Here is a 133,258-nt window from a genome sequence, read left to right as displayed (position 1 = left end):
CTTACACCAAGTGGAGATGGACTGATGGTCTGGAAGCCACAGTGTGGCATGGTTAGTGTGCAGTAGGGTATGGGTCTTGGGAGACGGGGTAAGGAGAGGGCAGCTGGCAGGGGCAGAAGAGATGAAGGAAAGACAGGCTTGCTTGGGTCAGACTGTAGGAGAGAGGAGAGGCACCAGCTGGGGACCAGGGAGCCTAGGGTCTCAAAGAACTGTCAGGTGCGGAGCAGTAAGTATGAGGCAGCCAGGGCTGATTGGGGAATAAAAGAACAGAGAGGAGAGGTGAGAAGGGCCTTCCAGCCCCTCAGGTCTCCAATGTCTTGAGCTGTATTTATTCCTTCACCTCCCTAACCCCCCAATACCTCTGCTCTCCCCCTACCTACCAATTCCCACTCCAAGCAACTTTCACTGTCCACAGTTATCAAGCAAATTACTGTCAAAACAGTTCATGGCTAGGATGAATCACTTACCACTGCCCTCTGAATTATTGACATCCTAGATAACTTAAAAAATGATCAAGAAGCACCTTTAAAAATGGGAAGGCAGCTAATATTTTATGTTCCAGACACAGTGCCAGACATTTTCCAAACAGCATTTCATCATCTGAAAAGAACTTTGTGAGGCAGGTGACATGCTCCACATTTTGCAGATTAGGACACTGAGGCTTATGGAGGTTAAGAAATACAGCTGATTGTTGGTGGATCCAGGATTCAAACTTGGTGCGTTTGGTGCCAGAGATTTTGGCCCTTTTGCATATACAGGACTGCATAGGGGACAATTATATTAGTGGGAAAATAACAAGCAAAATTCCATTCTAAGCTTTCTGGTGGTGGTTGTCGTTCAGTCACTCAGTCATATCCGAGTCTTCATGAACCCGTGGACTGCAGCACGCCAGGCTTCCCTGTCCTTCACCATCTCCTGGAGTTTGATCAAACACATGTTCATTGAGTCAGTGATGCCATCCAACCCTCTCATCTTCTGTCACCCCCTTCTCCTGCCCTCAATCTTTCCCAGCATCAATGTCTTTTCCAATGAGTTGGCTCTTGGCATCAGGTGGCCAAAGTATTGGAGTTTCAGCTTCAGCAGCAGTCCTTCCAATGAATATTCAGGACTGATTTCCTTTAGGATTGACTGGTTTGATCTCCTTGCTGTCCAAGGGACTCCCAAGAGTCTTCTCCAGCACCCCAGTTCGAAAGCATCAGTTCTTTGATGCTCAGCCTTCTTTATGGTTCAACTCTCACATCCATACACGACTACAGGAAAAACCATAACTTTGACTATATGGACCTTTGTTGGCAGTGTTGTCTCTGCTCTTTAATATGCTGTCTATGTTTGTTATAGCTTTTCTTCCAAGGAGTAAGCGTCTTTTATTTCATGGCTGCAAGTCAGCATCCATAGTGATTTTGGAGCCCAAGAAAATAAAGTCTGTCACTGTTTTCATTTTTCCTCCATCTATTTGCCATGAAATGATGGGACTGGATGCTTCCTGGTAACCAGTTAAAAAAAGAAAAGCAGCCTATATTCCATGATTGTGATTGTGATCGAAACCATCCCATTCTTGTGACCTGGAAACATCACTTCTCACTCAGGTCCCTGCTCAGCCTCCTCCTGGTCCACCAGTCCCCCTCCACTTGCCCCCTGTTCTTCCACCTCTGAGCCCTTCCAGGGTGATCTTACCATGGGCACATCTGGATCATGCCACATCCCCACCTAAACCCCAACAACTCCCTGTTGTTTTCAGGACATTAGCTGAAAGCATTAAGGTAATAATGAATAACTTAGGGACTCCATGCAGGTCCCATCTGATTTCATGGCGCATTCATCCGTCTGTGAATGGCGTCTGGAGTCAGATGGATGACTTCTAAGTGCTCTCCAGGCCCTGATAGTCTGTAGTTTCAGGTGTCACACGGAATGTGGCTGGTGGCTGGGATTACATGCATTTCTCTTCAAGAGTGGGAGGCCGGGGCTCGAGGGTGGGGATGAGGACAGGGACCGCAACTGACTCACTTGCTTTGGGACATGCTGGTCTCTGGGTTTGAAGCAGACCCACCACCCAAACAATTCACTCCCGGACTCCTACACATCCCTCAGGACCTTCAAGCATCCCCACTTCTGGAAGACCCTCTAAGTCATTCCAAGTTGGATTGAGTACTTCCTCCTACTGTGCCCTTCCTGAGATCCCTCTTTTAATCATCTCTGGTGCTATGGGCCAGAGAGATCCTGAACTAGATTCTGGAGTTACAGAGCTGATAATAACAGCTATAGGAGAAAACCAGCTAAAGCCCCACTAGCACAAGCCTTTGTTTGGAAATACCAGGCACGAGAAGACAATAAAGGAGTTTCTGACTCAGGGACAGAAGGCAGAATGTTGCGCGGGGCTTTAGTAGGGGCTCCGCTGGAGTTCAGCTTGTATTGGAAACAATTGTCTGAGGGTGGTTCTTGAAAGAGAGAGAAACTGTTCTTACATATCAGCAGCTACCATTTAGCAATTTGGATTTTATCAACAGGCAGTGTGGGAGGGGCAGGTGCAAGGACAAGGACCTGTCGAGACCACAGTGGAATGTTCTCCATCCTTCAGGGTCTCTTCAAAGGGGCATTTTTTGAGCATTTAGCAGGCATCAGACTCTGTTCTGAATGCATTGTGTTACTAGCTCACTTGATCTTTACAACATTGCCACAAGGGAAGGACTATTCTTATCCATTTGGCAGGTGAGAAGACGAAGTCACAGAGTAGTCAATGACTTGCTCAAGGACACAACTGGAACACAGTAGAGCAAGGACTTGAACTCAGGCAGTCTTCAGCTCTCACATGGGCTAGCTCTTCACTGCTTTAACGTATGTGCACTCAAAGATCTCATATAATCTCTCAGCAACCCAGCACGGACAAGAATGACCAAGATTCCAGGTTCCGCATCACAGATGCAGACATGCAGTCCTGAGAGGAGGGTGCCCTGTACCAGGCCACTCAGTGAATTTGACTCAGGGTATGACTAGAAACCCAGATCCTACCCTTGCAGCTTGCTGCCTCCTGGCCTTTGTCACTGGGGTTGGGGAGGGTGGTTGGGTTGTTGATTAAACTTGAGCTCAGCACCAACAGCCTGGGCCTGGCCCCTGTGACAGCCCCGGGACATCCCCTTGGGTGGCTCTGAGACATTTTCCACCACTGCAGGTATGACACACATCCCATCACAGCGCCCGGGAGGGAGGCTGTCGGACAGAGCTGTGAGAAAGCAAGGCCGGAAGTGCTGAATGGGGGGAAGAGTTGCCTGTGGGGAGAAAAGGTACCCAGTCTACAATTCCAGGAAGTCAGGATGCAGAGGGGAGGGAGGAGCTGGCGGGAGACGCATCAGCTTCCAGTCCTCTATGCATCTGGCCGCATGCCAAGCCCCAGCCGCCAAGAGAAGATTTGCCTGCTGCCCAGTCGGCAGAGACTCCAGCCCTTGGGGGAGGGCGTGACCGCAAAGGATGGACGAGTCAACACATAGTCACACCCTCCTGCTCTGGAGGGCTGTCAATCAGAACCTTTATCGGAAATACCCGACCTGGGAAAGCTCCGGAGTCTCCTAGCTTGGGAAGGGAGGGTAAAATTCTGTACAGGTCTTTAACAAGAGGAGTTCAGCCCCATTAGTTTCAGATACACAGAGAGCAGTCTCCCCTTATCCCTGGGGGACACAGTCCAGACCCCCCAATCGACGCCTCCAACCGAGGATAGTGCTGTGTGCTAAGTTGCTTCAGTTGTGTCCTACTCTTTGAGACCTCATGGACTGTAGCCCACCAGGCTCCTCTGTCTGTGGGATTCTCCAGGTAAGAATACTGGAGAACCAAATTCCATATATACTGTTTTTACCTATACTGTACCTACATACCTGTGATAGAGTTCAATTTATAAGTGAGGCCCAGGGATCTTCCCCAGGGGTCTAGTGATTAAGACTCTGTCTTCCAATACAAGGGACATGGGTTCAATCCTTGGTCAGGGAACTAAGATTCCATATGCAGCACGGTATGGCCAAAACATTAAAAAAAAATTTTTTTTAATAAATGAATGAGGCACAGTAAGAGAATATCTGAATTGCCAGCATCACTACTCTTGAACTTTAGGGCCATTACTAAGTAAACAAGGGTTACTTGACCACTGCTCTGAGATACTTCTTCGACAGTCCACCTGATAACCAAGGTGGCTACTAAATGACTAACGGCAGTATATGCTGGATAAAGGAGTAATTCATGGCCCGGCTGAGGTAGAAAATGATTTGAAACTTAGGCATTGTTGATTTCTGGAATTTCCCATTTCATATTTTTGAACTGAGGTTGACCACAGGCAACTGAAACTGCAGATACAGGGGAGTTACTGTAGTTGACCAAAGTTGGCTCCTGGAGGAAGTGTTCTGAGAGATTCATTAATTCACTCAGGGTGTATTTACTGAGGGCCTATTATGTGCAGGGTGTGTGCTAGTTGCCAGGAATGCAGCAGTGGACAAAACACAGTCCAGCCTGCCTTGAGGCTCCTACAGCCCCTTTGGGACAATGGGTGTGGTGGGCAAAGTCCTCACTCTAGACCTAGGTGACATGGATTAAATCCTGGTTTTGCCACTTACCAGATGTGACCTTGGGCAAGTACCTAAACTTCTGTGTGCCTCCGTGTTCTCATCTGTAAAAGGCAGAGGGAAGGACCAGGACTGTTATCAGGATTAAAGAAGCGAGTGTATACAAAGTACTTACAAGAGATGAGCTGGCTTCGGGGAGATAGGACAGACAGATACAGGGCTGTGACCAGGGAAAACCCAAGGGCTGCAAGTGTGGAGGCAGCTGACTTGCTAGGCAGCCTCTCAGATGCTCTCTGCTGTTTGGGGCAGGCTGACCTAGATGCCACTGCAGTGTATATCTTCCCCAAGCACCTGGTAAGTCTCAGGGGGATAATGGCTTAAGGCATGACCCTCCCTAGGGGGATGCAAATGCCCCAAGGGATCAGTCTCTAACGGGGGGATTCCAGAGGTGTGAGAAAGGCAGCCCGCCTCTCAAATCCACCCACATGAGCTGCTGCCAGCCTAGTCCAGGGTCAGCGGCATTCAGTCTGTCCCCTTTGTCCCAGCTCTGAGCCACTCATCCCCTTTGAGGCTCAGTCTCTTCAACTGTAAACTGGGGTGAAAGGTGCAGGGGGAGGGGAGTCTGTCTAACCTTGAAGCTCTCTTCTGACTCAACCAGTCTGTTCTGGATGGAGTCCCCACTCACTCGGCTAAAAATGACCCAGAAAATTTGCCTTGGCAATTTTCCTCCCCAACCCCCAACTCAATGTTAAGTACCCAGGGAAGATACTCATTAGATAAACCTCACGTGGCATGACTGGTAGCCCAGTCTGCTTCAGGCAACCCATTCCCCATTCATTCTGATGCATTTATTGAGCTTCTGCTGTGTGCATGGCACTGTTCAAAGTAGACATTGGATTGCAGGAAACTGGGATTGCTTGGGTCAGGGCTTGGTGTTGGTCAACCCCAGTGTTTGAGAGGGTGTCCCTGGCCAAGGGTCCAGTGACTCTAGTAAAAACGGTGCAGGAGAGCTCCAGCTGCAGTGGTCAAAGCAACCATCTGGGAGCTGAGTAAGTCAGAGAAGTCTGTTGCTTGTGATTTATGCAAATAGGAGACTAACAACGAAACCTTTACTGCTGGGATCCCAACTCAGATGCAGATGCTGCTGGGGAAAGCTGTGGGGGGCAGATCACAGCAACAGTGCTGAAAATGATGACAGCAACATGCCGTGAGTACTTAGTAGGTGCAGGACTGTTCTGAGTTCCACTCATCAGTTCTTTCTTTCGGTTTTCACATCACTTATAGTTATTGTCTCATTTTCTATATGACAGAGTGAAGGCATAACTAGACCAAATAACTTGTAACTCAGGTCTTATGCTAACAAGAGTCAGAGTCAGGACTTGAACCCAGGCTTCAGGCTTCAGTACTTGTGTTTTTAACCCAGACAGTGGAAGACAATTAGCAGTGGTGGGGGTCTGTGTCATATTGAAATTGCTCAGAGGAGCCACCAATGACAGTTGCTGTGTTGGGAGGCAGACCCAGATCTTTGAAACATTTAAGGGAAGCTGGAGAGTATAGTATCCTGAGTTTTAAATATTGGCAACTAACTTAAAAAAAAATTAAAACACAAACAAGCCAAGCAAAATGTGTCTTCTTGGGAGGAATAAAGAAAAGCCATCTTCTGGGATTTACTGTAAAAGGTCACTTCCTCCAGACCTTGGCTGGGCTGGGCGCTCCATCCTCCCCACCCTGTGCTCTGAGTCCCACTGTGAGCCTTTGCGGGCCCTGATCCTGAATGCCCCGTTCATCACTGGATTCCAGCACCTGCCACAGGATGTTCATTGAGTAAATGGGTAGACTGTGAAGGGGTAAGGGGAGGGAGAGAGGAAGAAGCAAAGGGAGGGAGAGGCAGTTTCACAGCAGTTCCAAGAACGTGGACTTGCATAGAAATCAGAAACCAATGAGGACGGCTGACGGGACAGAGCCCCAGGCATTAGGACCTCATGCAGCCCCACCAGCATGAGCAGCTGCCCTGATGACATGGAGCTTCAAGAAGAAGAGAGGCACCGTTCAAGGCCAGAGCCAGTGCTGGGGTTGCCTCTAAGAGTGGCAGGAAAGAGGCTCCTTGGAGAGCCTTCTGTTCCTTCAACCTTGAACAGGGCTCCCCTGGAGGAGCAAGAGTCAGACTCTCAAACTCAGCCGCCTGTAGCGAGGAGCTCTGGCTGCAACAATATTTGAGGCTATACACACACGTGTGTGTGTGCCTTGGAAAATTATTTTAACTTTCTACTTAAGAACTTGCATGCTCAGTAATGATATTGACCTTTGATTTTATTTTTAAACATTTAATTTGGGTCAGAGTGTTGGCAAGAGCACAGGCCCTGGGAACCTGGGTAATTTGCTTTTCAGCCCCAACCCTGTTTCAGCCATGCCACGTGACTTTGGGTAGTCTATTCACCCCAACCCCCTGCCTGGAACCCCTCCTACTGGGACCCCACAGTGGAGAAGGCCAGGTTGAATGACGCATCAAGAGTTTCCATTCTGTGTCCCCAGCGGCCTGGCCTGAGGCAGCGCCTTTCAAACCTCAAACCCCTGATCAGAAGCCACTCCCCTGACCACCCGGCTGGGAAAGAGCAGGCTGGAGACCTGTGAGTTCTCACCTGGCAGACAGAGGCCAAAGGCCAGGGTCCAGGAAGGCTGAGGGAGCCAGGAGATGGGTGGCAAGGGGGGAGGGACACACACCTAGAGGGGATGAAGTCAGAGGGCTCTGAAGTCAGAGGTTCCTGGGTCTGAACCCCAGCACTTCCTGCCATGTGACCAAGAGCAAATGACACCTGCTTTCTCAGCTCTACTTTCTCACCTGCAAAATGGGGTCAAGCGGCCATTGTTAAATTAGGGGATGAGGCCAGCCTTGTGTTTGGTTAGTAGTAGCATAAAATCAGAGTCTCAGGGCCTCTATGGGGATCCTGGAGGAACTTAGGAACTTGAACCCCTCTGCAGGTGAGGGAACTCAGGCCACCACAATGACGACTCCTGCGAGGGCTCCTGTTTGGCTCCACAGCAACCCCTTCCAATGGATTCCCCTTCCTGGAAGCACTAAGGAGCGCCTCTAAGTCTACCAAGGGCCCTGTCCTCCATTTGCTGTTGTGAGGACAGAGGTCTTCACCTGTTCCGCTGTCTCCCGAGGTAGGCTGCATCTCTCAGGGGCAGACACTGAGCCTTGCTTGTTTCTGTGGCCTGGGGGTCAGCATAAGCAAGCACCATGTAGGTGCTTGACACCCGTTTAAAGAAGTGAGCTATTGACTATAGGTGTGCGGTGCATTGGACAAAGGTAACAGAGGGACCCCTGCCTGGGCAGCTCCTGAAGGTTTGGTTGAGGCAATGGGAAAGACGGGTTCAGCGCAGGGAGTTTCCTCCCCACTGCTCGCCTCCATAGAGCTCCAGAGCCTGCAGGAAGGAGAAGGGGGCAGGTTGGACCTGTGTCTGTGTGGGAAGAGGGTGAGGAGGTTAGGAGTTCGGAGAGAAAACAGGCTTTGGAAGTGACATGAGGACCCAGGGAAACATGCATCTTTGGAACAGCAGTCCATGGTGTTGTCAGTAACCAGCCTGTTCCCAGCCTCTCACCTAGTCTGTAACAGGCTGAACTGTGTCCCCAGAAGATATGTGGAAATCCCAAATTCTAGTAGCTCTGGATGTGACCTTATTCGGATCTAGGGATTTTTGCAGCTGTGAATAGATGAGGTCACTACGCGTGCCTGGATCCAACATGATGGGTGTCCTTGAAGGAAGAAAAGAGACACTGAGAAAGACACACAGGGAGAAGGCCAGGTGGCAAGGGAGGCAGAGGTTGAAGTCACGCTGCTGCGACCCAAGCAAGGGTACCAGTAGCCACCGAAGCTGGGAGAGGCAGGAAGGAGCCTCCCTGAGAGCTTGCGAGGGAGTGTGCACCTGTGGGTACCTTGATCCTGGACTTGAGGCCTCCAGATCTATGAGAGAAAGAGTTTCTATTGTTTTAAGCCACCCCGCTGGTAGTTCCGTGTTAGGACAGTCCCGGGAAACAATTACACACTGCCTTGGCTAGAAGAGCCTCCTTTTTCCAGACACTGTCTAGACAGCATCTGTCGGGGGCACCTGGAGCCCGCCCTTCACCCCTCACCGCAGCCCTTAACTGTGAGCCCTGTGCTTCCTCAGAGGGTGTCAGAGCTGGCTCAGCCAGTCAGGAACCTTCCCCAGGGATATTCCAGCTCTACCCTGACTAGCCTTCTTGAGCTCTGAGACTTGCTGACCTGCAGGACAGGCGGACCAGGAGGGTTAGCGCTCTCATGTCTCCAGCCTCATCCCCCTGAGATAGTCATTGCCTGTGCTAGACTGAACAGTGTCCACAGAACCCATGTCCACCAGGAATCTGGGACACACGGTCTTTGCAGACATAAGCTGGCAACCATGAGGTCATCCTGGGTTAGAGGGGATGGGGGAGCCTGGTGGGCTGCCATCTCTGGGGTCGCACAGAGTCGGACACAACTGAAGCGACTTAGCAGCAGTAGCAGCAGCAGATCCTCTCTAACTGGTGTCCTTATACCAAGAGGGAATTTGGATCCATAGACACAGACATACAAGGAAGAGAACACGTGACTGTAAAGATAGAGATCAGACTGATGCTTCTCCAAGCCGAGAAATGACAAGGATTGCTGGTGAAAACAAGAAGTTAGGAAGAAGCAAGGGAGGGTTCTTTCTTCCTTCAGAGAGAGAATGGACTAACGTGGGATTGTGGACTCCCCTCCAGAATTATGAGACAATGTATCCCCATCATTTTAAGTCATCCAGTTTAAGCCAATTTGTTACGGCCACCTAGGAAACTGATATACCTCCCATCAAAGAGATCCGTGCCACCTGCCCTAGGCTGTGCATCCTGGGGCGGGCCACCCTCTTCTCTCAGGACCTTGGTCTCTTCTGCTGAGTGGAGACATGCAATCCCACTCCCAAGCCTGAACCTGAGGCATCACTGGGGCTCCAGCTGGGGCCCGAAACTCAAAATATGAGGTTACCATCCATGGAGTAGACTATTACTTGTTCACTATTACTATTCTTGTCCACTCAACAAATGTTGGCTTGTCCTGTTTGCCAGGCACTGTTCTAGGCTGGGATCCTAGATGCGACAAGACAGACAAACCCTTTGTTTTCATGGGGTTCACAGTCTAGGGGTGGAGAGAGTAGGGCAGGGATGATTTCAGAGGCGTGTTGTGACACAATTTGCCTCTGGGCTGTTGGAGTCCTCGCTGCGGGGCTTTCCTAAGTTCAGATAGGGTCAGCTTCCTCAGTCTCCTCCAACGTGACTGAGCTCAAGACATAATTAAAAATGCAGATATTTGGCTCTTCAGCCTCTTTGGTGGCCAGTCGTGAGCACTGCTGTGTTCACACAGCACAGACATGGTTGCTGTGGCATTTGTCCAGCGCCTTCTGTTAGTTTGCTTGGGCTGTGTAACAAAGGACCCCAAACTGAGCAGCGATTTTTTGGCCATGCCCCATGGCACGTGGGATCTTAGTTCCCCAACCTAGGATCAAATTCGTGACCCTGCAGTGGAAGCTCAGTGGAACCACTGGACCACCAGGAAGTCCTAAAACTGAGCAACCTAAACAATGGCAATGTAATGTCTCATGGTTCTGGAGGTGAGAGGTCCAAGCCGGCTGTTAGCAGGCTTGGTTCTTTCTGCAGCTGTGAGGGAGAATCCATTCCGTGCCTCTTCCCTGCTCTCTGGTAGTTTCCTAGTGATCTTTCGGCTTACCTCAGCCAGTAGAAACATCACCCGGATCTCCGCCTTCATGTTCTCATGGAATTCTCCCTGTGTATCCATCTCCAAATTTCCCCCTTTCATAAAGCTGTTAGTCATATTTGATTAGGGACCCGCCCTTCTCCAGTGCGATTGTCATCTTAACTAATTACATTTGTGACTACTCTATTTGTAAATAAGGTCACGCCTAGAGCTAGAGCTACTGGGGGTCCCATATATGAACTGGGGGTTCACAGTTCAACACATCACAGGCACCTTCTCTGTGCTTCCAGAAAGTCAAGCACCTGTCCTGCTGACAGCCCTCACCAAGGGCTGAGGTCAGGGTTGTGACTCACTGCCCCCGGCCTCCGCCTCAGAGCGTCAGCTCATCTTCAAAATGTCTTGTGAAAAGGAATGCTAACGTCCACCTCTTTTCCTTTCCACCCAAGGACTTTTGCATAATGTCCTGCTCTGTTGAAAAGACGTCACATGTGTCTCTTTCACCTCCCTTTCCCAGCACCCAGGACAGCCTGACCCTTCGTAGGCTCTTAATGTATGTCTGTGTGATTAAATAAACTATGAGTTGTGAGTTCAGATTTCACCAGGGCCTCAGTTTCTGCAAATTGGGGCTAAAAATGGTTATCAACTAACGGGTGGTTGTGAGAAGTAAGTCAAGTAATCCGAGAAGTGCTAGGGGCAGGGTCTGGCCCACAGTGAGTATTCCCCACAGCACTGATCAGGACCTGGAGGGCCCCTATCGCAAGGCTGTGACGCAGGGTGAGGGAGCTTGTGGCTGCCTGCCCCTGCCCCTGACTCCTCCCTAACCTTGGATTAAGAGAAAGGCTGCCAGGGATGTCCCTGGTGGTCCAGTGATTAAGACTGTGCTCCCAATGCAGAGACCACAGATTCGATCCCTGACTGGGGAACTAAGATTCCGTATGCTACATGGCATGGCCAAAAGAATAATAATAATAAAACAAAAGGCAGCTGTGCACCAGGCACAGAATCTGCCATTCACATCCAGTTTCTTCTTTCTGCCTTCAACAACCCAGCTTTGTTGTCCCCATTCCACAGGTGACAAGGTGGCAGCGCGGGGAGGTGGTATGTCTTGCCAGGTCACAGCAGGTAGAGGCTATGAGATTCGGGCCAGGTCCTCTGTTCTCCAGCTGGACCTTTGCCGCCTGAGTGTGGTGCACATGCTGAAGTCTGTCTCTCCTTGTCCTGCTGGGTCCAGCCTGCTGTGCCCCGTAGCCTCCAAGCCTCACGGGCCAGGCCTCCGGGTAGCTTCTCTGCCCCTGGAGACCAAGGGGACCCAGTGTTAGTGTGAAATGCAGATTCTCAGGGAACAGCAAGGCCTTTGTCCCTTGGTGGGTGTGTCTCGCTGGCTCAGGGACGAGGGGCATACTGTTACCCCATTGACAGAGGTTTAATCAAAGTTTCTCCCTTTCTTTGGACTGCACTATGAGCTTAAAGCTCAACATTCAGAAAACGAAGATCATGGCATCTGGTCCCATCATTTCATGGAAAGTAGATGGGGAAACAATGTCAGACTTTATTTTTGGGGGCTCCAAAATCACTGCAGATGGTGACTGCAGCCATGAAATTAAAAGACGCTTACTCCTTGGAAGAAAAGTTATGACCAACCTAGATAGCATATTCAAAAGCAGAGACATTACTTTGCCTACTAAGGTCCGTCTAGTCAAGGCTATGGTTTTTCCTGTGGTCATGTATGGATGTGAGAGGTGGACTGTGAAGAAGGCTGAGTGCCGAAGAATTGATGCTTTTGAACTGTGTTGTTGGAGAAGACTCTTGAGAGTCCCTTGGACTGGAAGGAGATCCAACCAGTCCATTCTGAAGGAGATCAACCCTGGGATTTCTTTGGAAGGAGTGATGCTAAAGCTGAAACTCCAGTACTTTGGCCACCTCATGCGAAGAGTTGACTCATTGGAAAAGACTGATGCTGGAAGGGATTGGGGGCAGGAGGAGAAGGGGCCGACAGAGGATGAGATGGCTGGATGGCATCACTGACTTGATGGACATGAGTTTGGGTGAATTCTGGGAGTTGGCGATGGACAGGGAGGTCTGGCGTGCTGCGATTCATGGGGTCGCAAAGAGCCAGACACGACTGAGCGACTGAACTGAACTGACGAGGCATGAGGGATCTTCCCTGACAAGGGATCGAACCTGCACCTCCTACACTAAGAGTATGGAGTTGTAACCACTGGACCACCAGGGAGTCCGTCAGTTGACAGAGGGAAGCCTGTCTCAGTGGTGGGCAGCCCCGGCCCACAGTTCTCTGAGCTCTTGGGGAGTTGGCACGCAGCCCCTGCTTTCAAATGCCTTCCTTGGCACTCTGCTGCCCTCCCAGTCAGCCCCTCCCCCCAGGCTGTGATCAATCGATGGCTCGGTGCTGACAGGTACAGAGGACTGATTGCACAAGATCTGCTTTTCAAAGACTGTCCAGCTCCCAAGGAGAAGGGGGTGGTGGTGGGATGAATGGAGAGATTGGGATTGACATATACACACTATTCATACTATGTATAGAAGAGATAGGGATTCCCTCGTAGCTCAGCTGGTAAAGAATCTGCTTGCAATGCAGGAGACCCCAGTTCAATTCCTGGGTTGGGAAGATCTGCTGGTGAAGGGATAGGCTTCCCTGGTGGCTCAGCTGGTAAAAAATCTTCCTGCAATGTGGGAAACCTGGGTTCAATCCCCAGGTTGGGAAGATACCTTGGAGAAGGGAACAGCTGCCCACTTCAGTATTCTGGCCTGGAGAATTCCATGCATGGACCGTACAGTCAATGGGGTCGCAAAGAGTTGGACACAACTGAGTGACTTTCACTTTCACTTTTCATAGACGCGATAATGAGAACAGACTATGTAGCACGGGGAACTCTACTCAGTGCTCTGCAGTGACTTAAATGGGAAGGAAATCCAAAAAAGAGAAGATATACGTCTATGTATAGCTGACTCACTTTGCTGAACAGTGGAAACACAACATTGTAAAGCAACTATACTCCAATTAGAAAAAAAGACTCCCATTACCAGCCTGCCTCGTCCAGGGACCCGGGCTACTTTGGAGAAGGACAGCGGCAGGGCTTGAGGTGTCTACACCCCAATGCTCCTTGCTCCCATCCTAAGTGCCTCTCTCTTGGAATGTTTTCGGGGAGGGGGGTACCAGGGTCTAGCAGGAGGGGAGACTGGAGGGAGGAAGGAAAATTGCCCTGGGGTTGGGGGCAATGGAGGGGAGTCAAGGCTGAGGTCAGGGTTAGGACTCGGGCAGGGTTAAAGAATAGGAGAAGTGAGGGAAGGTATTCCCAACCCAGAATCCCTAACCAGCCCCTCCATGTGCCCTCTGCTGGAGCCCAAGCCAGTCCTTCTCCTGCCTGGAGGTAGCCAGCAGCCTGTACACACCCAGAAAACCCTGGTTCCCAACAAGTGCTTTGGAGCATGGCCACAACCAACCACCATCTCTGCTGCATTCCATTCACTACCACACTTGTGAGTCCAATGTTCTTATAGTCGTATTAAAAAATGTAAAATTAATCAGGTGAGATGAATTTTAATAACATGCTTTATTAACCGCATATTGCCAAGTTATCAACATGCGATGAACCTAAAAAATTCTTCTTCAGCTATTTTACTTTCCTCACACTCAGTCTTCAGTACCTGGTGTGCATCTTACCCATGCGGCACATCTCACTTCAGACTGGCCATGTCCCGGGGGGATCAAGAGCCACATGTGCCCAGAGGCCACCAAAGTGGATAGCACAGCTCTCCAGAATCAGGCTGCAATTCAAATAATTTCCAGCTAAACAGAAACTAGCATCCTACCCCACCCCAACTCCACCTTCTCCCCTCCCGCCCCGGAGCACATGGGCCCTGCCTCCATTGCTCTCTTGGAGCCACTGACTCCCCTGGTCTCACCTGTCCAGGTAAGGAGCCCCTCATGAGCCCCTGCCCGCACTGCCCGAGCCCCTGCCCGCACTGCCCGGGCCCCTGCCCAGCTCCCAGTCCTCAGCCACCCCCACCTCATGCTCCAGGGGACCAGGGGCTGTAGCCAGGCAGGAACATCACCAGGCAACGGGCCTCGAGGGAGAGCTCGGATCTCCTGCACCTGCCTGCCAGCCTTCCCGGGTGCCCACGGGCGGGGTGAGGTGGGGCGGGGCGCTGCCTGCCTCCTGCCTCCTGGGCTGCCTCCGGTCTGTTTACCTGGGCTCAGTCACAGTGCTGTCCCCCACCCAGCAGGAAGCCCATGGAGCCTGGGGCCACAGGCCGCAGGGGACAAGGGCCAGACACCCTGGCCATGGCTGTGGGTCATTGATCCCAGGCTGGCTGGGTGGGGGTGGGGAGACGTTGGCCTGGACAAACAGAGGCTCTGAGGCCTGTGTGCAGGCCTAACACCCACCCGCCACTCCCAAAGGTAAGCGGGGACCTCCAAGACAGGAGATCAGGACCTAGGAATGACCCGGTGACAGAGTCCACCTGGAGAGTCGGGCCTGGTTCCCTGGGGCAGCAGCCAACTGCCCTGCTCTGAGACCTGGTCTGCTGGGCCTCATGGGCCAGTGAGTGACCGGGTGAGCTGAAGGTGAGGAGACCGTAGACCTGGGGAGAGGCACAGGGCAGTGGAGGGGCTACAGGTTCTGGAGTCTGGGAGGCCCAAGGCTCAGCTGTGGTTGGTGGACTCTGGGGCAGGCATGGGGCAGTGGAGAGGCCTGGTTTGTCAGGCTGAAGACCCCACTCTCATTTTGGGCTGGACAACCTGCCCCTTCCATATTCAGATACTCCACCTGGGGTTTCTGGTAGGGGAGAAACGCCCAGAGCTCCCCACTGCAAAAACAGGCGGCAGGCTGAGAGCTGAATGCAGCTCTGTGTGTGTGCGGGTGTGTGTTCACAAGCATGTACCTAGCCGTTTGTATAGCACAGATAGCTATGCATGTGCTTCAGCCTGTTTCTGTTGGTGTACATCTGTGTGTGAGTTTGGGAGTATGTGGAAGGGACTTTCACCCCTTCCCCTACACTTGGGGACTCAGCCCAGCTCGTGGTGGGGGTGAACCCTAGGCCCGAATGGCCTCCCCAGTAGGTCCTAAATCAGAATCCCTGCCCCGCTCTGCTCTGTCTACCCTGATGGAGTGACCCGAGTAAGTCCTTTTCTCTATATATGTACTTTGGTTTCCCCAACCATTAAGTAGAGAAAACAAGGCTGCTGGAGGCGGAAACAGAACTTAATTGTGTCAGCGTCCAGCTCGGGCTGACACACAGGAGTCGCAATCGTCTGGCCCCAGTGAGCTCAGCCTCCCGTGGGCAGACTGAGGAGCTGCAATGACCAGAAAGGACGGAGGGAGTGAGGAGCAGGTTCCGGACTGGTGTCTAGGCTCAGGGGAGAAGCCCCAGACCCCGTGGCAGTTGGAGTGCCTCTAGTCCCTCCCTCCAGGGGCTCACCGTCAACGGGGACACAGAGAATGCCCCAAGATGAACTGTGCATTGATGGGAGAAGCCCAGGACGCTTCAGAGGAGCAGCCACCCCTCCAGGGCACTCTGGGAGAGCTGCCAGGAGCATGTAAGAGCTGAGCAGAGGTGTGAAGGGGCCTGGTCAGGAGGTGGGCAGCCCAGACAGAAGGAAGAAAGCCAGGTGGTGAGCAAGAACTTTCAGGGTTTAAGACACAATCCTGTGACACTCTTCACCCAGAGCTAGCTAGAATCCTAAGTCTGGAAAAGCTTTTTACTATCTTCATTTTCAGAATCAATCACAGGGAAGCCCAATGTGACTAGGATGCAACAAGGTAAAGTGGGAGAGGGGAGGAAGGAGGCAGAAAGAGCTGGCCAGGCCACACGTGCACCCAGCACTCTGCTGCACGGGCAGGAACCATGTTCTGCTCTCTGAGCAGGGTATGCAGAGCAAATAGAATAAAGCCCCTGCTCCAGTACTGCCAGGGACAGAGAAGCGTATCAGGCCATTTCAGTCCTGAAAAGAGCTATAAAGGAAGATGCTGCCAAGAGCGGGGAGCAGTCAGGGAAGGTCTCAGTGAAGAGGTAACATTGGAGCAAAGACTTGAAGGAGGTAAAGGGGCAGGTCATGAGGCAAGACTGAAGGAAAAGCATTTCTGGCAGAGCGACAGCAAGTGCAAAGCCCTGAGGTAGCCTGTACTCCATCTGGTGAAGATCTGGCCAGGAGCTGTGTTTAGCTGCAGCAGAGAGGACACAAAGGTACACAAGGGCCATGTCACGGAGGCCCTGGTGGACTGTGACAAGGGCTTTGGGCTCTGTTCTAGGCGGGGCTTGTGAGCAGGATGTGTGGTGAAGACCACTCTGGTGGTTGTGTGGGAACTGGCTGGTGAAGGTGGCCAGATGACTGGCCGGTGTAGGAGTCAAGGTGATAGATGACATTGACCTGGATGGTGGTGGGAGCCACAGAGGTGCCAAGAAGGGGCTGGGTCCTGGGAGCAGTTGGGAGATAGAGTCACAGACTTTTCTGGTGACTGGATCCTAAAAGCAATGGAAGAGTCACCATATAATAGTAGTAAAAGACAGGAGGCTGGGAATGAGGTCTATTATATTCACCAGTGTGACCCCCGTGCCCAGCACAGAGCCTGATGCCGAGCAGGTGCTCAATAAGCAGAGAGGGCCTGATAACTGAATCCTGGACCCCAGAAACCGGCACCCACTCCGTGACCCAGCTCCAAGCCTCACACGTCCTGCTCCCCAGAGGCAGCAAGATGTGAACGAGAGCCCCGCAGTGGGAATCTAGATAACTGGGGCTCTACTCATACAGCCTTTTTTCTTTAAATTTAATTCAGTTTTTGCTCACCCATTCTTTTATGAACTATTCATTCGAGTGGCAGGCCCTGCGCTGGGCTCTATGGGGATCCAGAAGTGGACAAGGCACAGACTTGTCTTTCTTGTAGAGAAGAGGAAACGAAGCCGAAAGCCAGGCAGATTGCTGATCTTGACCAAGGGCTGCCTAGGGGAGAGAGTGGCTCACTCTCCAAGGCCTTGGGCCCCATCACTGGGCAGGTGACCTTGGCGCTGGCATTTAGGGGCCCATCGTCCATTAGGCAGAGGGTGTGACTGTACAAAGTCACACCTTGTGGTCCTGCAGGGTGGTGTGTGTGACGAAAGGAGGGCTGTGGGGGCGAAGGCAGCCTGGCCATGGAGGGCCTTGGGGGCCTCAGCTAGGGGTTTGGAGGTGGCTGAGGGCCTTGAGAGGACTCTGAGCAGGTGAGTGGTTGGAGGTGGGCAGGGAGAGCTCTCTGCTGACAGCACGGAAGATGTGCTAGAGGCAGAGATGGCAGACAGAGAGGGCATTAGGAGGCTGCCCTGGGAGTCCGGGTGGGAGGTGATGGGGAGCCCAGGTGTATTCCTCACCTGCCCCAATTTGGGCTGTATCAGATCATGGGTCTCACACAGGGTATTTTCTGTGATACTCAGAGTTCCCCCAGATGAATGTGAGCGTCATTTATAAGGGGGGCAAAACCCAGGGAGTGAAGGCAGTGCTTGGGGTATGGGGGTGGAAGGGCGTGCCTACTGAGCATCCTGCCTGGGACTACTCCCCTCTGTGCCTCCTCTATCAGACCTATGACCTTCTCTGAGCCTCAGTTTCCCCTTGTACCCTGATGATGTGCGAGGCAGTAAACCATGGTGGGGAGGGCATTATCCTGGAGACAAATCACATGTGTTTGCAGCCTGACTCTGCCATTGACCAACTGCAGGATCTCAGTCAAGTTCCTCAGTCTCTCTGTGCCTCAACTTTCTCATCTGTAAAATGGGGATGGATAATAACGGACCCTGTCTCCGAGAGTCTGCAGAAGGCTTACATGAGACAGTGCTTATAAAACATTGGAAAGTGAAAGTGTTAGTCACTCAGTCATGTCTGACTCTTTGCAACCCCATGGACTGTAGCCCACCAAGCTCTTCTATCCATGGAATTTTCCAGGCAAGAAGTAGGTTGCCATTTCCTTCTCCAGGGCATATTCCCAATCCAGGGATCGAACCTGCCTCTCCCGCACCGGCAGATGGATTCTTTATTGTCTGAGCCACCAGGGAAATCACTAAAACACCGGAAAAAACAATTCAAATAAATGTCAGTTGTGGTCACCTCTGTGCTCTCCGAGTCCCCAGTAGGTCCTTGCTGATCCAGACTCAGTAAAATAGGGATGTGGCTCTCTGGCAGAGAGAGTGGACTCGGGGCCGAGAGAGGGAAGGAACTGGGCCATCACAGGGCTCTCCTGGCTCTAGCCACCCCACTCAGCTCATGGGGGCAGCCACTTCCACCTGGGGTGGCCTTGGACACTCTGAGCAGTGGGCAGGGCTGTCCACTCATTGCAGGATCTTTACCATCCATGGTCCTGGTCCCATGAAAGCCAGCAGGGCCTGCCCCATGTGTAAGAAGTCCTCTGGTGGAGGGAGGTCCTATACCCAGTTGAGAATGACCAGCAGTGGCCTCCTTTCCTTGCATCCGTGGAGGCCAGTTAGATCCATGTGCCTGGAGCCAGACACTCTTGGCTGAGAAACTTCAAGCATCACAAATGAGCTCTGTTTTCAGAAACCCTTTGTGTGAAAACCCAAGACACAACCCAAAGGACCCCTCCGCCACACACACACACACACACACACACACACGTGGGGATGTATCTTAAAGGTACAATGGCCTTTGGGTTGTGGGAAGAAGAGGCTAATTTCTCAGAGGTGTGGAATCCTTGCTCTGCTGGTGGGCGGGCAAGTGAAGGGCCCTCTCTGGACTGTGGAAAACCTGCCCAAGAAGCCAAATAGCTCTCAGCAGTTTCCTGGAGGGTCTAGAAGGAGAGACAGCTGCAGGCCTGGGGCACAGAGGGGTGACATTCAGGTATTATTTCATCATGATTTGTTATTTAACACCTCATTTACAGGAAGTGGCCCAGAGTAGCGGAAAGATCAGGGAGTCAGACACCAGGGCTTGGAGTCAGACACCCCACTTATCTGTTACGTAACGTTTTGTGAGTGGCTTAGCCACTCTGGGCTTCAGTTTTTCCATCTGCAAAATGGGGCTGGTTGCCAGCACCAGACGTTCATATTGCATTTATAAAAATGAGGCCAGGAAATCCCTGGACTGAGTTGTTGCTAAAACATTCTAGGTCTCAGTCTCCTCCTCTGTTCAATGGGTGCAGAACCTTGAAAGGCATTTGGAGGTTAAGCAAGAAAATACAAGTAGAGTGTCTACACAGAGAGGACCTGAGGAAGAGGAATGCATGGGGACAATGGTCCTCACATTCCAGAGACCAGAGGATTAAAGGGAGTGATATCTATGAACTGTCTTATGCAAACACTACATGAATATTAGTTTTTATCTCCTTCCTCTGCCCCTAAGATACTTTGGATAGTGGGGACACAAGAAGGGTGGTGCTCCTTGGAGGGCAGAACCTGGCTCAACACAGAGCTAACTCAGGGCTTCTAGGCAGGGAGGGCCAAGCAAATGAATTGCATTAATGTTGTGGAAAGCTTTGCTGTTGAGAACGAGGAGCAAGGAAAAAGCATCCCCTGAATGGAAGAGAAGCCAAGTCTAGGAAATCCTGAGGGCAGGAGGAATTGTTTTATAGAAACATTTATGCCATGTACGTACCCCATTTTCATCTGAGGTTACAGCCTTGGGGGTGGGGTTTAGGGAGTGAAACTTCCTTCTCTCCTCTGACGCCAGATGCAAAGGTAGCGGTTCCAGTTGGCCACCCGGGGTGAGCCATTCTGAGGCATGCTTCCCACCTTTGGGAGCTGGCTCAGGGCCCACTTTCAATTACTAGTACCTGGCATTATGATCCTGCTCCTCCAAAAGGCAGAGGTGCTGTCTCACTTCTCTGCAAGGCTGGCATTCAGCAAAAGCTCCCTTGCAAAAGCCAGGCTGTGTCCAACCCTGATCTGTTCCCTTGCCAGGATGCCCATGGCCAAGGCCCCCCAAGCGGCTGGCGGGCAGGGTGATGGAGGTGATGGCGAAGAGGCAGAGCCGGAAGGGATGTTCACGGCCCCCAAGGACACGAAGAGAAAAGTCCGAGACTGCCTCCGCCTGGCTCCTCTGTGGCTGGCTCTGGTCATGTTGGCTTCAGTGGGGCTCCTGCTCTGGTATTTCCTAGGTAACCACATGGGCCCCTGGGAGAGGCACCTGGGGAGGACTTAGGGTGGTTGAAGGGGCACAGCAGGACAGACCAGGATTCCAGGCTCAGCAACACCTGGAAACTCACTGTGTGACCTTGGACATGCACTTCTCTTGGAGTCTCCCTTCCTGTCTTGCAAGATGGTAGTGCAAAATCCTTTCTGGGGCCAAGTGCCCCTAACTCCCAGCAGCCGAGGAAGAAGCGCTTTTCCAGTTCTTGTAAACTGACAAGCTGAAGGAGTGTAGCCACTGCCTCCCTTGCCCGCAGCCCTCCTGGGTTGCCCCTGGGCTTGGAGCCAGCTGGCTCAGTTGGAGGAGACCCAGTGGTGCTGGTGGTGCCTGACACCAATTAGTGTTTCTGCTCACTTGAGTCCAACCTGGGAGCTCTTCTGGGCAGGGGGGACCTTGGCTCTATCATCTCTGAGTCTCCAGGACCCAACATGAGTTGGGATGAAGGGGAGGGGCACCCAGGAGTCAGGTGTCCAGGGCGGTGTCCATGCACGCCGATGGCTTTATACCCCAGCCTGAGCGCACCTGGAATTCAACCCAGAGGGAAATGGGGGCAAGAATGTCCGGAGCAGGTGTGTCTCCCCATGTCCTGAATTTAGGCCCTCCATCTCTGGTATTACAGCTCTCAGTCAGTCTGTTGGGGCCCCAGGAGCAACTAGCCTATATTCTGGGTCCATTCGTCCATCCATCATTCATTTATTCATTCAGTACTGACCACCTCCTATACACCAGCCTTGTGCAGGTTCTGGAGACAACCCTGCCCTCACCATAAAGTCTGCCAAGTGTTAGGACAGAGCAAGCTGAGGGGACCCAACAGAACCCTAGCAGGGACAACCCACCTTGCACAAGAGATCAGAGATCTCCCATTATGCACTCTGCAAAAGTTAGACCACCTTCTTACTGACTGCATCTCCTGGTGGAATTGCAGGTCCATTGAAAGGAATGGGGACCCACTTTGGAGCAGCCACTGGGGAGAGCAGCCTACGCCCGACTCCAAAGGGAGTTGAGGTAGGGGGTGTTCTAGAACCAGCCCCTGGGTTGAAGCTGTTAGGAAGCCTGGGTCTGACACTCACCTACTTGCCATGATTCTAGGTGGATTGTGATTCTGCTCAAAACCGAGCAACGCGGGCTAAGAGTGGAAGCTGTGTGCATTTTACAACCGGCAGGAAGCCAGGGTCCCAAATAGCACAGGGCTGCTGAGGCCTCCTTAAGCTGCAGGATAATTAGTCTTCAGGGAAAACTGCAGAGCACCAAGCTGCGGCAGTGGGGCTGGTTGCGGGGGACGGGGAGGTGGGGGGCGGGCAGTGGGGCGGGAACTCACCTGCCGATTGTCTTCACAGCGTCTGATTTCTCCTGGTTAGAATTCTGGAGTGAATCACCCCACTGGGGGCACAGGATGCTCCATGGGGGCTGAGGACCCAGAGGGTGAGAGCTCCTTCCAGCTGGGGGAAGGCAACCCTCTCCCCAGAGGGATGCAGGTAGAAGAGCACTTTAGGAGATGTTTGAATAGTTTCTCCCATCGTGGGCCAGGCAGTGCTCTGGATATTGGGCACTGGGGAGAGGATGGACCACAGACGTGCCCTGTCTGGTCTGGAAGGGGAGATGGACAAGAGGCCTATTACACTGGAGCAGGATAAGCCTGAAGTGAGGAGCAAATGTCTGGATAAGTGGCAGCCTGACCCAGTGGTCCAGGAGAGTATAGGGTGAGGGCCGGCTTCCCAAGCCCAGTGGGCCCTGGGCTGGTCCACTCAGATCCGGGTAGCGGGGCCCTTCATGCTGCCCAGCTGTATTGCCCTGGTCCTTTCCCTCTCCTGCTCTCCTGGGCCACAGTTTTATGCTTTCTTCTCAAACTCTCCCATATCCCCCACCCACTCTGCCTCCCCCTTCAATGAGAAAATGGAACCACTCAGAAGAGAAGCCCCATAGATGTCCTCCCAGCTGTAGTCATGTGCTCTGCCCTCCACCATCCGCATGGGTGAACCAGCCCTGCCTTATCTAAAGCCAGTTGTGGGACGTCCCTGATAGTTCTGTGGTTAAACTCTGGGCTCCCAATGCAGAGGGCGCAGATTCGATTCCTGGTCAGAGAACCAGATCCCACATGCTGTGTGGTGTGTCAGGGGGTGGGGAGCAAACCAACCAACCAACCAAACAAAAAGCCTTGTAAAGCCTGCTGTCCTCCAGCCTGGATCCCACCCCTCTGCCATGCAGTGGCCCGGCTCCAGCCATGCCCTCTCCCCTCTGGGGCACCATCCATCAGGGAACAGTGCTTCTCTTTGGCCCTGTACTCAGTCCCTCTGGTCTCCCCACCCCCTGCCAGCCACTTCTCAGATTCCTTTTGTAGCAAACTCCTGGTGTTTCAAAATGCTGTGCCCTCCAGTTCCACACCTCTGTCTGGTAGCCTTTCCAATCTGACTCCCTGTCTCCCACCCCCATAACCCCGAGAGTACTTGTCACGGTCACTGCTGAATCCAGTGGCCAGTCCTCATGGCATTTGACCTGCAGGCAGCACTTGACTCATACCTCATTCCCTCCTCCTCGAAACACTTTCCTCACTTGGCTTCCGGAGCACCCACACTTTCTTTGTCCTCAGTGATGGCTTCTTCTCTGTGTCTTTGCTGTTGGAGGGACTCTCCTCCCCTCTGCCTCCCTTTACGCCCTTATCCCCTGATGATTCCCAAATTTGCATTTCCAGCATTCCAGCATTTCCAGCCCTTGAGCTCCACTGTGCACCGGGAGGGTGGGTGGAGGCGGGGTGGTGGTGGTGAGGGGATGGGGGCTGGAGGCGCTGCTCCTCCTCCAGGATGTCTAAGGGTATTTCAGACCTCACTGAGAGTTAACTCTTTTATAAATTGTCAGTCTACCTTTGGAGTATATTTTGAAGGGGGCTTTAACTTTTTAATTGATTTGTACCAGTTGTTAACATAAAATGATATTGAACTATTGATTTTCCATGTCTCTGAGGCCATGTGTCTTTATAGACAAGTTTTTCAGAAGTTTGAGATTTTGAGAAATGATTGTAACTTTATCGTATCATCATTAGCGACCTGGACTTTGCTGGTGGTCCTGTGGTTAAGACTATTTCCACTGCAGGAGGTTTTGGTTCAATGCCTGGTCAGGGAAGTTCTGGATATCTTGAAGTGTGCCAAAAAATAAAATAAGATAGAAAATCATGACCTAAGAAAATCCTTTAAAATTGAAAAACAATGGAGAGAACATCCCAGGTGGTGGTCATTTTATCCTTCCTACGTTCCCCCTTACTCCTTTCTTTTGCTGCCCAGCCCCCATTTGCCAGCCAGCAAACCCAAAATATACCCTGACCCCAATCACTTCTCTCTTCCCTTCGCAGCCTGCTCAGGCTCCGCTGGACCACTCACACTGGGACGGCTGCAGGAGCCTCCTGTAGGTCCCCATGCTTCTGCCTGGGCCTGCTCACAGCCTGTTCTCAGCACAAAGGCAGAGGGATTGTTTTATAAAGTGAATCAAATCATCAGACTTCTTTGCTTAAAGCCTGCCATGGCTCCCATCTCACTCAGAGCAAAAATCAAAGTGCTCCCCGGGTTGCAAGGCCCTATGTGACCCTTCCTCCACCATCCTATCTCCTCCTGCTTTCCCCTTGTTCAAATCTTTGCTGTTGCTCAAACACGGCAGACAAGCTCCTGCCTCAGGGCCTTTGCACTTGCCAGTCTGCTGCCTAGAATGCTCTCCCTGTAGGTTAACATGCGCTTGGCCGACACCACTTCCCTCCTCTCTGGCCTCCACGTTGCAGCCACAGCAACGCTTGATTTCCACACCACTTAACACCTCTAATATGTTATGTCCTGTGTTCACTGTCTATTGTCTGTCTTTCTTATTAGACTAGAAGCTGTTAAGGACAGCTCTGGTTTTTTTGTTTTTATTATCTGTTCACTGTCCTACTGGTATATTCCCATGTACTCTAGGCCAGTCCCTAAACATAGCAGGTTCTCAATAAATATGCATTGAATGAATGAATAAATGACTGAATAAGGCTAGAAAGTCCGGTCTGTGAATCTGTTGTCTTCACATCAGTCAAAACAATCTTTGCAAAACGGAAATCTGATGACATCACCCTGATTTTAAACCTTTCATGGTTTCCCTTGTTCATCAGGGAAAGACCAAAATCCCGCCCTGTTGATGTCTCAGCCTCTTATTACCCCTGTCTGATTGCCCCAGCCAAACAGGCTCTTGGCCCTGGTCCTTACCGTGACCCCCATTGTGGAGATTTTGCGTATGCTATTCCTTCTGCCCTGAAGATGCTCCGCTGCTTCTCCTCTTCTTAATTTATTCTCCATTCCTCCTGTCTCAGATGGAGCGCCACCCTGGCCTAGGGTTTGTCATGAACCCTCAAGAGCACCTTGTGCTCCTCCTTTAAGACATCCTGGCAGATGAACCCTACAGGCTGCACGGCTGCTGGGGGAAAGCCTGTCTTACCCGTCTCTGTCAGGTCCACGTGGGGAGGCCTGCCTGTCTCGGTTTACTAGTGCACCTCTCATAGGAGGCGCAGCCTGGGCAACTCAGTGGACAACACAGAGGTGCTAAATCAAGAACTTGACCTTCTGGGTCCAAGCTGGGTTTCTTGGTATCCATGTCCTAGACTGATCACTGGGTCAACTTCTGCCTGGGAGCCCCTGGAACACCACCCACCCGTAGGCCTCTGTCCCCCCGGCTCTGTGCGGCCAATTTGTCACTACACAAACTCTGAATGACAATGACAAAAATGATGGCAGTGATGATGGTGCCTTGGAGGCCCAAGATGCTGGAGGCTGTGTTGAGGGTTCAGGGTGGCAGGAGAAGGAGTAGGGGACGCAGGAACCATCCCCATCTACTCCCTTGGTTAACCTTTGCTGGTTTCTTCCTGGGCAGGGTACAAGGCAGAGGTGACAGTCAGCCAGGTGTACTCAGGCAGCCTCCGCGTGCTCAATCGCCACTTCTCCCAGGACCTTGCCCGCCGGGAGTCCAGTGCCTTCCGCAGTGAAACTGCCAAAGTTCAGAAGATGGTAGGAAGGATGGTGGGGATGAGAAGGGAGAGGGGAGGGGCCTGACCGTGTCCAGGCAGTGGGTGAATCCATCCAGAACACTCATTAGGATCAGAGCCCTGCTCTAGGCACCATGGAAGGGAGATGGCGTAGACTGGTGGGAAAGCTAGTGGACTCTGGAGTCAAATTGCACTTGGATTAAATCCTGATTTTGCCACTTAGTAGAAGCATGACCTTTGAAACTTAGGGCAGCGTTAAGGATGCTGCCAGGACCCACCCATGCCCCTTCTCCTCCTAACAGTGGCTTATGCACTGGGGATGGTCTCCCTCACAGCCAGCACCTGTCCAGCAGGGTGGGCTGGAAGTGCTGAGGAGTAATTCCCAGCAGCAACCCTCAGGCACAAGAGACAGAGAAGGTGGACCCCTCAGCTCTTGGGGAGAGCAGTTCTGAAGATGCTCCCACAGTCTCTCAGGCTTCCTTCATAGCTCAGTTGGTAAAGAATCTGCCTGCAATGCAGGAGACCCGGGTTCAATCCCTGGGTCGGGAAGACCCCCTGAAGAAGGAAATGGCAACCCACTCCAGTATTCCTGCCTGGAGAATCCCATGGACAGGGGAGCCTGGTAGGTTCCTAGTCCATGGGGTCGTAAGAGTCAGACATGACTTAATGACCAACCCACCACCTCTACCACAGTCTCTCAGAGATCCCTGCTGGATCTGCTCCTCAGCCACCTACAGCTCTGCCCGGAACCTTTGCAGCCATGTTGGCTGCCTTCCTGCCTATCTCCTTCCCCACTGACGTGCCTTGGAATCACCTGCAAATAAACCACTTGCCTCAGGACCTGCTTCGGGGAGACCCACCCAAGACTCTCTTTCCTTTTCTGCAGAGTGGAGTGATAACAACAGTGCCTGTCTGCAGGGTTGTCGTGGGGTTAAAATGAGAGCGTGCGGATGTTAGCTCTGTGCCACTCAGAGCTCTTTAAGAACCCACGATCCTGCATTCCACCCCACAGCAGCACTGCCATTGAACATGTGCGAAGACCAACTGTCTGAGCCCCCGTGGCTGGTGGTTAGGCCTAAGGAGGGGACTCAGAAGCCAGGGGGAGCTTCTCAGAGTCAAGGAGTGATCTGATGGAGGGGGAGAAGCCACTGGTAATCTGGTCAAGTTCAGAGCTAGTGGAAGGGGCAGGCAGATTCTTCACCACTGAGCCACCAGGGAAGCCCGCCTGTGTGCAAGGGGAGGGAAATACAGACTGAATGAGGTTTGTTCCCTGTTGTTGTCATCACCCACCGTGTGACCATGGGCAAGCCTCTCTATCCTACAGATTCCTCAGTCAAGGAGGGCTGTGGGAGGGTCAAAGGGTGTCCCAGGGTAGGAGAGGGTTTCTGCAGAGGGGACTCTGATTGTTTTCCCTCCTTTTAGCTCAAGGAGCTCATTGCCAGCACCCCCCTAGGTACTTACTACAACTCCAGTGCCGTCTACTCCTTTGGGTGAGTCTTCTTGAGCACCTCCCACCCTCATCAGCCTTTGCTAGAGCCTGTGACTTGGAGAATGGGAGGGGATGCTGTAGGCTTCTGATGCAACTCCTTCATGTATTAAAATGGGGAAACTGAGACACAGAGGAAACTTGGATTCCTGCATGTGACCTCCCTTCACTGAACTCGGGTTTCTCATCTGTAGAATGAAAAGAATGGTGTGGCAGGGATTATACTAGACAGTGACTGTGGTGTCTTTATCAAGGGCCTGACACGTATCAGATGAGACCACGGAGAAGTAGTAGGGGTGGGGAGTGCAGTGGTCCCATTCACTTATAACAGAGTCTGTGATATGTAACCTAACCTCTCACGCCTCAATTTCCTTATCTGTGAAATGGGTGGGCCTCTCCAGAGCTCCTCCCTCAGAGGGTGTTAGGTTTCCACGTGAAGATGAAAAGGGATGCCTGGCTCCATGCCCATCACATGAGCCACAGTTGCCGGCCCCCTCTAACTCTCACCAGGAGCCGGGGGCTGGGTGGGGCCCACACTCCAGGCTCCTCCCCCATCCCCTCTCACTTCCGCCTGCCCCAGGGAAGGACCATTCACCTGCTTCTTCTGGTTCATCCTCCAAATCCCGGAGCACCGCCGGCCAATGCTGAGCCCCGACGTGGTGCGGGCCCTGCTGGCTGAGGAGCTGCTGTCTGCTGCCAACAGCTCGGTCCCCGCTCCCTATCGGACCGAGTACGAGGTGGACCCCGAGGGCCTGGTGATCCTGGGTCAGTACTGGAGACAGGAACATGGGACGGTCTGGCGAGGTCCGGCAAGCCTGCCTCTAGGAATGGGATGCTCTCGGGATGGCCCCTCCCACCCCCAACCCCAGTGGCCAGGAGCCAGGACGGAGGGGTGGGTCATGGGGGACGGTGGGCAGTCAGGGTCAGTCTCAGGCAGGCTCTGATAGTCTCTTCTATTTTTATTTTCATTTCATTTATTTATTCTCTCTGTTCATTTGTTTGTTCGTTTCCTTTTAACAGAAGCCAGCGTGAAAGACATAGTTGCACTGAATTCCACGCTGGGTACGCCACTTGGTTTTCTCTCTCCACTTGCCTTTTGAGTTGGTATTTTTCTCGGTTTGGCTGAGTGTCAGGGGACCACACGGCTTCTTTGGGTGCAAGGGGCACTGGTCTGGGGTTACCCAAGGGGCATGATAATATAGACTCAGAGACAGGTCCTGAGCAGGACTGGGGGCCTCTGGGAAGGAGGAGGTGTTGTGCACGTGTGAACAAAGTGTGTGTTTGCACAAAAGTGTGTGTGTTTCATGTGTGGTATGTGAGTGAGGGTCATCAATGTGACCCTGCTTTTCTCTCATGGAATTCCATTTCTTCTGTTTTGAAATCTTATGTTTCCACTGATGGTAGAAAATAATCTTGTCGATTTGAGGTATATCAGTCACTTTGGCTTTGAAACTTGGTCTTGGGAGCTATTTCTGTCACAGGTAAGGATACTCCCTCCATCTTTTCCTTCCCTTTCTCAGCCAGTCGGGCTAATCTGTCTTCTCCTCCCACCCCATCCCCATGCCCTATTGCTAGAGTCCCCTTGTGCTTCTCCAAGAGGCTCCAGTCTTCCTACTGAGCCCTGGGAAGCAGGGCACCAGCAGGGCCACCAAGGAGTGCTGTCCACATCGTAGGCTGTGTGACTGCTGACGTCCGGAATTGGGCAGTGCACTGCCTGGGCTACTGCTGTACCCTGTGGCTCTGAGCAAGATCGCCTAAATTCCCAGATTCTTCCTCGTCTGCCTAGGGAGGCAGAGTTGAAATCCTGGTTGTACCTTCTCTGACCTTCCTGTCCTCCCATGTGGCTAGTCAAAGGCTTACTTCCTTGGTAGATGGAGGTGATGGGGTCAAAGGACAGTTTTCAAATACTTAAAATCATGATTCTCATACAAAGATATGAGCACATGTCAAAGATTTGTTTAACTCACCAATGAGGGAAGCAGTAGGATTTTCCCTCATGTCTAAAGGAGAGCACAAGAAATTAATCTGTCTATATTTATTAATGTGCATCATCTGACACCGCATTGGTGCACACATTGCCCTGATCCTTGGTCTCAAACAGGCCTTTCCATTGCGCTTGCCTGTGCTGTGTTCACATGTCCCCAGGTTTCTGGCAGTTGCTTTATAATTATCCTTATTTGGTTCAGTACATGTCTACAGCCCCTGCCCTCCCAGAGCACAGTGTCTCATGGGGCAAGTATGACAATTCAAGTCCTCTAAGTAGGCTTTGGGGGCACTTTCTCCCTGCCAGGCCCCACGCTGGCTCTGGAGACACCAGCTGACCGTGTCCTCACCCCTGCCCTCAGAGGAGCTCTGAGCCCCATGAGGGAGACAAACACATAAACAGAATCTCACAGCACCAAGTGCCAGGGCAAGAATAGAGGTCCCGGGGGCAGTGCAGAAAGGGAACCATTCTGCCCTGGGACAGAGGTGGACCCCCGGGGCTGTGATCCAAAGCAGAGGAAGGGATGTGTCTCTAGAGGGAAGAAGGGGTGCTCCTGACTAGAAAGGTCCTAGAAGGCTTCCTGGAGGAGGGAGGCTCAGGATTGGGGGATGGGGAGGAATCTGTCAGATCCAGTGGGGAAAGGACACTCTGGGTAGAGGGAGGAGCATGAGCAAAGGGCAGCGAGGAGAATACGCAGGAGCTTCATTTACTTTCTCCCAGCCTCCCTAAAGGTGTTTCTGATGATCAACAGAGACCAGCACTCCCCTGATCAGCTTCATACAAAAAAGTAATTATGAAAGCGGCAAAAGCAAGCATCAGCTTGGAGCAAGATTCAAAGAATACAAATGCCAGGCACCTTTCCCCAGGCTCCCTCTCCCTTCCCCTTGGCGATGTCAGGGGATCTCTCCCTGGAGAGATCAGCTCCACAGCTGGGGTCAGGATGGCCAGGGGTCATCAGGAGGAGGGAGCTGAGCAAGTGGTAGCAGTCAGAGCCAAGCCTGGCCCTTCACCTCCGCACCCTTCCTGGTTCTCAGAACCACGTAGAGAAAGAGGTGGGACAGGGATTAGCATTATGTCCATTTGACAGAACTCAGAGTGACTGAACAACTGATACGAAGTCACACAGCAGTAAGAGGTGGTGCCAGAACAATCATACAGAGTGTGAACTCCCGGCACAGCAGGCTGCCTCTCACATCCGGGGCCGGTTCCCACATCCCTTCTGCTTCCTGGCAGAGCACGCATCCTCCCTTCTTTATAGCTCAAGGTGAGGTTTAAATGACATACTTACGGCCCAGGTTCACTGCTGGTCCTTGGAGCCTAAGTCCAACACAGTACAGGTGCCCATCAGCTATGAAGAATGAGTGAATGGTAGAGGCGATACTGCTGTGCAGCATCTAGCGCTGCATTCAAAGCTCGTGGAGAACTGCAAGAGAGGCAGCACAGTGGGGGTGTGGACGCAGACAGGTGTGATGGAGCAGGGGAGGAGCGAGGGCAGCCAGCGGGACAGGTTACCTCTGAGCCTCAAGTGTGACCAGCCGAAGGGTGAGAAGTCATAGGAGTTTCTTCCCAGCTCCACCTTCTCCCTTTCCCCCACACCTACCTAAAGAAGAATGGTCACTACCTGTATTGAGCACCTGCTATGTGCAAGGCTTCCCAGGTGACTCAGTGGTAGAGAATCTGCCTGCAATGCAGAAGACCCGGGTTCGATCCCTGGGTCAGGAAGATTCTCTGGAGAAGGAAAAGGTAACCCACTCCAGTATTCTTGCCTAGAGAATTCCTTGGACAGAGGAGCCTGGTGGGCCACAGTCCATGGGGTCGCAAAGAGTTGGGCATGACTGAAGCGACTGAGCATGCATGCCTGTGCAAGGCACTATGCTGAGTGTTCAAGCATGCACCCTCCTTAAGCTTTGTGACAACCTAGCAAGGATCACCACTGCCTCCATTCTATAGAGGAAAAAACTGAGGCCCAAGGAAGATCAGGTGGAGATTCTGTGAACCTAGATCTGCCTGGCCCAGGTCTGTAAAAGGGGGACAATAATAGAAACTATTTCATGGAGCCGTTGAATGAGATTGTGAGTGTATGGCACTTGATTCACTTCTGGGAATGTATCAAAATGCCTGCCAAGTGCAATCTGTTTCATTCACGCTGTTTGAGGATCACTAGCTTGAGCTGACTTCCTCCACCTGGCTGCCTCCCAGCCCCACTGGAACACACTCCCTTCTCTCAGTGCGAAATGCAGCCCTGAGCCGGCTCCCCTTATTGCCTGGCCATCCTGCTGGTCTCCTGGTTTCCTCGGCATTGCTCTCAGCAGCCAGAGGAGTCTGTGGCCCGAGCCCAGTCGTGTCCCATCCTCACGTAACCTTCCATGGCTGTCATCTGCAGGACCAAAAGGCTTCTCTCCTGGGCGTGAGGGGGCCCTGCCTCCCTCCTCTAGCGTGCCCTCCTGCCTCCAAGGCCCCTGCCCACCCTAGCCTGCAGCCCTGTGCTCACTCTGTGATGCGCCCCCCCACCCTTCACCGGACTTCCCTGAGATCCCTCACTTCCGAGATATCCGCCCCCCCAGGTGGCTCAGGTGGTAAAGAATCTGATTGCACTGAAGGCAACTTAGGTTCAATCCCTGGGTCGGGAAGATCCCCTGGAGAAGGGAATAGCTACCCACTCCAGTATTCTTGCCTGGAGAATCCCATGGATGGAGCACCCTGACGGGCTGCAGTCCATGGGGTTGCAAAGAGACAGACATGACTGAGCGACTAACACACACACATGAAAACACATCAATAAATGGAGCAAAATACAGAAACCAGAAATAGACCCACGTAAACATTCCCAAGTAAGTTTTGGACTTCCCTGGTGGCTCAGGTGGTAAAGCTCCTGTCTACAATGCAGGAGACCCGGGTTCGAGCCCTGGGTTGGGAAGATCCCCTGGAGAAGGAAATGGCAATCCACTCCAGTACTATTGCCTAGAAAATCCCATGGACAGAGGAGCCTGGCAGGCTGCAGTTTATGGGGTTGCAAAGAGTCGGACACAACTGAGTGACTTCACTTCATTTCAGCGTCTGTATATTTCCCTGCTGTTCTTGTCATGCCCGGGCAGTTGACCGACCCTTTCTCTAGCATTCGCCTGGTCTGGTGAGCGTGAAGGGGAGGAATGAATGTATGTGTGGATGAGGAGGCTGGAGATGAAAGCAGTGGGGAAACAGGGAGCTGGGGCAGAGGGCCTCTGGGCTGACTCCTGTCCAGCCCCTCTCCCCACCCCACCCCTGCCCAGGTGAGGACCTGGTGGGCTGCCCCCCAACTGAGTCCCTCCTCCCAGCTAACAAGGGTCAGGGGGCCTGTCCCTTTCCCCACTCCAGGCTGCTACCGCTACAGCTACGTGGGCCAGGGCCAGGTCCTCCGGCTGAAGGGGCCCGACACCCTGGCCTCCAGCTGCCTGTGGCACCTTCAGGGCCCCCAGGATCTCATGCTCAAACTCCGGCTCGAGTGGAAGCTGGCTGACTGCCGGGACCGGCTGGCCATGTATGACGCGGCAGGGCCTCTCGAGAGGAGGCTCATCACCTCGTGAGTCCCTGGGGAGGTGGTGGGGGGAAGGTTGGGAAGGGGGTGATGGTGTGAAGTCAAAGCCACACCCAGTGCTCTGAGACAAGGGGCTGGGTGACCCTGGGCCCTGTAGTTGGCATCTGGGAGACAGTGAGGCCAGAGGGAGATGGCGAGAGAAGAGTGGAAGTGCTTGTGTACTTTGGGCAATCCCCTTCTCCTCCCCCAGCCCGTGTTCCCATCTGTAACAGAGCAGTTGTACTAGACAATCTCTAAGCTCAGCTCTGGGAGGTGACATGATCTTGTAAGAATGCTCTGAGGTCTGGCAGTCCCTGACTTCCAACCCTACGCTACTGCTTCCTAGCTATGTGCCCTAAGGCAAGTTACTTTGCCTTTCTGAACCTCAGTTTGCTCACCTGTAAAATGGGTGCACAGCCATTCCTACATTGCAGGGTTATTGAGAGGATTTCAATCAGATCTGGGCCAAGATCCTTACACACAGTCATGCTGTCCACTATTACCAAACGTTCGATGTTTCCATTAAACCTCCAGCAGCTGCTAGCCATTATTACTTATCATTATGTACAGTCTAGCTGGGGCGAGGTCACAAAGGGCATGGAATGTAAGGGATAATCTGATCTTTAATACTTGGTAAGTGGGGAACTAATGGAAAGTTCTTGAGCAGAAGAGAAGAACTTCAGGATAAGATGTGGAATGCTGAAGACAGGCAAGTAGTGGGCCTTGGGGAGCCCATGAAGGGGCTGGAAATGGCCTTGGCCTCCAGGAGCCTGGTCGCCTTCCCACAGGATGGGGATGGGGCAGGGGGCTACAGGAGCTTGGGGGAGACCCTGGGGCACCAGGCTGCTGCCTTCTCTGTCCTGCTTGGGCACCAGCTTCCAAGCCCGATGGGGGTGCGACCTGCATGTTTGGGTCCAGGGCAGTCCTGCAGGGTGAGCTGAGTGAGGGTCTCCCCGGCCACCTCCCCCAGGGCTTCTCTGATTCTCCAGGCTCTGAGGCTGCCTGTCATCTGCGGCTCCACCCACTGCCATGAGCTGACCGCAGTCTAGGCTGTGTGTAGGCTGGGTTCCTGGAGGGCTCTGGGAAGCAGAGAAGCCAGACACCAGCTGATTTCCAGGCCTGATGAGGGTGGGGATACTTCAGGGCTTTCCCTGGGGCTTCTCCAAGTGCCCCCTTCAGCCTGCTACTGGAGAGGGGATCTGACTGCTGTCTCAGGCCCTCAGAGAAGGTGTAGAACGGTGGATCAGACAGGACTTGAGGGGAGTCCTCAGACTTTCATCCCGTACCATGAGAGGGGTACCTTAGGGGTGATGGGAACACAGAGCGAGGGGCGTAGGGTGGTAGGGGGAACTGGTGGGGTCTCCATCAACCTTCAGCTCATTTTAGTTACAACAAGGGCTCAGCTGCTTAAGTAAATGAAAAGAAATCCCCATTACAAGTGAGGATTAAAGGTGACCTCTTATATCTTATCTCCCACCTCCTGAAGGAGAGGAGTAGTGGAGGCGTGGTGTAGGAGGGTTGGGGGGGGGGGCCCAGCAGTGACAACAAGCTGGTGATGGTCGAAGCAGGAGGACCAGGGAGGGGTGAGCGCCTCCTGGGTGAGCCGAGGCCAGGGGAAAGGACCCTTCCAGGACCCTGGGGCACCAAGACTCTGCTGAGGAAATTTCTGGGATTGCTCACTCTTCCCTCGCCAGCAGCAGGGTTCCCAGGGCTGGTGTGGATGGTGCTTCTGAGGCTGTGCTTGAGGTTTCTCGCATTTGCCTGGGTGCCTGCAGTCCCCCCATTGCCGTCCCCTCACACCGGTCGAGTTCAGAGCTGGCACAGGTCAGGCAGGCAGTACCTCCCTGCTGGATGCCGGCGCACTCCCTCCAGGGGAGGCAGGGTTACTAGCTTCCTAGGAATTGGTCTACTGCTCCAGAGAATTCTGAGTCAAGAGGAAGTTTGGCAGAGGTTGGCCAACAGTGAGGGAGGGGGAAGCCTGGAGCATCGTACCCTGAAATGGGTTGAATGGGGGCACAGACATTGTGGGAGTGCCAGTCGCTATCACAGGCAGTGCCCAGCATGGGTCTGTCTGTGCTGTGGACCCAGAGTGGGGCCTTGGCAGCTTCATGAGCCTCAGTTTCCCCATCTGGTAACCAAGCAGTTAACCTTGACAATCCCTGAAGAACTTTATCACGGTTGACATTCCTGAGTCTAGAATTCTAAGATATGGTTATTTCTCCTGTGCCTCCCCCAAGCCAAGCTCTGGGTAGAGTCCTGGGGTACCCAGGGGATCACCAGACTGTACACCTGTGTTCTCTCTGTTCCAGCCAGGAGAGCCGGGAGTTAGGTATGGTCAGCCAGAGGGCATGGCCCACATAGGTGCCAGTCTGGTCTCCTTACAGGGCATAGGCTGGGCACTCAGGGGTCACGGGGATTCTGAGGGGCTGGAGGGGTGCTATGGGACAGGAGTCAGCAGTCACAGTGGAACTGTAAGCTCCAGAAGTCTGGGAAACCCCTTGTCTTCTCTCCTCTGAGGAGCTGGACTGACCCTTATAGGAGCCCTGTGAGAGGGTTAGACACCTGCCTGAGGACACACAGCAGCCTGGCCATAGACTCAGATGTACAGGCTCCCAGTCCCTCCTCATCTGTTCTTCTGGGCAGCTCACAGCCCTCCCAGATGTCCTTCCCAGGCCCCGCCCCTCCTCGTCACCTTTCTCTGTCCCACCAGGGTCTATGGCTGCAGTCGCCAGGAGCCCGTGGTGGAGGTCCTGGCCTCAGGCGCCATCATGGCGGTGGTCTGGAAGAAGGGCCTTCACAGCTACTACGACCCCTTCGTGCTCTCCGTGCAGCCTGTGACCTTCCAGGGTGAGGGGTCAGGAGTCCTTCGGGGAGGAGAGGGGCTTAGCGGCAGAAGCCACGGGTGTTCCTTGGGCTTGCCTTCCCCTTCTTTGCTCTGGTTGGAGATGGGATGGGGGAGGGAAGGTTCTGGAAGCCTCTCTGCTCTCCAAACTCACACCCACCCCTCTGAGCCCCTTTATCTCTCTCTGTTCTGGCTCCACCACCCCTGCCCCTGCCCCACCGATGCTTCCTCCCTCCTCCTCACCTCATCCTCTCTCCTGCCCTCTTGCAGACAACTTGCCTCTTTGCCTCCTCTCTCTTCTCTCCCTCCTTGGCTGTCTCCTCTCCCGGTCCCCTCCCCTGCCCCTCCTCCCTCTGTGCGCACCCTGGCTGAGCGTGGAGAGTGGGGTCCCCCAGACGACCCTCTCACACTAAAGGTCAGCGCATTTGTCCCTAGAGATGGCAGGGGAAGGGTGTTCAGAGGCGGGCGATTCATGGGAAAGGGTGCCCGGGCTGCCCCTCTGAGCCTTCCCCAGTCTCTCCTGCTTCTGAATCCCCCTCCACCACCTGCTTTCTCAGGAAGAGCAGGCCCCACCCTTCACGCCTCCTGACTGTCATCATCACCATCAATTATCATCAATCAGCTGCCTCTGGGCAGACAAAGCAAAACTTGAAGTTTCCCGGGCTCCGTGGAGGGAGGGTTACGCCGAGGACACAGGGCCTGCCCCCTTTCCCTTCCTCTGCCACTTGCCCTCCCTCCCCTGGTTCCACCCTCTTGGTCTCCTGTTGGGCACAGATCCACAGGTGACCCTCTGGGAGTCTCTGGGGTTGAAGAAGTGCCACAGTCGGCCCGTTCTCATGGGCGTCTCTGATACAGCTCGATGGGGAGGGGAAGGAGGGCTTTAGGGACCCTGGCTCCATGGGAGGTGTCAGGGCAGCTGAGGACACAGCTGCTCCCCGTCCCTCGCCCTCTCACTGTGTGACCTCATCCAAGTTGCTCCTTTTCTCTGAACCTCATCATCTTTGAAAAGGGGAATGGTTCTTTCTCCCCAGTCCCTGTAACCGTGAGGCTGGCGCAGCAGTGAACACGTTCAGTAAATGATCAAGGGCTGCACAGCTGATGTCAGTAGCGAACATTTATTGAGCATTTACTACATGCCATGTCTGTGTAATCTGCTCAACTACCCTATGAAGTATGTACTTTTATTGTCCCCATTTCACAGAGGGAGAAACTGAGGCCCAAGTTCATGCATTCACACTCAGTCTTTAGGCTGTACTGTTTAGTGGCAGTCAGGGTGGTGGGGTTTCAGCTGCCCCCCACCTGCTGGCAGGTGCAGTGGGGCGGGGCTGAGGAACCCTCTGTAACTTCTGTTCTCTGGGCCCAGCCTGCGAGGTGAACCTGACCCTGGAGGGCCGGCTGGAGCCGCAGGGTGTCCTCAGCACACCGTACTTCCCCAGCTACTACTCACCCAGCACCCACTGCTCCTGGCACCTGACGGTGAGCCCACCTACCCTCTGCCCACAGCACCCTATAGACCTCCAGGGACCCCAGCTGGGAGGGGAGCACTGTTCTGCCTCTGACCCAGGCTGCCCCCTGGGTACTAGTCCCTCTGGGGTGGGTGGGATGGGTCCCTTGGCCATGGTGCCACTTGATGGTTGAGTGACTGACAGACCTCAGCCCCAGCCAGCGCTCTATGTTGGCAGGCCTCCTTCCTGCTTTGTGCTCCTGGGAGATGGGGCCATCAGTGCCGCCACACCCGTGGGCCCCCTAGTGACCGGCTCCTCTGTCCTAGGTGCCCTCTCTGGACTACGGCTTGGCTCTCTGGTTTGACGCCTATGCACTGCGGAGGCAGAAATACGACATGCCATGCACCCAAGGCCAGTGGACCATCCAAAACAGAAGGTACCCACCCCCTGGACCCCCTCCCTTTCTCTGCAGGTAACCTCCCTTGGGAGCTCAAGTGTGGAATCTCAGAGGGGCATCATGGGAATAGAGCATAGGTGGGGTTGGTCAGCCTGTTGCCTTACTCTTGACCCCTGTCCAGCTCCAGCCCCAGCCTCGCCTCCTACCACTCAGAGGTCTCAGACACACATTTGTCATCAGTCACCTTGGATGCTGATCCTCGTTAGAGTGAAATGGTTTCATTGTTGTAGGTACTGTCACCCCACTGCCTGGCACCCCGAATCCTTAAATGAGATGATGCAGAGTCATAGGACTCAGCAGTGCTGGGGCACCTTTCCTAAATCCACCCCAGTACCATCCCTTATCCTGCCCCCCATTGTTGGTCAAAATAAAGCAGCTTCTGGGCCTCAACACTGCTTAGCCTGAGCCCACGCGACTTCTGCTAACCTGACCACTCTCTGAAGCCACCTGAGTCGCCCGCATCCCTCGTGGGATGCTGGTCCTGCTCTCTGTCCTACCCTTGGCCCCCTGGTGACAGAGTTCCTGGGGAAGAATTGAGTCCTTTGGAGAGGTGGGCAGGGTGCGGCAGAGCCAGACCGTCCTCTGGTCAGCATGAATGCAGTTTGATCAGTAGGAGGAGGGGGGCTGGCCCCCTGAGGACCACAGGTGGTCCTGGCAGTCTCAGAGGAGTGGGGTGGGTGGAGAGGTGGGAAATGCAGACATTGCAGGTGAGTTTCCCCTGGTTTGGAGAGAGACAGTGGACTGGGGCGTTCAGGGAGGGGATGTGTACAATGGGAGGCGCTCTGTGTCTACATACTGTGCGGGAGCATCCCGTAGCGGGAGAGGATGGCTCAGGCACGGGTCGTCACTGGGAGGGGATGAGGCGGGAGGGGAGTAGGAGGCACAAAGGGCAGCAGCAGAACATCTTGGCATGGCACCATTGTTGCAAGGGTGGGGCAGAGGCTTGGGGAGAGAGAAGGGGTCTCAAAGTAGCCTCGCAGAACTAGGGAACCCCCTCCCCACCTGGGGACCAAGAATGCCCAAGAGAAGATTCTACATCTCATCTCAGGTTGGCCTTCTGCTCTTCCTTCCAACCCTGAGGTCCTAGGGGTCTATGAGAGGCTGGGATTCTAACGTGCAAGATTCCTGATTTCTTTGTTTCACGGATTTTCAGTATCAAAGATTCCAATACATTAAAATTGGAAAGTTCTGGGACTCTGGAATTCTTGGATTCTGGGGGTAATGTTCATGTTCACCCACGCTTGGGTTTTGCTTATTGGTTGATCCTATTGAAAAGCATCAGCCAGACAAAGGGGGACAGGGATTTGGCTACACTCGTTGACTCGTCAACTCGTCACCATCCTTTCCAGGGATTTGGGAAGCTGTCAGGGACTGTGATTAAAAGGGAAAAGAAGACATGCCAACAATGTGAGTTTGGGCCTGTGCTATATGGGGGTGATGTCAGGTGGTGTGACTCTGGCCCTGTGCTTTTTGGAGAGCAGAAGGCATCTTGTCCCACAGGCCCCAGCATGTGGGTGGCCTTTCTGGGCTTGACTGCCTTGATCTTTCATGGAGCTCATGAGGGCCCTCCGCATCGGCTTGGGGCCACGCAGATTGAGGGTGACTGGGCTGACCCCCAACTCAGCATCGGGAGCCCCCAGAGTGACCTTGAGAGTGGTCCTTGATTCATGGTCCTCCGAATGAGATTAATACCTATTCCTGTTGCCTTCTCAGCCCTAGAGGTGAATCTGCTATCTCAAAGAGGAGCTAGGAAGACAGAAGGGCCCTGGGTCTGATGCTTCTTCACGTACCTCCCACCCCCAAGGCTATTCCATGGGCTGGGAGGTGGGCCCTGGCATCAGGTGCCCCACTCTGCCTGCTTGGTGTTCAGCACAGGGCCTCAGTTCACTGGCCTGACAGCCTGTTATGTCAGCAGTGTCATCATTCCATTTCCCAGAGAAGGAAACCAAGGCTCAGTGGGATTAAGTGGTACCCAGATGGGTCCAGAGTCAGGGCCCCTCTCCCATGCACACCATGGGAACAGCAGGACACAGTGGTCCACGCCGTGCTCCCCTGGAGGGCCTCCTGTCTGCCTCCCTGACGCAGCCAGGAGGGTTGGGCAGAGGTGGGGGCCCTAGGTGGCAGGACTTCATGAGTTGCCCTTGGGTTTCCAGGGGGGACCACAGATGGGGAGAGTCTTCATCAGAAGGAATGATGCAGCAATGGTGAAATTTCAGGCACTGTGGCAGAATCTACCAAAATTGGAGGAGTCTCACCCACCCTAGTGTCTCAAAGCACCGTTGAGCTACAGAAAAGTGGGCTGGGCTGGCCATTGAACCCTATCTTTACCCATTGTACAGGTGGGAGAACTGAGGCCAAGGGAGGACTAAGGACTTGTCCTTTTATTATTAATTTTATTTATTTATTTTTGGCTGTGCTGGGTCTTCCTGTGACCTTCTCTAGTTGTGGCACACTGACTTCTCTTGTTGTGGCCCGTGGGATTTTAGTTCCTTGATCAGGGATCAAACCCACATCCTCTCCATTGGAAGGCAGGTTCTTAACCACTGGACCACCAGGGAAGTCCCTGGCCTCTTGTCCTTGTCTCTTTGTCTTGAAGTGGCAGGTGGGGTGGGGAGGTGAAGCCCAACAGGGCCTGGCGCTCCCACCCCCCCGCCCCCACTTCTGAAGCCTCGTCCACCTTGGCCGTTGACAAGGAGCGACAGAGGGGAGGCTGGGGTGATAAGGATGTGCTCAGGGAAGCCTGTCCACCTGGTTTTGCATGTAACTCTGGGTACATCCCGTTCCTTATCTATAAAACAAGAGTTAGGCCAGCCCAAGGCCGTAACTTTTTATTATTTACCCATCAGAAAGATGTCTCCCAGTAAGTTGTGTTTATTAGTTCCTAATGAAATGTCATTCCAAGTTGGGCTGGAGAGGTAGAAAGAGTTTAGCTATTGAAACAAGAAAGCAGGATTCAAGTCCTGGCTCCCCTCCTTCTATTTGGCAAGGACTCACCTTTCTCAGCCTCAAGTAGCCCATTTGAAAAATGGGCATGAAGCAGACCTCTCATCCAGGGAAGAGTAACTGAAATGATGGCTAGAGGATGCTGGCTCCTGGAGGCTGGGATAAAGCCCAGCTCAAGAAGGCACCAACCATACATTCAGGACTGGCTCCTGACTCTGCACCAGGCAGGCCCTGAGCTCGGGTGCCGTTTCCTTCATCCTCAGCAACCTGGAGAGGGAGCTGGCCCCACGCTTCCTTCATAGACCTATGAGGGGCCGAGGCACAGAGAAGCAAAGGCATTCCCACAAAATCACCCAGCTTATAACTAGAGGAAACAGAGTTGAGCAGCAAGATCCAGAGCATGCGTGAGGGCGTGTGGGCCCGTGAGCGTGTGTCTGTGAGAGTGTGCACGCACACTTGTGCAGTCTCCCCTCAGAGCCTCGGGGCAGCCGTGTCAGCTGTTCCCTCCCATGGGCGAGGCGCCCTTCTAAGGGTACTGACCACTGCTCTGTCTCTCGCCACATCTGAGAGCCACCCGGGAAGTCCCAGCTCTGTCTTCGCAGACCTTTGTAAGGATCAGGGTCCCTAGGAGAGACTCGCGGCCCCTGCCCCTAGGCTCCTGCCCGTGTCTGAGTGCAAAAGGGGAGGCAGAAGTGTACCTCCAGATTGCAAGCACTGGGCAAACCGTTTCCTCTAGTTCTGATCTTTTTTGATAACCATCAGCCCATGTAGTTGCTGGGAAATTCTTTGAATAAGCATTTGTTGGAAAATCTGCTTGTGTGGGTGGCAGAGACATGAGAGGTCTGGGGAAGGGTGTAGATTTCCAGGCACAGGATCTGTAGGGAGGGGGTTGCACAGAATGGCCACTGACGAGGAGCGACAGAGGGTAGGTTGGGGGAGAGGGGGTCTCACCCCTCAGTGCCAGCATGGTGATGAGGAGAGGCTGGCTGGGCTCCCTCCATTGGCGAGGCATCCTTGGGCATGTCACCTTCCTCCTCTGAGCCCTTACTGCCTTCCTCCCACCTCCCTCTTTCCTCCCCAGTTTCTCCCTGGCCTAGGCCTCATGCCCTTTGAGTGGCCTGGATGCGGGGGAGGGAGCTGACCTCGTGAGATCCGGCCAGCAGCGGCTGGGTTTCACAGAACCAGCTCTGACAGGGCGTCAATACAGCACAGGCTTCCCCCTTTCCGGGAACCTGCCTCCTGCCAGCTTCCTCCCCTGTGATGTCACTTTTCTTGTGATCTGCCCAACCATTTCCACTTCGCTGATGGCGACAGGCAGAGTCACTGGCTCCTTAAGCCTGCTGGAGCCCCTCAGGCTGGGCCTAGATATGGGGTAGCCCTTCTGGTCTCCAGAGCCCCTGGGTGGCCACAGAGGCTCCCCGGGCACTGCTGGGGGCCGGCAATGTGGAAGGAGGAGCTACTGTTCTCAGTGAGCTCACAGCCCAACGACGTCAGCAGCTAGTTTTCAAAGAAATCCCTTCTCATTCACGCCATAAAACATCCTACGGGGAGCTAGCACCCCGTCTTACTACAGACATGGGAACAGAAGCTTGCTGAGGTTGGGCGAGATACCCAAGGTCACACAGCCTCAGCCTCAGCTCTGCAGCTTCAGGTCCAGTACTCTGGCCACGTGAGACACTGCTGACCTCCCTTTTGCAGTGCTCGCCTTCTCTGACTCTCTTTCCCATTTAGCCTGTGTTGAGGGAAGGGAATATCTGTGTGTGTATATTCATCCGTCTATCCACTCACCCGCCTTCAATCCTTCATCTACCGTCAGTCCTTCCTTCCATCCATCCATCCATCCATCAGTACACCGACCCACCCTTCCTTCTTTCCATCTACCCACCCTTCTATCCGTCCACCATCCAATCTTTCTTGAACTCCTTGAGTTCAGCTAGAGATGCTGATATGCAAGGTTGACCGGATCCCTGCTTACTGTCTGTGTGAGGCAAGAAGCAAAATTCCCCACATTCAGAGAAAGCAAGGCAGGCATGAGTGCAAAAAATGGTGCCTTCAGACCCCGAGCACTCTGTAGCTGAGATGAGAGGTGGGCTCCACAGTCTTAAGACTTTTGGCGCGCCTTGCAGAGGGTGTATGGGGGTGGGGGCAGCATTTGATAGATGAAGAGGGATTGGAGAGTCAGGGGATTTAAACCCTCTCCCAGAAGGCACTGCAGTAAGAACCAGAAACGAAAATGTGCAAAGAGGCCAAGCCAGTGTGTAGTTCCATAAGCCGGGCTGCTGTGGTGGAGAGGGAGCAAGGGAGGGAGGAGCCGCCTTAGCTGGACTATACATGCCCTGGCTAATTCAGGCAGTCTCTGATTACTTCCAGCCAATGTTTCTGGGGTGTATTTTTCAGAAGCAAGAATCTAGGCCGTTATGTGAAATTAGCTGGCACGTGCATTTTTAAAAAGGTTTTTAACACTGCATAGGCTAAATAGATCCTCTTTTGATTGAGTAATTTAGCCTGCGTCGCCAGATTTCAGCCTCTGCCTTGAATTCTTTTGTTCGTGTCTGCTAACGAAGAGCCTTGCCCCAAAATGTCCTTAGAGCCTCTGGCCACGGCGACCACGCAGCCCTCAAATTCTTATAAATATAACGTTTCCCTTCCCTCTGACCCAGCTCTGATTCTGTGTCTGTCCACGGAGAGCATGTGGGGACAATGCCCCAGGCCCCTGAACCTTAAGTTTGTTCAGGATGCCCCTGATTTCTCATTTCCCTTTGCTCAGTATCTCCCAACCCCCAGATTCCCTATCCACTCCCCAGGACCAGTCTCTGGGGAGAGTAATCCTTGATAACTTTTACTAAAATACTTTAAAAACAAATGGAGGATCCCCACACCATCCCCGCCTTGTTTCCTTAGCTTTGAAAGGATAAGAACCAGGTTTGCTCGGGACGCCCCCTGGTGGCACCTCATCCCTCTCGGGTCCCCCTGGGCTGTTTTTGTACTGCCCTGGTTCTCAAAAATTTCCATTTCAGAATCCTCTACACTCTTAAAAATTATTGAGCAACCCAGAGAGTTATATGCCTCGTATAAAAACTATATTTGTAATCTATATGTACAGTAGTAGAAATGAAAACTTAAAACATTTAAACATATTTATCAATTCATTTAAAAGAAAAAACCATTACATTTTAACATAAAGAAAATGAATTATATTTTCCAAAACTAAAAACATTTGGTGAAGAAAAATATCATTTTATGTTTTTGCAACTTTATTTAGTAATTGGATTAATAGACCAGGACTGAATCCCCACACCTGCTTCTTCGTTCAGTGGGTTACAGTATCATATATCCCGTAGTCTCTGGAAAAATTTGCTGTATTCTTACATGGGGGCTTCCCTGGTGTCTCAGACAGTAAGGAATCCGCCTGCAATGCAGGAGACCCAGGTTTGATCTCTGGGTCAGGAAGATCCCTTGGAGAAGGGAATGGCTAGCCACGCCAGTATTCTTGTCTGGAGAATCCCATGAGTGGAGGAGCCTGGTGGGCTTCAGTCCACGGGGTCACAGAGAGTCGGGCACAACTGAGTGATGGAATACACACGAACATCCTTACATAGTCTCTGGAAAATTCTACTTTATCCTTGTGGAGAATGAGAGTGAAAAAAGCAAATGATACCTGAGAATTATTATAAAAATAATTTTCTCTTTGAACCTCCAAGGGTCCCCAGGCCACATTTTGAGAACTGTTCATTGGCATAGGAGCAAGAATATGGTTCCCGCAGCCAGACAGTATGGCCAGGTCTGAGGGGGGCCATAGGGGACATGAGGGCTCAGCCTCTGGAGTGTCATTTTCACTTCTCCCTGCAGACTTTTCCACCCATATTCTGGGTGCTTCTCTCATCTGTACAGGCATTCCCTGTAGGGGCGGGCATTCCTAGGATCTGATGGGGCTGACCCATCTGTTCCGTGAGGGTGTCCTGCCTGGGAAGGCAGCGTACCCTGGGTTGCTCTCTGCGGTGGGTCCTTTCACACTGGGGGTGTGGCTGCACCTTCCATGAAAGCATGTCCACTTGCTCTGTGAGGCGAGCTGGGACCAATGCTGTGTGGGAAAAGCCCCCTTTTCCCCCTGCCCTGGAGTTGGGAGGATCCTACCTGCTCCCCAGGGGGTGGGATTCCACCTTTCCGTGGAGGTCTCCCACCTGTTCTGTGGGAACAAAATCATCATCCGTGGGGTTGGGGGGCCAGCAGGGATATGAGTGTGTTCCCATGGTTGGGGGATGGTCCCACCTGGGTGTGGCCATGCTTGAGAAGGTGCTGCCCATCACCTGTTGGTCCTGGAGCTGCACTGGTGTCCCCTTGTGTCCAGAGAGCCACAGGGAAGCCCCCAGGGCTATGGAGACTTCTCAGTGGGAGGCACAGGCTTGAATGGAGAGCATGGCTGTCTTCTTGCCCCACTCTGAGTACAGTAGCAACGTCCCTTCTTGCCTATGGAGAGTAGACCAGTAAAGGAATTTTCCTTCCACTGACACATCGGAGCCTTTTGTCAGGTCAACAGAGATGAGAATTTCCCTTGTTTTACAAGTGAGGAACGTGAGATTCAGAGAAGGGCTCTGACCTGCTAGAATCTCACAGCTCCTAGGTGACTGGGACTAGAATCCAGACGATAAATTTTATCCTGCCGGCAATGGGGAGGCATCGAAGGCTTCTGAGCAGGGCAGTGACACTGCCAGGATGCTTTCTGGATGACTGTGGGGGTGAGCGGTCACCCAGGGGAGAAACCAAGACAGAAGGGGTGGGGGGGCCCGGGGTGCAGCTCCCCTTTCTTCCCCAGCTGCCCTGTCCTTGCTCTGTCTGTGCGCCGGGACCCAGGCTGTCCCGTGCCTTGGACCAGCCCGTGTAGCCCGCAGTCTGTCTCTGGTCCCCCCTAGGCTGTGTGGCCTGCGCACCCTGCAGCCCTACGCTGAGAGGATCCCTGTGGTGGCCAGCGCCGGCATTACCATCAACTTCACATCCCAGATCTCCCTCACCGGGCCCGGCGTGCAGGTGCACTATAGCCTGTACAACCAGTCAGATCGTGAGTGTGGGCAGGTCGGGGAGTGGGGGGACCCCAAAGCCCCTTCAGCTTCTCCCTGCTTCTTAGCCCTCCCTGGAAGCACCTAGAGGCTAATCTAAAGGAGTGTTGTGTGTGTGTGCGTGTTCACTCGTGTGCCCACGTGTGTGCATGAGCATAGGCAGCTTTGCGTGTGCCCACATGTGCAAGGCACTCACAGGTGTTTGTGAGGTATGTACACTCATACATACCCGAGTGTGTGCTGTGTGCTTGTCTCCAGACGTGTGTGTCCTTATGGACCATGTGCACAGCCACATGGGCACACGTGAGCACACAGGTGTGCTGTGTCTGCACGTGTTTTCATAATGACGTGTGTCCTGATGGTTCCCTCCCCATCCAGCCTGCCCTGGAGAGTTCCTCTGCTCCGTGAACGGACTCTGTGTGCCCACCTGTGATGGGGTCAAGGATTGCCCCAACGGCCTGGATGAGAGAAACTGCGGTGAGCAGCCCACCCACTCGGTCCCTCCTCTCTCCCCACCTCTGTGCTGCTGGGCTGAGCCTATCGTTTCGAGATCTCCCAATGGGCAGCTCCCATTATCAGCATTCAGGAAACTCCCTCGCTGTGTTGAGATGCAGGGTGGATGCACAGGATGGGCAAGTGTCCTCTCTAGGGTTTCCCCGTGGGGCAGTGGCAGAGACAAACGGGACCCAGGTATGCTGCTTCCCAGCTCATGGCTTCTTGTCACCAGGCTATGACCCTCAGCCTTCTGCCCAGGCAGCCATCCGAGAAGGAACAGAGCAGACGAGGGAGGGCAGGCCCAGGAGGAAGGCTCTTAAGCAGGGTTGGGCAGGCCCAGGGTGGCCAAAGAGAGGACACTGTATCTGCCTCTTTTGAGCAGGACCCTCCACTGCAGGGGTTCAGACTGGAGCTGCTGACTCTTCCTGGGGCTATGCTCACTGCCACTCAACTCTGGCAGAAGGGGATCAGAAGGGGCTTCTGATGGTCCCCAAGTCAGGATTCTCTTGGAATAATAACTCTGCCTCTGAATCCTGGCTTCTGGCCCCCAGAGTCACCATCACAGCAGCCTGCATCCCATCCAAGTCTATACATGTGGGAGGGAAGTAGGAGGGAGAGGGGATGTGCCTGCCTCTGGACCGATCCTGCCTTCTTGCCGAGGAAGGCACCTCATATTTGGAACCAGAACATCTGGCTTCAAGTTCTGGCTCAGCCAGGTGACCTCAGACAAGTCACTTTGTTTCCATTTTTCCACCAGTGAAATGGAGTGTCTCACCGGGTTGCTGTGAGACTCGGGTGCAAAGTAGCTGAGAAAGAGATTTGTGATCATAACTTGCGACACCACGCATGGTCTCCAGGCAACACAAAGTCCCAGCCTGGTGCCTCTGGCTTCCTCCCACTTGCCCCTCCTCTGTGTCCTCACAGTCTGCAGAGCCACGTTCCAGTGCCAGGAGGACAGCACGTGCATCCCCCTGTCCAGGGTCTGTGACCGGCAGCCCGACTGTCTCAACGGGAGTGATGAAGAGCAATGCCAGGAAGGTAGGGCAGGGTATGGCTAGGTATCTAGAGGGAAACCAAAGAATGGGCTCAGCCAGACAGCCTGGCCCTTCTCCATGCTTCTTCCACAAAGGTTTCTGCCCTCTTGTCCAAATATTTACCAGCCCATCTATAAGTGTGCCTATATGTCCATCTGTCTACCCATCATCTGTCCGTCCATCCATCTATCTATTCATCCATCCAAATACCCATCCACCCATTCTTCCATCCATCCATCTGTCCGTCCATCCGTCTTCTGGTCTCTCCAACTATTTGTCTGTTCGTTGATTCATACATCCACCCACTGATTCGTCCATCAGCCTGTCCAACTACCTATCTCCCTGTCCACTAAGCCATCAATCTACTCATGTATTGGGTTTATTTGTTTCCCCAGTTACCTGTCTGTATGTCCGTTGTTCCATCCTCCGTCCATGCATCCATGAATGCACAGGTGCAGGCATCCATCCAGGGATCTAACTAGTCGTTTGTCCACTGGCACTTACATTCACTCATTTATCCATCTAAATAGCTGTGTGTCAGTCTTCTTGTCAGACCATCACACTGCACATTTATTGGTCTGCCCAATCTCTTGTCTGAGTCTCCATTGTTTTATCCATCCATCCATCCACCCACCCATCCATCTCTCAGACCATCCAACCTTCACTTGCAGATTGCCCAGTGATATGCAAGGCAGAGTAAGGAAAATGAAATAAAAGGCACCAGAGAAGTGGTCCCCGTACTCTGGGGATTATCGAATTAAAAAAAAAAAAAAGATGGGTCACTCCGGGCCAAAGCCTCTGAGCATCGTGTCCAGTAGCATAGGAAGACTGGAGGGCAAGGAGGAGATGCGGCTGGAACTAGAGAAGGTGGGCTTTGAACTGGGCCTTGAAGAGAAATACAACTTGAATAGAGGAGGAAAGGAGACCAGGTGAAGACTGGCTGGTGGGGCAGAAAGCTCTTCACAGTGAAGGCAGTGAGGAGCAGGTGGGTGTCTAGGTGGGTGGGGGCCTGGAGAGCTGCCAGGTCAAGGTAGCGTGATGGGAGGGGCATAGCCTTGCTTTTGGGAGCCTTGCTCAGCTCAAGGTGGAGGCACAGTTCTGGCTTCAGGTACCACACCTGGGGAAGGCCTGACCCTACCGTCAGGAGCCCAGGTCTGAGAGGGGAGACATCACCTTCTCTCAAAACACCAGTCTGAGGGAGCGAGGGGTCAGGAGGGGATACGGCCTGCCTCTAGGGAATCCTAAAGGAGCCTCAGGGGACCCTTTAGAGTGATCAAGGGACCCCTCCCCAGTCGTCTCCTGGCCTCTTTCAGGCTCCATCTTCCCTGGGCCTTGTTTTGGAGACTCCTTCGGGCTCAGGGACCCACCCTCTGCACCCTACCCCCCGCCCAATCCTAGGGGTGCCTTGTGGGACCTTCACCTTTCAGTGTGAGGACCGCAGCTGTGTGAAGAAGCCTAACCCGCAGTGTGACGGGCACCCCGACTGCATGGACGGCTCGGACGAGCAGCGCTGCGGTGAGCCCTGGGCGCTCCGACAGGCTGGGGTGGGCAGGACACCCTCCACCTGCTGGGCCCACGAGCATGGGGGGCAGGGAGGGGCCCACCCTGGGGGGCTGGAGGGAGAGCTCACTGTCTGTCCATCTGTCTCTCTTTACCCCACCTCTGGCCCCTCATGGGGGTCCTGCCCACCTCCCTCTCTCTCGCTCCCTCATTCTCTTTCCCTGGCCCCCTCTGTGTCTTTCCTCTCTCCTCTTCCATGCCTCTCCTTCTGTCCCTGTGTCTCTCTGGTTCTCTCCTGCCCCTGCCCCTGCCCCTCCGTCCACCCCTGCCCCTGCCCCCAGACTGTGGCCTTCAGGGCCCCTCGGGCCGCATCGTGGGCGGGGCCGTGTCCTCAGAGGGTGAGTGGCCGTGGCAGGCCAGCCTCCAGGTTCGTGGCCGACACATCTGTGGGGGGGCCCTCATCGCTGACCGCTGGGTGATCACTGCTGCCCACTGCTTCCAGGAGGAAAGGTGAGCCTAGGGACACAGGCCACGAGTGGTGGGTAGGAAGGTGGTGGTGAGGGGGCGGGGGCAGTGTGTCTGAGATCTCAGCAGACAGAGGGGAGGGTTGTGGGAAGCCCCTCAGACTTGCTGTCCTGACACTTGGGTTCAGCCCTGACTACCAGAACACACTCTGCGCCCTGGGAAAGGCTGCTAACCCCTGCTGCGTTCTGCTTCTGGTGTCTTTCTCTCAGCTGGGCCAGTGAGCCATTCACTTACTCATTCCTCCGTTCAGAGATATTTGTTGTGCTTCTACCATGTGCCAGGGGCTGTGTGAGACACTGGGGTAGAGCTGAGAACAGAATTCCTGCCCTGGTCAGAGGTCGTGACACCCTTCTCCAGGTGTGCCTGTTCCCCACCCCGGGGACGGAGAGATGCAGAGAAGCCCACAAGAAGGGCCATCTCACCCCGCCCACAGATGTCCTCCCATCTCCATGGTGGGCTGACAGCTCCCCTCTCCACCTCCAGCCTGATGCCCTGTGCTCCAGACCCAGCCCTGAGCACGGCAGCCCTGGACTCTCTCCCCGCACCTCCTCCTCTTTCCTGGGTCTGCACAGTCCAAACCAAAGGCCTGGAGCCACCCGGGCACCCTTCCTTCTCCCCCACACTCAGCCAGGCAGCAAGCCCTCTCGGTGGTTCGAACGCATCTTCAGCCACTGCCTGTCCATGCTGCCACCATCACCCCTGCGTCACTGCAGCAGCCCAGAGTCCAGCTCCCTTCTGCATCCTATGCCTGGGTGCCCAGGTGCCCTTCTGGGTGTGGTCTGACTACCCAGGTTCTTTCACTCCATCCCTGGCTCCCCACTGTCCACAAGGTAGAGAAAGACCTGGATGCTGACCTGGCCTCCAGGGGTCTGCATAGCCCAGTCTCTGCCGATTCTTTCACACTCAACTCCCATCTGCTCCTCTTGAGGACCCGCAAATTCCAGGGGTTTCCAAGTTTCTCCATCTATAAAGTGTGCAGAAAACATCTGCCGGTGCCTGGCACTGTGCTGGATTTTTTTTTTTTTTTAATCCACCGTCTTATTGAATTCCCCCAGGAACATATGAGCCGAAGATGCTATTCCCACTTCACAGATAGGGTGACTGAGGCCTAGAGAGGTACACTCACCTCTAGGAAGGGCTGAAGCTGGGGCTGAAATCCAGGTAGTCAGACTCCAGGGCCAGCACTGAGCACCACACTGCCAGCTGCACGGTCTGCCAGAACAGGGTGGGGATGGGTGTGGGGGACCGGGTCCCAGGCGGGAATGCTGGCTATCACAGGGATCCGGGATGGGATGGGGGAGGCGGCCGCTGAGCCAGTCCCCATCCCGCCCCCAGCATGGCATCCCCAGCGCTGTGGACCGTGTTCCTGGGCAAAGTGTGGCAGAGCTCACGCTGGCCGGGCGAGGTGTCCTTCAAGGTGAGCCGCCTGCTCCTGCACCCGTACCACGAGGAGGACAGCCACGACTACGACGTGGCCCTGCTGCAGCTCGACCACCCCGTGGTGCGCTCGGCCGCCGTGCAGCCCATCTGCCTGCCTGCCCGCTCCCACTTCTTCGAGCCGGGCCTGCACTGCTGGATCACAGGCTGGGGTGCCCTGCGAGAAGGCGGTGAGCTGGACTGCGGGCAGGGGAGATGGGTGGCTCTGGCTCGCCTAACTTCTGAGCCTGGAAGGGAGTTGGCGAGGGACCCTGGGGCTCCACTCTTGCTAGTCCTGGATTAAATGGGGTTGTATTTCATAGAGAAAAAAAAAAAAAAGGCTTTTCCTACAGCCATGGGTTGTCTCCCTGGCCCTTCCCTTCCTTCCAGAAGGGCACTTCAGTTCAATTCAGTTCAGTTCAGTTGCTCAGTCGTGTCCGACTCTTTGCGACCCCATGAATTGCAGCATTCCAGGCCTCCCTGTCCATCACCAACGCCCGGAGTTCACTCAAACTCATGTCCATTGAGTCAGTGATGCCACCCAGCCATCTCATCCTCTGTCGTCCCCTTCTCCTGCCCCCAATCCCTCCCAGCACCAGAGTCTTTTCCAATGAGTCAACTCTTCGCATCAGGTGGCCAAAGTATTGGAGTTTCAATACCTTTCGAGTGTAGGGCACTTAAGGAGAACCAAGGTCATGGAGGCGATGCTGGGGGATATCTGTGGGGTGACAGGGCAGGCCAGGGGCCCCGTGGCCCTTGGGCAAGCTCCAACCCTGTGCTCCTTGGACAATGGAGGGTATATGTCTGTGTTGGGGGGAGACTTTTAATTGTTAACACTTACCATATGGAGGTTAGATTTTAGGGGAACATGATTTCATTTAATCCATCCAACAACTCTAGTTATTGGTAATCATGGACCCTATCTTAAAGATGGGAAAACAGAGACATTTAGTGTTGACTCAAAGTCACACAGCCAGGGAGAATTGGAACAGAGACTAGAACCCAGGACTGTCTGACCCCAGAGACTCTGCTGTTCCTGCTATTGCCTGTCTGACCCCAGAGACTCTGCTGTTCCTGCTACTGCCTCTCAGAAACATGAGTTTCTGTCCTTCTCTCCTGCACTGACCAGAGGCTGCTGTCCCTAGAGGCCAGCTCTCAGTTCTGTACACAACTACAGCCATGCCCTGCACCCTTCGCGGTGGTGGCATTCAGGAGTGTATACTGTGCTTTACAATCTGGAGGTGGGTGAGGTTGAGGGATAATGTAAAGATGGAGAAGCTGAGGCTCACGTGTAAAGTGACTTGTCCAAGAAGATGATAGAGAACAGCAGTCAAGCAAGGATCTGTCCACTTGCTCATTCATTCATTCAGTGACACATTTGTGAACATCTGCTATATGGTGGGCATTGAGTTGGACAAAGCAGTACAAAAATGAATAGGAGACAGTGCTAAGAGCTGACATGGATGGGGGTGTGGGGGCAACGGCAGCCCAGAGGAGGGGTGGGCTGAGCTGAGGCTTGCAGGTGGGTCAGCAGTGTCCCAGCAAAGCGGAAAGGCGTTTCTGGTAGGAGCATAGGTGGCAACCCACCTGAGAACACACAGCACCAGAGGGGAGCCGGGAGCAGGTGGATCTGGGCGAGAACAGGAGGGAAGGGCAGGCAGGGAATCTCAGTCAGGATCTTGAGCTAGGATTCCTACTCCTGACCTGAATGAAGGTCTCAGGGCTTCAGGAAAGAAAACCAGCGTCTGGGTCCTACCCCAGCTGAACAGACCGGATCCTCCAGTGGAGCTAGGCACAGGGTGTATATTGAAACTCCATGGTTCGGTGGCGGGGTCCTAACACGCATGCTCGTGGAGAAGCGCTGGCTGGACAATGAGCAGACGCTGACTGAGTTTTAGGTGGGAGCAGAGGCGTGAGGTGTGTACTCTGGAAAAATTCCCCAGGGCTGTCACAGAGAAGAGGGGAGGTGGCCAAGAGGCCTCAGGCACGAGGAAGGGGGGGAGGAGAACCTGAGGACACTAGCCCTGGTGGGTGGGGTCTGTCCCCATGAGCCACTTGGAGAAGGAGCCAGAACAGAGTGTCAGTGAGGGGGATGGTGGAGATGGGAGGGAGGGCAGAGCAGGACGAGGAAGGAGCTCTTGAGATACGAAAGGAACAGCCAAGAGAAGAGACGGGGCCCTGGGCACCTCAGAGCCTCTTACCTTTGCCCTCAACCCTGCCGGGCAGGCCCCACCAGCAACGGCCTGCAGAAGGTGGACGTGCAGCTGATCCCGCAGGACCTGTGCAGCGAGGCCTACCGCTACCAGGTGACACCCCGCATGCTGTGTGCCGGCTACCGCAACGGCAAGAAGGATGCCTGCCAGGTGACTCCCGCGGAGTGTGCCAGGGGGCGGGGAGAGGGCACGGCTCTCATCACCCAGGGCCCGGCCCTCGGCTCACAGCAGCCTGCAGCAGCCTCATGACAAGGTGGGCTTGGCTGTCCCCACCTTGTGGGTGAGGAAACTGAGGGTTGGGAGGTTGAGAGACTGCCTCCAGGTTGCAGACCCCAGATCAGAAGAGACCCAGGTGCCAGGTCTGAGACCCAACCCCAGTGCTGCTTCTTATCCTCTGAGAGGCACTTTGCCCAAGTGACCCAGCAGAGAGGACTAGACAGAGCCCACAGAATGGAGGCAGAGCTGGGCAGGGCATTGGGACACACATTCAAGCTTCCGTGACAGCCAGGCCCCGCTGGAGGCCAGGCTGGGTTGGTTCGGGCTCCCTCCATGTATCGGAGGCTTCCAAAGCGGTTCTCGTTTTCCTGCTGCCACTCTCAGAATATCCCCAGTAGTCCAGCCCTTTACCTGGAAGTGGATTCCTTTACCCTGACGTAGTCCTGTCTCTCCGCGCCTTACAGGGTGACTCAGGTGGCCCGCTGGTGTGCAAGGAGCCCAGTGGCCGTTGGTTCCTGGCAGGGCTTGTCAGCTGGGGTCTGGGCTGCGGCCGGCCCAACTATTTTGGCGTCTACACCCGCATCACTGGTGTGATAAGCTGGATCCAGCAGGTGCTGACTTGAGGAGCTGCCCCCCTGCAGAGCAGGGGCCTACCTCTTGGGCTCAGAGAGCCCAGGGCACCCATTGGGGGGTTGGGAGCAAGTATTCTGCAGGCAGCAGGGCCTGGAGGGGACAAGAGGTGGTGTCTTTCCTGTCCCCCAACCTAATGCCTGATATCAGCCTCAGTGAGGGTACAAGGAGGGAGGTGGGCCATTCGCTGGTGGTCCAGACCACCCCTGAGGGCCTGGGATGGTCACCAGTCCTGGATGGGGGGTTCTCATCCAGGCTGTCACCTCCTGATTCTCTCTTCTCCTCCCTGCTCCTCCGCTGCTGACTTTTGTGGGGAAGAGTTGAGCAGTGATCCTGTGGCTGCAAGGTCCTCCCGCCACCACCCCTGCCCCAGTGCAAAGGCTGTTGGGATGGCATCTTCTCCAGACAGCAGATTCCGGCCTTTGAAGCCCTCGGCCTAACTTGAGTGGTGGAGGAGGAAGGTGCTCCCACAGGAAGGGCCCTCACAGTCCTGGAGACAACCAAGTGGGCCAGCCGCCACTGCAAGCCAAAGTGTGGGGAGCCCTGGGTCCAGGGTCCTCCCAACCCCACTTGCCCCTTGGGACTTCACTGTCCATTCTCACCAGGAGGTGAGCTCAGCTGCCCTGTGGAATAAAGCCGTCTGACCCAAGGTCCTACTCTGGGGGTTGAATGGGGCCCCAGCACCAATCTCATGCCCTTGACTGAACAGACCCTTGCTGTCTGCTCAGCCTGTTGGCTAAGTGTCCAGAAGGCCAAGGCGGGGTCAGTGGGGGCAGGGCTGACCTCCAGGGCATTTGCCTAAATCCCAGGAGCCACCCTGGAAAGGCAGTGGTGGGGTGCCCTCAGGTCAGAGTTGGGCTTCCCAGGTGGCACTAGTGGTAAAGAATCTGCCTGCCAAGCAGGAGATGCAAGAGACACAGGTTCAACCTCTGGGTTGGGAAGATCCCCTGGAGTAGGAAATGGCACCCCACTTCAGTATTCTTGCCTGGAAACTCCCTTCGACAGTCCATTGTGCCACAAAGAGTCAGACGCACACAGGTCAGAGTCAGAGCTGGGACAAGTGCTGGGCTGCTTCTGGAAGCCTAGGAGGAAACTGAGGGACAAGGAGCCTCCTGATCGCACCAGGGAGGGGTCAGGAGTGGAGCCTGGGGCAGAAGCCCTGTCTCCTGATTCCCAGGCGACCACTTCTCTGTCTCAGCACTGCCTCTGCATTTTGTGTCTCTTATTCAGCACCTCACAGGCTCTGACCACGTGCCAAGTGCTGTAGTGGGGTCGTGGAGCTCACAGAACTCGGCTCCTGATCTCGAGAGGGGTGGGATGGTGATCCAGTGTGAAGGGTTCTGGGGGAGGCGGCCAGTAACTCAGAAAGTCAGGGAGAGCTGCCTGGAGGAAACTTGAGTTGGGATTCAAAGGCAGCCAAAGGAGGGAAGAGCATTCCAGGCAGGGGAAGAGGATGTGCAAAGGCACAGAGTCCTCAAAGTCAGTGGCCTCTTAGGGAAAGTTGTTTTTAGTTTGGACAGAGGTTGGGGTTAGGGGCAAAGCAAAGGAATTCTTTGCAGAATTCCTTTGGGGAGGGGCAAACTGAGATGAGATGGCAAAGAACTTGGAGTGGAGCTAAAGATCTGATGCTGGGCACTCTGGGGAGCCAGGAAAGGTTCTAGAGCAGGAAGGTGACACACAAGTGGCTTCACATTTAGAACCAACATGGACATCAGCGTGGAGAAAATGGGAGGCAGGGAAGCTGGTGAGGAGGCTGCTGCAGAACTCAAGAAGGAGGAGGCCTGGACCAAGCAGGGCAGTGGGGATGGACACAGCATTGAAGGACCTTCATTATCCTCCAGGTGCATTGGTGGTGGGGGTAATCTGAGGACCTCTCCTGGCTGGGCTGGTGGAGGACCCATTGCCTGACCTGGGGCACCTGGGGAAGGAAAGGCTCTGGGAAGGTATCATGAACTTAGGGTGCCTCTAGGAGGGAGATGTCCAGGAGATAGGCAGAGCTTGAGAGAGGTTTGGAGGGGGGATTTTCCAGCCACCCTGCATGGAAGGTGGTCCAGGGAAGACCAAAGAGGTAGGGGAGACACACGCACTGTAGAAGTGGGGGCCCAGAGTAGGAGGCTGAGGGGTGGTGTGTCCAGTGGCTGGAGGGGAGCTGAGGGGTGGGGTCTTGGCAGCCAAGGCTGTGGCCTGAGTGGGAGTGATCAGGGAGGGCTGTGGGGTGGGCCCTGGTGGAGGGAAGGAGGGTGTCAAGCGCAGACACGTCTTCCTTGGAGCCTGAGTGGGAGGAAGAAGCAGCGGGGGCCTCAGCAGGGACCTAGTCTCCAGAGTTTTCAAAGGGAGACGAGGAGTGGCCGCCGAAGCCACGCGTGGGGAGCCCTCCACCTGCTGGGCGGCCCCTGTTGAGACGGAGCAGGTGGAGCAGCTGCTACGGGGGGTCAGCTTTGGGGAGGGGACAGGACTACCCCGGGGGGCCTCTCAAAGGGGGAGCAGAACACTGCCAGAGGGTGCTTTGCTGAAATGCAAACTCCTGGCCTTATCCTAGTCTTAGTGGAAATTGGGGTGGGGGTTGTAATCTGTTCTTTTAACAAGCCTCCTGGTGACCCTTTTGCGATACAGAAAGTGAAGTCAACTCCAGAGAGCCAGGTGGCCCCAGGGGAAGTGGTGAGGGCCCCCAGACCGTTGAGGGGGCTTGGGAGGGCCTCTGCTCAGGGGATCACGGCTTTGCAGAGATGTCCCCCCAAAACACCTGCAAAATAAACTGCTGGGGGGAGGGGAGGAGGGAGGCAAGGTAGACACTCAGTAGGACCAGCACATGGTGAAGGAATTAGCCAAGCTGGGTGGGGGCGGGCAGGGCTTTGTTGGACTCAGAAGATGGAGGGGAGCCTGGGGTTTGTATTTCTCAGGACTTGGGACAGGGGGTGGAGGTGACCAGAAGGTATCATAGTGGGAAGCAGAGAGGACGTCCTGGGAGGTTAGGATGGAGCGGAGGTGGCAGGGCAAAGCCGGGGAGAAGAGGGCCAGCTGAACGGTGTGGTGAGGTAGGGAAACTCCAGATGCCTGGAAGCCCAGCTCCCCAGCCCTCAGCATCCCAGCTAATCCACGTCTGCCTGGAGGCTGTGGGAGATTGAGTAACTCTGGGGGCAGGGCCTTAGAAGTCACCTCGTCCAACCCCTTGCTTTACCCGTGAAGAAACAGACCCAGAGAGGGGCAGATACTTTCCAAAGTTTACCCAGCAAGGCAGCGTTGGTACCCTGGACGCCCACCCACGAGACAGAGGATCCAGCCGTGATACTCCCCCTCAACACACACGGGAGAGGGACAACAGGCAGACCCCAGGACTTGGGGAAAAAGCCCCATTACCTTTGGACTGTATCCCACCTTAAGTTTAGCCCCTGATCCAAGGGACTTCCCTGATGACTCGGCAGGTGAAGAATCCACCTGCAATGCAGGAGACATGGGTTCAATCCCTGGGTCAGGAAGATCCCCTGGAAGAAGAAATGGCAACCCACTCCAGTATCCTTACCTGGAAAATCCCATGGACAGAGGCGCCTGGTGGATTCATCCACAGGGTCATGAGAATCAGACACAATTAAGTCCACAGAGCGCTGTCCCCAAATGTGGCCCAGAGAAAGGGAGGCAGCCAGGCTGGCTGTTTATTCAGGTTTTATTACACGATGGGGTTGGACACAACTGAGAAGCAAGTACCTGGTCCAGGAGCCCGTAAACACGAGAGGCCCCTCGCTCAGCCCCTGCCAGCCCCAGCCTCTCCCCTGGGTGGAGGGAGGACGGTCCCCTTTCCCTTGCCATCAGTTCCTGAGGGGCCCCACTGCCCCTGCTGAATCAGTGCCCGCCGCCCTCCTGGCCAGGCCACTCTGCGCCCAGCAGTACAGATGGCGGGGATGGGGTGGGCGTGGGGAGCAGCCAAGCTGAAGGCCAAGTCACCCACCCGCTCCTTCCGATATGGCCGACCCCCAGACCTTTCACCCCCACCAATCCCTGCATCTCTGTGCTGGGCCAGCCTGCGTTTTACACCCTCCCTGAGGGCCTTCAGGGCCTTCGCCCCTCTTGGTAACCTCACAAGGTTAGGGCAGGACGTGACCTGGGTGACACACAGCGAGACTAAGGCTCAAGGAGGTGACGTCACTGGGCTGGGGGGGAGCGTAGTATTTGCCATGCAGCTGGGGGCCCTGGGGGCAGGGACTTGGGGGCCTGGGAGACACTGCTGGACAACACCACACTTCGGCCACAGGCAGGCAGCTCTGCCCAGGGGTCCCAGGGCCCACCTCAGGGCTTGAGAGGTCCCCGCGGGCCCCCTCCCGGACCCCGGAGGCAGGGGTGAGTGACATCCCCTAGGGTGTAGACAGAGGTGACAGCGGGGAGATCTCTTCCTCTGCCTCAGGCCGGGGGCCCACCCCGTGGTACAAAAATAAAGGATTTCAGAACGGAACCCCAAGTCCCTGGAGGCGATCTGGGGCCTTACATCCGGGTGCCTCTGGCTTGTAACAGCTAGAAAATAAGAGGGGCAGGGGGACGGGGTGGGGGTGGTCAGAACACCGGGAGGGGAGGGGGGATGGGGCCAGTGAGGAGACGGGAGTGCAGGGCCAGGAGAAGGGCAGAGGGGAGATCGAAATGGAGGGGGTGGGCGGGTGGGGGAGACAGGGAGAGAGAGAGAGTTAGGTGAGTCACGAGGTCCTTTCTGCGAGGAAGGAGGGCTGAGGCCCAGAAAAGGTGGATTCAGAGCTGAGGAGGAGGGGATACAGGAAGGCGACCCGGCTTGCTGGTCTGCTGGGAACCCCACGCCCCATCTTGGGCTGGGTGGTGGCCTCCTAGGAGTCCATATTCTGCCAAGACTCTGGCTGGGGGAGTGAAAGTCAAGAGAGGCTGGTCACCAGTGTCTCAGGCAAGAGGTCACAGAGAACAGCTGTCAGTCCCCATTTTAGAGAGCTGTGGCCTGGAGAGGGACAGTGACTTGCCCAAGGCCACAGCAGGTAGATAAGATGGAGTGGGGGCTTGTGGGCTCCTGGCCAGGGCTGCTTCTGCCACAGCCCAATCCTTAGCCAGCTCCTGCTGACTCTCCCAAGGCCACAGGCATCCAAGTGTGGCCTGTCCTTCCAAGCCCCGCAGAAACCGGGGACCCAGTGCCCCGAGGCTGTGATTAGGAGTCCTGGGCATCAGGGATGAGGTCTGGGCACCTGGCTTCCGTCTCCCTTCCCTCCTTCCCAGCGTGGCTCTGATGCTGATGGGCGGGTGGGAGAGAATTTCCTCCCCCTCTTGTCTGCTCTCAGAGCCTCACACCCAAGGCCAAGATAGGCTGAGAAACTTGGGTGAGGGGAGAAACTCAGCCGGAAGTGCGGCTCAAGTTCAAGAAATAAGAGATGAGCACCCTTCTGGCTTCTGCCCCTCCCTCCAGCTCCGCCAGGCTACGAACCAGGCATGGCAGCTCTGGGGGCAGGCGAGGGGCCCAGGGGAGGCCCTCCCTGCAAGCACCACCTCAGGTCTGAGGGGGTGCCGCCAGAAACCTGCAAGGAGGAAACGTGAGGAGAACGTGAAGCGCTGGAGCAGTGCCTCAGACGTGGCCGGCAGGGGGCGCTGAGGAGGTGCAGCTGCTCCCCTCCCCACCGGCCCGGGAGGCAGGAGGTGCCAGAAGGGGTGCAGGAGGCGGCAGGCAGGGTGCTCTGGGATGCGGGGCCGGGGCGCCTGGGTGGAGGGCGCAGGAGGCTGGGACCAGGACAGCCCCGGGATGGAGGTGTGAGCAGGCAGAGAGAAAACCCGGACAGGGGCAGAGAGGGAAGAGGCAGGGTGTAGGTGAGATCCAGGAGGAAGAGGTGGATGAAGATGAGGCAGGACCTCCGGCGGGGAGCGGAGGAGGAGGAGGCGGTGGTGGGAGGGAGAAAAGGTTAGCGGGATCCTGAGATGACTGGGCTGCAAAGAGAAAGTGAGAGAAGGGATGGTTATGCAGGTGAGGCGCCAGGCATGCGGCTGAGCTAACCCTGGTGGGCCCGCCCGACCCCCGGCCGCCCCCGGGACCCCAGGCTCTGCAGCTGGCTCCAGCAGGGAGCGGGCGGGAGGCGCCGGCTTCTACTAGCAATCATTCTCCTCGGGGGTTGGCTGCACCTTTCTCCTGCGTATCTGCCTCCACCTGCACCTCCTGCTCCTGCTGCTGCTCCAGCTGCTCCTCCGCGCTCTGTGAACCAGCCGGCGGACCCAGGGAAGAAAGAGCGCAGAACTGACCGGGGGACCGGGGCCTGCTGGCGGCTGGCCCCGAGGGCCCCCGTCTCAGGGTGAAGGGGAGGGGCAAGAGAAGGAGGACCTTCAGGGGAGGGGAGCGCTACAGCCACAGAAGCCGGGGCATCGTGTCGTCCCAGGAAGCCTGGGGAGGGGCCCGGGGTAACCAGCGGGAGGGTGGAGACCTGCTGAGGATGCTGGCGGCTGCCGCTGTGACAGTGGTGGGAGACGAAGAGGGTGGGTGTGTGGCTGGGGTATCCTTGAGGGGTGCCTGGGAAGGCCTCATTTTAGAAGGACCAACCCAGAGTACATATGAGGCCAGGGAAGGCCCACGGCAGACACCAGCCAGATCTGAGATGCCAGCACTGGCTCTGACATCCCAGATCCTGAGGTCTCTCCCAGAGAGGCAGGAGCAGCCAGCTCACCCTGCACCCCTGCAAGGCCACGTCAGCCACTGGCCCCGCTGGGGGTGGGGTGGGCACGGGAAGTCACAGCACAGGAAGGCAGACAAACAGACGGGAAGCAGAGTTCCTAAGTCTTCAACACACAGGGACAGGCTTCTAGAAGGAACGCTCTCCTTTCTTCCCAGCCTGGCTGCTGCCTGCCCTGCTGGTTCCACCCTGGACTCCTGAGGCTTCTGACCAACTCAGGGTCTGGGGTGATAGGACTTTCGATCAACCCCCTCCCTGCAGCCAGCTGAGGCTGCCTCACAGGCCAGGATGGCAACACAGGGTTGGACCCTGAGGGCTCCAGACCCCTCTGCTGCTGAGTCCTATGTGGGGAGCCTGCAGAAGGGGCAGAATGAACAGATTCAGCTTCCCTGCCCCAGCCCTGGTCCCCAGGAACTAAACTGGCCCCTTGGATCGCAGAAGTTCCAAGCTGGTGGTCCACCCCCTCACTTCTCTGAGAATACAACCAAGGTGCACAGAGAGGATGCGACCTGTCCAAGGTCACACAGAGCACTCACACCACGCCCAGACCCCTAGCCCAGTGCATTCTCCCGGTGCCATGCTGCCCCGTGGCCGCCATGTGCCCACCATCCAAGTAACATCTAAGTCCACTCTGGTCACACCCTGGGGCTAATCTCCTCTCACTGTCCCTGGAGCCTGGGCCTGGGCAACTGGCGTGGGCAGACAGGACCATGGGTGGCATGGGATGGATGGCATCAGCTGTGATCAGGGCGTCAGGCGTGTGTAGCAGGAGGGAGAAAGAAGAAGCACAGATGGCCAGGCGGAGGGCAGCAAGGGGAGGGAGGGAAGGCAGGGAGGCTGAGGTCGGGCGGGGGGCTCACCTTGGTTTTGCGGCTGGACTCGGAGCTCAGCCCATGTGGAGAGCTGTAGAGCTCCTTGGACACCACACACAGGAACTCTGCCTGGTCCTCACTGCCATAGTTGTAGGAGGAGCCGATGTTCACCAGCTGGAGGGACGGCGCGTGGGGAGAAAATGACTGGTCAGGTGGGGTGGGGGGCAGGGGTGGGCAAACATTGGCACTTGTCAAGATACTGACTGTGCCCTATCTTGCTGCTCCATTCAGGCCCATCCCCCTGGCTTTCCAGAGGACACCTCTGGCCCAAAGTCAGAGTCCTCTCCACCTCCCCAGCCTATGCCTCTGGTCAATTTCCAGGGCCAGCCTCCCCACATGGCTTGGCCGGGCCTGATCCTTAGGGGAAGGCAGTTATCATTGCTGTTTCTCCCCCACTCGGCCTAGTCCCAGATCTAGCAGGCCACTTCCAGAAGCAGGCAGAGATCTGTAACAGGCAGACTGTGCTCCTGTGTCCTGGGTGTGGCTGAAGCAGCCCCAGAACCAAGTCGCGGGATGGGGTCCACATGACCTGGTGGAGCACCATAGAATATTCTGTTTGCTCTTGGAAATAGAGGTAGACCAGATCACCTGTTCCTTAGGCCAGTGGTGCCTGGCATGTTTGCTCAGCCTCTAGGAGCCCATGCAATTGCCAGACTCTCACCTAGAGAGCAGAGAAAAGCAGCCCCACTTTTGGTCTGGGATCCCTAAAATAACTACATCTGAAGGCCCCTCCTGGCTGATAAAAGCTCTGCACATGGTGGGTCTCATTCAGCCCCCAGGGACCCTCATCCTGCAGACAGAGGAAAAACCAGCCAGCCCCTTTAGCAGATGAGGCCTTGAGGGATGGTTTGTCCCACAACCAGAATGAGTGGAACAGGATTTGAATCCAGGACCCTGAGTCCTCTCTGGAATCCTACAGAGTCAAATGCTTCTAATAATTCATAGGATGCTAGCTAGCTTCACTGTTTTGAGGCCTACCCTGGGCTAGAGACTTGATCCATGGTCTTTCTAATCTACACAATGTTCTGGCAAAAGAAGCACTACTGGCCCATGTCACGGATTGGGAAACTGAGGCCAAGAGAGAGATGACCTGCTCAAGGTCACAGAGCACATCAGTGGTGAAGCCTAGATGTGAATCCAGGCTTCCAGTTCCTGGACTGGCCTTGTTCTTCCCCCCAGGCCTGGCCATCCTGGGGAGCCTGGCCTTCCTCTCCTTTCTTCAACCTCCAGGTGTGAGGGAGCTTGTGTGGATAAAAGGCAGCGCAACCCTTCTCTTCTTAAGGGCCAATCTGACCTTGGGTTGGCTTGCTGGCTCTGATCCTCTGGAAACCTGAGAGAGGTGTGACGTCAACTGGATTACTAGGGCAACCTGTTTATGATAAAAATCTCTCCTGGCTGGTAAACTGCATCAGCACTGGAAGGAAATGCAGGTCATCGTGAATACCTCAGGGGAGGCTGCCGCTCTGTGCTTCTGAAGGCGGCCATGCTTGGAACTGGGCATGTCCCTTGTGGGGACCTGGAATCTATGCCTGTGGAGTTGCTACAAGAGGTGTGGCCCCCAGGAGACCTCCGTTCTCCTCTACGGTTCTTGTCTCCTCTCATCAGAACTGTCGCTTGGGGGGGCAGAGACTCACACACTTCGGTGTAAACGCTACCCAGCTCCTGGGAGGCTTTGCCAGAGCTGCCTGTGGCCCGTGGGGCTTCCTTTGTCTCTCCTTCCCAATCAATCTGCTGCCAAGTGTGGCCTTTCTTAATCTTGTTTGTTTGCCTTAAGAAGACTCCTGGGTAGGGGCTGCAGTGGGGAACCCCAAGGCTGGGGCTGCAGGAAGAGAGGAGCTTGCTTTGCCTGGACATGTGGCTCCTGCGTGCTCCACCCACCTGCTCAAAGCGCCAGCCATCAGACATGGTGGAGACCATCTGCGTCAGCTCCTCCTCCTGGCACTGCAGCACGCGGTACACGTGCTTGGGTGGGACCTGTGGGCAGAGGGCGATGTGGAGGGCACCTTGTGGGAGTGCCCAGCATCCCAGGATGGGAGAGCCCCTGCTCTTCACTTACCCTCTACCCCTAAGAAGGACAGAAGGAGGGGATGGAGTTGGGGTGGTAAGCCAGAAGTCACATTCTGAGTAATTGCGATGTGCCAGGCACTCAACATGCGTGATTTCACTTAATCCCACCTAAAACCCTAGGAAGGTTCATGGAAGCTCTGAGAGGGTTGGTTACTGGCCCAAGGTCACCCAGCTAAAGAGTTACAGGACCAGAATTGGGACACAGGTGATACAAGGGGTAAGGAAGAAGGGCTTAGGAGGCATCCTGGGCCACTAACTGAGGCAGGTCCTCCAGGAGACAGAGCACCCCCTCTTCAAGCTCCTGGGGAGAGAAGGACAGTGGAAGACAGTGCCTCCCTACCCATCTCTCATCTTCTACCTCTCCCCCAGGGTGGGCAGAGAATTCCACCAGCTCCTCCTGCAGACTGGCCACTTAGGCCCAGGGTCCAAGCTCAGACATGCCAGCTCCAGGGGGCCACTTGAGCCCATGAAATGGATGGTGTACTAATCCCCATTGCCCCTACAAGGCCCCCTGTACCCTCGTACTGACTCCATATTGCCTGTGAGGAAGGGAAGGGTGGGCAGTTCTCAGTACCTCTATATGCCCCAAAAGGAAATCAGGATCCAGAGAGTGAAGTGACTGGCCCAAGGTCACACAGCAAACAGAGCCAAGGCAAGGACAGAACCTGATACATGTCTCCCAGTCTGGGGCTTTGCGGGGCGATCTGGGAGCTGGACAACCCCTTACAGGGCAGCTCGGCCTTCCCAAGAAAAGCTAGTTCTGTCTCTCCTGACCTCCCTTCTCCCCGCTCCCCACCACCCCCTGCTCTGGCCATGGATGCTGCCCCGCTGCCCCCTGACCTGTGTGATGGTGTAATCCTTTTCCTCCATCCGGTCTTTGATGATGCGGATCAGCGGGCCAATGTTGTAGAATTCCGCTTCCTCCAGGACCCCTGACACAGAGCAGCACCCACATCACTCCCGCTGCCCCCATGCCCCATTCTCGCCTTGTCCCCTCCATCCCCACCCCCTGCTCATCACACTAGGGTGACGAGCCTCTCTGAGTTCAGGGGTCAGGCAAGAGGGAACACTCCCTTCTTGGGGACTCACACTCTCTATAGCAGGGCTAAGAGGCACCATCTCCCTGGTGTGCTGAGCACAGCGACCTGGGACACCTACCAGTCCCCCCGTCTGGGGCTAACCAGAGGCAGCAGGCCCATGGGACTGGACCCTAGAAGGCCACAGTGAGAGGGGCCTTGGCTGACCCCTGATTACATGCTCCCACTGATGAAGCACGTGCTAAGCGGCAGGCACCACGCCAGGCAGGTTGCACTCTTTACTGTAGTTCATTCTCAGCACGAGAAGTAGATACTCTCATCACCCCCACCGAGCAAACAGGGAAGCCAAGGGCCAGGCAAGGCAGTAGCTGTGCAACACCTCACACCCAGCATGGGGCAGAGCTGGGGTTCCCACTCAAGTGCCTCTGCCCTCCAATCCCACTAAGTGCATGATCTTTGTGCACTGACCAACCACACTTCACAGTCTGCAGAGCCTGTCCCGTGCTCATCACAAGCCCCAGGGCGTGCTTGTCCCCACGCAGGTAAGGGAGCCATCTTAGAGACTGAGCGAGTGCCTCTCTGGTGAGGGGGACAGCCCTCAGCCTTTGGACCCCCCTCAGCTCCTCAGGGCAGGTCCTTTGCACAACGGGCCTCTGGGCTCCTGCGGGACAGGACCCACATCTGATGTCCCTGGCTGTCCCCAGTGCTCACATCCACCTAACACAGAGGAGGTGGTCAGTGCATGCTACTGCCAGGAATGCCCCCCGTGGGGCCCTACAGATGACAGACAGCAAACTCTGTATCACGGGTCCTTGGTGCCAGGCGTGGCACTAAGCGACACACTTGTATCCGCCCCTTTTATCTTCACAGCAGCTCAGCAAGGTGGGTGCTATTGTTACCCCATTCCACAGATGCAGGCATGGAGGCACAAGGGGATAAGTGACTTTCTAGGGTTCACACACTAGTCAGTTTCCTGCCAAAGCCCCTGGCCCCTTGGAGCAGGGCCCTAGTCCTGTCTGAAGGTGCTGGGAATGCCAGGGCTTTGACAAATCCAGAACCTGTAAACAGGTGTTAGCTGTGACGCTGGAGTGTTTAGCTCCCTTCCCCGTGGGAGCGGCTTTTGGGCCCAGGCCACGTCCATGGTGTCTGCTCTCCCAGGGGCCACCAGGAAAGCTGTGGGGCTCCCAGAGCCGATGCCTAGAGTGGGCTCTGATTCTGAAGCCCTGGTCCTCTGGAGAGCCACCTGGCCTCTAGACTACTGTGTCCCATAGGGGTCAGGAGGGAAGACTGTGGCCTGAGTGAGGAGGGAGGGGCTGTGTTAGACTCCTTCAGGGTACAAGCCCTGGGATTTGCGATGTCTGTTTTCCCAGAACACATCCCTAATGGAGATCGCCGCCCCACTTTATACACACAGTAGAGACTCAGAAAGGAAAAGTGACAAGTCCAGGCTGGCCTGGCTGGGTCAGCTGACCGAAAGCCACACCCTGTGCTCTAAGGAAAAGTGGGCTTGGCACCTACCTATAGTCCCTGCTCCAGGCTGCAGTTCTGCCAAGAAGCCATTCTCCCAGGCATGACTTCCCTGCCATCTGCTGGGCCAGGAAGTGGACATTTACAGGGCCTCAGCTACCTGGCCTGGGAGGGACCAAACGCCCGCTGGGGAGCAGCCTCCCCACTCCCCTTCCTCCACCCACAACCAGCACTGTGCAGCAGAGGCTGTCAGAGCTCGGGAAGAGTCACCCGTTCCACCTCCCTGCTGACTGTGAGCCCTCACCAGGCATCTGAGATACCCGATCACTCAAAGAAAGAAGCATACTTCTTCCCATGGCCATTTCTACCCCCACTGGGCTCACCACTGGCTTCCCAGGAAGCCAGGGGAAAGGACATCCCTTGCCCCCGGCGGAGGCTACAGGCCTCACGGGCTTCCTCTCTCTTCTGCCTATGTTTCTGCCACTTCCCCAGAAGCACCACCCAGTAGAAGCACCCAGTGGAAGCGTGGGCCAGTCACCTTGGCCCTAGGCTCAGCCTGGGCAGAGGCTTTGGCATCCAGTCCTGTCTGGAACGAGAAGAAGCAGGAAACATGGAAGAAAACAGAGGTCTCCTCTGGATGGGAGAAATGGCTTTGGACCACCATGGAAGGCCCTGGCAGGCTAGAGAAGACAGGCGTAGGACGCAGGTCCTGGCCAGCCCCCTGGACCAACTTACCCTCCTCAGCCATGTCCTTGTCTAGCACCAGCTTGCCATGCCGGAGGAAGTTGAGGATGGGCCCAAAGTAGGTGGGGTCGCGGTCAATGAGGTAGGCCCCTGTCTCATCCTACAAAGGCAAGGGGCACAGGCAGTGAGAAAAGAGTGAGCCCCTCTTCCCTGCTGACCCTGCACATACCCCCACCCTTCAGTCCCAGTAAAGGACAGAGGGAGGGTGGGGGCGGGGGAATGCAGTGTTTGCTCCAAAACGGAGTGGTGTGATGGAGTAAAAGGACCTTGGGGTCAGATACAGTTAGGTTCAGATCCTGCCTCTGCCTTTTCCTGACTCTGTGACCTCGGGTCAGTGACTTGACCTCTCTGAGCCTTGCTCCTCTCCCCAACCGGGGAGAATTGTGAGCAGCCAGTGAAGTTTCAGTGGCACCCAGGCCAGTGTAGGGCTCAGGGATCATCCCTCTTAGAGGTTATTTCCTGAAGCCAGCCCTACACAGTCTCCAGCAGACCCCAGTTATTCTGCGGATGTTTACAAGTTTCCAAAGGAGCTGCTATCTCATTGGATACCCTCATTGGATACCGGGCAGGGAGGCTTGAGAGAGTTTCAGTGCAACTCTACAGAGAGAAGACAGGGACATCACCAGGTAAAGAGACTCACCCAAGGTCACAGCATCAGGTCAGGAAATGGGAGAGAAGGGGCCTTAGAGGTCATCGCAGGCCAGCCCCCTGGGGCTACAGACAGGAGGCTGAGCTGGAGCAGGGAAGGATCTGACCCAAGGTCATGCAGGCAGTTTGCAGCAGAACTGAGATGGGAACCCAGAAATGGTGCCCCAGGCCAGCATTCCTCCCCATGAAGCCCAGCTTAGAAGGAACCTGGGATTTCTCCACCCAGCTCCCTGTACCCCTAGGCCACCCACACCCCAAAGGGCAGGGAGAAGCAGACTCTATCTCCTGTGATGCAGGAGTCCAGTTTGGGCAGGAGGGAAGTCCCTTCGTGTCTGTCCTCCCCACAGCGCCAAAGAAATGGGAGAGACCTTATCCAATAGTCTCCTGGGTGGGGAGCCCAGGGTAGAGCTCAAAAGCTCCAAATGGCCCCAGCCTGGCGTTGTCCTGTTGCCAAGGCAATGGGCACATCCTCACTCTCTGATCCACTTCCTTCTCCCCTCCTTCGACCAGTTCTTCTTGCCTCCAGCTCTTCGGAAAGAAACCCAGCCGGGTTTCCAGCCCCGCGAGCAGGCCTGGCTGAATAGCCAGATTCCAGCGAGAGAGGGATCCCCAACGGCCGCCCACCCCGTGGGCCTCACCCGGTCGGACTGCAGCTCTTCCCCCTGGCACAGGCGGCTGAGGAAGGACTTCTGCTCGCGGCACAGCGTCTGCCTGGTGGTCAGGAACACCGTGCCCCCCACGTTGAGCCGCACCCACTTGCCCCAGCCGCCCGCCCCCGCCGGCGGCGCTGCCTCACCGGCCTCCATCCTCATCGCTCTTCCCAGCGTCTGCATCCTCCGGGCAAGGAGGCTGGAGGTGGGCAGGTACCGAGCGCCGGGCATGCCGGGAGCTGTAGTCCCAGCCGCCAAGGGCGGATGCGGCGGGAGTGAGGATCTTGCCTTTCCCTAGCCCCGCCCTACTTTGTCCTTTCTGGGAGGTCTACAAACGAGGGTCTCTTAAAGATGCTCTTGGCCAAAGTGCTCTGTGTTTGGGGAAGGTCAAATTCGAGGTCACTGGGAAAATGATGAGGGATACCCCCAATCAGCAATCCTCCCGTTCTGCCTCCACATTGCTTTCCCTTTGTCCAGTCTGGGTTATCAAACAATTGACTTTTCCCTCTCCCAATTTTATAGCAGCATTTACCTGTATCTGTTTTCTAATATTCTTTCATTCTGCTTTTGGCTGGCGGGGGCTGGGGAAGAAGGGAGCTGTGCTCTTTCCCCACGAAAACTCTCTTTGAGGACAACAGAGCTGGGCTTACAGTTGGCTCAGCACCTTCTATATTCCAGATGCTTTATGCATCTGTATTATTCATTGATGCTCTCAGTAGCCCTGTGAAGTTGGCGTTACTGTACCCATTTTACATAAGAGGACACAGAAGCAAAGTGACTTTCTGCATTCACACAGCTAGTGAGGGTCAGGCTGGCAGGAGCCCAGGTGGGTTTCAAGTGCATTTCCACCACCAAGGCCCGTTTCCTGCTCCGTGGGAAACATTTCTAGGGAGGAAGAGTGGAGAGGGTACCGGATGAATGTCTGGAGAGCTAGGTTTTTATTCTGGCTTTTGTAGGATGAAGTGCTGGGAGACTCTCAGTTTACTCATCTGTAATTCGGGAAGGGGAGGAGGGATTGGTTCTGTGGATGTACTTCTGAGCCAGATAACTTGGCGGGGGTGGGGGTGGGTTGCTGCTATTGTGGGTTCTGCAGGATGTGGGAAGGGGACAGCTCCTCATGTGGTTTGGGTCCTGGGAGAGAAAGGAGCAGAAGGGAAGTCACCCTCCTTTATTTATTTTATGTAGCTCGTGGGATCTTAGTTCCCTGACCAGGAATTGAATCCAAGCCCTTGGCAGTGAAAGCACCAAGTCCTAACCACTGGACCACCAGAGAATTCCTGAAAGCTGTCTTCTTTAACTTCCTTTCCTTCTCACTATTTCAGTCAGTGATCTCTGTGTCACACACTCAGGCCACACTCACTGGGCAGCCTGGCCCTGTGGTGGGGTGAGGAGGGGAAGGTTCTGTTATCCCTCAGGTTCTGTCTCCGTAAACCTTTCCCCTTGGCAGGGAGTGGATCACAGCTGCTAGACTCCTGCTCCTGGGAATGTGTGTTCTCTTAAACACAAATTCGAGTGTGATCTTGAGCCACCTCCTTTCTGAATCTCAATTTTTCCTTTTGCGAAGTGGGAAGTGTCACTGAAGAACACTGTCATGAAGATTCGATTATGTTGGTAAAACAGCTGGCATAATCCATGGCTTGTAGTATACTGAATACATGAATGAATGAAACAGGATATAAGTTATGAACTGGCCTTGGATGAACAGCAGCACTCCAGGCAGCACTCCAAGCGCTAGGTGAGTCCTCCACCATCGTCAGCTGAAACAAAACCAAAGCAGGGAATATGTCTTCTTCCACTTAAGGGTCATAGGCAGGGAGTAATGTGGTCAATGTGTAACTTGGGCCACTCTGGAGACTGCAGAGGAGATGCCTCAGAGCCCTGAGAGACCAGCCAGGAGGGCTCCTAGATGAGGGGTAGGGAAGCCCCAACCAAGGCAGCGTCAACCGGGAGTAGGCAGCTTTAGTGGATACTTGGGAAACTGAAATGAAGCTTGAAGGGGCTGTGGGAAGAAAGGAGAAGGAAGGAGAAAGAGGAAGGAGGAGGGGCCATGCTGACAACCCTGGCTTCTGGCTTGAACCAGCAGTGTTTCCCTGAAGCAGGAGAAGATGGTCTGGGGAGGCATCAGGGGTGATGAGGTCAGTTTGGAGCCTGTATCTCCAGTGCCTGTGGGGCAAGAGACCATTGTCCTGCAGGTGTGATACTGAGCGGAGCAGCTTAGGCTGGAGAGGCCTGGTGGGCTGGCCTGAGCCTAGAGCAGGGAGGAGACCCCTTCAAAGAAAACCTGAAAAGTCCCAGAGCTGGAGACCCAGGAAGGCCCTCTCATGTGGTGGCCCCAGTGAATGAAGAGGATGGGACAAAGTCTGGAGGGCGAGGAACCAGAGCCATACTCCAGAGACCAAGAAGGGGCCAATTTGCATGGACAAGTTCACAGGAGGAATGAAAGCTAAGAAAGTGGAGCTGTAGCGTCCTGGAGCTGTGGCAACCCACGGCTCGCCTGAACCAACCTGCCCCTGCAGGTGTGACAGAGCCGAGGCCTGGAGGCAGAGAATAACTTGCACAGGGTCACTCAGCAAATGTGGAGCAGACCCCAGATTTCTTGGGCCGCCAGCCCTGACCCATCAGGGGTTGCCTCTCCCCTGCGAGGAGCGCAGACCATGCTGCACACACGGACAGTGTAGAGCTTTTAGACAAAAGAGGCATGTCATGGGACAAAATTCAGATCTCTCTTTCGGTGAGGTGAAATTCCTTACTACATTGAATTATTTCACAATAAAACTGATATTAGAAAGAAAGAAGGAAGGAAGGAAGGGCTTTCCTGGTGGCTCAGTGGTACAGAATTCCCCTGCCAATGCAGGAGGCATGGGTTTGACCCCTGGTCTGGGAGGATCCCACATGCCGCAGAGCAGCTAAGCCTGTGCCCTGCAACTGCTGAGCCTGTGCTCTAGAGCCCTGGAGCCGCAACTGCTGAAGCCCATGCACCGTGGAGCCTGTGCTCCGCAACAAGAGAAGCCGCCAGAATGAGACGCCCATGCACGGCAACTGGAGAGTAGCCCCTGCTCTCCACAGCTGGAGAAAAGGCCTCGCAGCAACAAAGCCCCAGCTCTGGTCCTGGCCTAGAGGGGCAAACGGATCAACCCCTCCCCAGTGCTGGGAGTCTTCAGGATAGGGATCAGTCTTCTTCCTTTACACTGGCTTCTGATGTGCTTTATTTCACTGCTTCAGTGCTTCCTATGTGCCAGGTGCTATTCTAAGCCCACCTCTCCCATGTAACAGGTGTGCTCAGGGAGCCGGGTGAGAGCAGGAGCTACCATTTATGCATCTAACGTGCTGGAGACTGTGTCCCAGGCATTCTGTACTGGCGGCAGCTGCTGTCACTGATAAGGGGCTTATTCTGGACCAGGTCAAGTCTGTGCAGAATTCTTAAAACAGCCCCATGTGTTTGATCCTGTTCCCACCACCGTCTTATGGAAGATGAGATAGAGGCTCTGAGACCATGGGCCTTTCCAGGTGATGCTGGGAATGGCAACCAAGGGCAGATCTGGCCTTCAAGCTTGTCTCACTGACTCTGAAACTCAAGCTGACACGGAGTCCCAGTACACCCTTGCACAGGCATTCTTAACTCAGAATGCTGGGAGGAAGCTATACCCACCTGGGTGGTCCAGTGCAAGTTTGCTTGGCTCATTGCCACTGTGGACCATCATGGGGTCCTGAAGGTGTTGCAGAGGCTCGGCCAGCATCTTTGGTCCCAGAGTGGAGGGGGAGGCTTACCCTCCTCCTTCCTCAGAAGCCCCTACTTATACCTAAACACAGCATCCTCTCAGTAAGCACTTAAAATGTTCCCACCTGAAGCAATACCACCTTCCTCCCACCAACCATCATTCAGTGACATTACTGCTTACTGAGCACCAACTGTGTGCCAGACATTGAAACACAAAGATGAAGGCACTAGGGGTGGTCCCTTCCCTACAGGGGGCTTAGGATTACAGGAGGTGGGCTTGAGAGTCTTTGAAAAAAACATGGAATCCCAGACTATTTTGCTTGTAATCATGGACTGGCACTCTTCATAGTTTTATGCATGTCTTCTGAATTTAGAGGATGAAATTAAACATCCCCTGGACACTTTCTCAGGATGATGGTTACCCTGGAGAAGGGTCAGACTTCAAATGCCTGCTGGTTATACTGCCCCCTGCTGTCCCCTTCTGGGAAGAGCAGGGCTCAGGTGCTTTTTAACATGGCTCAGAATAGGGCTTGAAAGTGAGACAGGAGAGAGATGGATTAAGGGGCACACAGCTCCCAGACAAGGATGCCAGCCCAGGCTTTGTGGCTTGCTAGTTTGGTGATCTTGGCAAAGTCACTTAACTTCTCGGAACCTTAGTTCCCCCATATCTAAATTGAGAATAATTGTGCCTAGCTCATGCTGTTATTGTGAGGATTCAATAAGCTAACACATGAAACCACATGAAGAGCACTCAGCACGCTGCCTGGACAAAGCCTCAGGTCCTGTGAATATTGGCTTTCATGAAACCAATCCTGCCACTCTGCCTATTGTCCTTTGGGTCCAAGATCAGGGGCTAAGCCAAAGACTGCCCCCTAGGATGCATTTCCCAGCAACCTGGAATGAACCAGCCCAACCAACACTTCTCTGCTGGGGTCAGAGGGAGAGGCAGAGAGAAAAGCTACCCCCAAATGACCCAGCCTCCAGGGCAGAGTGGCTGCCATTTCCTCATGCTAAACCCCCAAGATCTAAAGGGGCCTGGGGAACTTTCTACTGCCAGACAGAGCTGAAGGAACAGAAAATACATCCTGAAGTTCTCACCTGAACACATCACCATGTTCTATTTTGAATCGTCTCATTTTCTAAACAGCATCCCCTGCATCTGAGGGTTTTGTTCACATCTGCTTGTCACTTTCATGACTAAGATGTCATTCATCTCTGCTGGGTTTTTTGGAGTCAGTCCTTCTCTGCCCCACGTTCAGAATGTCAGAACATTCTGATTCATCTCAACTCTTCTTTTTTTTTTTTTTTAACGTCAAATCCAATCCCATCCCTGCCTTGGCTGGCAGATCTGCCTCTTACTTTGGGATGGAGATTGTTGGTTCTGAGTTGGCACGTCTCCAGGTCACCCGAGGAGAAGAACCAGCTTATGCAGTAAAAGAGAGGGAGTCTTTGCCAGCCAGAAATGTTCAAACAGGCTTTCAGAGGCCCGTGGTCCAGAGTTTGCATCTCTGCTCCATGGTTTCATGTGAGACCTCACTAATTAGTTATGTAACCTCTTCAACTCTCACATTACACCATTTGCAATATTTATATCATAATGTTATTCTTACTTCTTAGTGTTATTACATGCAGTTAATGTTAGTTATTATGACTGAGCACCTACTATGTGCCACACCTGTGCTAGAAGTATTATTATCCCATTTCACAGATTGGGCTCAGAGAGGCTAAATGCCTGGTCCACAGACTTGAATGTCTATAAGATAACAAGTTGGAGAAGATCATAGCAACCCACTCCAGAACTCTTGCCTGAAGATTCGCATGGAGGGAGGAACCTGGTGGGCTACAGTTACAGGGTCACAAAGAGTCAGAAACGGTGGAAGTGACTGATCACCCATGCAAGATAACAAGTAAACCACAATGCATTCACCTAGAACTTCCTCTAATCGTCAACAGATATTCACAGAGCCTGACCCAAGTGCTGGATTTTAGAACTCTGAAGTGGAGGTGCAGACCCTACTACCCTTGAAGAGCTCACCCAGAGGGCTCGTTAATGTCTGCAAACTCCAGGGGTCACCTTTCGCATGGCAGAAGGGCAGTCAAGGGTCTGGAGGAAAGGATGCCTGCCTTTCTCCAATTTGCACCGAAGTGTAGCTGAGTTTGACCCTGACCCTTTCGCATCGCTGGGGCCCCTGCTGAATGTCCTCAGCCTGCACGCTGCTCTTTTCAACCAGCGGGGCCAGGTCGGGGGTGGGGAACGGGTGGTTAGCGGGGCTCTTGGCCTGTCTGGGCCCTGTGGGAGTGTGGCCGGCGATTAGACTTCACTAGTGGGGAGCACACCAGTCTGCCTGGGTCCTTGGTGGCCCTCGCAATGCTTTCCTGCCCACCCTATCCACGCAGTTCATCTGCTCTTGTTGGCTCCCCTTTCCAGAAGCTCTGCTCTGCAATACTGAGGTCATGACAGTCAACTAATTTCCCAGCCTCCCTCAGAGATCCCACTCTTCCCCATAAAGGTCCTTCTGGTTCCTGGGAAGATCAGCCCACACATAGAATCAGAAACCAAGCTTGAATCAGGAATTGTACAAAATTAGGAGCTCCTGCCTGACCCCCTGGGCTTTGTGGACCACCTCCAGCCCCGGCCCCTGCTGCCAGAAAGATATTTATGAGCGCAGCAACTGGCCCTGCTCTGCACCAAGCAGTCTCATGGATTAGCTCTTTTATTCCCACTCCAATAGGGAGACTTGACTATAATTGCCATCGTACAGAGGAGGAACCCTCTGCAAGTTGTGTGTGCTCTCCTGGGCCCCCAGCTCCTCCTGCACCTTCACTCCCCACCGCCTCCTGCTCGTGCATGGCCTTGTAAGCAGAATAGGGAGTGGGAAAGGAAAGGACAGATTTTTCTTGCCTGGTGCCCACGTCCTCTACTGCAGCTTTGCTCTGGCCAGAGCAATGATTCATGCGGGCTCGTTTGCCCTGGAGGATAGCTTTGAGGATTCTTTGGAGCCCACATTGCTGGGAGTGGCTCGCTCTGGGGTTTCCTACCCTGGCAGAGACTCCTGTTGGCTGTCTGGGGCACCCCACTGGGAGTGAGGACCACCTCACTGGGTCCTGCTCCCTCCTGCCCTACCCCACAGCCCTCTAGACAAAGTCCCTTCTGGGCAGCCCCTAGGCATCTTCTTCACCTGGGTCTTCTGTGGGTTCCCCGGAAGTCCTGGCCAGCTCATTGCTGACATGATTCACCCTGTGCAGCCGCATCCACTGACCCCACCACCCAGCACCCAGCCAGGCCAGCATCTCGCCTGAGGCTTTCCCAAGCAGAGGTCTCGCCCAGTCTTTGAGTTCCTTCCACCCTCAACCTCTGAATCCAGGCGACACAGCTCAAATTCTTCAAGTGAACTCCCTGAAACCCCCACCGACCCAGTCAACCTTTGGGGAGGGGAGGCACCCCAGGCAACTCCCACCATGGGGAGTGCCACAGCACCCCAACAACTGCCGCTAGAGAAAGCCTCCCTCTGCCTTCCAATGGCTCCTGTTGGCATGTCTCCTGTCTCTGCTGTGGGTGGGAGGTGAGGTCTCCTACGGTTTCTAAATTAGTTCTTAACCAAGGCGGCTGAAAGAACTGCTTTAGATGGTCTAGCACTTTGTTTTGGAATGTGGGTGCAGTTAGCAGCCCTGTGAAACTAAATCAGAAACCTGGTGTTTGAAAATAACACATAGAGAACAAACTTGTGGTTACCCGTGTGTGTGGTGGGGGAGGGGAAATATAAGGGTAGGGGAGTGGTAGGTGCAAACCATTAGGTGTAAGATAGCCTCAAGGATGTGTTGTATAACACAGGGATTACAGCCAATATCTTGTAATAACTGTAAATGGAAAGTAACCTTTAAAATGGTATTGTAATTTGTTTAAATAAAATTTTATTTTGAAGTAATTTCAGACTTGGAGAAAAGTTGCAAAAATAATACCAAGAATTCTGGTAGACCCGTTACCCAGTATGTTAACATTTTTACTTCATTTGCTTTTTCATTCTCTCTCCTTCTTTTCTTGTTCTCCTTAACCATTTGGGAGTAAATTACAGAGTTCATGACCTTGTTCAAACTCTTCAGTGTGATCTGAAAATAAGGACGCTCTTTTCTACAACCACAGTACAATGATCAAAGTCAGGAAATTAGCTTTGATACAATGCCATTAACTTATCTAAGGATTTCTTCAAATATCCATTTGTCTCACTAGTATCTTTTATAGAAAAAAAAAATCCAATCCAGGATGTATTGCCTTCAACTATCATGTCTTATTTAATCTCCTTTGATGTGAAACAGTCCCTCGGTCTTTCTTTGTCTCCCATTTTAAAAGAGGACAGGCTACTTATTTTGTAGAGGGGCTCTCAATCTGGGTTTATCAGATGTGTCCTCAAGATTTGATTCATGGGATACATCGTTGGCAGGGACTCCACAGAGGTGACGCTGTGTTCTCAGTGAGTCATCTCAGGAGGCACACATGTCAGTTGACCCCATTACTGGAGGCTTGCTGTTGTTCAGTCACTCAGTTGTGTCCAACTCTTTGTGACCCCGTAGCCAGGTTTCCCTGTCCTTCACTATCTCCTAGAGCTTGCTCAAACTCATGTCCATTGAGTCGGTGATGCCATCCAACCATCTCATCCTCTGTCGTCCCCTTCTTCTCCTGCTCTCAATCTTTCCCAGCATCAGGGTCTTCTCTAATGAGTCGGCTCGTCACATCAGGTGGCCAAAGTATTGGAGCTTCAGCTTCAGCATCAGTCCTTCCAATGAATATTCAGGACTGATTTCCTTAAGGATTGATTGGTTTGACCTCCTTGCAGTCCAAGGGGCTCTCAAGAGTCTTCTCCAACACCACACTTTAAAAGTATCAGTTCTTTGGCGCTCAGCTTTATGGTCCAACTCTCACATCCATACATGCCTACTGGAAAATGACGGAAGTACTGTTAGAACAAGCAACCCAATTATGCATAAGTGTTTTCCTATTGTTGGAGGTGTATCTTCAGGGGAAATTCCCAGAGGTGGAATGGCTGCTTCAAGGTAAGGGCATATGTAGTTTCATTCGATAGCCATGTGATTTTTCAAGCCTTTCATGATTCAGAAATAAAGAAAAGCCTCCAGAGGCAGGAGTGAGAGGGTACAGAGGGGAAGAAGGGCAGAAGGCAGAATGGACAGGAACCAGCCTCCTTGGGGACTGCACCACTGCACTGGTTCCCAGAAGCCTCTCTGGCACCTAACTTACTTGGGAACTTTCAGAAGCTCCTCCCACCTCATTCTGGACTGTCAGGAAGCATTTAACAGGAGGCTTCCTGTGTGCTGTTTTGGATCTGTCATGAATCCTCTGTTCCTTATTAATTCCTGAATATTCAGGAATTAAGAGGAGTGGCAAACCGCTCCCGGGGCTGAGAATGCATGCATTTCCTTCCTTAGTTTTTCCATATGGTGATAATTAGCTATTTTGATAAGTAGCTATTTATGAGCCTCTTCCTTTTTATGAACCATACCATAAAAATGATTATTTACAACCCTCTCTCTTTAATATGGATTGCCTTATGTTTCCTTGATAATTTGTAAGTCTGGACTTTTGATCTTTATCTTTGCTGAACAAAGCTACCTTGTAAGACAGTATATATACTCACACTATGTTGACAAAAACACCCTTGTTCCATCAGAGCTTGGGTCCCCGTGTCTTTCTTTCTTTTTCTCTCTCTTTCTTTCTCTCTCTCTCAGGCTAATTCTTTGGAGTGCAGAAGCCTGCTGAGCTCACTTTCTTGCCTGGGCTTGCAAGACCCTCACGAGAGGGCGCCCTGTGCCTATGTGAAGCAGTGCAAGTCCCGTGTCAAGGGCTTTATTGGTTTTCTGCATAAACCAAGGAATATCCGCTTCTTACTCTCTCTCTTTTACTTTCTTATCATCCACTCCAGACCACCAGATTCCAGTCCATTAAAGGACCTCAACAGGTGGTGCCCAAAACAGGGGCCTGGTACACATGGCAGATTTGAACGGAGTGACTCAAGGACCTATTGAGGTCAGTAAGTACTAAGACATGGGTCAAACAGCTGGAAAGCCCCATCACTTTTCGACTTTACTCCATCACTTACTTAAAGTTCAGGGACTTTCAGTTTCATGCCAGTGAATAGAGGCTTGCCTTCAGACTGTGGTTGAATGTAACCCTTGGTTCCCAGATGAAGGTAGTTTTGATTTAGAAATTTGGCACCGAGTCAAAGAGAATGTTGAACAAGCCGCCAGACAGGGAAAAAATATTCCAATAGATTTCTGTCCCCTGTGGGCTCTCATTAAATCTGTGATTCTGCCATTTCAAGGTAATTCTAGCCCTCCTGATATTTGGCAACAGGCAGAACACTTACTACCTGAATATGAATTAGATGATGAAACCTTACAAAAGGCCCAATTAGAACAACATAATAAAATACTTCAGAATTTTCCTACAAGCCCTGCCCCGGTTGCTCCAAGCGCTCCTCCCCTGCCAGCAGGCCCAAATCCCAAAGTCTTTCCTTTGCTAGAACCTAATGATTCTGGCAACGACTTCCCTAAGACACCTTTTGACATTAAAACCAACAACACCTTTCTGAATAGCAATAATAAGTTTTTACCACATACTCTTAATACCAGCGAATTTGTAGTAAGAATTTGCTACCTACTCACTCTCCTTCACGACAGAGGCTCTCTGAATTGCTGGCTTTGCAATCACAAGTCTCTGAAGCTGATGGTTTCTCCGCCTTTCCAGTTTTTAGAAATCCTGAGGCTCAAGGGCACATAATACCTCAATATGAGGGTATTAACTTTTATCACATGCAACAAATTTAAAAAGCTATAACTATGTACAGCCCACATTCACCTTTTACTAAGGTACTTCTAAAGTCTATAACATCCTCTATTGGAAATTTTATTCCCCATGATTGGTGAACTTCAATAAAAGCTCTCCTTAAACCAGATGTTTTTCTGGAACTCTTGCTTTTTCAATGATTCAGCAGATGTTGGGAATTTGATCTCTGGTTCCTCTGCCTTTTCTAAAACCAGCTTGAACATCTGGAAGTTCACGGTTCACGTACTGCTGAAGCCTGGCTTGCAAGACTTTGAGCATTACTTTATTAGCGTGTGAGATGCGTGCAATTGTGCAATAGTTTGAGCATTCTTTGGCATTGCCTTTCTTTGGGATTGAAATGAAAACTGACCTTTTCCAGTCCTGTGGCCACTGCTGAGTTTTCCAAATGTGCTGGCATATTGAGTGCAGCACTTTCACAGCATCATCTTTCAGGATTTGAAATAACTCAACTGGAATTCCATCACCTCCACTAGCTTTGTTCGTAGTGATGCTTTCTAAGGCCCACTTGACTTCACATTCCAGGATGTCTGGCTCTAGGTGAGTGATCACACCATCGTGACTATCTTGGTCGTGAAGATCTTTTTTGTACAGTTCTTCTGTGTATTCTTGCCACCTCTTCTTAATATCTTCTGCTTCTGTTAGGTCCATACCATTTCTGTCCTTTATCGAGCCCATCTTTGCATGAAATGTTCCCTTGGAAGCAACAGTTAGAACTGGACATGGAACAACAGACTGGTTCCAAATAGGAAAAGGAGTACGTCAAGGCTATATATTGTCACCCCGCTTATCTAACTTCTATGCAGAGTACATCATGAGAAACACTGGGCTGGAAGAAGCACAAGCTGAAATCAAGATTCCTGGGAGAAATATCAATAACCTCAGATATGCAGATGACACCACCCTTATGGTGGAAAGTGAAGAGGAACTAAAAAGCTTCTTGATGAAAATGAAAGAGGAGAGTGAAAAAGTTGGCTTAAAGCTCAACATTCAGAAAACGAAGATCATGGCATCTGGTCCCATCACTTCATGGGAAATAGATGGGGAAACAGTGGAAACAGTGTCAGACTTTATCTTTTTGGACTCCAGAATCACTGCAGATGGTGACTGCAGCCATGAAATTAAAAGATCCTTACTCCTTGGAAGAAAAGTTATGACCAACCTAGACAGCATATTGAAAACCAGAGACATTACTTTGCCAAAAAAGGTTCGTTTAGTCAAGGCTATGGTTTTTCCAGTGGTCATGTATGGATGTGAGAGTTGGACTGTGAAGAAGGCTGAGCGCCAAAGAATTGATGCTTTTGAACTGTGGTGTTGGAGAAGACTCTTGAGAGTCCCCTGGACTGCAAGGAGATCCAACCAGTCTATTCTGAAGGAGATCAACCCTGGGATTTCTTTGGAAGGAATGATGCTAAAGCTGAGGCTCCAGTACTTTGGCCACCTCATGTGAAGAGTTGACTCATTGGAAAAGACTCGGATGCTGGGAGGGATTGGGGGCAGGAGGAGAAGGGGACGACAGAGGATGAGATGGCTGGATGGCATCACCGACTCGATGGAGGTGAGTTTGAGTGAACTCTGGGAGTTGTTGATGGACAGGGAGGCCTGGCGTGCTGCAACTCATGGGGTCGCAAAGAGTTGGACACAACTGAGTGACTGAACTGAACTGAAACCAGGAGAATATCTTCAGTGGATAATGTGGTTTCATGATAGAGCCAGAGATCATGCTAACAGAAATGCTCAAGCTGGAGCTCCCCCAAATCAAATTACTTTTGAGATGCTAACTGGTACAGGACAATTTGACGCTATAGAAGCTCAAATAGAGTGCCCTCCTTTGTTACATGAGCAATTAAAAACAGTGGGATCGAATTACTTGAAGCTTGGGATCGAATTACTCCTCAAGGGGAGCCTACAGGTAGGTACACGAAAATATTCCAAGGACCTAATGAAACGTATGCTGACTTTTTAGCTAGATTAGAAACTGCTATTTCCCATATTATAATTGGAGAAGACGCCAAAAGGCAACTAGAGAAATTACTTGCTTATGAATGTGCAAATCAGGAATGTCAAAAGGCTATAGCTCCAATTCGTGAGACAGGGACTATTATTGATTATTTGAAGGCTGTTGCAATCTAGGATCAGAAACTCAAAAGATGCAAATTCTAGCTGAAACAATGGTTGCTGCCTTAAGAAAGGGAAATGATGGATGCTTTACAAGCGTAGACAAGAACCATTTAAAAAGGGACTGCCCTAAGAAAGCTAATAAAAAAAACCTCCAAAAATCTGCCTTCGCTGCCACTGCTGTAGAGAAATGTATTGGGCCAAAGATTGTAAATCTAAAATTGACATTGAAGGGAAACCTATTCCGGGAAAGTCCAAGCAGGGGACCCCCCGGGTCCCCTTCAACAAAAACCAGGGGCAAATTCCATCTTCTCCCTCAAACCCTCAACATCCAGCAATGCTGCCATCGATATACCAGCCCTAAATGACATTCTCCTTTACCCTCAAGCTGTCCCTTCTAGAACAACTGCGGGACTTTTTGGACCCCTGTCCCCACAGACCTTCAGTCTTTTACTTGGCTGATCTAGTTTGACTTCTAAAGGAATTACTGTTCACCCTGGAGTAATTGATTCAGATTAGAAAATAGAAATTCAAATTATGATGTTATCTCAGATTTTTATGGCAATTCAAAAAGGGGGATAAAATTGCTTAATTATTTCTTTTACCTTACATTTCTGTTAACTCCTCTGATGATACATGGATGGGCGGATTCAGCAGTACAGATCAAAAACAGTCCTTTTGGACATCATTGGTATCCGAATTTGCCCAGCAGACTATAAATATCAAAATTAATGGTAAAAGATTTTCTGGTCTCCTCTACAGTGGATCTGATATTATTTCCAAACATTTATGGCCCAAATCCTGGCCTGTACAAAAAATTTCTTGCCAAATTGCAGGGATTTCTCAAACCAGAGTATAAGAGATTTATCACAGTACTCAGATTTATCCATGTGAGGGACCAAAAGGCCAACCTGCAACGTTAAGACCTTCTGTGATAGATACACCCCTTAATCTAATAGGAAGGGACTTACTTATGCAATGGCAAACTCAGTTATACATTCCACATTTTTCCTAGGGGCCACCGCTCATTTAACAAACAATACAATTATTAAAATAACTTGGAAGAATGACAAGCCTATTTGGACAGAGCAGTGGCCCCTCACGAAAGAGAAATTACAGGCGGCTAAGGATTAGCCTAGAATTAAAGCATGTTGAGGAATCTTGTTCTCCTTGGAACTCTCCTATTTTTGTCATAAAAAAGAAATCTAACAAATGGTGTCTCCTAAAGACCTTAGAAAAGTTAATGCATCCATGAAACCTATGGGTGCATTACAACCAGGAATCCCATCACCTACCACTGTTCCTCAAAACTGGCACATTATTATTATTGATTTACAAGATTGCTTTTTAAAATATACCTTTATACCCTTTAAACTGAGAGAGATTCTCTTTCTCTCTCCCTTATCCTCATCATATCAGACCTCATAAATGGTACCAATGGACTGTACTGCCACAAGGGATGACGAATTCTCCCACCATGTATCAGTACTACGTAGCCAAAGCCCTTGACCCTGTGAGAAAGCAATTTCCTAACTTTCTTGTTATTCACTACATGGATGATTATGTTGTTTTTGGCTCCATCTATCTTAGAAACTCAACACATTTGATATAGCTCAACTATGCTTTAAAAACTCTGGATTAACCATTGCCCCTGAAAAAAATCAAACCTCTACACCTTACCATTACTTGGGGTTTGTTGTTAATAGACAACGTATTATTCCTCAACTAACTCAGATCCCAGATCCGTACTGATAAATTATCAACCTTAAATGATTTTCAAAAGCTCTTAGGTGGTATGAATTGGATTGGGCCTTCTTTAGGCATTGCTAATTATCAAATGAATAACCTATTTAATACTTTAAAAGGAGATCCTGATTTAAATAGCCCTCGTTCACTTTCTCAAGAGGCACGAGAAGAACTCTATTTAGTGCAAAATAAATTACACAAACAGTTTCTTACTCGCATCAAACTAGATTTGCCTCTAGAATTATTTATACTCCCCTCTCCTCATTCTCCCACAGGACTTCTTGCCCAACAAGAACACCCAGTAGAATGGATCTATACCCGTTTTAGGGGAATAAAGTCACTTACACCCTACCTTCATTTAATTGCTCTAATCATTATCAATGGAAGAAATAGGACTAAAACTCTAATTGGCTCTGGTCCTCATAAAACTGTAATACCTATCAATAAATCTCAATTTGAGAACATATTACAAACTTCTACTGATATCCAAATAGCTTTTCTGGAATATTTTGGAGAAATTTCATTTCATTATCCTTCTGGTAAGCTGTGGAATTTCTTCAAAAATACTGAATTTATTATTTCTCACATTATCAGCTCACAGCCTATAACACAAGCTGAGGGGACTAAAAACGCCAAAGCTTCATTCTGGTCTCTTAAAGAATATAAAGTTTTTTATACTAAATTTCATTCTGCTCAACAAAATGAATTATATGCTCTTATTCAAGTTATTTGCCTACATCCTTACCCCATTAATATAGTCTCTGACTCTGTATGTTCAGTTTTTGTATTAAAAAATATAGAAACCTCCACCCCACCATAAACTCCAATCAAACTATTTTTCAACAACTCTTTTTCAAACTATAATCTGTTGTTAGAAACCGCAATTCTCCCATTTATATTACACATATTCGAGCACATTCTTGCCTTCCCGGCCCCATGACTCATGGTAATGAGCAGGCTGATAAACTGCTTTCCTTTGTTACTCTAGAGGAACAGCATGCTCCATTTCATAACAATGCTGGTTCCCTACACCAGCTATGGAAAATCCCATACCGCCAGGCTAAAGAAATTATTAGTAATTGCTCTCCGTGTAGACCCCTACATCTTCGACCCATCGCACAAGGTATTAATCCTCACGGTTTGCAACCTAATGAACTATGGCAAATGGATGTAACTCATTGCCCTGAACTTTCTCCATTTTCTTTCTTGCTTGTCTGTATCAACACTAATTCTCCTTTTATCTGGGCCACACCTCTTTGTGGTGAGGTTACACAACACGTTATAACTCACTTATTAGCTTGTTTTGTTGTAATGGGAACTCCTAGTTCTATAAAAACAGACAATGGCCCTGCCTATATTTCTAGACACTTTAAACAATTTTTACAATCTTTTTCTATTAAACATATTACAGGTATTCCTTATAATCCACAGGCACAAGGCATAGTCGAATGAGCACATCACACACTAAAGTTGCAAATAAAAAAATTTAAAAAGGGGGAATACACAGGAATCTAAAGCAGACTTTACTAGATTCCAACATAAGATATTTTCTAAACCTATAACTATTGTTAATACAGCTTTATTTGTTTTAAATTTTTTAAACTTACCACAGGGAGATATCTTAACAAGAGCAGAAAAGCATCTCAAGGAATTGAAGGACATTTCTCTTCCTCTGCCCATTTGGTACCAAGATGGGTTAACGAAACAATGGAAATATGGGAAACTAATCTTACAGGGAAACGGGTATGCTTGTATTTCCCCAGATGGATCCAACGAACTCTCACATGGCTTCCTCTTTGGAAGATTCAACCCAAGGGGGCCCCCAGCCTTCAAAATAGAGACAAAACAACAAAAACCCCGGGAGGAAGAAATCCCAATACGGGTCATGGCGGCTCTAAAGATCTCCAGGAAGCGCCACCCTCGGCAGCATCAACCTTATGATTGCCCCACTTGGGGACACATAAAAACCCTTACTAGTCAAGCTGAAAATTTGGTCTCTCAACAGGGAATGCCTCGGAGTCCTGAATACATTCTCCTGGCAATGCTCAGTCTGCTTGCCCGTGCCTCCCCCATTCAAGCTCTAACTAATCATACTTACTGGGCTCACATACCCAACCCCTCTCTACTACATGTGGACAGAGAGAAGACCAATGGTTTCAACTAATGACTCTATACATAGGCCTTCTCCCTGGAGCACTAAAGGGCCCTCACACTCTGAAGAAGAAGGAAAACCAATTAATATTTCTCTAGGTTATGAAGTCCTTCCTTTGTGCATGGGCACAGCAGAATTATGCATAAACATTAGCCGACAAACTTGGGCTTTCGCCCTGCCTCCCCAGAAGGATTTTCGGATGTTGCTTGGATTATTTACTGCCCTTTCTTTGTCTGTGGACCATGTTTATACTGCTGAGACTTTAGGGAAAGAGTTAGGGAAAGAACAAAGAACATTATGCAAAGGGTTTACTTATAAGAACTTTACATATGCTCCTGTTCATTGGGACAAATGTCAAGCCAAATCAGGAAAATTAATGTTTGTGGCTAATCATACAATTGTTGATTGCAGACCCCATGGTATGTGGTTATCTAACTGCTCAGATGATATTAACAGCACTGGGTGTGACTATGCTACTCAAGTGATATGGAAGGTCACTGACACGGAAGGTCACTGACACTACGATGGAGCATTACCGTGACAAAGGACTTCTTTGGTGGCTTGAAGGTGGATTAGCCCCAGCTCGTCCTAGAATCGATGATAAACAGAGTGGGCTTGAACAATGGGACATCTGGAAGCTTGCTGTGAGCACTGAAGAACTTGGTACTTGGACCGGACGTTTCACAGGGACCAGTCGTGGTCATAGTAACTATTTCTTTCTCTATAATCAGTCATATTTTATACAGGCCTGTGTCCCACTTCCTTTTGTTATAGCCATAGGAAATTTACAATTTAATAAGACTTTACTTTCTGTAACTTGTATTAATTGCAAACTAAATACTTAACTCCTCTATGTCTTTAAGAAATGATTCCTTTTTGAGTCTTCCATCTCAATGTAATTTGTGGTTAGCAATAAATCTCCAACGACCCTGGGAAGAAGGTCCCACGGCTGGACTTGCATCCAGATTACTTACTAAACTGCTCCAATGATCTAAACGATTCGTTGGCTGGCTGATTCTTGGCATTTTGGGGTTAACAGCTATTTGCACCACTGCTGCTGTCACTGGAGCTGCTTTACATACCTCGATTCAAACACATAATTTTATCCAAAATTGGACTGAAAATACTCGTAATATATGGGCTACTCAGGCTGAGGTGGATGAAGATATTCAAGAGGAAATACAGGAATTAAAAACAGCCATCAAATGGGTTGGAGATCAATTAATAGGTTTGCAAAACCAAGTGATACTAAAATGTGATTGGAATTCTACTCAAATTTTTTGAATTTGTGTTCAATTCAATTATAGTGTCTACAACTGGGAACAAATCAAATTTCATTTACAAAACATACATGATAATGCCTCTCTAAATGTACAATTACTGCAAAACGAAAGCTTTGAAACCTTTTCTAAATGTCTGCCCTCTTCTACTAATTTGGAAACTTTAGCTGAACAACTAGCTGATCAATTATCTGGGCTAGACCCACGAGGATGGTTGCAAAGTACCCACAGTATCAGGTCTGAAACTTTGGTGATTGTCTTGGCAATTATATTTGTTGTTTATTGTTACCTCTCTATAAGGTTGGTTAATACTAAACAAACTCAATTGATCAGGACCTTTTTTACAAACATAATTAAATTAGGGGAATTTTCAGGAAGTACTTAACAGGAGGCTTCCTGTGCGCTGTTTTGGATCTGTCATGAATCCTCTGTTCCTTATTAATTCTTGAATATTCAGGAATTTAGAGGAGTGGCAAACCGCTCCCGGGGCTGAGAATGCATGCATTTCCTTCCTTAGTTTTTCCATACAGTGATAAGAAACTATTTATGAGCCTCTTCCTATTTATGGAGCCACTTCCATACCATAAAAGTGATTATTTACAACCCTCTCTCTTTAATATGGATTGCCTTATGTTTCCTTGATAATTTGTAAGTCTGGACTTTTGATCTTTATCTTTGCTGAACAAAGCTACCTTGTAAGACAGTATATATACTCACACTATGTTGACAAAAACACCCTTGTTCCATCAGAGCTTGGGTCCCCGTGTCTTTCTTTCTTTTTCTCTCTCTTTCTTTCTCTCTCTCTCAGGCTAATTCTTTGGAGTGCAGAAGCCCGCTGAGCTCATTTTCTTGCCTGGGCTTGCAAGACCCTTGTGAGAGGGCGCCCTGTGCCTATGTGAAGCAGTGCAAGTCCCGTGTCAAGGGCTTTATTGGTTTTCTGCATAAACCAAGGAATATCAGCCTCTTTCTCTCTCTCTTTTACTTTCTTATCATCCACTCCGGACCACCAGCTTCCAGTCCATTAAAGGACCTCAGCACTGGACCACACAATTCTGCAGTTTATCACATGCTTGCACCTAATTGGGTATGGTTGTTAGTATTAAATAATTGCCTCTTTCCTTCTGTTTTTTCTGCCAATTGCTACTATGTTCTTTGAAGAGAGGAAGTACAACTTTTATAAAGAGTCCTGGAGATATGCATCAAAGTGCACACATAATTTGGCAAACTGTCTAGCCTGGTTCCATTATTCCTCACCTGTGAGCAAAGGTGTAAGCATGTGTGAGTGCATTCCTATGGGGCTTATGAACCCCCCACCCAGACAGAAACCCCAACCCCTCTTCTATGACCCCCTCTCCAGTTCTGTCTCACCATGATGAAACAATTCCATCCAGAATTCCAATCCCAGCCCTATCCTTCCCAAGATCTCAGGTGAGTCACCTGACCTAAGCCACCATCTTCCTTATCTGTAAAATGAGAGGAAGGGGTAATAACACCTATTTCTCAGGGTTGTCGGATTCAGCTCAGTTCAGTTCAGTCGCTCAGTCATGTCCGACTCTTTGCGACCCCATGAATTGCAGCATGCCAGGCCTCCCTGTCCATCACCAACTCCTGGAGTTCACTCAGACTCATGTCCATCGAGTCAGTGATGCCATCCAGCCATCTCATCCTCTGTCGTCCCCTTCTCCTCCTGCCCTCAATCCCTCCCAGCATCAGAGTCTTTTCCAATGAGTCAACTCTTCTCATGAGGTGGCCAAAGTACTGGAGTTTCAGCTTTAGCATCATTCCTTCCAAAGAAATCCCAGGGCTGATCTCCTTCAGAATGGACTGGTTGGATCTCCTTGCAGTCCAAGGGACTCTCAAGAGTCTTCTCCAACACCACAGTTCAAAAGCATCAATTCTTTGGCGCTCAGCCTTCTTCACAGTCCAACTCTCACATCCAAACACCACCACAGGAAAAACCATAGCCTTGACTAGACGGACCTTAGTCGGCAAAGTAATGTCTCTGCTTTTGAATATGCTGTCTAGGTTGGTTACAACTTTTCTTCCAAGGAGTAAGCGTCTTTTAATTTCATGGCTGCAGTCACCATCTGCAGTGATTTTGGAGCCCCAAAAAATAAAGTCTGACACTGTTTCCACTATTTCCACATCTATTTCCCATGAAGTGATGGGACCAGATGCCATGATCTTCGTTTTCTGAATGTTGAGCTGTAAGCCAACTTTTTCACTCTCCACTTTCACTTTCATCAAGAGGTTGTGGGATTAAGTGGGTACAACATACTTAGCATTGTCCCTGGATATGGAAAGTGCTCAGTAAAGAGGAGGGATTTTTAAATATCTGTTTCATTTAGTATTTATTTGGTTGCACTGGGTTTAGCTGCCGCACTCAGGCTCTTCCACTTTCATTGCAGCTTGCAGGATCTTTTGCCATGGCATGTGAACGCTTAGCTGCGCATGCTGGATCTAGTTCCCGAACGAGGGATTGAACCCAAGCCCCCTGAATTGGGAGCTTGGAGTCTTAGCCAATGGACCATCAGGAAAGTCCCAAGGAAGGTTTTTTAGGGTCTTTCTTAGTCCTGCCAGGATATTTATATATACATCAGAGGCTCATTAAGCCCTGGCTATGTCACTGTGCTGGGGCCAGGAAGAGAACCATGAATAAGATATGCTACCCTCAAGGGCATCCAGGCAGGTAAAAGGAGGCAGGAGTGACCTGAGTAGGACAGAATATTAGTAATTTATAAGGCATGGATGTCGGGCTCACCGTGCAGGCTGTTCTCAGTGCTTGTATGAATCTGATCCTGTAAGGTGGGTACTGGATTATTCCATGACAGATGAGGAAATCAAAGCACACTCATAGCCAGTGAGCTGGAGGTCCAGATGCCTCTGGAGGCTGGGCTCTGAACCCCATCCCCTACTGTTGTTCCACATGGAGTGAGGAGGCACGGGCCAGGGGATTCAGAAAGGGGCTACTGGCCTGTGCAGACCAGCCTCTCAGACCCAGAGCCATCTGTTCCACCCTCTCCTGTTCTGTTTCATCTCTTAGATCCTCCTCGCCACACCCGTCACCGCCTGTCTGCTCTTCTCCACTAGGCCAGTTCCCCTTATGTCTTTATCTTCCATGCCCCAGATTCCAGTACAAGGCTTGTTCCTGAAGGTGTGTTCTGGAATTAATGACTGGACAGGTTGTATCTGTGTGTCTTTGGCATGGGAGTGGGGGTTGTGACCTGCACCAAAGCAGTGAGAACAGAGGTGGAAATCATGGGCCTGGGTGTTGATTGGCTATGGGGAAGAGAGGCCAACTCTGGAGAACTGGCTGTCAGGCAGGTCTGGGCACAGGTGAACCCTGCGTGGTGGCCATGCATGCTGAGACAGGGGACACGGACAGAGGAGCAGGGTGATGGCACCGCAGGCAGTGGACGCCAGTGAGTTGCCGGAGGCCCTGGTTCATCAGTGGTTTAAGGCCTAGAATAGTTGGCATCATCTGGAGAGTGGGCCCACCTAGAAGCAGATGGAGACTCTGGAGAGCATGATATTAACCAGGATGAACAGTGGTCAAGGACGATCTGGAGGTGCAAGGACTTGAGGACTAGAAAGTCACAGCAATGGGGGCCGTTCAGTTTAGGGGCAAACAGTGCTCACAGTAAAGTGATGAAACAAAGCCACAGAGAGTTCTGGTACCCTCAGTACACTGTGTCCCATCCCCTGTTAAATTTTGGCATGCTTAAAATGACAAAGCTTCAGGTGAAGAGAACAAGCATGTGGACACCAAGGGGGAAAGAAAGGGTGGGATGAATTGGGATTGACATATATACACTATTGATACTATGTGTAAAATTGATAACTAGTGAGAACCTCCTGTATAATACAGGGGAATCTACTCAGTACTCTGTGGTGACCTAATGGGAAGGAAATCCAAAAAAGAGGGGACACATATTGGAGAAGGAAATGGCAATCCACTCCAGTATTCTTGCCTGGGAAATACCATGGACAGAGGAGCCTGGAAGGCTACAGTCCATGGGGTTGCAAAGAGTGAGACAAGACTTAGCGACTAAACCACCACCATGTGTACATACAGCTGATTCACTTGCTGTACAGCAGAAACACAACATTGTAAAGCAACTATACTCCCATAAAAGTTAGTTAAAAAAATTATAAAGCTTCAGTTAATCTGAAAATTTCACCTCCTCCCAAATGACTCATCCTCCATATGTTAAGGATAATAAAGCTCCATCCTTCTTACACAGGGAATGACCTACAGTAGAAAATGTCTTAGATCGTTTGGAGTGCTCCCTTATCTGACATCACATCCACCCTGTATGCAGCAGGGCAGTTTGCTCCCATTTTCCAGATGAGAGGACTGAGGCCCCAACTAGGGAAGGGTCTGGAAAGCAGACCTTTTGGCGCTTCGAGCAGAGCCAGGACTGAATCAACACATCACTTCGTTATTCAGCCCACTGTGCAGGGTGGGGGTTCCTTGGTGCCATGATCCCTCCAGGCAACAAGCCAGAGAGTGGACAAAATCCAATGCACATGTGAGATGAGGCCTGCAAACTTCCAGTTGTCCCTGACTCAGAGGGAGGTGCTCAGCAAATATTTACCAAGTGGACAAAACTTTCATCATCCCTGCTGTACGATGTTGCAAGTTCCTGGAACACACATGGCGAGGTAGGATGGGTGCTGGCAAAGGCTGGGACCCTGCAGGGAACAGTTAATTATTCTGGGAGTTCAGACTTGCAAGGCAGAGCTCAGGAAGGCCCTGGGTCTTTCCTAGCCAACTCCTCCAAAGTTAAACCAACCGCAGCTCCGAGAAATCTAGAAAGGCACGTCTCCATCTCCCTTCTCCCACCCCCGAGAATGTTGCCTCTGAACTTTTCTAGATGCATGGAGAACATTCCCAGGAGGAAAAAACCCCAGCTCAGATTAGCGGGTTCCTTGCTTGTGGGCAGAGGTGGGGGAGGGAAGCGTAATGGGTCTGGGGTTGGGGGTGGGAGCCTAACCCAATCTCCTTGCTCAAAACTCAGGGCCTGGCTCAAGATACTTGGCTACCTTCCACAAGATTGCCACATGTGTATCCAAACCCTGAGTTCTACTCCCTTCTCCCCTTGATCCTGAAATTGGGAAAACCAACTCAGGTTTTCCTAATTCACCAGGGAGGCTCCTACCCTGAGAATTCTAACTCCCGTTAGGCTCCTCTCTCAAAATACCTGTGTGCCCTTAGGCAAATCACTCAATATCCCTGAGCCTGTCTTTCCACTTGTTGTTCAATAGTTAAGTCACGTCTTATACTGTGACTTCATGGACTGAAGCGCGCCAAGCTTCTCTGTCCTCCACTGTCTCCTGGAGTTTATTCAAATTCATGTCCATCGAGTTGGTGATGCTATCTAATCATCTCATCCTCTGTTGTCCCCTCTCCTCCTGCCTTCAATCTTTCCCAGCATAATGGTCTTTTCCAATGAGTTAGCTCTTCGCATCAGGTGGCCAAAGTACTGGAGCTTTGGTTTCAGCATCAGTCCTTCCAGTGAATATTCAGGGTTGATTTTCTTTAGGACTGACTGGTTTGATCTCCTCGCTGTCCAAGAGACCCTCAAGAGTCTTCTCTAGCACCACACGTCGTAAACATCAAATCTTCAGCATTCAGCTTTCTTTATGGTCCAAGTCTCACATCCATACATGACTACTGGACAAACCAGAGCTTTGATTAGATGGACCTTTGTCGGCAAAGTGGTGTCTTTGCTTTTTAACACCCTGTCTAGGTTTATCATAGCTTTTCTTCCAAAGAGCACGTGTCTTTTAATTTCATGGCTGCAGTCAGTTTGCAGTGATTTTGGAGCCCAAGAAAATAAAGTCTGTTACTGTTTCCATTGTTTTCCCATCTACTTGCCATGAAGTGATGGGCCCAAATGCTATGATCTTAGTTTTTTGAATGTTGAGTTTTAAGCCAGCATTTTCACTCTCCTCTTTCACCTTCATCGAAAGGCTCTTGTGAAATGAGTCTGTTGTAAAATAGATTATTTCACCATTTCTCTCTAAAAATATACCCTGGGCCAGTTTCTCCTTCCTGGCTGAGAGGCTTTTCCAGGGCTGGAACATAATTTTCATACTCACATTCCCTTCCCCCAATGCTGGAAGTACAGGAGACACTCAACACGCTGATAAAGTAAAAGTCCTTTAAAAAATAACTCGATATTGACTCTGTGCCTGCCACCAACCTAAGCAGTTGCTATGGATTTTCTCATTAAATCCCTATGTTGCTCAATGAAGGTATGATTACACTCATTTTGAAAGTGAAGAAACTGGGACTTCCCTGGTGATCCAGTGGTGAAGACTCCACAATTCCAATGCAGGGGGCATAGGTTCAATCCCTGGTGGGAGAATGGATCCCATGTGTGGTTCACAACAAAAATAAATAGACAATTAAAAAGAAAAAGATGGGGGCTTCCCTGGTGGTTTGGTGGCAAAGAATCTGCCTGCCAGTGCAGGAGACACCAGTTCGATCCCTAGTCAGGGAAGTGTGCCACAACTACTGAGCCTGCACTCTAGAACCCAGGAGCTGCAACTACTGAAGGCTTCAGCCCCTAAAGCCTGTGCTCCATAAGAAGAGAAGCCACCGCGATGAGAAGCCCGTGCACCGCGACTAGAGAAAGCACGTGCAGCAATAAAGACCCAGCATAGCCAAAAATAAATACATAAGAACTTAACAGCAACAGCAAGAGATGAAGAAACCGAGGCTCAAAGGGGCTCAGCCTTGTGTCCAAGGTCAGGCAGCCTTGCATGGGGCAGGGGAGCTGGAAGCCAGATGAGGCCTCACATGTGTTTGCCAACAAACCCAACTCCTCGAAGAGGCAGGGACATTTTTAAGGGAGAAAACGCCGTTTGTCTGAAACCAGCTGGAAAGGAAGATTCCTAAACTGTTAAATTCAGCCCCCAGGGGAAAGGGCTTATGATGGGGAGATGGGGGTTCCCTCCATGCGGAGATCCCTGTTTATATTGGTCCTGACTGCTGTCATCAAGTATGGCCATTGCTCCTACAGCACTGGATAGAATTCCATGGATAGAGGAGCCTGGCAGGCTACAGTCCATGAGGCTGCAGAGAGTCAGACACTACTGAGTGCCTAACACATTCATTCATGCAGCAAAAGAAGTATAAGACAGCTGCCAGGGAGACATTCGGTCTCAGGACTGGAAGGCCTCTGGGGCCCCAGCACTGCTCAGAAAGCAGAAGGGACACTGGTGCTCAACTAGGGGCTTATTTTTGCCTCTTTGGGGACATTTGGCCTTATCTGGAGACATTTTTCTCACAACTGGTTGGTGCTGCTGGCATCTCATGGGTAGAGGCCACAAATACCATTAAACATCCTCTGATGCTCAGGATGCTCTTACAAAGAAAGATTATCCAGCCCAAATGTCAGTTGTCCCAAGGTTGAGAAGCCCTGAGCCATGAAGATAGGGCTCAGGGCTGGGCTATTGGCCAGGTCCTTGTCTGAAATCCCTTCTTCGAAAGTACATATTATTCCCATTTTATAGGTAAGAAAGTTGAGGCTCAGAGAGGTGGGACTTCCTTTAGACCTTTTATTCAGAAAACCAGGATTCTGTCCCATTGGTTCCCTACCATCCCTGTGGACTTGAGAGAGACGACTCAGAGTCAGAGGTGAAAAAAAAAACCCAGTAAATTCAGAGTCAGAAAATCTGGATCTGGTTCCAGCTGTGTCATGAGTCTATCGTGTGAGCTTGGGTAAGTCACTGCCCCTTATAGTTTTTTTTTTCCTTCTGGAGGTCCCCCCAGTACTGGCTGACACCTGGGCCTTTGCTACCAAGAGATGCCTCGGGGGCTGGAAGATGCCTGAGGGAGGGGTGACCCAGGTTCCGACAGAGGGTACCAGGGCCTTCTGACACCCATGTCCATCCTTGCCCAAAGAATAAACATGGAGGGAGGAGAATAGATTGCTTCCCCTTGAGAAACCTAGGTAATAAGAGTTCTTTCCCCTTGAGTGGAAAGGATCAAAGCTCCTCATATTGCCCACCCCTAGGTAGCCCCAAAGGCAAGGCTCCAAAGGTGGCTGAGTCTGGAACTAGATTCCCCTTTAATTTGACTAAACTCTGCACTTCTCTAAAACATTCTGGATGGGCTAGAATGGGCCTCCTTGGTGTGGTACAGCCTCCTGTCTTGAAATGAAATGTATTACTTACCCATGGGGAGGGGCTGGCTTTGGGTGGGACTCCAGACATAGCACAGCAGATTCACCTTAAATAACCCAGTAGCCAGAAGGGAGACCCCAGCAAAGATCCCCCGGAGAGGGCAATGGCTGCCCACTCCAGTTTTCTTGCCTGGGGAATTCCATGGATAGAGGAGTCTGGCAGGCTACAGTCCATGAGGTTGCAGAGAGTCAGACACTACTGAGTGCCTAACACATTCATTCATGCAGCAAAAGAAGTAGAAGACAGCTGTCAGGGAGACATTCGGTCTCAGGACTGGAAGGCCTCTGGGGCCTCAGAAAGCAGAAGGGACACGGTCCTCAAGACGCCCTGGCTCCCCGGAGCTCCCGAGCTGGGCATGTTGGAGCCGTCAGCCCAGGAGTGGAGGAGAACAGAGGCAGCCCTGCAGTCAGAAGGGTTTAGCACTTGACTGTTTTATTTCTTCAACAGAAGGGAAGTAGGGCTCCAGTTCAGCACCATGAGGGCAGCTCCCCTCCCCCTGTGCCTGCTGCCTCCACTGGGAGCCTACAAGTCCACAGAGTTCCTGGCCTCTGGGGTGTCACCCCATGTACCACCTGAGTTGGAGGAAGAAATACTATCCTGGTCAAAGCCAAGTCGGAACCACCAGGCTGGGTATCGCTGGTGGCTGGGTGTCACCCGAGCTTCCTGTGTCCCACCACGCCTCAGTGGGTCTTCCCCCGGCCCTCGGAGATGATGTCCTCAGGTTGGGCGCGCATGTACCACTCCACCCAGGAGCCGTCGTAGATGGGTACATCCGGCTTGCCGCAGAGGTAGGCCCCCAGGGCCACGTGGCAGGCTGTGACGCCGGAACCGCACGTGGCCACCAGGGGCAGGGACAGGTCCACCTTCTTGTCCTGGAAGAGGCAGCGGATCTCCTCGGGGCTCTTCTCCAGCCCGTCCTCAGTCAGGAAGTCTGTGAATGGGATGTTGATGGTGCCGGGGATGTGGCCGGGCTCGATGCCTGCAACAGGAGAGCAGGAGGCAGGGAACAAACGTTTGCACAAGGGTGGTAGGAATGGCCCCTGCAGGACTGAGAACGTTCCATGCAGCCACGCCGCTACCCTCTCTAAGCATCATCTCAGGTAGTCCGCACAAGCAGGAAACCCAGGCAGCCACTGTCTACAGGAATCTGTTTTATAGGAGATGCTGAGGTTCGCTACTGTCCAGTGTCACGCATCTAGTGAATTGCCTGGAACCCGAACCCGGGACTCAGACTCCACAGAAGCACCTCTGCCCCAGGTTTCCTGAAGACTGACTGTGCTGACAATTAGAGGAAGTTCTTGGTAAATGCATGCTGGCATACTCGTTATTTTGCGTGTGTGCATGCTCAGTAGCTTCAGTCACGTCCAACTCTCTGCAACCCCATGGACTGTAGCCCACCAGGCTTCTCTGTCCATAGGATTCTCCAGGCAAGAATACTGGAGTGGGTTGCCATTTCCTTCTCCAGGGATGATGGGTGTTACTAAAAGGCCCTCTTGGGTGGCATGGGGATATACTGCATATCGTAAATAACAGTAAAACACAGTAACAGGAATCACTGTAGCTGACCTTACTGAGGGTTTACTTTGTGCTAGGAGCCCCTCAGTTGTATTGCTACCTTTAATCCTTGCTCTAATACTACGGGAAAGCAATTACTCTTCTCCTTTTTGTACAGACGAGGAGATAGAGGCACATGGAACAGACTGGCCCAAGTTAGTCGGAGCAGAGAGGCCCCAGAGCCTGTGCTGCCAAGCAGGACCCACTGCCTGGGAGGGGGAGGGGCAGGAAAGCTTCTCTGAGTAAGCCCTGAAGGCGGAATAAGATTTAACCAGGTTGAAGGGTCTGGGTGGTAGAAGTTGAGAGCATCCCAGGCAGAGGGCATCAAGCAGGCCAGGTCTCAGGCTGTGGAGGGGGGACAATGGGGACACTGATATTTTCCACTGATTTAGCTGGAGCCTGTACACACATCAGCTCGTTCACCTTGACAACAGGCCGGCTGGGCGTTTATCCTTATCTTCCATTTCACGAATGAGCAAGCACATGGAGGTAAGAATTAAGCACCCCTGTAAGGACCCACAGCCAGGGAAGCACACGTTAATTATCCCACTTCCCATTTCTCAAGTGCATCCTGTATGTGCAAACACGGAGCTAAGTGCTTAACACACTTAACACACTTCATGCTCTCATTTAACCCTCACTGCATCCTTTAAGCTCCATGTTCTGCTCTGACTTGACCACACAGAAGCTGCAGTTCATAGACCAGGTGACCTGCCAGGTGTCACACAGCTAGTGCAACCCGGGGAGAGCTCTGAACCCAGGTCTGGCTCTGGCTTTCTGCCCTACATTGCTCCATCACCCCCACCTCCACCCAGGGGCTAAGCTGAAGGGTCCCACAGGTTCAAGGTGGTATTCCTATTAGGCTGAACCATCTCAAACTGCCACTAACTTAGGTTCAAAAAAGCGTGGCCATCAGCAGTTTCCCACAGTCATGTCTACACAGCTCTGCAGGGTTCCCTGTGTCGGGACCTCTCTGGACACCATCCAGCTGCTGGGTTAGTCTTCAGGATGCACTGGGAGCATGGTCCTTGCCCTCAGATCACCCTAACAGTGCTAGGACAGGGTGAGCCCAAGCTGCTCTAGAAACAGAAGTTCCAGCCAGCCTTGATTCAGGGGTAGAGGGATGCATTCCGGGAGAGCTTCCCAGAGGAAGAGGCAAGTTCCCTGAGCCCTCCTCAAAGCAGACATGAGAGAAATAACTGGGGGATTACTGGTTGTTCAGTGCAGTTAAAGGTACTGCACTGGAGTTCAATGCCTGGCTGCCTCCTGAGATCTGGGAAAAGGAGGCCCTTCTAAGGCTCCATGTCCCCTTCTGTATGAGAAGAACACCCGTCTCATGGGATCTTTTTTTTTGGCAGTGCTGGGTGTTCCATGCAGCATACAGGCTTCTCTTGTTGCAAGAGAACAGGCTCTCTAGTTGTGGCTCAGGCTTAGTTGCGCTGCAGCATGTGGGATCTTAGTTCCCCAATTAGAGGTGGAACCCATGTGCCCTGCATTGGAAGGCAGATTTTTAACCACTGGACCACCAGGGAAAGAAAGAAACAGCAAACCCCCTCCAATATTCTTGCCTGAAGAATTCCAGGGACAGAGGAGTCTGGTGGGCTATACAGTCCATGGGGTCACAAGAGAGTTAGACACGACTCACCGGCTAAACAACAACCACCGGGGAAGTGCTCTTGCGAGATCATTAAAAAGCTCACACCAAAGTGGTTACTGATCCACCTGCTTTGTGGGGACCCCTTCCCAACCCTGCTCCTTACAGAAGGGGATGTGAAGCTTTAGAATGGCTGCCTCTCCTCAGATCTCAGGAAGCAGTCAGATGTTGAACTCCATGGGGAACCCAGCCCATGTGGGAGAGGCCCTGCCCCAGCTGAGGCCAGCAACCACCCTCTATTCAGTTTCTGCTCCAATCTGGGGCAGCAGTCTCTCCCCGTACTTGAGGCTCCCCGTACTTGGTCTCTGCTAGCCTTTGGCCCCTCTGATGACTTTTATTCTCCACTTTCTCTCTCCTCTTTCCTGGCTCCATCACCCTCAGAGATGGTGGTAGACTTGATCAAGCACCATCTGTGTGGGGCTTTCCCCCAACTGGGCCTGTCCCCTCCTCTCATTTGGCAGTGACCCCCATCCATAGTACTGGGAGGGGGCTGTTTGGAGTCTCACACTTATACAGGGCATTCTGGGTTTCCAACTAGTTTGGGGGTGGAGGCAGGGCAAATATTATTGCCTCCACTTTAGAATAAAGCCCAGTGAGACGACTAGAAACTGGGTCTTCACCCACGCTGTGGGGTGAATCTCAGCTGGCACCCCACAACCCCACCCTTTAAGGCAAGAGTGAGGCGAGGGAAGTGCTCAGGCAGGGACTTCCTGGGCGCCTTGCTCATTGGTTACCGTCTCGGGGCTCAGGCTCCGTGCCCCGGAAGCGGCCAGCGGCACGGGCATCCACCACCTGGAAGCGCCGGGATTCAAGATTCTCCTTGATGTCCTCGTATGTCTTGATGTAGGCGGGGTCCAGCACTGCGTGGAACTCGGCCGGCTCCGGATGGCTCTTGCCTGAGTTCAGCGGGAGGCCCTGGCGCAGCCAGTTGCGGAGGCCACCGTCGAGCAGAGATACCGTGCGGTGGCCGAAGACGCGGAACATCCACCAGACGCGCGGCGCCGCGTAGAGGCCCTGATCGCTGGCGTCGTAGACCACCACGTGGGTGGCGGCACCCACGCCCAGGCGGCCCGCGTACTCTGAGAAGTGTGCCGCGCTGGGCAGCATGTGGTCATAGGGCGACGTGCGGTCGCTGCACTGGTCGATGTCAAAGAAGGCGGCGCCCGGGATGTGGCGCTCCTCGAACTCGCGGCGCGCGTCGCGGCCCAGCTTGGCCAGGTACCACGAGGCATCGAGCAGCCGCAGGGGCTGCCCGGCCTGTGGGGCCCGGAGTGCCTCAGCCACCCACTGTGCTGACACGAGTGCACGGAAGAGCTGCTTCGAGGCCATGGCGGCGGCGACACTGGGGCTGCAGGCCTGGGCAACAAGGAGGAGGTCAGGAGGTTATTAAGGAAGAGGCCAGTGGCCCAGGGGCAGGAAACGTCTGTGCCCCTCGGGCAAGGGCGGGATCCAGGGCCGGAGAGCGCAGTGGAGCCTAGGGAGGGCAGAGTCCAGGGAACCCGGAAAACCAGGTGGTAAACCCAAGATACAGACTTAGATCGCTGGAGCCTCCCCTCCCTTGCCCTGCTAAGCCTGGGTATATACACCAAGCAATTACCAGAATGACCATGACCACTTAGAAGGGGCAAGGCAATAGCTCTCACCACTGCTTGAGGTGGGGTGCATAGGGAGAGAGCCCAATTAGGAGAAGGCCCTGCTGGCTTCCCAGGTGGCCCTAGTGGTAAAGAACCCATCTGCCAATGCAGGAGACATAACAGACTTGAGTTCTATCCCTAGTTTGGCAAGATCCCCTGGAGAAGAGCATGGCAGCCCACTCCAGTACTCTTGCCTGCAGAATCCCATGGACAGAGGAGCCTGGTGGACTACAGTCCATACATAGGGTCGAAGAGTCGGACAGGACTGAAGTGACTTAGAACGCAAGGGCCTGGCACTTTAAGGCAAGTAGGGGCAAAGTCTTAGCCCCTCCCTAAGGTGCAGCTCAGCTTTGCTTGCAATCAACCAAGATCCTTGGTGGAATTCACCCATTCATCAAACATTTATATAAAACAGCCTCAGAGGACTAGCAACTGGAATTAGTAAATTAATCCTCCTTCAGTTCAGTTCACTCAGTCATGTCCGACTCTTTGCAACCCCATGGACTCCAGCACGCCAGGCTTCCCTGTCCATCACCAACTCTCAGAGCTTGCTCAAACTCATGTCCATTGAGTTGGTGATGCCATCCAACCATCTCATCCCTATGTGTGCTTTAATCCTCACAACACCTTACAACACTACAGGACACAGGGTAGGCTCTCAATTATTTGTTACATGAGTAACCTCAAGAAGGTTTGTATTCTTCTCATTGTTTCCTGGAGGGGAAACTGAAGTTCACAGAAGTGCACTAAAGACCAAGGGTCAACAGCTAAGAAGTGGTAGTGGTGCCAGGCTTCACAGCAACTGCCAGGCAGTTCAGCAGTCTGATTTCACTCTGAGTTTCCACTCTTGGGGCTTTCCTGGCCTGCATTACAGGAGACTGGGGTTCAATCTCCTGGGGAAGATCCTCTGGAGAAGGAAATGTCAACCCACTCCAATATGCTTGTCTGGAGAATTCCATAGACAGAGGAATCTGGTGGGCTACAGTCCATGGGATCACAAAGAGTTGGACACGACTGAGCGGCTAACTTTCTTCCTCTCTGGAAACAGCGATTAGGGCCTCATTCCCCACCCTCTTCTCTCCCTTGCAGGCCAGCAGTTCTGAGTATAGCAGTTTACCAGCCCACCATGACAAGTCAGCTCACAGCCTTCCAGGGCCAGGCTCCAAAGCGTGGACACCCTAGGTGCCTTTGGGCAGGTTAGAGAAAGGTGCCCCTTCTGCCAGGCAGAGGCAGTCTCCACCAGAGCGCGTGGCTGGGTGAGTGGAGTTCGAGCTACAGGTAAGCCCCACCCACCGCCTTGGCTGTGTACCCACCAGTGCAGGGTGCAACCTTGCATCCATGCCAAGCAGCCCTGCCACCAAGGGGAAGGGGGTGGATAGAAAATGGAGCATTTTGTGGAGTGCCCCTGCAGGCCATGTACTAAGCAACACAGCCTTCAGCAGTCACTAGGTGGGGCTGCCTGTTTCTGAATGAGACCACTGGTGGTTAGAGATAAAAATGCCTTGCCCTAGTCGCAGAGCTGGTTAGGGGCAGCCTCAAGGTTTACAATTGGGTTGTAACTTCTGAGGCTAAAGTTCCCCAGCCTGAACGTCAATGAGGACCAGGGCCTCGTGTGTCCACAGTGTTAATATCTGGCGCCCAGTCTCTCCCTCAGTCTCGGTGCAGCCTGGCTTTTAGGAGCCCTGCTGCCCATATGACCAGGCCCTGGGAGTTGGCGGCCACAGGCCTGCTCAAGGAAAGTAATTGCAGGATTTCCCTGGCAGTCCCGTGGTTAAGACTCTGCCTGCTTATGCAGGGGACACGGGTTCAATCCCAGGTCTAGAGAAAACCCACATGCTCATGCTGTGGGGCAGCTAAGCCGGTGCACCGCAACTACTGAGCCTGTGCTCCAGAGCCCCGGAGCCACACTCCTGACCCTGAGTGCTGCATCCGCTGAAGCCTGCATGCCCCAGAGATGGTGCTCCGCAACAAGAGAGGTCACCACGGTGAGAAGCCTGAGCACAACAAAGAGCAGCCCCCGCTTGCTGCAACTGGAGAAAACCTGTGTGCAGCAACCAAGACCCAGTGCTGCCAAAAAGAAAGAAAAGAGACACGACATAAGTGTAGAAAGTCCAGAGTTCAGTGGGAGCAGAGGGGCACACTAGCTCAGCCTGAGGTGTGAAGGTGGGAGCAAGGGAAGATCCAAGCTGATTTGACATGTTCAGGGTGAGGCTGCCAGAGGCTTTGGCTACTGGGTGATCGCAGTGCCTGTGGGTTACATTGCACTAGGTTATGTTGAGGGATGCAGCAGGCCTCTACTTGGTGTTGGAGAAGACTCTTGAGAGTTCCTTGGACTGCAAGGAGATCCAACCAGTCCATCCTAAAGGAAATCAGTCCTGGGTGTTCAGTGGAAGGACTGATGTTGAAGCTGAAACAACAATATTTTGGCCACCTGATGTGAAGGGCTGACTCATTTGAAAAGACCCTGATGTTGGGAAAGATTGAAGGCAGGAGGAGAAGAGGATGACAGGATGAGATGGTTAGATGGCATCACTGACTCAATGGACATGAGTTTGGGTAAACTCCAGAAATTGGTGATGGACAGGGAGGCCTGGCGTGCTGGGGTTCACGGGGTTGCAAAGAGTCGGATATGACTGAGCGACTGAAATGAACTGAACTGAACTACCTGGATACGACTGAGCGACTGAAATGAACTGAACTGAACTACCTGAAGACCCCATGGTGAACCACAGCAGCCCCTCCCCACTCCTCATTCTTGAGGCTCCTGGTTTTTTCCACAGGGATCTATTTAGAGTGGAAAGAATGCTGACTTGGGAGCCAGAGCCCCTCCAAAGTCAGTGCCAGTCCCATGCCCGTCTTAACCAGGTGTGTGCTGGGCGGGCATGAGGGACCCACAACCATTTCCATTTCTTATAATTGAGCTTCCAATCTTCACCTCTTAATGGTGAAAATTAAAAAATGAACATCAAGTGTTAGTCACTCAGTCATGTTTGACTCTTTGTGGCCCCATGGACTTTAGCCATCAGGCTTCTCTGTCCATGGAATTCTCCAGGCAAGAATAATGGAGTGGGTTGCCATTTCCTTCTCCAGGGGATCTTCCTGACCCAGGGATCAAACCCAGGTCTCCTGCATTGCAGGCAGATTCTTTATGGACTGGGCCAGCAGGGAAGCCCCAGTGAACATCAAAGTGCCACCATAATGCCCTGCATATGGCTGGTTTAATAATCATTAAAGACAGCTTCATAAAAATCCCATTATTTCTTCAAAGTTACTCTCATGGGTGGCCTCTGATCCATCGTCAGCAAGTCTAGAATGGGGACTTCAGAGGTCTGAGGTCATCCTGACACACACACACACACACACACAAACACTCCCTATGCTGGACTGGCAGTTCCCCTCAAGGATGGTGGGAGGTAGAGGAGGTTTTGGGAGAGCAGGCCATGTGTGTAACTGAAGGGTGTGGACCAGGTTCCAAGGTGCTTGGGCAGGCCTGGATGGCTGTAGGTGGGGCTGCTCCGGGAGTCAAGGACCCCCAGACAAACAGGACAGGCCCAGGCCCGTCTCCCGAGTGCACGCTGTGCTAGGGGAGGCGTAAGCGCCAGGCTGCCGTCCGGGATGGGCCCTGGAATAGCAGGGTCCAGTCAGACTCGACCTTCTACAAGGGTTTCCTGGTCTTGTACTTCCTGGCCCTCTCTCTCCCTTGACTGCAAAGCACAAAGATCAGAGAATTCCCTGGGTAAATGCTTACCAAAGTACGAATTTTTGCAACTTTCTGTGAGACTATCATTGTTTCAGCATAAAAAGAATTTTTTCCAAGGGGGATGAAAAAAGCACTCCAAGCATACATAATAGCATATACAAAAACTGAGTAGGGGCTGGTAGGGGTGTCCCAATAGCTTGCAAGAAGCAGTTGTTAGATTTTCAGATATTAAGCCAACTGGTTGTTAAACACAGCCATTATTAAAAATTAAATTATATACACTTATAATGAAATAGGTTAAGGACAAAGGCAGTTTTTTTTAAAAAAATATGTGACTTCAGGGATGAGCAAGTAAACAAAAGCAGCCTCTGCCATGTGGGCTTCAGATCCAGGATTAACAAATGGCCTGGCCTCAATGTCACCGCGAGCCCCTGGGCAACTCTTTTCCAAGTCTTTAAAGAAGTTTCTGGTCTACTCCCAGGGTTGTTATGGGAAGTAAGTGACAGCTGTAGGAGTCCCCAGTAAAGTGCCTCACCAAGCAGGCCTTGACAAATGTTAGTTTCGTTTCACTCCAGCAAGTTCTTTGCCAGTTCGTCCTCCTGGAGCCTGTGGGTCAGTTGGCCTCCTCTTCCTGGCCTCTCGGTCAGGATTTATTAGTCCTCCTCCCTGTCACCAGGTGACAACCCCCTCCCCCTGCCACTTACCCCGCCCCCGCCCAGGAGGCCGCCCCCCAGCAGCCGCGGACAGCCGTCCTTCCCTCCTGGACTACGGAAGGGGTGCGTCTTCCCTCCTAGACTACGGCCCCTTGCTCTGCTCAGGCCCCTCGGGGGAGCCCCAAGCTGCGCACCCCGACGATCGGCCTCCCCGTAAAGAAAGGCAAGAGCCACGCCGCAGCAGTTACCGGAGTCGCGGGCTCCTGGCTTCCGGGTTCGGCCATGACCTCGCGCAGAGAGCCCCCTCCCCGAGCCCTCAGCAGTACCCTGCTCCCGCCACCAACCTGCTGCGGGCCAAAGGGAGGAGACTCCGGCACAGCCCACCGCCCGGGCCACTGGGAGCCTCGGCTGCCGGCACCTTCCACTGGCCGGGCCTTGGGGGGAAGCCCACGCCACCGAGCCCCGCCCCGCGCCGCCCCGCCACCCCCGCCGTCCGGTTTCCTCCTGGGTCCCCGCGGGTTCTAGAGGCGCCGAGAGCCCGGGGACTGGTCCAGGGCAGGCGCCGCGCGGGGCCGGGGCGTATGGAGTGGCGGGCGGCGCGCGATCCCCCCCGCGGGTGGCCGCGCGATGGTGTAGGCCGGCCGGGGAGTTGCGGGCTCCGGGTTTGAACCTGCCAACTTCTCCAGCGGGCAGGGACAAGCGCCAGGGCGGCGGCGAGGGCGAGTGAGTGCGGCGGGGTGGGGCTGCGGTAGGCGCCCGGGCCGCTCGGGATTGGGCCGCCGGCCAAACCACCTGCGACCCTGGGGAGGGTCCCGGTGGCGAGAGCGGGGCGGGGGTGCCCCTGGAACCCTGGACCCAACTCGGGCAGAGGACACCGAGCTGGGCCGGACGCGGGCATTTAGGAGGCGGGCGACCCCAGGTTGCTGAGAGACTGCAGGAAGGTTTGCAAGGCGAGAGGCGCGGGTGAGGGCGGCTGCAGGCCTCCAGCGGACAGTTCCCCATGTGCCCACTCCCCTACGCTCCCAGGAAGGGGTCTCTAAGCCCAAGATGCATTCTCCTCCCATCTTGGACATATTTTTGCTGCTCCTGGAGGATCCTGAGGGAGAGTATAGTAGCTTCTAGGGCCGGACACCCTACCAGCCAGCTCCGCGATCCCCAGCCCTCTCGCTCCACCCACTTCTGCGCGGGCGGGGGGCGCAGGAAGCGGCGGAACCAGGCTTTCCCTAAGGAATCTGCAAACCTAATTCACTGCACAACCCAACCCTGCCGGGTTGCCATAAACACGACACACCTGGGGAGTGCAGTGGGGAAAAAGCTCCTCCTCCCAGGCCCCAGCCCACTGCACGAACAGTCCTCACGCCGATCTCTTTCCTGGTTCCCACCCGCGCCAGGTGACACGGAGAGCTGACACCATGGTTCAGCAGGTGCTCTACCGGGCGCTGGTCTCCACCAAGTGGCTGGCGGAGTCCGTCCGGGCTGGGAAGCTGGGCCCTGGCCTTCGGGTGCTGGATGCGTCCTGGTACTCGCCGGGCACCCGCGAGGCCCGAAAGGAATACCTGGAGCGCCATGTGCCCGGCGCCTCCTTTTTTGACATAGAGCAGTGTCGGGACAAGGCCTCGCCTTACGAGATGATGCTGCCCAGCGAGGCGGGCTTCGCCGACTACGTGGGCAGCCTGGGCATCAGCAACGACACGCATGTGGTGGTGTACGATGGTGACGACCTGGGCAGCTTCTATGCGCCGCGGGTCTGGTGGATGTTCCGTGTGTTTGGCCACCGCACTGTGTCCGTGCTCAATGGTGGCTTCCGGAACTGGCTGAAGGAAGGCCATCCGGTGACATCGGAGCCCTCGCGCCCAGAGCCAGCCATCTTCAAAGCCACGCTGAACCGCTCCCTGCTCAAGACCTACGAGCAGGTGCTGGAGAACCTCGAATCAAAGAGGTTCCAGCTGGTGGATTCACGGGCCCAAGGGCGGTACCTGGGCACACAGCCGGAGCCAGATGCAGTAGGTAGGTGTCCCCGTGGGGGGGATGGTCTCTGGGGAGCAATGCTCACGGAGAGATGGGGAGTAGGATGTCTGGGACCCTCTCTAGGTTTTGCCCTCAGCAGCCACGAGGAGGGCCCCAGTCTTTCCATCTGTAAAATGAAAGGGGAGAGCCCAACCTAAAGGTTTTTCCAGCTGTGATGCACAGGAACAGACACATGCCTTCCCGTAGCCACATGCTAAGGCACAACCGAGCATCTGTGTGGAGTGGCATCAGTAGAGGTAACTGACAACATATCCACCCGCATCCATGCCCACTCACTAGCTCCCCACCATGCTCAATAGAGTCCATGAGCCGCACAAGCATCACTGTACAGAAGTCTCCTCAGGACCCCTCAAATTCTTCAGAAATTCTTAGCAACATGAACAGTGCTGTTCCCCAGCACCCCCTCCCTCCTCCAGCTCTCCCAGATCCCCTGGCCTTCCTTAGGTTGCTTGCTCAATTCAGTGGCAGAGTCCAGATTTGAACCCAGTGCTGCCTAGTTTCAAACCACGATGCACCACCATCCTGCCCCACCCTCACCTCCCAGGGCCAGCAGGGAGCCCCTCCGCTAGGCATCTCCAAGGATATGGCTCATGAGTCCCCTTCTGTAGACAAGGAGGGAGGGTTCTACACTGGTGGAAGTTGGGATGAGGGGAGTCTCAGAACTGCATTCTAGAACCTCCTAACAGGACCACAGAGGTCTTGCCATCACCTCTCCTGGACACCTCCAGTGGCCAGGACCTCACTGCTCTCAGGGTGCAGGATGGCTGCGTGGGGCGGGTGGGGTGGGTGGGCTGCACCACTGTCCTCAGGAAACCTCTGTGGAATCCACCTCCTGTGCAACATTTGGACTAACTTGTTGAAAAGTCTGTTCCTTTCTGTGCCTCTGTGGAGAGCATTGTGAAAGCCATTCCAACATTCTTAGAACTGCAGGGTATGAAAGGTCACCTCTCTGGTCAGAGGGGAGGCTGTGGTACACAGAGGAAGGGGTGGGTCAAGGCCACTTGGGTAGTTGGAGGCAGAACTAGGAAGGCACAGGACTCTGCCCTCCCCGCCGTGGCTTTCTCCAGGACTGTGTTTTTCCTGTCTGGCTTGCTCTATGAAGGTCTGAAGTTGAAGGTTCAAGTTTGTTTAGCTCCTGGCACCAGCTCCTGCAGCCCCCTCCTGGCCTTGGTTCAAGGCACCTTCCACTCCTTGGCACTTGAGATGCCACTGCAGGGAGGAGAGGTGAAATTGTTTCTCTAGCTATCCCCCAGCTTGCCCTGAAGCAAACAGAATAAATGAGCAGAGGGCATAGAGATGCCAGATTCAGCCTCCATTCTCCCATTTTAGAGATGAGGAAACTAAGTCTCAGAGGGGGGAAAAGCCAGCTGCTGCAGGTAGGACCTCCTGCAAGCCCCTGATTCTAAAGTCCCTGGCTCCTCTCTTGTAGCCAGCTTCTCCTCTCCAGTTCCCATCTGGAGACCAGGGAGCACAGGCCCCAGTTTGAATCCTACTCCTCCTTTATACTGGGACCTCAATCAGTTCATTGCTCAGCCTCTCTGTGTTCCCTTATAAAATGAAAAGAGTAATGCCAGCCCTACCCACCTGGCCATGTATTTATCAAACACAGCAATGGCTGGAAAGGTACTTTGAGAAGGATGAAGAACACTGCAAAGCCTGGGGCTGTCTGTAAAGCCTAAGAGGGTTTGCTGGCCTCCTATACAAGACATTAGGCACGTAAGGCTCTGCTAAGCTCATGGGATCAGGGAGGCACCCTGTGGGCTCAGCCATCCAGATATAACACCCAAAGGAGTATGGGTGGCAGGCCCTGGGTGTCCCTGGAAGGAATAATCCCCAAGAGGAGCTGGAAGCAGGGCCTTAAAAACCCCACAGCCACTTTCTGCCCATTTCAGGCAAGCAACCTCCCACCTGGCCTCAGTTGGGTGCTCCCAGTGCCTTTGGTCCTGTTTGTAAGAGGAGAAAAGTAAGAGTCAGACAGACCTGAGTTTACATACTAGGTGTGGCCTCAGGTCTCTCCCTTCACCTCTGAACCCTCCTATTGAACACCATTGCTCACCTTGTAGGAGAAGCCTTAGGGAAAGGGAGAGAAAGAGGTGGGAGTTGATCCAACTCAGTATCTTTATAAACCTTATTCTCTTTTCCTCCCCTCTGCTTGGAAGTGGGGTCCATGAGGGTCAAGAGGGAGAATATTGACCTCTTAATGTTTACTGTTATTTGCAGGACCCTTTATGTACATTCTCCCCTGGGCAACTACAGCAGCCAAGCAGGGGAGGCAGAAGGGGGTTCCAAGTGGTCCCACTTGGCAGGTAGGGAAAGGAAGCAGAAACTTCTGCAGCGAGACACTGAGGCCAAAACTCAATCCCAGTCACAGGATCAAAGTGGGGTTATTTCCCAAGGCCACTGCTGTGTCAACAAGCATGGTGTGGTCACAGTTCTGAAGCGTTGCTTCAGATTGCTTCATGGGGTCCTGTGACTTCCCAGGGCTGTGGACTGGGGTAGGAAGGGGTAGGGGGTGCCAAGTTGACTCCCAGCAGGCAGGGCTGGGGGCTGCCTGCACTGGGTTCCTTGATGTCTTTAGGAGGAAAGCAAGAAAGAGCTACTCAGGTTTTCCTGGCCTTGAAAGCCCACACCTATCAGTGACCTGCGGGATGCTAACTTGCCAACTCGACTACCTCTTCTTGGCCAAAGTTGGAATACCAAGTCCCAGACCTCTGAACTGGTCACCATGAGAGGTCATCTCGGTCTGCCTCAGCCGCTCTTTCTAGGAAGGCTCAGGGTAGTCAGCGTGCACAGGCTTTGAGGCCGGACACAACTGAGTGCACATCACACCTGTGCTGTGCGTCATGGGGCAGGTCACCTCACCTCTCTGAGCCTGAGCCCCCTGTTAGTGCCAGGAGGCCCATCTGTATGGTCATGCGAGGACACAGGAAAATTTCTTCGATAAGCCGTCTGGGTGCCTGATGCCAGAGGTTTGGCATGGTGGCTGGGGAGAGGAGAGCCACAAGCCTGCAGCTGATGCTGGGCCTGGAGGAACAGCAGGAGTCCTTGCCCCTGGGTACAAAGTGCCTTTCCCCTAGTTGGCTGGTCTCCGAGGTTCTCCAGCCAAGTTCATCCCAGCCCTCCCCCTACGCAGGCGGCCAGTTTCTGCTCATTTCAATTCCTCGGACAGGCCCTGGTTGGCAGAAAGGGAGGGCCTCCAACCCCTGAGGCTTGCCCAGGGTGGGAAGGGCCAGAATCTATAGAACACCCACTACCACCACTTTGTTACTCAGAAGAGGTGCCTTTTCTGTTTTTAGAAAAAAGCAATAAAGCTGTTTCATCAGGGATGGATGGAAAGACACAAAACAGCATTCAGGACTCAATAAATGCTGTTTTTTTAAAAAATGCACTTCAGCCCACTTGCCTGGGTACTGAACCTTTTTTTCTCTTGTGCCTGCATGGGATTTAAGTTCCCTGACCAGTGCCCCAGCAAGTAAAGCCCAGAATCCTAACCATTAGGCTACCAGGGAGCTCCCTGAGACATTTTAAGTTGGTTTCTTGGAAAAGAACACCCTTGAAGCCAACAGACCAATTTTTCCCCATTGGTAGGGTCAGTTCACATCAGATCTCAGATCAAAATTTCCAGACAAAAGGATGAAATAACAACAGGAATAAAGTGTTAGTCGCTCAGTCGTGACTCTGCAACCCCATTTACTGTAGCCCTCCAGGCTCCTCTGTCCTTGGAATTTCCCAGGCAAGAATACTCAACCCATAAATCACTATAATTTAATAAGCCAGGATATCTATAGTCAATCAAAGGAGCTCTTGACTGGGCCAGTGCATTTCAAATTCTCTTTGGCCTTGAGGTGAGGAGAATGGGACACTTTTGGCATGATTGCCCACCTCCTGGGTGCCCAGGTTGTTAAGGGCTTTTATCTGCTGAAGCTGACTTCCCCACAAGCCTGTGAGATAGGTGTGGTTATCTCCCTATTTCCCAGGTGGAAAACTGAGCCTCAGACATACAGAGCACAGCTGCCTTCACACTGTCCCAGGATGTGCCCTGGTTACCCTGGGCACACTCTCTCTCACACTGCTGCCCACCTGGTCCTGCCCCACAGTCTGGGTTAAGCAGGGGCTTTGGGAGACAAAGAGGCCCCACTCCCAGTGGGCCACGGTGTGGGGCACTTGAGGAAGAGGAGTGACCAAGGCCATGCTGGAGGCTGGACCTTGGCCTTGGCCTTGCACATGGCACCAGCTCAGCCATGGCTCAGTTCCATTTGCCCCACATGACAGCTATTCTGAAGCCCAGACTTGGCCGAGGGGCCTAACTAGGTGTAGAGAAGTTTCTGGAATGGACCCTGGAGCTAGCCTAAAACCCCATTCCGCTTCTGTCAAAGCCTCTCAGGGTTGCTAGGAAGGTCCTCGAGGGACCACAGGGCCCCCACTCTCACCTGCCCCCCAGGGTAGGTGGGAAGGTGATGGAGAAGCAGCAGCACTGAGGGTGGTGGGCCGATTGAGGTAGTCGGTGCTTTACCCTTTACAGCAGCCCTTCCCACATTACCCATGGGGACACTGAGGCTCAGAGAGGTGCGGCCTCTCCTCTGCTTAAGGTCACCCCTCAGTAAGTGGCAGAGCTGGGATTTGAACTTCCATCTAATAATAGATCACATGCTCTTTACACACTGTGGGCTTGACAAGATAATCAGGGGACTCGGCACAATCCTGGCCCTGCCTTTACCTCGCTGGGTTGCCTCAGGCTAGTCTTTTCACTTTGTCAAGTCTCAGTGTTGCTGCTAAGTCGCTTCAGTCGTGTCCGACTCTGTGCGACCCCATAGACGGCAGCCCGCCAGGCTCCCCCATCCCTGGGATTCTCCAGGCAAGAACACTGGAGTGGGTTGCCATTTCCTTCTCCAATGCATGAAAGTGAAAAGTGAAAGTGAAATCGCTCAGTCATGTCCTACTTTTAGCGACTCCATGGACTGCAGCCCACCAGGCTCCTCCGTCCATGGGATTTTCCAGGCAAGAGTACTGGAGTGGGGTGCCATTGCCTTTTCCCAAGCCTCAGTGTACTCATCTGTAAAATAGGGCAACATTATATTTAGTTCTATTTATATTTAGTTCGTGGTTCTGTATTTAACCTCTATCTTCCTTGCTAGACTGTAATCTCCCTGAGAGCGTGGTCTGTGTCTCCCCTTCACCCAATGTTCTTAGCAATTAGTACTCCCCATAGCATTTGCATTCCTCATCCCATTTGCTCTTCTCCACAGCCCTATAACATAGGAATGTAACACTGAGCCCATTTGACAGATGAGAAAACTGAGGTTCAGAGAGGTGAAGCAGTTTGCCTAAGGTAAAGGTCAGTAGATGGTAGAGCCGAGACTCCTCCCTCTTCTCTCAAGCAGGTAGAACATACCTATATCAGGTGGATTTGATGGGGGGTGTGGGTGGTGGTCATGAGCATTGGATGTAGCCAGGGCTAGAATAAACTGAGCTCTGAGAAAGGCAAGGATGTTATTTTTTGTTTGCAAAGCTCTCTATCCTCATAACCATGGTTGATTCCAACCTCCAGGCTCACTCACCACCCCCTGTGCTGCTCCTAACCCTGTCCTGTCCTCTGTCTTCACCCAGGACTGGACTCAGGCCACATCCGAGGCTCGGTCAACATGCCTTTCATGGAATTCCTGACAGAGGATGGCTTTGAAAAGAGCCCAGAGGAGCTCCGTGCCATGTTCGAGGCCAAGAAGGTGGACCTCGCAAAGCCCCTCATCGCCACATGCCGGAAGGGTGTCACCGCCTGCCACATTGCCCTAGCTGCTTACCTCTGTGGCAAGCCTGACGTGGCCATCTACGATGGCTCCTGGTTTGAGTGGTTCCACCGGGCCCCGCCGGAGACCCGGGTGTCCCAGGGGAAAGGTGGGAAGGCCTGAGTGGTGGCCTCTTCTCCCCTTGCCCACAACTCCTGCTGGTAGAGTTATCTGGCATGGCCTCCAGCTAATCTTTGCCTCCTCAGCCAAGGAAATGGACAAGTTTTTAGAATTAATGTGTAGAGTGCTCCTTTCCCCAACAACACTGGAATAAACTTGGCCTTTTCAAGTATCTGTGTGTGCCTCTTTCTCCCTGGTTCCATCCTTGCCCTTACTTTCTTCTCTTTCAAATTCCTTAGAACCTACCAAGGAAGGAAACTTCACAGCAGCCCCCACACTGGGGATACCACTTTATTATTTAGCTTTGGCAAGAGAAGTTGCCTGTTGATGCCTGTCAGATGGAGCACACCAGGCCCTTACCTGGAAAGGGCATCAGTAAGCCAGAAAGAGGGTGAGACCCAGGCTTGCTGGGGGCCACCCCTTCCTGCTGTGGGTCCAGCCCTCTGGGAGAAGAGGGTAGAAGAGAAGACAACTGGTCTTTCACTTGAAATGAGTGTTCAGGGAGATGTCCCACAGGCCCTGGGGCCTTTCAGAAGTGGTGATGATCAGATGATGCTCAGTGAACCCGATCTTCACTGCAGCATGCTTTACAATAAGCAAGACATGAAAGTAACCTAAATGCCCATCAGCAGATGAAAGGATACAAAAGATGTACATATTATATGTCCAGTGGAATATTACTCAGCCATAAAAAAGGATGGAATAATGCCATTTGCAGCAACATGGAGGGCCTGGAGATTACCATACCAAGTGAGGTAAGTCCGAGAAAGAGAAACATCGCATGATATCACTTACATGCGGAATCCAAAAAGATAATACAAGTGAAGTTACTTATAAAACAAAAACAGACTCACGGTCTTCCAAAACAAATTTATGGTTACCAAAGGGGAAAGGTTGGGGGTGGGGGAGGGAGGGACAAATTAGTAGTTTGGAATTAACATATACTGACCTCTTAATATAAAATAGGTAATCAACAAGGACTTGTATATCACAGGGAACTCTCCTCAATATTCTTTAATAACTTATGTGGGAAAGGAATCTGAAAAAAGGATGAATATATGTATAACTAAATCACTTTGCAGTACACCTGAAACTAACACATGATAAATTAATTATATCATAGTATAAAGAAAAATTTTTAAAAAGTAGGTAGGCCAAAGGAAGGTGGTCTCTACCTTGGGTGTCTTTCCTGGCTCAGAATAAGACCTTTTGAGGAGTGATGGGGGGAGGAACCAGAGAAACAGATTCAGTCCCAGGGAGAAGGTCTCAGAGCTCTGGCAGTGGGAATAAGAAAGCTGCAAGGGAAGAAAGTAACCTTGGGGTTTAATGGGAAGAGAGTAGATCCTCACTGTTCCACCCCTGCTCTCATTTTGCTCTGATCCCTCATCCCTTTGAAACCAGCTCAGACAGCTCCAGGTACATCTTTCTCTTCCCTCCCTACTCCCCTTAACCTAATTTACGCTCAAAATCACACCTGGGCCTTTAATAGTCTAGTCTCTTCTAACTGTTAAACTCCTATGCATACGTCAAGACCCAGCTCAAATGGCCCTTCTGTGAGCCCCACCTCTTTTTCCCTAGATAAAACTAATTACCCTCTCTTCTTAACAAATTTGTAATCCCAAGAACATCCTTCACACTTGATGGCATCTGAGCCCTCTGTGCCTAGCATTCAACCAAACCCATGGTGAATACTTGGGACATTTTGAGTGGATGAGAGAGTGAGCAATGCCTGAAGGGCCCTGCTGCCCCCTCAGTTCTGGCTCTCCTTGGCCTCTGTTCCCCAGGGTGGGCTTATCAGCCCTCTGAGGTAACAGAGCCCTGTGTACAGTGATCACCATGGCAACTCCAATGGACAGGGGTGGGCTGCTCCCCAGCAACTATCCACTGGTCTCCAGCAGCAGTTGTGCAGCACAGATCTGTACTCCTGGGCCTCAGAGTGAACAAACCAGGGCAGTTCACATGTTTTCTGACGTTATGAGAGAGAGTGGACAGGTGAGGCAGGGACCCTGAAATGGGCCGGGAGTCTGCCAGGACATGGGGCTTCATCTTCTTTCTCTTTATGCAGAGCTGCTTGTGAGTGGAGCTCCCAGACTGCAAGGGATCTACTTTCCCTCCCTCCTTGACCAACGTCTCTTGGGATCTTTCTCTCCAGGTCAGAAACTGGCAGTGAGCCTATACTTCTGTTCAAACCAGTCCAGGCCACTCTGGACTGGGGGTGTCCCTGGAGCTGATGGGGAGCTCCAGTGGGCATATTGGGGGCGGGGGGTGGGGTGGGGATGGGGAACAGGGACAGGAGCAGAAAGAAAACTCAAAGGAGACAGAAGTGGGGCTTGGTTTCAGCACCACCTGCGAGAGGTCCTATTTCTTTCCTGAGCCTCAGTTTCTCCAGTTGTGAGTCCTCGTGAAAAGAGGCTAGTCTCCTAGATGGGGGAATACTTAACACATGAGCTGCATTTGTCATCTCCTGCTGTATGACAAATCACCCCCAAACTGAGTGACTTCAGACCACATTTATTACCTCATAGTTTCTGTGGGTCAGGAATGCAGGTGAGTTTCGATGGGCCATCTGTCTCAGGATCTCTCACAGACGATGATCAAAGTATTGGCCAGGGCTTCTGTCTCATCTCAAAGGACAGTTAGTGAAGGACCGCTTTCCGTGAGCATGCCCAAGGTAAGACTCAGTCCCTCAGATTGTTGAACTGAGAGTCACATTTCTTCTTGAGCTGGTGGCCACAGGCCCTCAGTTCTTTGCCGTGGGGGCTTGTCCAGAAGGCAGCTCACAACACAGAAGCTGCTTCCATCAGCACAAGAAGAGCCAAGAAGAGTGAGAGAGATTGTGAACAAGACAGAAGTCATGGTCCGCCTCAGCCCACCCTCCAGCTTCTGATGACAAGCATCCTTTCCAGGACTTCCCTGGTGGTTCAGTGGTTAACTGCCTTGCAGTACAGGGGACATAACTTCCATCCCTGGTTGGGGAACTAAGATACCACATGCCTTAGAGCAACCAAGCCCGTGAGCCATAGCTAGAGTCCATTTGCTGCAACGCAAGATTTCGCATGATGCAATGAGACCAAAAAAGAAATTTTTTTTTTTTTTTTTAAGGAAGCAAGTCACTAGGTCCAACCCAGACTCAAGGGTTGAGGGGAAACACAGTGTATGAATACCAGGGGGCTAAGGGTCGTTAAGAGTCATACCAGAAGCTGCACAATCACCAAACAATAAGTCAAAATTAATAGGGTATTTTGTTTGGGGTGATTTTTCTAGAGAATACAATTCATCTGGTTCTTAACCTCTCTGAGTTTTTTGGCAGAGACCAATTTGCTGGGTGACCTGACAAATCACACTCTGTGAGTCTCGGTTTCTTTTTCTGTAAAATAAAGGGATTGGATTAACTAATCTCAAAGACCCTTTCCAGCTCTGACTTGATGCTTCTATGTTTTCCTTATTAAAAGATACTTACCACTTAGATCTAGGTATTAATCATCATTTATCCTAAATCATTTTATCCTATTCATATTACAAATTGCACAAAATCCTTTAAAAACATATGCAAAAGAATAAGAGAATATGAATAAAGAAAAAATTCACTTAGAAGAAAGGAACATAAACCTGAAAGCTGCAGAGGCTTTTGAAGATGCCAGCGCTGGCCCTCAAATTTGACCCAAAGGCCTGTTCTTTGGAAGAAAGACAGAGATTATCCCAGAGTCAATTCCTGCTCTTGGCTCTCCTCCATGTTGGCCAAGCTGGTTCCTCTCTTTGAATGACCAGTTAGTAAAAATAGACAAAATCCTATTTGCAGAAGGCAAGTAGTCTCCAGGATGGGGAGCTTGGGGCAATGCCCCTCCCAGCTAGGGGCCTGCTGGGGGCCCCTAGAGAGAGTTGAGTGGTACAGATGGGGGAGGAAATAGAAGAGAAAGATTGCAAAGGAGGAAGAGGACCCCCAGGTTCCTTGAGAAAGAGGCACTGGCGATGGGGTGATCCAGCCTGCCAGGGTCCAGGAAGCAGGTCCAGTGCCAGGGGTGATGGGTGGATGGAGCAGGGGGCTCCTTGGTGCCAGAGAGCCCTGGAGGCAGCACTGGGAGCCCTCTGGTCAGGGGCTGGGCAGATGGCCACAGGCCTCCCTGTTCAGCCCTCCATTCATCTTTGTTTGCAGAGACTTGTCATTTGAGATGGCCCTGTGTGTTTCTTTGTCTGCAGGACTAGGCTTGGAATTACCTGTTCCACAGCAAGAGCCGATGGAGCTGGGCCACCGACCAGGTAGGATGGGCAAGCAGGGACATGCTGAGTGCACATGCAGGGCCTCTGGAGGGACCCCTGAGGATAGCAGGGACCAACCCCTCCCCCTCTTAGTCTTGCTCTGGCCTCTAGACCTGCTGTGTGGTCCCGACTTCCTTGAGGCTTCTATCTGAAGACAGAAGGAAGAGGAAGGGCACAGAGGGTTGCTGATCCCCTCCCATCTGCCTGGTCTGGGGATTATGACCCCACCTTAGTGTCGCCTCTTGTAACCAAACGCAAGTTCATGTGCCCATGGCACAGTGAAGCCATGTAAACCAAAACATCAGAGTTTAGAGCCGAAAAAAGTTCCTTACAGGGCCAAGCAAGGAAAATGGGTGGCTCATGCTCAAAACCCCTGAACTCCTCAATGGTTTTCAGGCAAAAGATTTTATAGGCTTTGGGGGGAAGGCTGTAAGGTGTGTGACTTCCTTCTGATTGGTTGGTAGTGAGATAACAGAGTGGTGTTCTAGGAATCTTGGGCTCCAGTCTGAAGCTTTCATCCTCCACCAGGGTGGAGACCTTACTTCTTTTGCGAAAAACTCAAAGATATTCCTTGAGGAGGAACTAGGATCCTGCCTTAATCACTGCATTTTTGTTTCTTTTTTTCTGGCTGCAACACACAACTTGCGGGGTCTTAGTTCCCCGACTGAGATCGAACCTGCACCCTCAGCAGTGAGAGTGTGGGGTCCTAACCACTGGAGTGCCAGGGAATTCCCTGCAATATACTTTTTAAAATTATTTATTCATTTATTTGGCTGGGCTTCCCAGGTGACTCTGTGCATAAAGAATCCATCTGCAATGCAGGAGATGCAGGAGATGCGAGTTCAACCCCTGGCTCTGGAAGGTCCCCTGGAGGAGGGCATAGCAATCCACTCCAGTATTCTTGCCTGGAGAACCCCATGGACAAAGGAGCCTGGTGGGCTACTGTCCATGGGGTCAGACATGACTGAAGTGACTGAGCACACACACACACTGGCTTTCTGAGCCGGGGCAGGAGATACGTTCCCAGCCATTGCAGCTCTCCTGACCCTAAAGGGCAAGTGGAGGGTGAGCAGGCAATTAAGATAAACTGTGTTTAGAGGAGGCAGGCAGTAGCACAGCCTGGGAGAAACAGGAGTATGGATCCTGGAGACCTGCCCGCTTCCTCCTCACTATTCTCCTCCCCACCATCATTACCCACATGGAGCTGAAGTCAGAGTATCCTGTTCTTGCCCCTTTGTTGTCTGCACAAAAGAGGAGAAACCTGTTCCCCCAGACCAGACTGCCTTCCCTCCCTCCTGTCTTGTGGCTCTGGCCAACAAACAGGCAGCCAAGAAAAGGGCGCCTCTGGGGACGAGGCTTCAGGATGGGGACAGTGAACCTTCTCAAGAGAATACAGGCAGACAGCAGTAAGAGCACTCAGCACTGGCCTCATCAACCATGGCCCTGCCTTGTGCTTGTGGGGAGATGGAAGCCCAGCTCAGGACAGGGCTCCTCCTGAGCCCACAGGGCTGTGTATCTTTCAGGAGTACCGGAGGATCCATCCAAAACATTGTGGAGGGACAGCTACCACCTGAAACTGAGGATTGTGGGGGTGGCTGTATGTGGGGAGGGGGCAGAGACAGACCTGTCTTCTGTATTTTGCCCAGTAAGAAGGTGTTTATTATATACCACGTGTAAAATGCTATATAAAATGTGTTGTAAGTCACAGTGCAGGGGGTTGTAAGGTGAACTGTTACTGGTCATTAGGAAAGAAAACATCACTGGTTAGACCAGAGCGCATTGATTGTCAGATGCAGCCGGATGTCAAGGATGATAACATGAAAAGAAAGGATATTTCAGAATTGATGAGCTGCAGGGTGACCCTGGGTCTGACTCCCCTGCAGCCATCTACTCATTCACTCCCTCACTGATGGGTGCCACCGGCATCTCTGATGCACAGGGTTCTGGTGGGTGCTGAGGGGAGGCCCAGGACCGACTCACCTGTGGAGCCACTACCATGACTCCCCTCCCTGATCAGGGAGAGAAAATAACAGGGTTTGAAGCTTACAAGGATGGTGAGAGGGGAAAACCCAAAGAGATGCATGGAGCGTGCTGGGAACAGAGTTGTAAGGAGGCATTGGCTCCACCAGCTTGAGGTGGGTGTCAGTGAGGACTCCCTGGTGGGGCTGAGTTGGAAAGAACCTGGAGGATTTTGACTTAGGGGAAAGGAGGAGCTGGACTTCCAGGTAGCAGAACCAGTCTGAGCAAAGGCTGGGAAGTCGGACATCATGAAGTGTGGTGGGGAAGGAGTGGCAGTTTGGCTGGAGTCCCAGGGATCTGGGAAGAGAATGAGGAGAACTGCGGGCTTGGGGCAGGAGATTCCCGGGAACTGGAAGTCAGGGCGAGTGGGGATGGGGACAGGGAAGGGGAGAGATGGGGTATGAGAGCACGGAAGTGGCTGGGATGACACTACTCCATGAGCTGGAGAGCAGAGGAGAGAAGTGAGGTTGGGGAGCAGCTCTAACTGGGGACAAAAGCCGGCCAACCCAGCTCCAGTACTTTCTAGCTGTGTGACTTGGCCAAGCGGAAAGATGCCCTCTGCCAGCTTTCACAGTCGCTCACTGGATTGTTGGGGGTCAGGGGTCAGGGGTGGTGGATGGAGGGGGTTCAAGGTGCAGAAGGGAACTAACCAAATGGAGTCAGTTCACTAAAGCACAGAGAGGTCACCTCCTTTCCTGAAGGTCACACAGCTAGCCTCAAGGCTGGTCAGGCTGGGGCTGCAGCCCCTGTGGTCAAAAACAGTGAGGGCTGCCTTGTCCAGTGGGACATTTTTCAGGCTACTACCCTCTCTCTTGGTCTCTCTCCTGATTTCTCACCCATGCTTCCGTCTCCCATGACTTCTTTCCGTCCTACCCACACCCCCCCCCAACACCCCATACCATCCTTTTTTTTCTGCTCTGGGTTGTCTGTCTGTTCCCCTTCCCCACCCCCATCATTGTTTTCCTACCCTCCACTTTCTGCATGTCTGTCTCCTCTTCTTCCTTCCCTGTTTCTTCCCTTTTCAGGTACAACCACTCTGACCAGGGCCCATCCGAACAACAAGAAGGAAGGCCAGCAGGACACGGACCCCTGGAGAGCTGTCCATAGCCCTTTGGATACCTCCAAGCTCAAGTACCAGGCCCCAGTCTCCCCGAAGCCATCCCTGTACCGAGGAGACAGCCCCCGAAGCAGCTCCCTACGGCGGGCCTCCCTGGAGGAGATCCCGCCTCCACCCCCTTCAGCTGTCAGCCGGGGATCCCCCTGGAGGGACTCAGACCCGGAATCCCTGAAGAAGGGGAGCTTCAGACCCTCCTCGAGGGAGAGCAGGGCTTCCTTACGAGAAGGGGCTCAGCCATGCCAGGTGCCGAAGGAAGACCCCGACTCTGGGGCCCAGGGCCAGAGCGGCAGCAGCATTCCCAACAACATTCGTCACAAGTTTGGGAGCAACGTGGTGGACCAGCTGGTCTCTGAAGAGCAGGTGTCAGAACGGGGCACAGGAAGCTAAGGGTGGAAGGAGGGTCAAGCATGGAGATGGGCAATGAGGACCCCTAAGGAAGTTGCTCTTGAGTACAGAGTCCCTGTAATAATATCATCAGTGAGTAGTGTTTACTGCACACTTGCTATGGGCCAGGCGCTGTGCACTGTTTAGTATTTACATCTAACTGTTCAATTTTGCCAGTGAGGGAGGTACTATAATAATCGTCATTTTACAGATTAGAAGCCCAAGCTTTAGCAGGCTTAAGTAAATTAACTCAAGTTAAACGGGATCCAAACTGTCTGGCAGATTCTGGAGCCCTGGTCTATAATGATTTTGCACTTACAAGATTTATGTTAGAATTAGATGCTTTTAATTTAAGTCTCCTCAAGGGGACAGGATTGACTGGGAATCAGAAGATTTAGGTTTGAATCCTGGCTTTGCCCCTGAATCCTGGGAGACTTTGTACAGCTACTTCTTCTCTCTGAACCCAGTCTCTACATCCGTCAAGTGAGGCTGACTAGATCAGGCTGGCAAATAACAGAGCCTGAATTCACGGCAGACGTCACCAATCAATGCTGGCCTTTTCCCCCCACTTGATACATCATTGCAGGAACTCCGTGCTGATCAACTGAAAGTTGAGAGAAAACTTACCTGCCTACCTGCCACTTCTGGTCAAACAGATATTTTGAGGCATTTTGAGACATATTTTCAGTCACCGTCTCAGCCCTCATAATGGATACATTATATAGCAGGCCGGGCGCTAGTCATTGTTTCTTTTTTTGCTGTTGTTCAGTGGCTAAGTCATGTCCAACTCTTTTCAACCCCATGGACTGCAGCACACCAGGCTCCCCTGTCCTTCAGCATCTTTTTTAACAGATGATAAATCTGGAGCTCAGAGAGGTGAAATGATCTGCCTGGGGTCACAGAACAAGTAGAAGAGCCAGGGTCAGAAAGGCTATGGGTGGGTCCCTTTCTACTTTATCATCTTAAGGTGGGGTGACCCTTGCACCTCTTAGTTTGGGAGGTCAAAATCCTAAACTCCAGACTCCACTTGGAGGATCTTGCCCCAGCTTGAGGTTGACAGTATGGTCATTATCTCTCTCTGTCCTTCTTCGCTTAAGGAACGTGCCATTTCTCTCTCTGGCCATCATTGTCTTGGGCTTAAATTAAGAGATCTGTGTTTTGTTTTGGTTTAAATCCAGCTGTGACCCAGATCACAAGTGTCATCAGGCCAGCAAATATTAGAACTGGAAGTTATTTCAAAGACCACCCAGTTCTACCTCCACCCTCATTTCAAGAGTAGGGGAACTGAGGCCCAGAGGGGAGCAGAGACTTGCCCAAATTAGCAGCTGGTATATGGCAGAGTTGGGACCCAAACCAGGTTCCTGGCTCCTAGGCCTGGGCTCAACCACTCCTACCATTGTAGGAGGCCAACCAGGACTTCCTTCTCTAGCTGTATGCTGGATTGAGTCCCTGCCCTGAGGCCCAGTTTCCTTCTTTATGAATTGTGGAAATAATACCACCTTATAAACATGTCCCCTGGTGCTGTTCCATAGGGCTTCCCTGGTAGCTCACATGGTAAAGAATCCTCCTGCAATGCAGAAGACCTGGGTTTAATTCCTGGGTCAGAAAGATCCCTTGGAGAAGGGAATGGCAACCCACTCCAGTATTCTTGCCTGGAAAATCCCATGGAGAGAGGAGCCTGGTGGGCTATAGTCCATGGGATTGCAAAGAGTTGGACAAGACTGAGCAACTGACACATTCACACGTTCAGTGTGGGGAGAAGTTTTCATGATCATTTTCTTCCTTGATGCCTGAGGCCCATGTGAAAGCTGAGGTGGTATGGGAGGGTGAGGGCGTTCAGCTATGCCAGCTCCCAGGACTGGGAGTTGGTTGAAGGCTGCAGGCTTAGGGTGGGGAGGAGTGGTGAGGGCAGGCTCCAAGGGAGGAGAAATTAGAGGGGAGCTGTGGGATTCACTTTGCTTCCCTTCCTTTTGTCTTCTCTCTCCCTCCTTCCCTTCCTGCTTAGGCTCGAAAGGCCATTGGGGAAGCCTTGGAGGGCCAGAAGAGGGCAAGCTCATGGCCCAGCAGGATCCAGAGCCCCACGGAAATTACCTCCATCTTTTCAGACTACTATGATCTGGGCTACAACATGCGTTCAAACTTGTTTCAAGGTCAGGCCAAAAGACAAGGGTATGGGCTATGAAAACCCACAGCCTTCAAGCTATTGGGCCAGAAAGGACCTGGATTCCCAAAGGAATCTAAGACCCCAGGATACATCCCCAGGGACACTCACTTGACAGCCACCAAGGGCCACCTGTATGCCAGGCCTTGTGCCAAGTGCTGGGGATGTCCAGTCCCCTGGCCACGTCTGTCCTCACGGAGCAGATGGTCCCTCCCAGTTGACAGTCAGCCCTACCTCCCCCTGTCCCTCTGGTGTCCTAATCTGCCACGAGGAGGCCAGTGGATCTCTGGTCTGGCCTGCTTTGATTACAGTGACAGTATCAGACCTCCTGGGTTCAAAGTTCAGCTTAGCCAATGGGTATGGCCTCAGGCAGGATCCTTAACCTCTCTGAGCCTCAGCCAGCTTTCTTGGTTGTTGTTATTTAGTTGCTGAGTCATGTTCATCTCTTTGCGACCCCATGGACTGCAGCATGCCAAGCTCCTCTGTCCTCCACTGTCTCTCAGAGTTTGTTCAAATTCATATCCATTGCATCAGTGATGCTATCTACTCATCTCATCCTCTGCCTCCCTCTTATCCTTTTGCCTTCAACCTTTCCCAGAATCACAGTCTTTTCCAATGAATTGGTTCTTTCCATTAGGTGGCCAAAGTATTGAAGATTCAGCTTCAGCAATAATCTTGCCAATGACTATTCAGGGTTGATTTCCTTTAGAATTGACTGATTTGACAATCTTGCAGTTCAAGAGACTCAAGAGTCTTCTCTAGCACCACAATTTGAAAGCATCAATTCTTCATCACTCAGCCTTCTTTACGGTCCTTCTTTATGTACTTTCTTGGTACAATGGGGCTTATAACATGACAGGATTTTATGAGGAATCAGCTTACTATCTGACAGGCCAGTATTTTTCTTTCCCAGAGCCCAGCGGGGGCACCTCTGGGGCAAAGTATGTGTCAGAGGCCAAGACATCTGCAGTAAGTTCTGTGGGCCTCTGAGGTCCTATTTGTCAGAGGAGTACCCCTAGCTCCATCTCACAGGCTGATGGGAAACAATTTCCCCAGGGCTTCTTGGTCATACAAGGTAGATCTGAAACTCAAATCCAGGTTTTCCTTCCACCTGCAAAGCCCCAGAGTCTTTTCCCAGTACTTGGTCACCTCCCAAAATATGACCCTGTTCCCAGGGGTCTGATTGCTCGGATGGGGGTCCTTGGTGAGCAAGGGGCAGCTTCTCTCTGTCCCCACATTCAATTTTGGCCTCATTGCAAAATATCAAGTCTTTCTGGCCCCTTTCTTTCCTCCCTCCTTACTCTGTGCCTTCTCAGTGTCCTCAGGGCCTGGCAAACCTCCTACCTGGCTCAGATCCTCATCACCCAAGGAACTAGACAACCACTGGAAAACTTTCTGAGTTTTCCTTTGAGCTTGAAGAAGAAGTAGTGCTTGGGGAGAGAAGAGAGAATACAGCCTCAGATTGTCCCTTTCTGAGTCTTGGGAGTTGGCCTTCCATTACAATTATCACTCAGTAATTTTATGTATGTCTTTATATGGTGATGTTTGAAGTGAAGAGAAGTCACTCAGTTGTATCAGACTCTTTGTGACCCATGGACTGTAGCCTACCAGGCTCCTCTGTCCATGGGATTTTCCAAGCAAGAATACTGGAGTGGGTTGCCGTTTCCTTCTCCACAAGATCTTCCTGACCCAGGGATCGAATCCAGGTCTCCTGCATTGTAGGCAGACGCTTTACTGTCTGAGCCACCAGGGAAGTCTCTCAGTTCAGTTCAGTTCAGTTCGGTTGCTCAGTCGTGTCCGACTCTTTGCGACCCCATGAATTGTAGCACACCAGGCCCCCCTGTCCATCACCATCTCCCAGAGTTCACTCAAACTCACCTCCATCGAGTCAGTGATGCCATCCAGCCATCTCATCCTTTGTCGTCCTCTTCTCCTGTCCCCAATCCCTCCCAGCATCAGAGTCTTTTCCAATGAGTCAACTCTTTGCATGAGGTGGCCAAAGTACTGGAGTTTCAGCTTTAGCATCATTCCTTCCAAAGAAATCCCAGGGCTTATCTCCTTGAGAATGGACTGGTTGGATCTCCTTGCAGTCCAAGGGACTCTCAAGAGTCTTCTCCAACACCACAGTTCAAAAGCATCAATTCTTCGGTGCTCAGCTTTCTTCACAGTCCAACTCTCACATCCATACATAACTAATGGAAAAACCATAGCCTTGACTAGACGGACCTTTGTTGGCAAAGTAATGCCTCTGCTTTTGAATATGCTATCTAGGTTGGTCATAACTTTCCTTCCAAGGAATAAGCGTCTTTTAATTTCATGGCTACAATCACCATCTGCAGTGACTTTGGAGCCCCCAAAAATAAAGTCTGACACTGTTTCCACTGTTTCCCCATCTATTTCCCATGAAGTGATGGGACCAGATAAAAGAATGATATAAAAAGCATCTGTGTATCTTCCCTGGTGGTCACATGGTAAGGAATCTGCCTGCAATGCAGGAGACCCTGGGTCAGGAAGAGCCCTTGGAGGAGGGAATGAATGACAACCTACTACAGTATTCTTGTCTGGAAAATTCCATGGACAGAGGAGCCTGGCCAACTTCAGTCCATGGGGTCACAAAGAGTTGGACATGTCTGAGCGACTGGCATGCACACGCACGCTTCAGCCAGCCTGAGAAACAATTGCTTCAAGGGAGCAAACCCATGGAGCCAGTGCAAAATAGCTTGCATCAGCTTCTAAGATGTTAAATGTTAAATTTTACCAAATTGTTGATACCATGAGCTATCTTACAATTGGCCGTAGTCCTACAATTGCCCTTTGAACACAGAGCAGTCAGGGTGTCAATCACTGCCCTACCCGTACCCTCAGCACACAGTCAACAACCCAAGTACTACTATCTCTGCCCCCCAAACAAAGGAATTGATAAATGACTCACCCAAGGGAGGACGCTGAGATAGTGGAAACAGAATCACGACTCAAATCCTAGTTCTTTTGATTCCATGTATGGTGACCCATAACCAAAAACAAACCCACCCTACACCTAGTTAGTTTTCAAATAACTATAGAAGGAAAATGCAGGTACTATATTTATTGAAAAAAAAAAACATACACATATAGGTGGACCTGTGCATTTCAAACCCATATTGTTCAAGGGTCAACTCCAGAAATTGGCAAGGGCTTACAAATTAGGGCATTGCTTTGTGCACCCAGCAGAAAGCAGACAGGCAGTGTGCCTCACCCATCCATCCCCCTCCGTCCGCCCAAGGTGGTCCTGGCATTTGCTGCTCCAGGCTGAGGAAGTGCCTGTGGCTGGACAAGAGTGGGAGGGAAGGTGGGGACAAGAGTGGGAGACAAGGTGGGGAAGGCCGCAGGAAGGTCTTTTCTCTTAGTGAGGTGAGGAACCAAGGGAAGGTCTTAAGCAGAGAATGGCATTGACTTAGATTAAAGGATCATTCCAGTTGCTGTGTTGAGAACACAGGGAGCTGGGATGGAAACAGGGAGACCAGTGAGGAGGTGCCTGCAAAAATCCAGGTGAGGTAAATGATGGAGGCTTGGTCTAGAGAGCAGGGCTGCTGCATTTTAGGACTCTGATGTGTACCATTGTGCAAGAATGGGCTTCCAAGGTGGCTCAAGTGGTAAAGAACCTGCCTCCCAACGCAGGAGATGTAGGAGATGCCGGTTTGATATCTGGGGTGGGAAGATCCCCTGGAGGAGGAAATGGCAACTCACTCCAGTATTCTTGCCTGGCAAATCCCTTGGACAGAGGAGCCTGATGGGCTTCAAGTCCATGGGGTCACAAAGAGTCGGACACAACTGAGCACATACACTCATTGTGCAATACGGTGGCACAAGGAGGTAATGGTGAAGGTGATCTGCAGGGCACAAAGGCTATTTGTGTAAGGCAGGGCAAACACAATATACTAACCAATGGATCTGGGGTGCATGAGGGGGAATAAAGGTTGATGTCATGGTCTTTGACCTGAACAACTTAAAGGGTGAGATTGTCATTTACTGAGATAGAGAACGGTCCAGGAGGACTGGCTTGAAGAAATCCTATGCCATGCTGAGTCATAAAGGTAATCTTTTATATAGTCTACTAAAATATTCAGTTTTGGTTTTCACACCTAAGTCTTTAATCCATGTGGAGTTGATTTCTGTTTTCAGTGTGAAGCAAGGATTCATTGTTAACTTCTCCTTGGTGTGAATTACCAATTTTCTCAGTACCTTTTACTGAATTATCTCATCTTTTCCCCCCAGTGACCTGCAGCGGTACCACTGGTCTCCATCAAGTTTCCTTATGTGCATGGATCAGTTTCCAGGCTCTCTATTCTGTCCACTGGTCTAATATTACACTTTTAATTATTAGGGTATTATAAGTGCCCTGATATCTGGTTGGGCTGTCTTCACTCCCCACCCCTTCACCACCACCAGCAGGAACAGCTAATGTCATAGTTTATTCTAGGCTCTTTGCTCTTCATATAAATTCTAAATCAGCTTGTCAATATCCATGAAAAATCCTGTTGGCATTTTGATTGAAAGTATTGATACATTGAATCTATAGCTCAATTTAGGGGCAGTTGTCAGTTTTATGACAATGAATTTTCCAATCCATGAGTATGGTCTGCAACCCCATTAACTTAAATCTACCTTCAAAATGTGTCAATAACACTTTACAATTTTTTTTCTGCAAAGATTATACAACTTTTTATTAGACTTGCTTTGAAAAATCTTTTATTTATCTACTTTTTGCTGCTTATTGCAAATAGTATATTTTTTTAAATGTGATTTTTTTCTAACTTTGCTGCTTATATACACAGAGGCAATTTTAATTTTTGTATATTAATCTTACATCCAGAGAGCTTACTCAATTCACCTATTAATTCCAATAATTTGTAGATTCTTTGGGACTTCTTATTTTTAATAGTAACAATGGCTCTATTTATGTGTAGCATGTAACATGAGCCAGGCACTGCTCTAAGTACTTTATATACATTTTACTTTTCATAAGAACCTTAGGCAGTATTGCTATAATCTGCCCCTGCCACCTTTTTAAGATAGAAAAAATAACTTGCTTAAGGCTACTTGCTTAAATAACTTGCTTAAGGCCACACAGCTAGGAATAGTCAGAGTTGGGGTTAAACTCTGGCAGCCTGGGACCAGAGTTCATATTATTACCCATGAGGCTCTATTCCATCTTTGTACCATCTGTCCCAGCTGGCTTATCTGGGACAATGGTGCAAATAAGCAGGTATCCTTCTCTGCTTCTTGAGTCTAGCGTTTTACTATTAAATCCAATATTTTAAAAGGAATTTGAAGGTACCCTTTATCAGATTGAGGGTTCCATTTATTCCTAGTTAGCTAGCACTTTAATTTTTTAAAAAGTCGTGCATGAGTGCTGAGTTGTATTAACTATTTCTACAGCTGTTTTTGTTTAGCTTTTTTTTGACTGTACTGCTTGGCTTGCATGGATGAGTTCCCCACCCAGACCCTCGGCAGGGTGGAGTCTTAACCACTGGACCACCAGGGAAGCCCCATAAGGTTTTTCTATTTTTGGCTGCGCCTCACAACATCTTAGTTCCCTGCCCAGGGTTGGAACCCATGACCCCCACAGTGGGAGCACAGAGTCTTAACCTCTGGACCACCAGGGAAGTCACATAGCTATTACTTAGATGATCATGTGATTTTTTCCCTTTGATCTGTTGATGTGGTAAATTATAGTAACTGATTTTTAAATAGTAAACCAAACTTGTATACCTGCGTTTAAATTAGTATAGATGCATTATCAGGCTTCCTGGATGGCTCGGGGTAAAGAATCCACCTGCCAACACTGGAGTCAAGGGTTCAGTCTCTGGGTTAGGAAGATCCCTTGGAGAAGGGGATGGCTACCCACTCCTTGCCTGGGAAATCCCAAGGACAGAGGAGGCTGGCGGGCTATAGTCCACGTGGATCACAAAAGAGTTGGACACAACTTTGCGATTAAACAACAGATGCATTATTTTTTTTTAATTTTAAAGGCTGTTTTGTAGAAAAGTGTACAAAGTCTTTATGTAGAGTATAAAGAATAATAATAACTAGTTGTGTGCCACCTCCTGGGTCAGTGGGTGGTTTTACAGGGACCTTGGAAGCCTCTCCTGTATTTCTCCCAGCTGCCTCATCTCACTTTTGTTTGACCCATTTTTTTTGTTGTTTTTGGCTCATGGCTGTGAAAGTGCTAAGTCCTAATCACTTGACCGGCAGGGAAGTCCCTGTTTGACTCTTGTTAACAATCCATTTGCTTTTCTCTATAGTGTCAGACCTCCTGGGCAGGAGACATTTGAGTACAGACCGGAAGGAGTGGGGCTTGGCTTGTGGATTGCAGGGGAAGAGCAGTCAGGCACAGGGGCCATGCTAAGGACATAGGCTCTTTCTGGCCCTTTTAACTGGGAACCACTGTAGGATTTTGTACTAAGGAGTGACTTCTGTTTCCAAGGATCCATCTGGCTGTAGTGTTACAGGACAGAACCCAGAGGGGCAGGACTTAGAAGCAGGGGGACCAGTGAGGAGGACCAGATCAGAGGCAGGATTGAAAATGGCTCCAGGCTGGTCCTCTCTCCACTAGCTCACTTCTGGTTCACAGAAACCCATGCATGTACATCCTTGCACTTGAGGGATTACGCCTGGTGCATTCTTATCTGGGGCCAATGCCCCTTGTTCCAAGCCTTGGTGCACCCCAAACTTTTGGGCAATGTGTCAAGCTCCCCAAGTGACCCCGGGAGTTATTTCACAGCTCAGTCTGTTATCTGATCTCTACTAGCCTTGGGCTTCAGTCCAAGTCTCTGATGTAACATTGTGTTCTGTAAGCATTTAAATCGATAAATACCAAATACCATAAAAATCACTTTTTAAAAAGTGGATTTCTTTCTCAATAGCATCACCGTTGCAGAACACGACCTGTAATGATTACAGTCCTTTCAAATGTGGAGCTTTATAAACCAGCAGATGGTCAATTTTTATAGATAATATATATTTGAAAATAATTTGAATTCAGGATTCTGTATTTGTTCAGTAAAGCAGGCTTGCTAATTATCTCCATTGAAATCTTCGAATTCCTTGTTAATATTTTTTGTTTATTAATTACTAAAAGATGTACCTTCAAGTCTTTCCCTATGAGAGCAGCCTTGTCAATTGCTCTTTGTAGTTGTCAGTTTTGCTTGACCAATTTTGTGATTATTCCAGTGCAGCTAGTTTAGAATTATTATGTCACCGGAATGAACTGCAGTTACTTTTATTTCTTATAGTGCTTTTGCTTTACAGTCTATTTTATCCAATATTAATGTAGTGTGACTAGATTGCTTTGTGATTTTGTGATAATTAATTCTTTTCTGTATTTCCATTTTGATCTTCTCTTTGTGTCTTTTTGCTTTAAATGTGCTTTAAATATCTTAAAACATCTATAGCCTGATCATCTGTTTTTTAAACAGCTTGTCTACTCCATTTATATTTAATTATTGATAGATTTGGATTTATTTTTATGATCTTATTTTGTACTTTCTGTTTGACCTAATTTTTCTATGCTGCTTTTTTTCTCCTTCTCTTGTATTGGATTTGAGTGAGCTTTCTTTCTTCCCCCAATCTAATTTTTGTCCTTATTCTTCCTATTGTCTCAGTGGTTATCCTTGACTTTTTTCTTTCTGGCCGAACTGTGTGGCTTGCAGGATCTTAGTTCCCCTATTGTGGAAGCTCAGTCCTAACCACTGGACCTCCAGTGAATTCCCTATCTTTGACATTTTTACATGCATAGTTAGCAAATTCTAAAGTTAATCAAGGTATTTCAGCTTTTCTGAACAATATAAAGGTGTTAAAATGCTTCACCTTTATTCTTGCCACCCCTCCAATATCAGCTAATGCGTGATTATTTTACAGGATTTTTACTCTACATAAGCAAAGTAGTTTAAGCTGCGGATTCTGGAGCCACAGGGTCCGAGTTTGAGTCCTCCATCTTTCACTTACCAGCTGCGTGACTTTAGACAAGTGACTTAACCTTTCTGTGCTTCAGTGACTTCAACAGCAAAATGGGGGTAATAACTACACTTCTTAGGGTTGTTGGGAAAATTCAGTGAGGAAGTTCTGTAAAGCTTTGAATGAAACAGTCTGTGCTTAGCACCTGCTACATCGTCAAAAATACTTACCTGTCACAGTCATCATTTTGCTCCATATATTCAACATTGTACTGTTGTTATAATTGATGTGTATTTAGATTTATTCAGGGTTTTCAATATCTTTGCCTACCATCCCTTCTTTTACCTCAGATCTTCCTTCTGGGATTATTTTTTCTTTCTGAATTATGTTGTTTAGAAGATATTTGGGGTGAGAGTCTGTTGTTGGTATTTTTTTTTTTGCTAAGCTGTGTGGCCTATGGGATCTCAGTTCCCCAAGCAGGGATCAAACCTGTGTCCCCTGCATTGGGAGCACAGAGTCTTAACCACTGGACTGCCCAGGAAATCCCTGTTGTTGGTAAATTTTACGCTCACAAAGATTTCTTTTTCATCCTATTCTTGGAAGAGTTATTGTAAACAGTTCTAGATTGTTGATTTCTTTTTGTCAGCACTTTGATGATGCTAATTTATTTCCTTTTCACTTGGATGGTTAATTAAACTCATTATTATTCTCTGTCAGTAATCTGTCTTTTCTCTGTGGCTATTTCTAAGATTTCATTGTCTCTGGTATTCCAAATTTTACTTGATTGTACCTAGGTAAGGAATTCTTTTTACTTAAACTGACTGGGGAATTGTGATTCTTGAATCTAAGGATTCATATATTTCATCAATTCTGAAAAAAAACCCAGCCACTATCTTTCCAAATATTGTCTTTCCCTGTTTTCTCCACTCTCTCCTTTAGAACTACAATTAGACATACGTTAGGCCCTCTCATTTAATCTTCATTTAACAATTTTTTATTTTCCACATCTTTATTCCCCCCCTCTATGCTGCATTCTACTTAATTTCTTTAGCTAGTATCTACTGATTTACCTTTTTTCTCATCTGTATCTAATTAGCTCTTTTACCTGTCTGTTGAATTTGTTTTTAAAAGTTATGATGTCAATTTTCAAACTTAAAGAAAAGTAGAGAGAAGAATTTAGTAAGCAGATACTGCACTTACCATCCAGCGTCAATAATTATCAATACACAACTAATCTTGTTTCATCATTTTCCTCACCCACCCATTCATTCCCACCCCAGATCATTGTGAAGCAAATCCCAGGCCTCTTACCATCCATCACCGTTCTTTTTATTTTATATTCCATCCGTTGTGTGTGCATGCTCAGTCTCGTCAGCTGTGTCTGACTCTTCGAGACCCTATGGACTGTAGCCCACAAGGCTCCTCTGTCCATGCGATTCTTCAGGCAATAATACTGGAGTGGGTTGCCATGGCCTCCTTCAGGGGATCTTCCTGACCTAGGGATTGAACCCATTGCCTTTCAACTAATATATTTCATTTCTGAAATTCCATTTGCTTCTTTTACTAACCTGTCTGTTCTTTATGGGTAGTTTTTTATTCTTTGCTTATGTTTTTATTCTCTTTTTCACAACTTCACACACTGAATGACAATAATTTTATATGCTGTAACTGATCATTCAAATCCTTGTGTCTTTTGGAATTTGGTCCTCTGATGATTTATCTGACTTTTGATCATGGTAACTATTTCCTTGTATGTGTTTTAACTTAACACACAGACCTAAATGAAAATATAGGTACCAACTGCCACATGCCAGCTGCTCCAAGGAATGTCATCTTCCCAGTATTGTGAGAAAATTGTATTCTTTTGAACAGATCAAGAGGTCAAAGCTCTGAGAGATTAAAATCTTATCTGAGGCCATACTGTCCATAAATGATGGACCTTAGGTTTGAGTCCAGGCCAGCCTTCCTCTGCCTAACCCTTCCTATCCCCTGCCCTTCCACAACCCATGATCCACAGGGGAAACTGACACCCAGAGATGAACGCTGGAGTACTTGACCTCTACTGACTTGGGGCTTCTTTTCTTCATGGGGTTCCACAGGGGCCCCACAGGAGACGAAGAGCCTCATGAAGGCTTCCTACACCCCCGAGGTGATTGAGAGATCGGTGAGGGACGTGGAGCACTGGCATGGCAGGAAGACGGATGATCTGGGTAGGTGGGGAGCTGGGGGTGGCGGAGGAGGGAACTCCCTGGGCAGGCTGTGCTGGCCTAAGGTCCTGAGAGAATCCACAGCAGCGGCCAGAGCCCTGGGGTGGGCCCGGAAGACATATGGGTTGCCACTGGGACCTGCACACTCCAGAGATCCTCTTGGTGATTTGTGCTGGCTCCTTCTCTCCTCTCTGCAGGACGGTGGCACCAGAAAAATGCAATGAACATGAACTTGCAGAAAGCACTGGATGAGAAAGAAAAGAGCAAAAACAAGAACTCAAAGTAGATACAACCCAGGAGAGGTGCCCTCCGCTCAGAGAAAGTGCTAATAAAGAAAGGCACACATCCGAATCTTTGTCTCTGCTTGGCTCCTCTCTTCACGTTGCGGGAGAGGGCAATGTGTAGCGCTGGAGAAACCTCCTGAGAAAGGACAGAAGCCCTAACAGTCCAAACTACCGTTCCCTCCTCACTCAACCCCAACCTTTCCTCCTGGGGACACGCACACACACACACACCACACACACACACACACACACACACACACACCACACACACACACACACCACACACACACACACCACACACACCACACACACACACACACACACGTTTCCCTCATAATTCCAGGAAAGGATGTGAGAGCAGAGTGGAACTCTGCTCAAGCCCACGGGGTGCCTCGCCTGGGGCGAAGGGCTCCTATTGGGGACCACTGCTGGATCTTACTGCACGGCCTCCCTAGCACAACCCCAATTATTTCCAGACATCTGTTCCTTCCCCAAGATCCAATGGACTTCAGAGGAACTGGCCACGCCTCCTCCAATCCAGGGGTAATTTTGATTGGGTCTTCAGGAATTCTAACCCTTCCTTTTACACACAAAGTGATTGGTTCAAAAGGGGCATGTGATTCAACTTGGGCCAATGAGATGCAAGAAAAGGTGTAGGTGTGTGGAGCATTCTGGGAAATTCTTTCCTCTACTTGGAAAGCTTAGGAGCCTTCCTTGCTCCTCTTGTGTTGAGAGAAACGTGCAGAGCAGACAGCTCTTGGCAGATACCCCATGACTAAAGGAACGGCAGCACAATCTGGACCCCCATGACCTCACGGAACTCCATCCTCCTGGCCAGATGTTTCCCCCCCAACACCCACCACCCACTCCCTCTGGACTTCTTATAATGTGCACCTGGGCATCTTCTCACTGTTAAGTCAAACTTATCTTGAACCAATAAAGGCCCCTGGTAATAAGAGAGGAGGGACCTCGGAATTGGGGCACCAAGGAAGAATCCCCAGAGAAGGGGTTCCAGGTTAGACAGTTATGCTTGCCATCTGATCCCGAAGCTTATAACCTGGTGGGTCTCCAAGACGTAGCGCTCTCCAACGCCCAGATCACTGATTTGCACTAAACCAACCCCAAACCTAGGAGCTTAAAATGACCACAATCATTTATTTACTTAGCTTGTGCAGTTTGAGCAGGATTAGAAGGTATGGCTCGTTTCTGCTCCATGGGGCACCTGCTGTGAAAATGGCTGCTTCTCTCACATACCCTGTGTCTCAGCTGGAGGCCAGTTGGGCATTACTTTTTCTTTGGCAGCTTGGGCTTCTTCCTGGCATGGTGACTGTGTTCCAAGAAGGAGTCTCTCAAGGAGACAAAACTCAACGTGTTAGAACTTATCATGTCTCAACACTAGCTTGTTAATGTCCCTGTGGTCAGAGACAAATACGGTCAAGTCAAACTTCTAGTGGGAGGTGGCTAAACAAGAGCATTCCTATCAGCAGAAACAGTTCACTGGGGACTCACCACAATTACTGTCTACCACAGTGACCATCATCCTCTGGAAAAATCAAAAGTACATCTTTGGCAGAAAAAGGGGGCAGGCCCCTTCTTCCACAAAAAGGAGTAACATCTTTAAGGTAGGATTGGATGTAGTAGAGGGAGGTGAATTCGGCTTGATTTAATATTTACTGGGTACCTGACTGTAAAACATTGAGTTCAGCTCAGCTTTCTAATATTAGGTACCTAATTTCTGCAAGACACTGTTCTTGTGTGAGAAAAACTAGATTTTATCTTTCAGTTCAGAGCAGTTCAGTCACTCACTTATGTCCGACTCTATGTGACCCCATGGACTGCAGCACACCAGGCTTCCCTGTCTTTTAACAACTCCTGGAGCTTGCTTAAACTCATATCCATTGAGTCGGTGATGCCATCCAGTCACCTCATCCTCTGTTGTCCCCTTCTCCTCCTGCCTTCAATCTTTTCCAGCATCAGGGTTTTCTCCAAGGAGTCAGTTTTTCACATCAGGTGGCCAAAGTATTAGAGTTTCAGCTTCAGCATCAGTCCTTCCAGTGAATGTTCAGGACTGATTTCCTTTAGGATGTCTCCTTGCAGTCCAAGGGACTCTCAAAAGTCTTCTCCAACACTGCAGTTCAAAAGCATCAATTCTTCTGTGCTCAGCTTTCTTAATAGTCCAACTTTCACATCCATACATGACTACTGGAAAAATCATAGCTTTGGCCAGATAGACCTTTGTTCACAAAGTAATGTCTCTGCTTTTTAATATAGTGTCTCAGTTCAGTTCAGTTCAGTCACTCAGGCGTGTCCGACTATGCGACCCCATGAATCGCAGCATGCCAGGCCTCCCTGTTCATCACCATCTCC

General features: G+C 51.7%; 5 protein-coding genes and 2 long non-coding RNA genes across 27 annotated transcripts; 3 read left to right on the top strand and 4 right to left on the bottom strand.

Moving 5' to 3' along the window:
- Window positions 1-13,844: 13,844 nt before the first annotated feature.
- LOC138435928 (uncharacterized) lies at window positions 13,845-14,422 on the bottom strand. Its single transcript, XR_011255300.1, has 2 exons — window positions 14,320-14,422; window positions 13,845-14,077 (listed from the first exon to the last, which is right to left on the bottom strand). It is a non-coding gene; the product is annotated as an uncharacterized lncRNA (long non-coding RNA).
- A 72-nt stretch (window positions 14,423-14,494) lies between these two features.
- TMPRSS6 (transmembrane serine protease 6) lies at window positions 14,495-53,849 on the top strand. Of its 14 annotated transcripts, XM_069581172.1 has the most exons (21): window positions 14,641-14,711; window positions 20,189-20,385; window positions 21,343-21,422; window positions 21,776-21,839; window positions 25,296-25,429; window positions 26,830-26,897; window positions 27,474-27,658; window positions 27,914-27,955; window positions 32,232-32,436; window positions 35,141-35,277; window positions 36,636-36,748; window positions 37,044-37,153; window positions 45,028-45,173; window positions 45,550-45,648; window positions 46,591-46,704; window positions 48,099-48,215; window positions 48,542-48,710; window positions 50,061-50,332; window positions 52,368-52,504; window positions 53,035-53,181; window positions 53,519-53,849. In XM_069581172.1, exons 2-21 carry the CDS (start codon window positions 20,190-20,192, stop codon window positions 53,522-53,524), a joined length of 2,541 nt encoding a protein of 846 aa, XP_069437273.1. In that variant the 5' UTR covers window positions 14,641-14,711; window position 20,189; the 3' UTR covers window positions 53,525-53,849. The 14 variants fall into 14 exon arrangements, with proteins under 14 accessions (XP_069437277.1, XP_069437275.1, XP_069437284.1 ...); XM_069581183.1 differs by lacking the exon at window positions 21,776-21,839 and having other exon boundaries at window positions 14,509-14,711; XM_069581179.1 differs by lacking the exon at window positions 53,519-53,849 and having other exon boundaries at window positions 14,509-14,711; window positions 21,755-21,839; window positions 53,035-53,279.
- LOC138435927 (uncharacterized) lies at window positions 43,354-50,842 on the bottom strand. The gene is made up of 4 exons (XR_011255299.1): window positions 49,852-50,842; window positions 49,580-49,689; window positions 44,425-44,584; window positions 43,354-43,739 (listed from the first exon to the last, which is right to left on the bottom strand). It is a non-coding gene; the product is annotated as an uncharacterized lncRNA (long non-coding RNA).
- Window positions 53,850-56,843: 2,994 nt separating the features above from the next.
- Window positions 56,844-67,541, bottom strand: KCTD17 (potassium channel tetramerization domain containing 17). Of its 3 annotated transcripts, XM_069581186.1 has the most exons (9): window positions 67,327-67,541; window positions 66,032-66,140; window positions 63,633-63,724; window positions 62,604-62,699; window positions 60,714-60,839; window positions 59,312-59,381; window positions 59,045-59,119; window positions 58,626-58,716; window positions 56,844-57,703 (listed from the first exon to the last, which is right to left on the bottom strand). In XM_069581186.1, the coding sequence occupies exons 1-9, from the start codon at window positions 67,519-67,521 to the stop codon at window positions 57,634-57,636; spliced, it is 924 nt and encodes a 307-aa protein (XP_069437287.1). In that variant the 5' UTR covers window positions 67,522-67,541; the 3' UTR covers window positions 56,844-57,633. The 3 variants fall into 3 exon arrangements, with proteins under 3 accessions (XP_069437287.1, XP_069437285.1, XP_069437286.1); XM_069581184.1 differs by having other exon boundaries at window positions 56,844-59,119; window positions 67,327-67,531; XM_069581185.1 differs by lacking the exons at window positions 58,626-58,716; window positions 59,045-59,119; window positions 59,312-59,381 and having other exon boundaries at window positions 67,327-67,532.
- A 26,275-nt stretch (window positions 67,542-93,816) lies between these two features.
- MPST (mercaptopyruvate sulfurtransferase) lies at window positions 93,817-103,781 on the bottom strand. Of its 3 annotated transcripts, none has more exons than XM_069581165.1 (3): window positions 102,479-103,781; window positions 97,344-97,965; window positions 93,817-94,380 (listed from the first exon to the last, which is right to left on the bottom strand). In XM_069581165.1, exons 2-3 carry the CDS (start codon window positions 97,936-97,938, stop codon window positions 94,082-94,084), a joined length of 894 nt encoding a protein of 297 aa, XP_069437266.1. In that variant the 5' UTR covers window positions 97,939-97,965; window positions 102,479-103,781; the 3' UTR covers window positions 93,817-94,081. The 3 variants fall into 3 exon arrangements, with proteins under 3 accessions (XP_069437266.1, XP_069437268.1, XP_069437269.1); XM_069581167.1 differs by having other exon boundaries at window positions 102,941-103,762; XM_069581168.1 differs by having other exon boundaries at window positions 102,845-103,029.
- On the top strand, window positions 102,554-110,699 carry TST (thiosulfate sulfurtransferase). 4 transcript variants are annotated; one of them, XM_069581164.1, is made up of 3 exons: window positions 102,554-102,719; window positions 103,988-104,603; window positions 110,232-110,699. In XM_069581164.1, the coding sequence occupies exons 2-3, from the start codon at window positions 104,009-104,011 to the stop codon at window positions 110,528-110,530; spliced, it is 894 nt and encodes a 297-aa protein (XP_069437265.1). In that variant the 5' UTR covers window positions 102,554-102,719; window positions 103,988-104,008; the 3' UTR covers window positions 110,531-110,699. The 4 variants fall into 4 exon arrangements, with proteins under 4 accessions (XP_069437265.1, XP_069437264.1, XP_069437262.1 ...); XM_069581163.1 differs by having other exon boundaries at window positions 102,663-102,819; XM_069581161.1 differs by having other exon boundaries at window positions 102,706-103,319.
- A 4,031-nt stretch (window positions 110,700-114,730) lies between these two features.
- On the top strand, window positions 114,731-130,958 carry CIMIP4 (ciliary microtubule inner protein 4). Its single transcript, XM_069586486.1, has 5 exons — window positions 114,731-114,784; window positions 117,829-118,280; window positions 120,310-120,454; window positions 130,500-130,610; window positions 130,805-130,958. The coding sequence occupies exons 1-5, from the start codon at window positions 114,763-114,765 to the stop codon at window positions 130,891-130,893; spliced, it is 819 nt and encodes a 272-aa protein (XP_069442587.1). The 5' UTR covers window positions 114,731-114,762; the 3' UTR covers window positions 130,894-130,958.
- Window positions 130,959-133,258: the final 2,300 nt, after the last annotated feature.

This window comes from Ovis canadensis, chromosome 3 (assembly GCF_042477335.2).
Source record: "Ovis canadensis isolate MfBH-ARS-UI-01 breed Bighorn chromosome 3, ARS-UI_OviCan_v2, whole genome shotgun sequence".
Taxonomy (NCBI): Eukaryota; Metazoa; Chordata; class Mammalia; order Artiodactyla; family Bovidae; genus Ovis; species Ovis canadensis.
Note: the sequence above shows the minus strand (reverse complement) of the source record. Positions and strands in the feature narration are given on the sequence as shown.

Coding starts and splice junctions, on each gene's coding strand:
- TST (XM_069581164.1), top strand. CDS start 104,009: ATGGTTCAGCAGGTGCTCTACCGGGCGCTGGTCTCCACCAAGTGGCTG. Junction 104,604..110,231: donor GCCGGAGCCAGATGCAGTAG/GTAGGTGTCCCC, acceptor GTCTTCACCCAG/GACTGGACTCAGGCCACATC.
- KCTD17 (XM_069581184.1), bottom strand. CDS start 67,521: ATGCAGACGCTGGGAAGAGCGATGAGGATGGAGGCCGGTGAGGCAGCG. Junction 63,725..66,031: donor CAAGGACATGGCTGAGGAGG/GTAAGTTGGTCC, acceptor GCTCTGTGTCAG/GGGTCCTGGAGGAAGCGGAA. Junction 59,382..60,713: donor AGTCCAGCCGCAAAACCAAG/GTGAGCCCCCCG, acceptor GCTGGTTCACAG/AGCGCGGAGGAGCAGCTGGA.
- MPST (XM_069581168.1), bottom strand. CDS start 102,880: ATGGCCGAACCCGGAAGCCAGGAGCCCGCGACTCCG. Junction 97,966..102,844: donor GCCAGGAGCCCGCGACTCCG/GTAACTGCTGCG, acceptor CTTGTTGCCCAG/GCCTGCAGCCCCAGTGTCGC. Junction 94,381..97,343: donor GGAGCCTGAGCCCCGAGACG/GTAACCAATGAG, acceptor CTCCTGTTGCAG/GCATCGAGCCCGGCCACATC.
- TMPRSS6 (XM_069581169.1), top strand. Junction 45,174..45,549: donor CCTGTACAACCAGTCAGATC/GTGAGTGTGGGC, acceptor CTCCCCATCCAG/CCTGCCCTGGAGAGTTCCTC. Junction 50,333..52,367: donor GGGTGCCCTGCGAGAAGGCG/GTGAGCTGGACT, acceptor CCTGCCGGGCAG/GCCCCACCAGCAACGGCCTG.
- CIMIP4 (XM_069586486.1), top strand. CDS start 114,763: ATGGAGCTGGGCCACCGACCAG. Junction 114,785..117,828: donor GGAGCTGGGCCACCGACCAG/GTAGGATGGGCA, acceptor TTCCCTTTTCAG/GTACAACCACTCTGACCAGG. Junction 130,611..130,804: donor CAGGAAGACGGATGATCTGG/GTAGGTGGGGAG, acceptor TCCTCTCTGCAG/GACGGTGGCACCAGAAAAAT.